Raw genomic sequence first — 134,468 nt, 5'->3', positions numbered from 1 at the left:
AAGTTCCGTTTATACTGGAAATCTTGTGGTGGGTGCGTCATTCATTTTTGAAAACTTGTACTGCAAAATCCGTTTATACTGAAAATCTTGTGGTGGGTGCGTCATTCATTTACACCAAACTCCCCCCCCCCCCCCCCCCCCGCGCTCTCTCTCTCTCACAAAGTCAATAGTAATACAATAATAATCATAACACAAAATATGCACGGAAAATATATCCCTGTTTGGGAATGATTATTTGAGTTGAAATAGTTAATAAAAATAAAATAAATTAAAATAATTAATAAGATAAAATATTATATTTAATTTATAATTTTTTTTTTCTTCATAATCATCAAATCAATTATAAAAAAAGTTAATTATCTTTTGAAATACAAGTTTTTTAGTCAGGATAAAATAGTCAAAAAATTAATTAAAATAATTAATATCTCAAACAAGGCTATCTATAAAACTAAAGTAATGCTTGGGACGGTCACTGGAGAAGACCCCTAGGACCCAGTGGGCGGTCATTGGCCAGAATTTTTTTTTTTGTTCTCTCTCTCCAATCACTAACCCCCACGTGTATGTGGGGGATAGTGGGAGTGAGGGGTTGTGGGGGTCTGTATTATGGTTGAAAACTAAAACTCATCTTGAGTATAATAAGAGTTATATTTGAATAAATCTTAACCATAAAATATCATTTCGAGAGCAGCTCCTTTCAAGATTACATCTTCTTCATATCTCTCAAGACTCCACTTTGTGAGTCTCACGGGACCCATGAGATTCGAACCATTCATCTCATAGGCCTGGAAGAGAAGAATACATATATAAAAAATTAATTTGATTAAATATCAATACATAAACCAACTAATTATGTTTTGTTTTATGAAATGATTGGTATATATGATCTTAAATTAAAAAGTCTATTTTATAAAATATATATATATATATGTGTGTGTGTGTGATGTACGAGCACGAAATAATCGTCTCGTATGATCCTGTTGATCAAGTTTGCGCTCCTCCAAACGTCGTCGTCGCTTTACTCCCTGAAAACACAAACGTGAGCTAACCGGCGGGTGTGTGCCGGATATCTCTCCGATGCCTAAGTCAGCAAAATAAACAAATAAACAAAAGCTCTGTGTATTTGAGAATCAAAGTTGTGATACCTGTACATAGGTTCTGTTGTGAGCTTTTATAATTTGTGTCTGGCACAATCCTAGCAGGACTCTTATTCCTCCATGTAGAGTCCTCCTAGGAATCACACTCCTGAAGGATAATGCTTATCCTTCGACACCCCCCTCAGTGCTTAAACCAAGTAAGATGGTTTTACCACGGTTGGATAACAGTATGAACGAGCTAACACTAGCTCTTTGTCATACTCAATCCAGCGCCTTCACATGCAACACATAGCTCGGCTCTTGTTCACTTGTACCTCGGTTTTGTCAGTTTAGATCGAGCTAACTGCAGCAAGCTTCGACCGAGCTAATAAGAGCAAGGTCCACTTTAAGGAGCCAAAACACCTCGACTCCGAATACTATGACCGAGCTATTATAACCACTCCGGCCGAGGTGACCGTAACAATGCTTGGACCGAGCTAACAGCGAGGCCCACTTTAGTAAGCCCTTTTTACCACGGTCCATAGAACGGCCCATTACTACGCCTGGTCCTAGCTCAGTCCTAATGCACATAAAAACTCCCTCTCAATTGCCCCTTAATTCCATCTGTCATGCATGACTTGTGATTACCTATTTTTCAGCCGAGCTAAAAGTTGGCCTTCAACCGAGCTAAATTGATACCAGGCTACTAATTTGTCCGGTCAAAAAACATATTTTCAGCCGCTGCATAACTGAATCGCTTACGATTCTCTTGGACACGTGGCAAGCCCTTATTGGTCAAATACAGTTGGCATCGCTGCCTTCGTACCTCGCAAAATTTGAACAGTCCCGCCCAAATTCACGTTTTGCACAAAAAACCCCACTCTTTGAACAAAACATACCACTATTCATCTTCTCTCTCTATAACCTCTGAGCCTCCATTTTCCTCAACACTGCATCTGCAAAGCTTGTGCTCCTATCTGGCATCTTCATCTTGGAACTTCATCCTCTTCTTCCAAGACTGTAAGTGACTCAAATCCTCATTTTTTTCGTTTATTTCGTGAATATATATAGTATAGATGTATATATATTTTACAAAACACACTCTGTGGTTTTGATGAAATGGGTAAGAACAACTAGTAACAAACACCAAACCCTCAAACCATAGGCTCATGCTTAAAAACACACCCTCTGTATTTAGAAAACATGAAGTTTGAATCTAGAACCGTGGTGTAACTGAGCTAAAAACCTGTTTAGGCAACTCTAAGCTTAGGTACAACCGAACTAGGGAACTTGTTTGTACCTTAGGGGTGCACCCAGCCAAACTAGATAATTCCCCCAATTACCGAACTAAAACTTCACACCACACCTTTAGTTTCAATCAGTCTAAGAACTTTCCATTTCATTTCGCCGAGCTAAAGTTCTTCGCCCCAACCGAACTAAGAACGGATAGTATCCCACATAGCTGAGCTAGGCCTATACTTATTTTGCCTTCGTACTTAGCACAGTCCAACGATCTGGGCTTAACACTTTTCATTTCCACTTTGCAGACTCTAACTAGGTTGACCAGACACTCCTCTGCACACTCAATCGAGGTACCCAACATCATCTCAACACCGAGCTAGCACTCCGAGCTTAATTTATACATAGTTTAAGTCCACATGGGCAAATATCGATTCCTAGTAAACTCACCAGGGGCTATTGCGGAATTCCGCAAGGATTACAACATCCCTGATGACGTCCACCTTTCACTCGCCGAACTAGATACAACTCCATGGGGAAAACAGGGCTTCGTTCCCTTCACTGTCCTTTCCATTGTAGAAGCCGGACTCCGATTCCCTGTCCAACCACTCCTTTGTGAATTCCTCAGGCAGACTAGAATATGCCTAACCCAACTCAGCACCAATTCTTAGAGAATAATAAATGGCATCGCCAAGCTAAATCGTCGGCTTAGCCTCAACCTCGGTTTAGCTGAGCTATTTCACCAATACTCTCTTGGCCAGAACGAAGACGGCTGGGTATACTATTTAAAAAAAAGACGCCGCCGAGAGAAAATAATAAAAAACACTCAAGATAAAGACGTAAACGATGACGACTTTTCTGGGTTTCTGGTAACTTCAAGGACCAGGAAGCCCAAATACCAGGAGATCGGATTAACTGGAATAAAGGAGTAGCCGGTATATATACCTCGACTCAGTTTTGTGCGTTCTTTACTCTGTTTATAAATTTTGCACTGTGCTAACCGTTGCCTTTTTCTTTATGCAAATTTGAACCAACTAAAGTCGCAGTACAGTTACCCCAATCTAGAGGCACTCCGCGCCGTGCTGCGGTACCGCGATTGAGGTTGGGCCGAGCTACTCAGTTTTGAACAGACATACAGATATAGCAGTAGGAGGAAGACCAGGGTAATAGATTTCCTCCTGGAACCTTCCCTAGAACCTGATCCATCATTACCCCAAATCAATCTCATCTCACTAACTAAAGAACAAGAGATGGCTAAACGTCGAGCTGTCCGAGCATTGATTACCGAGATGAATCAAGCCGAGTTACCACAAGCCGGCCAAACACATGAGGCCGTGGTAGCCCTTCCAATAGCCCAGCCTTCGTCATCTCGGCCAAGTAAGTGTGCTCGCACTTCCTCAACCAAGTCATGCCTTGTTGATGAAGAAGAGCCCATACTTCCCCAAACCACGCCATCGAGCCTAGAGCCCACACGATCTGATCGGGCTAGCTCTTCAGAGTGGGCACCAAAACTGACGTACAAGAACTGAGCCATAGTGAACACTGACTCAGTGGTGGCAGATAAAGACCACTCACTTGCCTTTAACCTTGCAAAAAGTGTGTGTCTGCCACCCGATATGGAACATCACGACCATCTTACCGAGCTCAAAGCCATCCGCTCGGCCACCATATCGATGGTGCTGGTGAGTACTTTTCTTTTTACTTTCTAATTTTGTGCCATCTGTTTGCTCGGTTTTACTCAAAATTGTTTACCGCCCTTTTGCAGGCCATGCAGAAAAACCACATTGTACATAAGCGTGTATTGGAGTTACACAAAATAGAGCGACAGGCCGTGGCCGATGCCGACGCAAAGACAGCCGAACTAAAGGAAGCTTAACAGAAAACCACCGAGCTACTTTTTGACAATGCCCGACTTACCGAGCTAGTTAACGCGGCGAAAACCGATAAGTAGAAAGCTCTAACCGCGCTAAAAGACCGCTATTTGCGCGAGCTGGCCAAGCTAGAGAAAAAGAAAGACGCTGAGATTGTCGAGCTAAAGAAGAGTGCCGAAGACGCGGAAGACCGGGGCTATAAGGAGGGGGAAGCTACCTACATTCTGCAATGTGAGGCTGCCAAGGATATATTTTTCAAATGTGGGTGGAAGGCAGCCGTGGTGAAGCTCGGTTATGGCCAGGAGATCGAGGTTTTTCAGAACCCTCATCCCCACTTTATCCCGAGCTATATGGCGGAGTATGCCAATGCTATTCAGCAGAAATTTCTTCAAGTTGAGGAAGAAGAAGAGGCATCCCCAAAACCCAACAACGCCTCGATCGTTGTCAATGATCCCGGTGTTCATGTTGTTCAGTCAACTTGGGTGAAGCTCCCGATGCCCAGCATAGTTGGAGATGCGACCGACCTTCCTGCTGAGACCGGGCTACGGAGTGATGAAACTCGAGTTGATCTTGACGCAGACCTTGATGATCTTTTTGCTTGATTTTGTACTTTTCTTCTTTCGATATCAATGAAGTTTGTAACCAGGCTATAGCCTTTCCTTTTGTAATGCATTTTGAAATAAAGTCTTCAATTTCTTTATCTTTTTGTTCGGTTATGCTTCGTCTTGTAATTTGTCTTCTTTTTGTTGCTGAGATAACCATCTTCGCATTAAGAGCTTTGACAACTGTTTGCTGTGTTGGTTATACCTACCTCTTTTCTCCAGCCAACCACTCTACAGCCTAGATCCTTACCTCAGCTGAAGAGTACCCAAAGTTGGTTATTCCAGCCAACCACTCATCAGCCTAGATCCTTATCTCGGCTGAAGAGTACCCAAAGTTTGGTTATTCCAGCCAACCACTCTTCAGCCTAGATCCTGATCTCGGCTGAAGAAAGATAAATATTATTCCTACCAACCTCTTCAGCCCAGATCCTTATCTCGACTGAAGAGAGATAAATGTTGGTTATTCCTGCCAACCTCTTCAACTTAGATCCTTATCTTGGCCGAAGAGAGATAAATGTTAGTTATTCCTGCCAACCTCTTCATCTTAGATCCTTATCTCGGCTGAAGAGAGATAAATGTTGGTTATTCCTACCAACCTCTTCAGCCTAGATCCTTATCTCAGCTGAAGAGAGCGCAAAGTTGGTTATTCCTGCCAACCTAAAGCCAAGTGTTTGGTTATTCGTGCCAAACTTCTTCAGCCTAGATCCTGATCTCGACTGAAGAGAGCTCAAAGTTGGTTATTCCTATCAACTTAGAGCAAAGTGTTTGGTTATTCCTGCCAAACTTCTTTAGCCTAGATCCTGATCTCGGCTGAAGAGAGTTCAAAATTGGTTATTCCTGCCAATTTAGAGTGAAGTGTTGGTTATTCCTGCCAACCTCTTCAGCCTAGATCCTTATCTCGGTTGAAGAGAGCTCAAAGTTGGTTATTCCTGCCAACCTAAAGCCAAGTGTTTGGTTATTTCTGCCAAACTTCTTTAGCCTAGATCTTGATCTCGGCTGAAGAGAGCTCAAAGTTGGTTATTCTTGCCAACTTAGAGCGAAGAGTTGGTTATTCCAGCCAACTCTGCTTTCATTGCCCCTAGCTCACTAACTTTTACAGAAGAAAAAAATTATGCTGAAAAGGGAACTACTTGTTTTATTGAAAAAAGAAAAATTACAAGTACTTTAATGAAAAGCTAAAAATAAAGTAGTTTGAGATTGGCAGTGTTCCATGGCCTGGGAATGGTCTTGCTGTCTCCATCTTCCAAGTGATATGCTCATTTTCCTGTTAAGCCAACCACTTTGTATGGTCCTTCCCAATTAGGCCCTAACTTGCCATCTCCGGGTACCAGAGTGTTTCCCATCACTTTGCGCAACACACAATCTCCAATCTTGAATTGCCTCGGATGTACTATCTTGTTACATTTTCTAGATAACTCTTGCTGGTATAAGGCGATGTGAACCAGTGCTCTTTCTATTCTCTCTTCTGTAAGGTCGAGTTCCAAGACTATGGCTTCTCCATTTAAATCTGGGCCAAAATTTTCACTTCTAATTGTGGGGAGGCCTACTTCCAGTGGAATTACTACTTCCATGCCATAGGCCAAGAAAAAAGATGTTTCTCCAGTTGACCGCCGAGGTGTGGTACGGTAAGCCCATAAAACATGAGGAAACTCCTCAGTGCACTTGCCTTTTGCTTTTTCTAGCATTTTCTTCAATCCATCTAAGACGACTTTGTTTGATGCTTCTGCCTGGCCATTTGTTTGAGGGTATGCTGGTGTAGAATTGTAGAATTCTATCTTGTACTCCTTACAAAAGCCTCTAAAAATTTTGCCATCGAACTGAGTGCCGTTGTCAGATATTAGAGCCTTGGGTATGCCGAACCGAGTGATGATATTCTGCCAGACGAACTTCTTCACATCCTTCTCCTTTATTGAGGTGAGTGTTTCTGTTTCCACCCACTTTGTAAAGTAGTCTGTTGCTGCGAGAAAGAACTTTCTGTTGCCAGGTGCCATTGGAAGTGGTCCTACTATGTCCAAGCACCACATTGCGAAGGGCCACGGGCTAGTTAATGGTAGAAGCTCTCTGGCTGGTTGATGTATTTGGTGTGCAAACTTTTGGCATTTCTCGCATCTCTTGACATACTTTTCTGAATCTGCTTGCACGTATAGCCACCAATATCCTTGTGAAATTGCTCTGTATGCCAGTGATCTTCCCCCTTGATAGCTTCCACATACGTCTTCGTGTATCTCGAACAAGAATGCTTCAACCTTGCTAGGATGAACACATTTCAAGTAAGGCCCTGTGAAGGATTTTTTGTACAAGGTCATTGATAGGGAAAGCCAAAATCGCTGTGACTTTGCTCTTATTTTGTTGGTCTTTTTCTTCTCTTCGGGTAAGACGCCGTCTTTTAAGAATACGATAATGGGATCCATCCATGAAGGGCCTAGTTCGGCGCAACATACCTTAACTACTTCGGGTTCTTCAATGCTTGGTCTTGGTAGAAAGTCTATCAGTAACGGATGTGGGGTGGATGTATCAGCCATCGAAGCAAAGCTTGCTAGTTCGTCTGCTCTATTGTTTTCTTTTCGGCTGATCTGCTCTATCCGCACTACTTCGAATTTCATGATTTCCCTTCTGAATAACTCTTGATACTTTGCCATTCTCTCATCTTTCGCTTCGTAGTTGCCTGAAATCTGGTTTACTACCAGCTGGGAGTCACTGTAAACCATTAGTTCGGTGGCCTGCATGACAAGTGCTGATTTTAGGCCTGCTAAGAGTGCTTCATACTCCGCCTTATTGTTTGATGCTGAGAAGCCAAGGTTGACTGCTTGTTCCACTATTAGGCCATCTGGTGAGATGAGGACTATGCCGAGTCCTGCACCGTGCCTATTGGATGCTCCATCCACGAAGAGCTTCCACATCTCTCCAACGAATAGCTTCCAGCAGGTGGAGGGGTCGGATGATGTCTTGGGGTCATGAGTGTTGCTGATGTTTTCTTCCAAGTCCATGCCTACTGTTGGGGTTTGCTTTTCACTATCTGACTGTACTAAGTTTTTTCTTGTTGATGAGTCTTTGCTTGGTAAAACATAGTTTGCCTTTTCCTCCATTTCTTCAATCCGGTATGCCTTGGGATGTGGCTGGGCATCCTGTTTTGGGGGTTGCGCAGTTCCTGCGGCACTTTCCACCCCCTTTTTTGTTGTACCAGTCAGGTCAACTAAGCAGATGTGATAACTTTTTGGTGTGAACTCTGCCACAAAGTCTGCCAAAGCTTGGGCTTTTATTGCGGTTCTAGTTGAAACTTGATATCGAATTGTCCTAATTCCACCACCCACTTCAAGATTTGCCCAGAAAAGTTCGCCCTCTCAAACAAAGCTTTTAATGGAAAAATGGTTAGGATGATTATGGTGTGGGCGTGGAAGTAACGCGACAGTTTCCTTGAGGCCATCATTAGGGCTAAGGCCAGTTTTTCCAATGGTAGGTACCTGGTTTCTGTGCCCAGCAAGGTTTTGCTAACATAAAAGATGGACAGGTGTTGGATTCCTTTCGCTCTGGCCAATACTGCGTTGACTGCGTGCTGTGAAACTGCTAAGTACAAAAAGAGCTCTTTTCCAGGTATTGGGGTTACTAGCAATGGTGGAGAAGACATGTACTCTTTCAAGCTTTCTAGGGCGAGGGCATATTCTTCATCCCACTCAAACTTGGCTTTTAATGCTTGGAAGAATGGTCGACATCTGTCTGACGACCGACTTATGAACTGGTTGAGTGCGGCTGCTAGGCCAGTGAGATGCTGCACCTCTTTGACTGTGTTGGGCCTCTCAAGATCCTGGATTGCTTTGATCTGAGAAGGGTCCGTTTCTATATCTCGGTTCGTCACCAGAAAGCCTAGAAATTTGCTTGATCCTATGCCGAATGCACACTTGGATGCATTTAGGCGCAACTTGTTCTCCTTCAGAATCTAGAACATTTCGCCTAGGTCCTTGAGATGGTCCTTCTCATCCTTGCTTTTGACCACCATGTCATCTATGTAAGCCTCTATTGTTCTGCCTAACAATGGTTCAAACATCTTAGTGACCATTCGTTAGAATGTTGCCCCTGCATTTTTTAGGCCAAAGGGCATGACCTTGTAACAATACAATCCTCTTGGCGTTGTAAAGGATGTGACCTCCTGATCTGGTTTATACATAGCGATCCGATGGTAACCTCTGTACGCATCAAGGAAGCTAAGTCGATTGTGTCCTACCGTCAGGTCTACCAGTTAGTCTATCCGTGATAGGGAAAAACTATCCTTTGGGCATGCCTTGTTGACTGTTTTGTAGTCCACGCAGACACGCCATTTTCCATTCTTCTTTGGTACTACTACGGTATTGGAGTTTCACCTAGGATAGTGCACTTCTCTGATAGCTCCTGCCTCCAGCAAGTTTCCCACTTCTTCCGCCACTATTTCGGCATGGTGGAGTACTAATCTGCGAGTGCACTGTATAATTGGTCTGGCAGTTGGGTGGACGTTCAGTTGGTGACAGATGAAGTTTGGGTCAATGCCAGGCATGTCACACGGCGTCCAGGCAAACACTTCGATGTTAGAGGTTAAGAATTCCATGACCTCTATTCTCTCAGTGCTGGACAAAAACGAGCCGAGCAAAAAGAACTTTTCTGGGTCTTTTTCATCTATCCTTACCTGTACCAAGTCTTCTACTGCCTTCTGTTCAGTTGCCTTGCCAACATTTGTAAATAGTTCATTGGTCTCAGGCTCTTCCACCATCTGTGCATACCCTTTTGCAGGGTGGCTGCCATTTACTGTGACGAAGCATTGTTTGGACATAATTTGGTCTCCAAAAATCTCTTCAATTACTCCGGCTTTGTTGGGGAACCGCAATACTTGATGGTAGGTTGACACTACCGATCGCATGGCGTGCAACCATGTCCTCCCCAAGATTATGTTATAAGTGGAAGGAACTTTTAATACCCAGAATTCTATTTGTTTCGTCATGGTTCCTGCCTTGATTGGAAGGATTATCTTGCCTACTGGCTACTCTGGCATTGAGTTGAATCTAATTAGGAGAGATATTGCAAGTGCCAGGTCTTTGTCCTTCAGTTTCAGTTGTTTGAAGGTTTCATAACACATTATCTCACATAAGCTTCCTCAGTCAATCAAAATCTGCTTGATGTCGAAATTCTTGACGCGTAGAGTGACAACCAGTGCATCATTGTGAGGGTAGTATATCCTTGCTAAATCTTTGTCCGAAAAAGATATGACATTTGTGGCCTCTATTCTCCCATTTTTGATGGTAGGTTATGCACTTAATACTTCCCTTAAGTGCTCAGCCTTTTTGATTATCTCCCTGAGCTCACATACCCACTCAGGTTCGAATATCCCATGTATTACGTTATTACGCCTTGAGGTGAAGCATCGACCGGCATCCCGTTTGGGTTGTTGTGGTTTTGGGGGGCTGGCTGTGTTCCTCCTTATATGTATTGGTCCAGGTGCCCAGCTGCCACTAACTCCTCCAAATGCTGCCTCAACGGCGTGCAATTTTCAGTACGGTGTCCCTTCTTATCATGGAAGGTGCGCAGAGACCTCTCGTCATAGTCTTTTTGTGCTTCTCCTAACTTAGCTGGCCATTGGACAAAAGGTTCATTGCGTATTTCACTGAGAATTCGGTAGATTGGTTTTTTGAACACTATGGTAATGGCAGTGCGAACTCTTAACCTCCTTTTATCTGGGTCCTCTCTGTTGGCCCGCTTGCCTCGTCCGTTCCTGTTAGGTTGCTCTGCCGTGTTGACTTTTGCTGTAGTCTTTTTATTTGGCATTGCTGTTGTGCCAGATTTTGCCTTAGCATGGGCGCTATCTTCTTCCACACGAATATGTTGGTGCACTCTCTCCATTAAGGCCTTCATCGTGAGGGGTGGTGTCATAGTAATTGAGTCTCTTAATTTGTTACCGACTGGCAGGCCCTGTTTGTATTGTGCAATGGCGAGGTTTGTAGGGCAATCCCCAATCTAGTTGAAGGTTTCCCAGTAACGGCTGTTGTAGGACCTCAACGTCTTTTTTTCGCCCATGTCAATGGAGAGTAGCTGGTCGATTTCCACTGGTGTCTTGGTATTCGTCCTGAATCTGGTCACGAGCGCTTCTGCCAACTGCGCCCATGAGGCAATGCTGCCCTCTGGTAGCCTTTTGAACCAGGTTAAACCTAGGTCACCAAGGCTGGATGGGAATAGGATACACATTAAAGCCTCGTTTCGTCAGTATACTGTCATAACTTGGCAAAAGTGGCTTAAGTGCATGTAGGGGTCTGTCTTCCCCTCATAAGTGGTGAATTTGAGCTGGTGGAAGCCTGTAGGTAGTGGCGCCTCTCAATTCCCGGAACGAACGGCGTGCTCTGTAACCTTGCTAATACTTTGTATGTTGGTTCGTAAGCAAGGCGCGGTATTGGCATTTCTACCTCGACGCTCCCATGCGTCCGAGAGGCCAACCGCTGAAGGGCTGAAACTTTGCGCGGGTCGCGTGCCCTGGTATCCTCCTTCCATCGGGCCCTTTCTTCAAGCACAGTTCGCAAGTCAGATGATCTAGGCAAATCCGTGTGCCTAGATGACATCAGGTGCATGTGCGAGGGCTGATAGGTGCTTCCTTCAGTATATGACCTCTCAGTTCTTGTTCTCTCAGACCTGGAGTAACGAGTCTTGGAACTCCTTGATTGAGTGTTGCCTGTTCTAAGGCTTCTACTTTTTGCTTGCGATGGTGTGGCACGCCTATCATGATCCTCTGAGTAGCGAGGGGATGTTTTGCCTTTGCGCTCCTCTCATGTCGCCACCCTTTTTCCTTTTATCTGGCGCTTCATTAACTCCATGTCTGCCGCCATCCTCCTTATTAACTCGTCCTGCTCCTTCACACGATCCTCCAAAACTTGAGGGTTTATCCTCCGTCTCTGTCTTTCAGGACTTTGAGAGCGACGAGGGCTGCCAGCTCGCATCCCCCTTGCATCCCTCCGGGGGTTCTGTCGCTGGGGTTCTAAGTCCGCTATGGGAGGGATAGAAGGCAAACCTTCGCGCCTTCCACCCCCCTCCGGGGTTTGCCCATCAATGGTAGAGAGTGGTAAGTCTTCATTGTGTGCCATTGTTTCCAACTTCGAGAGGAAAACTCGATCAAGAGGTTTTGTTCTTTTTGGAATTCCCACAGACGGCGCCAATTGTACGAGCACGAAATAATCGTCTCGTATGATCCTGTTGATCAAGTTTGCGCTCCTCCAAACGTTGTTGTCGCTTTACTCCCTAAAAACACAAACGTGAGCTAGCCGGCGGGTGTGTGCCGGATACCTCTCCGATGCTTAAGTCAGCAAAATAGACAAATAAACAAAAGCTCTGTGTATTCGAGAATCAAAGTTGTGATATCTGTACATAGGTTCTGTTGTGAGCTTTTATAGTTTTTGCCTGGCACAATCCTAGTAGGACTCTTATTCCTCCATGTAGAGTCCTCTTAGGAATCACACTCCTGAAGGATAATGCTTATCCTTCAACACTCCCCTCAGTACTTAAACCAAGTGAGATGGTTTTACCACGGTTGAATAACAGTATGACCGAGCTAACACTAGCCCTTTGTCATACTCAATCTAGTGCCTTCACATGCAACACATAGCTCGGCTCTTGTTCACTTGTACCTTTATTTTGTCTGTTTAGACCGAGCTAACTGTAGCAAGCTTCGACTGAGCTAATAAGAGCAAGGTCTACTTTAAGGAGCCAAAACACCCCGGCTCCGAATATTATGACCGAGCTATTATAACCACTCCAGCCGAGGTGACTATAACAATGCTTGGACCAAGCTAACAGCGAGGCCCACTTTGGTAAGCCCTTTTCACCACGGTCCATAGAACGGCCCATTATTACGCATGGGCCTAACTCGGTCCTATTGCACATAAAAATTCTCTCATATGATAAATTAATATATTTATAAATATCTGATTAAATTAATTTTTTATATATATATTTTCCTTTTTGAATCACCATCGTAAATCTCGTACGACTCACAAAATGAAATCTTGGAGAATATACAGATGATGAAATCTTAAAATCTTGAGAAGAGCTCGCCTTTTAAAAGTCTACTCAGCTGAAATTGAAGGTAAACCACAATAAAATATATATATATATATATATATATATATATATATATATTTATATACTTTGTGTGCGGAAAATTTGGAATAAAACACACAAAAGACTTGGACTACTATAAAAGGTCAGCAATAGTCAGTCAATACGCTACACGGAATATTGGGACATTGGCGTTTTTTCAATTGGGACTCCTTTTTTTTTTTGTTGAGATGTTACAATTTTCTTTAGATCTCGATCAATGATGATATGATCCTATATATATATGAGTGGATCTTATACATATATCAATAATTAAAATTCAAAGAGAATTGTAAAAGTTTAAAAAAGAGAATCTAAACATTTTTGTTTTTTCAGATGCGTCCGTAAATCCTGATGAGGACGTTAGCCCGCCACGGCTCACGCTTATTGACCTCTGGCTAGCTAGGGCCCCCCATCTCGAGTCCTACCAGCCTAACCATTGCCTTATATAACCCCCAAAAATATGAAATTTTAACACAAAAAAACTCGTCCATAATGATGGTGCATTAATGTCTCTATTAATCCTCTGTGGGCCACACCACATTAAGATCTTATTTAAAAATTAATTATTTTAATTGATTTTTAAATTTTTTACCAAAAAATATATAAAAAAGTGGAGAGAGTGATATGATAATTTATAATAACATTTTGACTATAAACTCATATTGCCAAATGAAACCTAAATTTGAATTTACTCTACACATTTTTCAAAATACTTTGTGACCATGTTTATTTCGTTGGCTAATTTTTAAAGGTGGATTCTATTGAAAGAGTTTGTATCATTTGATATTAGAGTCCGCTACCACTTCAAATATGGAAGGCCCGCTTTTGCATCTAAAGGTCTCGTTTGAGAATTGTCTGTTTTAGTTTAAAAGTTAAAAAGTTATTAAAAAAATCAAAAAATCTATAACCTATACAAAAAAGTCAAAGATTTCTTTTTCTCTCTATTTTTTGCGCATCTTTTCGTAAAAAATTGAAAAGTCATTCCAAACATACTAATTTTTTTATCTAATATTTTAACTAAAAAATTAAAAAATTACTAAAATAATATAGTCTTAAACGAGGCTTAAATGTTGAATCGAGTGTGAACGAATTTATACCCCAAAGCAAGCTTAGTTGAGAATTAATTATTTTGCAGTAGATATATTATAGCACACCACGTATTTATTATTGTTTTATTTTATTTGCATTCGTATGCTTTAGCTTCAAATTTAGCACTGATTTTACCCATTTGAGAGTAATCACAATTAATCTATACTATTTATCTATACTATATATTAAGTAAAAAAGGATTTTTAACCCCCAGTCTTGTGGGAACTCCAATCTCTCAATTTAAATTTTCTGATTTTTTGATTTAAAAAAAAAAATCTTAGCATTTATTAACTTCTCCCAACCCTCAAGTCTTACCCTCATAATAACACTTTAATGCATTAAGAACAAGCATAAATTTTTTTTAAAAAAAATCCAACACATGAATTTCTTGATAAGTCTCACCACATATGATTATTATCTCTCATAATAACACTTTAATGCATTAAGAACAAGCATAAAAAAAATTTCTTGAAAAATTCAACACATATGATTATTATCAAAATATTAAACTTTAATATAATATAATAAAAAAAAGAAGACATTTAATTCTTTAAAAAATCTAACACATATGATTATTATCAAAATATTAAACTTTAATATAATATAACAAAAAAAAACGACATTAATTCCTTGAAAAATCCAACACATATGATTATTATCAAAATATTAAACTTTAATATAAAATAAAAAAGGAAAAAAAGAAGACATTAAAAAAAAAACATTTAAAAATCGCAATTCATATATATATAGATAATTGTAAATATATTAAGAAAAATGGATTTTCTAAACCCCAAGTCTTGTGGGACCTCCAATCTCTCAATCTTAATTTTCTAAATTTTTGATTTAAAACAAAAAAAAACCTCAGCATTTATTGATTTGGTCAAAATCCCCTGATCAGCATTTATTAACTTTTTCCAATCCACATACCTGCATTTATTGATTTGGTCAAAATTCCTAATTAGCATTTAAAATCCCCTCATATAAATAATTATAGATACAGCCCGTGCATAAGCCCTGTGAGAGTTTCAATATCTCATTCTTAATTTTTTAAATTTTTTGTTTAAAAAAAAAATCTCAGCATTTATTAATTTAGTCAAAATCTCCTAGTTAACATCTATTAACTTTTTTCAATCCACATGTCTGCATTTATTAATTTGGTCAAAATCTCTGATTAGCATTTAAAATCCTCTCATACAAATAATTATAGATACAGCTCGTGCATAGTTACTGCAGTTGCCTTTTTAATTTTTCCTGTACACTATGGTTAGTGATAAAATTGTTAAATTATTTTTATAAAAAATCTTAAAAAACATAATTTATATATTAAAAAAAATTAAAACAAATATATTTCTATAATTATCCCGTGCATCGCACGGGTGAGAGGCTAGTACTATATATTAAGTAAAATGGGGTTTTTAACCCCAAGTTTTGTGGGAGCTCCAATCTCCCAATCTAAATTTCTTGATTTTTTGATTTAAAAAAAAAAAAACCTTAGCATTTATTAACTTCTTCCAACTCTCAAGTTTTACCCTCATAATAACACTTTAATGCATTAAGAACAAGCATAAAAAAAATTTCTTTAAAATCCAACACATATGAATTCCTTGAAAAGTCTCAACACATATGATTATTATCAAAATATTAAACTTAAATATAATATAATAAAAAAAAAGACATGTAATTCCTTGAAAAGTCTAACACATATAATTATTATCAAAATATTAAACTTTAATATAATATAAAAAAGGCAAAAAAAAAAAAAAGACATTTAAAAAAAAAAAGACATTTAAAAATCGTAATTCACATATATCTATACTATATATTAAGCAAAAGGGGGTTTCTAACCCTCAAGGCTTGTGGAAGTTCCAATATGCCAATCCAAATTTTCTAATTTTTTGTTTTTAAAAAAAAAAAAATTAACCTCAGCATTTATTAACTTTTCTCACCCCATAAGACTTTTTGACTTCTCTCATAATTATTGCAGTATCTTTTCCAAAACAAATAATATGTATATTAAAAAAATTTAAAACAAATATAAATATCTATATCTATATCTATCTATTTATTTATATCTATCTCTAACCCACAGTTTTGTGGGAGTTTCAATATTCCAATCTAAATTTCTTAATTTTTTTATTTAAAAAAAAAACATTAGCATTTATTAATTTCTCACAACCCTCAAGCCTTACCCTTATAATAACACTTTAATGCATTAAGAATAAGTATAAAAAAAAATTCTTTGAAAAGTTCAACACATATGAATTCCTTGAAAAGTCCCAACACATATGATTATTATCCCTCATAATAACACTTTAATGCATTAAGAATAAGCATAAAAAAAATTCCTTGAAAAGTATAACACATATGATTATTATCAAAATATTAAACTTTAATATAACATAAAAAAACAAGACATTTAATTCATTGAAAAGTCCAACACATATAATTATTATCAAAATATTAAACTTTAATATAACATAAAAAAGAAAAAAGAAAAAGAAGACATTTAAAAAAAATTTAAAAATCACAATTCACATATATATCCTCTGATCAGCATTTATTATCTTTTTTTAATCCACATGTCTTCCACATACCTGAATTTATTGATTTGGTCAAAATTTTCTAATATGCATTTAAAATCCCTCATACAGATAATTATAGATACAACCTGTACATAATTACTGCAGTACCCTTTTTAACTTTTCTAATACATTATGGTTAGTGATAAGATTGTTAAATTATTATTATAAAAAATCTTAAAAAATATAATTTATATACTAAAAAAATCTAAAATAAATATAAATATTTATAATTATCCCGTGCACAGCACGTGTGATAGGTTAGTAGATAATCTAAGGAAAATGGGGTTTTTAACCTACAAGTCTTATGGGAGCTCCAATATCCTAATCCTAATTTTCTAATTTTTTGATTTAAAAAAAAAAAAAACTCAGCATTTGTTAATTTCTCCCAATCCCCATACTTTTTGGGAGATTTGGTCAAAACTTCCTCATAATTAAACTTTAATGCATTTAAGACCAACATAAACAAAATTCCTTGAAAATTTCAACACATCTATCTATCTATATTATATTATCTATATCTATATCTACATCTATCTATATCTATATCTATGCCATATATTAAGTAAAATGGGGTTTTAACCCCAAGACCTGTGGGAGCTTCAATATCCCAATCTGAATTTTTTTTAATTTTTTATTAAAAAAAAAACTCAGCATTTATTAATTTGGTCAAAATTCTCTAATAAGTATTTATTAGCTTTTTTCAATCCACATGTCTTTTCACATGCCTGCATTTATTTATTTGGTCAAAATCTCCTAATCAGCATTTAAAATTCCCTCGTACAAATAATTGTAGATACAATCTGTGTATTATTACTACAATACCCTTTTCAATTTCTCTCATACACTGTACTTTAGTGATAAGATTGTTAAATTATTTTTATAAAAAATCTTAAAAAATATAATTTATATATTAAAAAAAAATCTAAAACAAATATAAATATCTATAATTATCCCGTGCATAGCACGGGTGATATACTAGTCTATACTATATATTAAGCAAAAAGGGGTTTTTAACCCCAAGCCTTGTGGGAGCTCCAATCTCCCAATCTAAATTTCCTGATTTTTTTATTTAAAAAAAAATCTTAGTATTTATTAACTTCTCCCAACTCTCAAGTCATACCCTCATAATAACACTTTAATGCATTAAGAACAAGCATAAAAAAAATTCTTTGAAATCCAACACATATGAATTCCTTGAAAACTCTCAACACATATAATTATTATCCCTCATAATAACACTTTAATGCATTAAGAACAAGTATAAAAAAAATTTCTTAAAAAGTCCAACACATATGATTATTATCAAAATATTAAACTTTAATATGATATAATAATAATAAAAAAAGACATTTAATTCCTTGAATAGTCCAACACATATGATTATTATCAAAATATTAAATTTTAATATAATATAAAAATGAAAAAAAGAAGACATTTAAAAAAAAAAACATTTAAAAATCACAACTTATCTATCTATCTATAAATCTATCTATCTATCTATACTATATATTAAGCAAAAGGGGGTTTTTAACCCTCAAGGCCTGTGGGAGCTTCAATATATCAATCCTAATTTTCTAATTTTTTTGTCTTTTTTTCAAAAAAAAAAATTAACTTCAGCATTTATTAATTTCTCTCAACCCACAAGACTTTTTGACTTCTCTCATAATTACTACAGTACCTTTTCCAAAACAAATAATTTATATATTAAAAAAAATTTAAAACAAATATAAATATCTATCTCTATATCTATATCTGTCTATTTATTTATATCTATATCTAACTCACAAATTTTGTGAGAGTTCCAATATAATATTGGGGGTTGCTTGGTGATTGGTTCAAAGATTATAATTACACTACGGTTGATAAATGGAGAGAGAGAGAGAGAGAGAGAGAGGCTATGGCTATGTTGCTATGTGGTGTGTACATGTGATGATAAAAAGGGCATTTGCCTTAGAGGTACCTCCTCGGTTAAGCGCCCACGTTCCTTGCTTCTTTTTTTTTTTTTCTCTCTCTCTCTCTCTCTTAATTTTTTTGATTTTTTCTTAAAAAAATAAAAATTAACACTTATTAAATTCTTTTGCGTCTTTTTAACTTCTCCAATACATATACTCTTTTTAACTTTTCACATACTTATTGCAAACAGTGAGTCTCCTTTTTGCTTTCTCTTTCTTGACTTCTCACTTCTACACTTTCAACTTCAGTGACCCCGTATGCAAACAGTAAGTCTTCTTTTCGTTTTCTCCTTCTTGACTTTTCATTTTATTTACTGTTTTAATATTGTAGTTAGATAGCGTATAAAAATATTTGTAATTTGTCTAGCGAATAAAAAATTATAATTTGATTTTTTAATATGATTGAAATTAGATAAATATAAACCCTCACAAAGCGAAAAATGTGATTATAATTAGTTGAATGTTTTTTTTTTTAATGTGATTGTAGTTAGTTTAATAAATTTTTTTTTCCTGCTTTCTCCTTCTTAACTTCTCACTTCTACACTTTCAACTTCAGTGACCACGTATGCAAACAGTAGTCTTCTTTTTGTTTTCTCCTTCTTGACTTTTCCTTTTGTTTACTATTTTAATATTGTAATTAGATAACACATAAAAATATTTGTGATTTGTCTAGCGAATAAAAAATTATAATTTGATTTTTTAATATGATTGAAATTAGATAAATATAAACCCTCACAAAAAGAAAAATGTGATTATAATTAGTTGAATGAATTTTTTTTTAATGCGATTGTAATTAGTTTAATAGTTTTTTTTTCATTTATTTATTTTATTATGGGAAAAATGTGATGTGATTGTAGTTTGTTCAATGACTCTTTTTTTTTAATATAATTGTTGTAGTTAGTTCAATGGTTTTTTTTTAATGTTATTTAATCTTTTTATTTACTATTTTAATTTTAATTTTGATTTTTTAATATGATTGAAGCTAGATAAATATAAACCCTCAAAAAGAGAAAAATGTGATTATGGCCAAGTTTGGCTATCCTAAATAGGTACACACTTTTTATATTTTTATCTTTTTTCCATCACATCATCTCTGTACTTTTCTGCACATCTTGTTGTTAGTTCAATATTTTTTTTTAATGTTATTGAATCTTTTTATTTACTATTTTAATTTTATTTTTAATATGATTGAAATTAGATAAATATAAAGCACTCACAAAGAAAAAAATGTGATTGTAGTTAGTTTAATGGTTTTTTTTTTTAATGTGATTGTAGTTAGTCAATGGTTCTTTTTTTCATTTATTTATTTTTTTTATTATAGAAAAAATGTGATGTGATTGTAATTTGTTCAATGGTTCTTTATTTTAATGTGATTTAATCTTTTATTTACTGTTTTAATGATTTTTTTTTACAATTATTTATGAAAAAAATATTATTGTAGTTAGATAGCATAAAAATATTTGTGATTTGATTTGATTTGATTTTTTTATTTGATTTTTAAAGTACCAATTATTGTTAATGATTAGATTGTATTTTGAAAAAAAAAAATTGTAATTGATTTTTTTAACTTACTGTGTTTTTTGAAAAAAAATTATTGTGTTTTTTTAACTATCAATTCACTTAATTTGTGATTTGATTTTTAAATCACTGTATTTTTTGAAAAACAAAATGGATTGTACTCATTAGTGTCACATAATGTACCAATTATTGATAATGATTAGATTGTATTTTGACCAAAAAAAAATTATAATTATAGATTGGTCTAAAGAATGTTTATACCTTTCAGAAAGTAAAAAAAAAAAAAATGTAAGTATAACATTTTTACTTTATAGCATTTTATAAATACATAATATATGAGTTGTTCATTAATTATAATACTAGCTGTCATGTTGACAATGCATGAATGCTGATGGAAGGCGCACAACAATTTAGATTTTAGTTAGTTTTTGTTTTATTTATTCAGTGAATTTCGAACAAATGTAATAAATTCTTATTTTTGTTACTTTAATTATGCAATGTCAATATTTCCTTTTAAAATTACATATATTTTATGCTAATAATTTAAAAATATGTTTGACATAACTATGAATATTTTTTTTTTTAAAATTTAATCCCGTGCATAGGACGGGTGATATGCTAGTCTATACTATATATTAAGTAAAAGGGGGTTTTTAATCCCTAAGGCCTGTGGGAGCTTCAATATCCCAATCTGAATTTTTTAAATTTTTTATTAAAAAAAAAAAACTCAACGTTTATTGATTTGGTCAAAATCTCCTGATCAGCATTTATTAACTTTTTTCAATCTACATGTCTTTACACATGCTTGCATTTATTGATTTGGTCAAAATTCCCTGATCAGCATTTAAAGATTGTTAAATTATTTTTATAAAAAATCTTAAAAAACATAATTTATATATTAAAAAAAATCTAAAAAAAATATAAATATCTATAATTATCCCGTGCATAGCACGGGTGATAGACTAGTATATATTAAGTAAAATGGGGTTTTTAATCCCAAACCTTGTGGGAGTTTCAATCTCACAATCTAAATTTCTTGACTTTTTGATTTTAAAAAAAAAAACCTTAGCATTTATTAACTTCTCACAACCCCCAAGTCTTACCCTCATAATAACACTTTAATGCATTAAGAACAAGCATAAAACAAATTCTTTAAAATCCAATACATATAAATTTCTTGAAAAGTCCCAACACATATGATTATTATCCCTCATACTAACACTTTAATACATTAAGAACAAGTATAAAAAAAATTTCTTGAAAAGTTCAACACATATGATTATTATCAAAATATTAAACTTTAATATATTATAATAAAAAAAAGAAGACATTTAATTCCTTGAAAAGTCCAACACATGATTATTATCAAGATATTAAACTTTGATATAATATAAAAAAGGAAAAAAAGGAGACATTTAAAAAAAAAAAAGATATTTAAAAATCGCAATTCACATATATAGATAACTAGCCTATCACCCGTGTTATGCACGAGATACTTATAGATATTTATATTTGTTTTAGATTTTTTTTAATATATAAATTATGTTTTTTAAGATTTTTTATAAAAATAATTTAACAATCTTATCACTAACCATAGTGTATGAGAGAAGTTGAAAATGGTACTGCAGTAACTATATACGGATTGTATCTATAATTATTTGTATGAGGGGATTTTAAATGTTGATCAGAGAATTTTGACCAAATCAATATATGCAGGCATGCAGGCATGTGGAAAAACATGTGGATTGAAAAAATTTAATAAATGCGGATTATGAGATTTTGACCAAATCAATAAATGCTGAGATTTTTTTTAAATAAAAAATAGAAAATATAGAAAATTCTAATTGGGATATTGAATCTCCTACAGGCCTTGGAGGTTAAAAACCCCCTTTTGCTTAATATATAGTAAAAATAAAAAAGATTATTTAGAACCATTGAACAAATTACAATCACATTTTTCTTTTTGTGAGTGTTTATTTTTATCTAATTTCAATCATATTAAAAAATAAAATTATAAACAAAAGGAGATAACTTCAATCATACAAATAATAATTTTTTTAATGCTATCTAATCATCATCAATAATTAAAAAAATCAATCACAAATTAAGTCAATTAATAATTAAAAAACACAATAATTTATTTTTCAAAAAACATAGTGAGTTAAAAAGATCAATTACAATTTTTTTGGTCAAAATGTAATCTAATCATCATCAATAATTGGTACATTATGTGACCCTAATGAGTACAATCCATTTTGTTTTTCAAAAAACACAGTGAGTTAAAAATCAAATCACAAATTAAGTGAATTGATAGTTAAAAAGACACAATAATTTTTTTTTCAAAAAACATAGTGAGTTAAAAAAATCAATTACAATTTTTTTTTTCAAAATATAATCTAATCATTATCAATAATTGGTACTTTAAAAATCAAATCAGAAAAAAAATCAAATCAAATCACAAATATTTTTATGCTATCTAACTACAATCATATTTTTTCACAAATAATTGTAAAGAAAAACCATTAAAACAGTAAATAAAAGATTAAATCACATTTAAAAAAAGAACCATTAAACAAACTACAATCACATCACATTTTTCCCATAATAAAATAAAAAAAAATGAAAAAAGAACCATTGACTAACTACAATCACATTTAAAAAAAAAAGAACCATTGAACTAACTACAATCACATTTTTTTTTTCTTTGTGAGTGTTAATGTTTATCTAACTTCAATCATATTAAAAATAAAATTAAAATAGTAAATAAAAATATTAAATAATATTAAAAAAAAACTATTGAACTAACTACAACAATCATATTAAAAAAAAGAGTAATTGAACAAACTACAATCACATCACATTTTTTCCATAATAAAATAAATAAATGAAAAAAAAAACTATTAAACTAACTACAATCACATTAAAAGAAAAGAATCATTCAACTAATTATGATCACATTTTTCTTTTTGTGAGGATTTATATTTATCTAATTTCAATCATATTAAAAAATCAAAAATAAAAATAAAATAGTAGATAAAAATATTAAATAACATTAAAAAAAAACCATTGAACTAATTATAACAATCATATTAAAAAAAAGAGCCATTGAACAAATTACAATCACATCACATTTTTCCCATAATAAAATAAATAAATGAAAAAAAAGAACTATTAAACTAACTACAATCACATTAAAAAAAAAGAAATTAAAATAGTAAATAAAAAGATTAAACAACATTAAAAAAAAATATTGAACTAACTGCAACAATCATATTAAAAAAAAGAGCCATTGAACAAACTAAAATCACATCACATTTTTCCCATAATAAAATAAATAAAAAAAAAAAAAGAACTATTACCTAACTACAATCACATTAAAAAAAAATTTATTCAACTAATTATAATCACATTTTTCTCTTTGTGAGGATTTATATTTATCTAACTTCAATCATATTAAAAAATCAAAAATAAAATTAAAATAATAAATAAAAAGAATAAATAACATTAAAAAAAATTATTAAACTAACTACAACAATCATATTAAAAAAAAAAAACATTGAACAAACTACAATCATATCACATTTTTCTCATAATAAAATAAATAAATAAATAAAAAGAACTATTAAACTAACTACAATTACATTTTAAAAAAAGAATCATTCAACTAATTATAATCACATTTTTCTCTTTGTGAGGGTTGATGTTTATCTAACTTCAATCATGTTAAAAAAATCAAATTATAATTTTTTATTCGCTAGACAAATCACAAATATTTTTATGTGATATCTAACTACAATATTAAAATAGTAAACAGAAGGAAAAGTCAAGAAGGAGAAAACAAAAAGAAAATTTACTGTTTGCATACGTGGTCACTGAAATTGAAAGTGTAGAAGTAAGAAGTCAAGAAGGAGAAAACAAAAATGAAACTCACTGTTTGTAATAGGTATGTGAAAAGTTAAAAAGAGTGTGTATATTGGAGAAGTTAAAAAGACTTGAAATAATTTAATAAGTGCTAAGGTTTTTTTTTTTCAAAAAAAATCAAAAAAATTAAGAAATTAAGGTTCAGATATTGGAACTCCCACAAATAGATAGATATAGATATAGACATTTACATTTGTTTTAAATTTTTTTTAATATACAAATTATTTGTTTTGGAAAAGGTACTGCAATAATTATGAGAGAAGTCAAAAAGTCTTGTGGGTTGAGAGAAGTTAATAAATGCTGAGATTAATTTTTTTTTAAAAACAAAAAATTAGAAAATTAGAATTGGCATATTGAAGCTCCCGCAGGCCTTGGGGGTTAAAAATCCCCTTTTGCTTAATATATAGTATAGATAGATTGTAAATATATTAAGGAAAAAGGGAGTTTCTAAACCCCAAGCCCTGTGGGAGCTCCAATCTCTCAATCTTAATTTTCTAAATTTTTGATTTAAAAAAAAAAATTCAGCATTTATTGATTTGGTCAAAATCTCCTGATCAGCATTTATTAACTTTTTTCAATTCACATGCCAGCATTTATTGATTTGCTCAAAATCCCTAATTAACATTTAAAATCCCTTCATACAAATAATTATAGATACAGCCCGTGCATAGTTACTGCAGTAGCCTTTTTTAATTTCTTCTGTACACTATGGTTAGTGATAAGATTGTTAAATTATTTTTATAAAAAATCTTAAAAAACATAATTTATATATTAAAAAAAAATTAAAATAAATATAAATATCTATAATTATTCTGTGCATAGCACGGGTGATAGGCTAGTAAATCTGTTGGCAAAATGAGAAGCAAATGAAACTATCCACACTAAATAATCTTAAAATGCCATTGTACTGTGGAGTATTTTGGAAAGCTGGTAAAAAGTCAATTTTTAACTTTTTATTCATTTTGAGTCACATCACATCTCACATAACTTACTCACAAAAAAATAAACTAAGCTAAGGAAAGTCAAAAAGTCAACTTTTTATTAATTTTTCAAAATACTCCTATATATACCTGTTATTGTCAACCAAAATGAAATTACAAAAAATAGAATAAATAGAATTGATCTATGCTCACGCCCAATTGATCAAGATCAATCAAGTCAATACCACCTATTAAATCAGAGCACCATGCAACCTAAACTTTTCATGATCCACTCAATTAATGTGAGAAGCTTGGTTTTATTTTTATTTTTTTATATTCGCCGGCCATATCCATGTTTTATTATTATTATTACTATTATCATTAATTGTGAAAGATAATCACTACTTCCAAAATAGTTGATACTCAACTAGAAATCAACTGCAACATAGTAGAATTGGTCCCCATTCATTTAAAACATCACAAAAACTACATATAATCGAAACCGCTCAGAGACTTCTGTCTAACAAACATCACAAAAACTACATATAATCGAAACCGCTCAGAGACTTCTGTCTAACAACCTATCGAAGAAAATATATTTATCTATTGAAATTAAGACTAATGCTCAAAGAGGTACAATTTTTTTTTTTCTTCAAAATGTCCTTAACTGAATCCATAGAAAATTAATGTTGAAAAATATGGTTACTTGAATGATTTGATATTTTAGAGAGAGTTTAGAAATTTTTTTGATTCGTTTGCTTGTATATTTTAAAAATAATTTTGGAGTTTGGGAATTTAGAATGATTTAATATTTTGCTGTAATTGAGTAGATGTGTGTGAAAGAAAAAGTAATTGAGAAGAAGAGATGAGAGAGAAAAAAGTGATTGATTGATGTGTAGAAAAGAGAAAGTGATTCTTAATTTTTTTTTTAAAATATTTGAACCGAAGAAAATTTTTAATTTTTTTTTAAAAAATTATATTTTAAAATACAGACCAAACAAGCTCCAAATGTTTAGGTGGAAAATTTTGATTAGCTAGGATGGTATTTTTATGGGGTTCTTATTCAAACTTGAAAAAGATGTTTGTTCGACAATTCATAGCAAATATAAAATTTGATTTTAATGGTTTTTAAAACTAATGACATGATTGGTGTGAAAGTTTTGTTGGACAATTTTCATTGTATTTAAATTAATTAATTTTGTTTGGGTATTAAAGGACAAATAGAATACAAAAGAAATATAGGAAAGAATAATGAATGTTTGATTACAAAAATCAAACTAGAAAAAAGAATTAAATAAATAAAAACAGATTTTATTTTGTTACAAAAACAAAATTTGTCCTTAAGACAGATTTGTCCTTTCCACGGTGCTTTCAGAATGTGAATGTCTATCTTCCAGGATGAAATGATCAACTACAAATAATAGCAGCACTACAAATTGTTTGCCTAACGAACACATTAAGTGTTTATACTGTTTCTCACAAAAATTAAATGCAGCAAAATGAAGAATAAATTTGCAGAGGTGAAGTACGAAATTTCTGAATCTAACATCAAATGAGAGCTGTCCTATTTATAGATAGATTGGTGGCTGCAGGTTTTGAATTAAACAGGTGCAAACCTGTTTGAACAGGTATGAAACCTGTTTGGTTTTGAATTAAACAGATTTAAATTTGTTGGGTTCAAAATTCAAACAGATAAAAACGGGAAGGGACCTGTTTGGGTGTATAGAAAAACCAGACCAGTTTATTTCCGGAATTAATTTGAATTCTGAATTTTATTTTTCAAAAAATTAAATTAAATTCAAATATTTTTGACCTAAAAAGATAGGTATTGGGCTGGACAAGCCTAACCCAACCTCACACCACGTACCTGCGCCCAAGCCCAGCCCGCCTGCCCGGACGGCGGCGACGGCGCGAGCGTGGTGATTTTTGGGTCCAATGGGTCTAGCCCATTTTGTCCGTAACCTCCCTCTCTAAAACACTTGGGTACCCCTTGGGGCACACCCTAAGTTCCAATCCTATGCCTTATAAACTCATTCAAAACTTCCCACCAAATCAATGTGGGACAAGCCTTATTCAAACCTTTAAGGATTTTTCACCAAAACTCCATTTCCATGGGGCATACTTTGGCTTCAATTTCCTATTCACCCGGTAATGGTTTTGAGCAACCAAATATACCACGTGAATCATAATGTGGCATAGAACGCGTTACCACTTTGACCCGCGACAAACGACGCACGGGACCCATCTAAAAAATAGACCAAACTTAGGAAAAAATTCTGATTTTACCTAGAATTTTCCAACCATTTCTAACAATCCCCCACATGAATGGAATTTGATGACAACGGAAATGCAACAATATGCAGACAATCCCCCACATGAATGGAATTTGATGACAACGGAAATGCAACAATATGCAGACTTTATCAAAAGAGTATAAGTCGAAAATATCTTGCATTAGGATAGGTAGCTTTCGGCCTTGAACCTTCCCTAGTGATAACCTATTGGACTTACTAGCTAACCAATGGATGCAATGCCTTGAATTGTTCAGCCGTTTGTATAAGCCAAGACAATAGATTTCATACAAAATATCTTTTAACACATCGTGGTTCTCACTGTTGTGTTTATTTTGGCCTTGAACGCTCCTGGTTTTCATGAGTGTTTCTAGAGAATTTAGCATTTTTCATTCTCGTAGAACTGGCCCCAGTTCGACACTCATATAGGTGATTCTTATTATGAGTGTCTCCTTATACTCGTCTTGATTTTATGCCTCAATCAAGATATAAGTAATCATTAAAAACAAAGCTTATCCTTATACTCCTGTATACAATATATGTTGCAGATATCACTCTCACCATAGGAATGGTTAGGGAATTTTAATCCCTTGGTGATTTCTGGCGAGCCACACATAACTTAGTTGTCCCTTTGAACTTAGTTCTTGGGATCTCCAGTCATATAAGTAGGGTTTCCATTATGATGACGCTTATGTAATAGGCTTTAATCCCATCCCCTTCGATGAACTATACACTAGCTCTTTTGTCAAACCTTTTGTTAACAGATTCGCAATATTCTCTTTAGATTTTATATAATCTATTGAGATTATTCCATTTGACAACAATTGCCTTACAGTATTATGTTGACGACGAATATGTCGTGACTTACCGTTATACATGTGATTCTGTGCCTTGCCTATTGCAGATTGACTGTCACAATGAATGCAAATAGCTGGCACGGGTTTTGGCCACATTGAAATGTCTTCTAAGAAGTGATGAAGCCATTCTGCTTCTTCTCATGCTTTGTCTAAAGCAATGAACTCGGATTCCATTGTGGATCGTGCGATGCAAGTTTGTTTCGTGGATTTCAAGAAACAGCAGCGCCTCCCAGAGTAAAGACATATCCACTTGTACATTTTGAATCTTTAGTATCAGATATCTAATTTACATCACAATACCCTTTAAGTACTGCTGGATATCGAGTAAAGTTCAAACCATGATCACGGGTGAATCTTAGATATCTAAGAACCCGTATGATCGCTTTCCATTGGTCTTCTCCGGGGTTACCAGTGTACCTACTCAATTTACTGACTTCATAAGCTATGTCAGGACGAGTACAATTCATTAGGTACATTAGGCTACCAATGATTTAGGAGTATTTTAACTGAGACACTGCATCACCTTTATTTTTCGATAAATAAAGACTGATGTCTATAGGTGTTCTAACTACATTCAAATCATCCTTGATAAATTTATCAAGAATTTTCTCAATATAATGAGATTGAGATAATGCATATCCGTCAGATGCTTTAGTAATTTTCATTCCTAATATCACATTTGCGACCCCCATATCTTTCATATCAAATCTTTTGTTAAGCATTTGCTTAGTTGATTTGATCATATTTTGACTGCTTCCAATGATAAGCATGTCATCCACATAAAGACAAACTATGACATATCCTTGGTCAGTGTTTTTAACATAGACGCATTTGTCACATTTGTTTATCTTAAACCCATTAGTAAGCATTGCATGATCAAATTTTTCATGCCATTGCTTAGGTGCTTATTTTAATCCATAAAGAGACTTTACAAGTCGATAAACTTTTTTTTCTTGCCCTGACACTACAAACCCTTCGGGTTGCTCCATATAGATCTCTTCATTTAGATCACCGTTTAAGAAAGTTGTCTTAACATCCATTTGATGTATCTCTAAATTAAACAACTCTGCTATAGCAATAAGCATGTGAATAGATGTTATTCTAGTTATAGGAGAATATGTGTCAAAATAGTTCAAACTTTTCTTTTGTCTGTAACCTTTTACTACAAGTCTTGCTTTATACTTGTCTATTGAACCATCTGCTTTCATTTTTCTCTTGAATATCCACTTATATCCAAGAGGTTTAGAACCTAGTGGAAGATCCAACAATTCCCAAGTATGATTTTGGCATAATGGATTCAATTTCATTATTAACAGCCTCTTTCCACAAAGGTGCTTCAGGACCTGTCATTGCTTCCTTAAAGTTTTGAGGTTCATTTTCTAACAAGTATGTCAGAAAATCTGGACCAAAGGATTTTGATGTTCTCGTTCTCTTACTTCGTCTTGGTTTATCATCAGTTAAATCATGTTGATCGAGATTATTACTAGTCTCTTGTGTTTGATTGTCATTAGTCTCTTGACTTTGTGTACAATCATAAGTTTTTTTCTGTAAACTTAATTCCTGTCCTTTATTGTAAGGAAAAACATGTTCAAAAAACACAGCATTCCTTGACTCTATAATAGTGTTCACATTTATATCAGGTATTTCTGATTTATAAATTAGAAACCGATATGCACTACTGTTCTGAGCATAACCAATAAACATACAATCTACTATTTTTGGTCCAATATTAGTCTTTTTTGGAATAGAAACTTCAACTTTTGCCAAACACCCCCACACTTTTAAGTATTTGTAGGAAGGCAGTCGACATTTCCACAATTCATAAGGAGTGTTGTTAGTTTTCTTGTGGGGTATTCTGTTAAGAACATAATTAGCAGACAATATTGCTTCCCCCCACAAGTTCTGTGGTAAGCCTGAACTTAGTAACATGGCATTCATCATTTCTTTTAGGGTTCTATTCTTCCTTTCAGCAATTCCATTTTGCTGTGGAGAATAAGGTGCTGTGGTTTGGTGAATAATGCCATGTTGTACACAAAATTCATTCAATGGTGCATCATATTCACCACCCCTATCATTTCTAACCATTTTAATGGTTTTACCAAGTTGATTTTCAACTTCTGTTTTGTAGAGTTTAAACATTTCTAAGGTTTCATCTTTACTTCTAAGTAAATAAACATAACAATATCTTGTGCAATCATCGATAAATGTTATGAAATACGTTTTACCTCCTCTAGTTTGAACAAATTTAAGATCACATACATTTGTATGAATTAATTCTCGAGGTTCGGTTTTCCTTTCAACTGATTTAAATGGAGCCTTAGTTAGTTTCGCTTCTATACAAATTTCACATTTATGATTAGGATTAATTTCAAACTTTGGTATATAATCTAAACCAATTAATCTACGCAAAGCATCAAAATTCACATGTCCTAATCTACCATCCCATAAATTCGACTCAAGAATATAAGCAAAAGATATGTTATTCTTATTCATAGCAACTTTCGGTACAACTGTCATTACATTCAATTTAAAGACCATCACTCATGTATCCCTTACCAACATACATACCACTCTTTATTAATACAAATTTATCAAACTAAAAAACAAGCCTAAAACCATTTTTACTTAACAAAGAACCAGAAATTAAATTCTTCCGGATGTCAAGTACATGCAGTACGTTGTTGAGGGTCAGTTATTTTCCTGATGTCATCTTCAAGATCACTTTCCCTTGCCCAGCCACAGTAGAAGTAGAAGTAAAAGAATTTCCCATGAAAAGTTATTCACCATTTGCAGCCTCATTGTAGGTAGTGAGCATCTTCTTGTCCGCACAAATGTGACGAGTTGCTCCAGTGTCAACCCACCATTCCTTGGGATTTCCAACCAAATTAGCCTCGGACACCACAACAGAGAGGTTGATGTCATTCACCCTATCAGAGATATAATCTAATTCTGTCACATTGGCCTGATTGGGGGTCTTTTTGCTTGTACTTCCATGATCCTTCTTAAGGCGGCGGCAGTCAGAAGCTCGATGTCCAGTCTTACCACAGTTATAGCATTTTCCTTTGAACTTCTTGTTGCCATTGTTGTCGTTTTGTTTAGGACCATCTCTAGTAAACTTCCTCTTTTTGTTATGTGGTTTATGAACTTGTTCAACCACATTAACCTTGGACTCGATGGGATTTTTCCTATTCTTCTTTTCAGCCTTACGGTTATCTTCCTTAATTCTTAGTCTTACAATAAGTTCATCTATAGTCATCTCTTTGCGTTTATGTTTTAAATAATTTTTAAAATCATTCCAAGCCGGTGGTTACTTTTCCACTAAAGCAGCGACTTGGAAAGACGCGTTCAGAGACATACCCTCAGAATGAATATCATGTAAAATTAATTGAAAACTTTGAACTTGAGAAATTACCGATTGGAAGTCTACCATAACAAAGTCCAGAAATTTACCGACGACAAATTTCTTTGTGCCGGCATCCTCTGTCTTGTATTTCTTTTCCAAAGAATCCCATAATTCTTTTGCTGACTTTAAAGGACTGTAAACATTATACAGTATGTTGTCAAGGCCATTGAGGATGTAGTTTCTGCACAGGAAATCTAAATATTTCCAAGCATCTACAGCGGCAACAACTTGCCGATCACTTTCACCTTCTTTAAGTGCTGGAGCCTCTTCATGGAGAAACCGGGCCAAATTAAGAGTTGTAAGATAAAACAACATCTTCTGCTGCCATCTTTTAAACTCAGTACCGTTAAATTTTTCCGATTTTTTCTCCATGATTTATTGGTACATGAACATGGTTCTGGATAGGGACCGGTGTTGGTGTAACAATCGGAGTACCACTTCCAGTTGCAGTTTCAGTAGCAGTAGCCATAATCTATGATTACAAAAATAAAAAAAAAATTAAAACACAAATTAATTTTCTAATTACTAAAACCAGAAAATAAATTATAAACCAAAATAATTTTATTTTCCTTGTTACTAAAACTAGAAAAATAAAATACCACAATAATTTTCTGTAACACAAATTAATATCCTGCAATTGTTAATGACATCAGTATATTACTACTAGTTGTCAAAGAAAAGAGACAGTATATTACTACTGTTTGTCAAATAGCATAAACCACTATTTGTTTTTCCAACCAGAATATGTCTTTATGAAATCATAGAAAATTAAATACAATAAAGATACCAAAAATGATTCTGTCTTAAGATTGTTCGACAATCTTCACTGCATTTAAATTAATTAATTCTGTTTGGGTACTAAACGACAAACAGAATACAAAAGAAATATAGGAAAGAATAATGAATGTTTGATTACAAAAATCATACTAGAAAAAGAATTAAATAAATAAAAAAAGATTTTATTTTGTTACAAAAATAAAATTAAAATCTAATTTAAATAAATAATAAAAACAGAAAATAAATAAATAACTTACTTGATTAATATCTTGAATATTATTCTGATTAAGTCCAGTGTTTGACACTGTGTCTTTAAGATAGATTCGTCCTCTCCACGATGCTTTCAGAATGTGGACATCTATCTCCCAGAATGAAATGATCGACTACAAACAATAGCAGCACTACAAATTGTTTGTCTAACGAGCACACTAAGTGTTTATACTGTTTCTCACAAAAATTAAATGCAGCAAAATGAAGAATAAATTTGCAGAGATGAAGTACAAAATTTCTGAATTTAACATCAAATGAGGGTTGTCCTATTTATAGATGGATTGGTGGCTGTAGGTTTTGAATTAAACAGGTACAAACCTGTTTGAACAGGTATGAAACCTGTTTGGTTTTGAATTAAACAGATTTAAATCTGTTGGGTTCAAAATTCAAACAGATAAAAACGGAAAGGGACCTATTTGGGTGTACAGAAAAATCGGACCAGTTTATTTCCGGAATTAATTTGAATTCTGAATTTTATTTTTCAAAAAATAAAATAAAATTCAAATATTTTTGACCTAAAAAGATAGGTATTGGGCCGGACAAACCCAACCCAACCTCACACCACGCACCCGCGCGCCCAAGCCCAGCCCAACCTGCTCGATCGGACGGTGGTGCGCGCGTGGTGATTTTTGGGTCCAATGGGTCTAGACCATTTTGCCCATAACCTCCCTCTCTAAAACACTTGGGTACCCTTTGGGGTACACCCCAAGTTTCAAACCCATGCCTTATAAACCCATTCAAAACTTTCCACCAAATCAATGTGGGACAAGCCTTATTCAAACCTTTAAGGATTTTTCACCAAAACTCCATTTCCATGGAGCATACTTTGGCTTCAATTTCCCATTCACCCGGTAGTGGTTTTGAGCAATCAAATATACCACGTGAATCATAACGCGGCATAGAACGCGTTACCACTTTGGCCCGTGACAAACGACGCACGGGGCCCACCTAAAAAATTAACCAAACTTAGGAAAAAATTCTGGTTTTACCCAGAATTTTCCAACCATTTCCAACAAATTTTACTTGGTCCAACCATGCTAAGGTCACCATGATGTGCTCTATAACATATATATATATATATATATATGCATGACAGCTACAAGCATGGAGATTTTATGGTTTAGAAATTATAAATAAATAAAAATAAGTTGGTTTAGAGATTTTATGACCGGCTACGTATTTTCAAAAGTAGATATGTAATCACATTTTCAGAGCTCAAATCAAGCATAGAGTTCAAACCAAGGACTGGAATCACATTTCTAGAGTTCCATCAAACACAGCCCTAGGTTTTTTTTTTTCTTACTATTTTTTTAAAGAAAAGAAATAAGAAGGGTAAATTACAAATACACCCTTAAGATTTGTTTAAAATACGAATTGTCTCTTGTGGTTTGAAAAATTACAAATACCTCGCTGTCAGAATTTTTTATTTAATAGAATTAATTAAAAAAGTAAAATTTTTAACTATTCACCTATACAATAATATAATTATCTGAATTATTAATTGAAATAAAATTTTAACAATATTAAAAACTGTTAATTAACTTGATGATTTATTAATAAAAAGACCTATCTGTTATGAAATTAGAAACGTTTGGGGACATAATATAATTTTTAGAATCACAAAGAATAATTTGTAATTTAAGTAAATCTCATGTGTGTTTGTAATTTACCCAAATAAAAAACTACTACAGAGGCAGTGTGTGAGCTCAAATTTAGGGAGGAATTGTACTGTTTAAAGGTCATAGTAGGTAGGGACATAGAAATATCTGTGACATTTTCCAAGACAATGCTAATGAGGTTCCACAAAATTTAAGTTCAATGTTTTGAAATACAGAAAAGAAGGACTTGTACAGAAGTTTCTTTCCGGCACATATTGTTATCTGTATAAGCAACCGCATTGTATTTCTTATCTTCTTTTAGTATAGTCAAACTGGTGTGAGCAATGATATAGCCAAGACTGCAGAACCACGTAAATTTGTTTGTCAAGTTTTTCTTGTTTGTGAATGATTCTTCTTGCTATTGATAGCTATTGTGTGAGTGGTTTACTCCATAACATGTATTGGCTTCCTGTGTGAAAGATCTTCCAGAGGGGTTAAATCCACATGTATTCCTGGGTCCTAGTTTTTCTTGGAAATCTTGTCTATTTTGCTATGGTAGTTTGTCTTTTAGGCCCTAGTGAGTATTTTCTATTGTCTAGGATGGCAACGGGTTGGGTTTTTTCGGGTTTTGTGTGCGGTTTCTTAATTGTAGACTCAATTAGTTTAGTGACACAATTTCATACTTCACTCTTAGCCCTAACAGTTTTGACCTATCTCTATCAAAGCTCTCTCAACCTTTTCTATCAGAATCGGGTAAGATCAAACACAATTAGAAATAATTTTTGGAATTCATTAAAATATCAGTAAAATCTTGCATAATATTACATCTCTCTTGTTTGAAAATGAATATTGAAATTCAGACAGAGAGTCAATAACTTACAGGTACATAATTAACGGACTATAAACAATCAACAACCATATAGTAAAGAGAGTCTGGAAAGCAGCTATAAAACTCACTAACCTACAGAATTAGAGAGGTTACCTTAGTCCTTCCTTCAGTGCTGATACGCCAAAACGAAGGTACTGGTTCATCAATCTCTTATCAGATATTTGATTTGAACAAGATGGCCCTGCAATATCACTCCGAACGTAGTCACATTTTTGTTTATCCGAGCATTCGGGTGAGGATATTGATGATTTAGAGAATGAACTAGAAAACAAAAGACGTGGAACAGCAAGATCTGGCATAACACCCTGCACTAATATTCCTGAAGCAAATTTCTTTTTTGCGTTTGGACTTGGAAGGCTGCTTCTTAAAGAAACCGTTCTCTTGTTGTTAGGAAAGGATGCGAATCTTTGTCGGAGTGGGATTGGATTTTCATCTGCATTTCCATCTACCATTTTCTTGGGCATCTTGTTCTTTCTTTCTTTCATCTTGGGCCAGTGGAGCAGGCGTTTCAAACGTTCTGCTGCATAATTTATAGAAGCTAGTTTTTTGTAATTTGAATTTGATTCATTACAGTCTTCTATGGTCGAGTCACTGGTGTCTGATGCATTCTCAATCCCTGTGTATAAGAATATTTTTGAATCGGAGATTCTGAAAGAAGTTTCGGGACTCCCCATACTTCTCATCCTTAAGTGGGAAGCAATGGTTCTGCTTGCTGTATAGTCCTGACCATAGGAGATTCCTCCACCTGAAATTAACTGTCGGGTTAGTATGTCAGATGATGCAGAACGTGGATGCTTCCGGAGGAGATCAAGTGGGGTCATGCCATTTGAATTGCAATCGTTCACATCAATTGAACGGACACTCATTATTTGCTCGACTAAATCAGAATGAATGTTCCCAATGATGGCCAGATAAAGAGCAGGTCTACCATCGTTGTTTTTGGCATTTATGATGTCTTCGGTGTCGAACAATTTTCCACATACTAACTGCGTCATAAGTTCAATTTGTCGATCCAATCTTCTGAAACTGGGAGTTTGAAAACCAGACACCGCCATATGTAGGAAAGTTTCTCCGTCTTTGTTTGTTATATAGATGGATGAGGGAGATACAAGAATTAGAGCTTCAACCACGGCTAATTGGCCTCTGTAGGAAGCTACATGCAATGCTGTGTTGCCATACTTGTCCGTGGAGTTGATGATATCGAAGGATGCTATAAGATCTTTCACTACCTGAACAAATAACAAGGTTGCCTATGAAGTTCTAAAACCAAGCTACTGCAAATAATTGAAATTGTGATGTATTATTCTTCTTCCTCCAGTAGAATTACCAATGAGCAGCCTATCTGTTCCTTAATTTTTAGTGTACAATCTTACAAAATTGTGCAAGTCTATAGGTATCAATGCTATATGTACGTTGGCTGATCCTAGTACAACTACAGTTGCAAACAATTTGTGGCTCCTAGGATCGTTTCAAGAACCATTTCATATGAAGAATTCATGCATTTTCACAACTCCAACTCGACTAACAATTAGCACATATATGATGTCAAACAGAACACTTGGTAGATGCCATTGTGCAAAATAAAATTGTATCTAAAAAGGCACATCAACAGTTGGATATTTGTTGTAATTGGCTTCTTCCAATACTACTACATGTAGTAGAGCAAACCAAAATCTTTTCACTCCAAAAACATGGAAGCATAATCATAGCAAAATTTAAGAAAAGAAACAGATAAGAAAAAACTAAAATTGGATGAAAGATCAAGACTTTTTATTTTCCATTCCTATCTACAATTTCATAGTGCCGGCTATTAGGTATACGATGCATACAACCAGCTGACATAAATCATTGTAGGCTAAAACTTAGTGATTTGACCATCCAAACAAAAACTAAGAAATTGAAATTTGAAGCTAAATAGCAAGATCCTCACCTCAACCTGGCCTCTGCCAGCTGCGGCATGTAAGACAGTTGAACCTCGAGTATCTCTATAAGCCGAAACATCAAAGCAATCACCAACAAGCACTTTCAAAATCTTCAAATTGCCTCCTCTTGCAGCGGCATGAACAGCTCTATTCACCATATCCCACTTATAATCACAAGGGATCTCCCCAATATGCTCCTCCAACTCTCTCCCATCACCTGCCAAAAACCTCGGTGACACTGCAAAATCAAAAAGAAGCCTGAAAACCTTACAATTCTTACTCCTGGCAGTAGCATAAAGTATATCAGTCACACCATATTCTCCTTCCCCAAAAACTAGTAGAGGGTTTTTTTCAACCAGGTCTCGGGCAAAGCCCAAGTCTCCAGCTGAGGCAGCAGTGTAGAGAAGCCAGCCACCATGCCCAGCTCGGATGAGGGAATTTTTCCCTCTCTTGCTTTCGCACTCGAAAAAGAGCTTCTGGGCAACCTGAGAACAACACTTGGCAACATCATCAAACTGTTCTTCGTCGTCCCAGACAGTCTCAAGGTGGCGGATTCGCCTGAGAGAGGTGAGTTTGATAAGGTGATTGGCGTCTAGGCGAATGAGCTCCCGGACTAAGTCATAGTGGCCCTTGGCAGCTGCCCAATCAAGTGGGGAAGCAAACCACCATTGGTCCCCAGTGCTTTCCCACCGGAGAGGAAAATATGAAGGAGACATTGGCAATTGAAACTTGAGATCAGCCTAATACAATTATAAATACTACCACTGATGTTTTTGGCCAAGTTAATGCTAACCCTTTTCAGATACAATTCAACTCAATTACTTTGAATTGGTTCTGAATCCAAACCCTAAGGCAATGTGGACAATTGCAACAAGAAAAGTACCCAGCTAAAATCCATGATTTGAGGCAATTAATTTAAAGGTAAAGCACACAAAAGCATTATTACTAACAGAAGTATAATCACAACCCTAATCAATTCAGAAGCAAGTTTTTCGGGGAAAAAAAGGAGGGACAAGAAAAATCAGGATATGTGAGAATCTTAAGTAAAGAAAAAGAAGAAATACCCTTTTGGAGAGATTATGAACACCTTTAAAAGCTTGCGAAACAAAGAGAATCCATTAGTGATGATGCCAAGAACACAGAGAGGATCAGAGGAATAAGTAATAGTATCATTCAAGTATATGATATGAGAGAGAGAGAGAGAGGTATGAAGCCATCATTAATCACAGGAAGCAAAACCTAGAAAAGGGAAGATGCCTTGGTACAAGGAAAGTTAGAAATGAGTGGAAAATATGTTCGTAATGAGAAAAGAAAATGTTATAAACTTTAAATTCTTTATCAAATAAATGAATATATGAATGTGTGCTCAACATTTTTGTGAGATTCACACCTTTTAATTATTTATGTAGTAAAAAATTTAGTCGGGACAAAATCCAACTGTTCCAAAGAATATGACAAGACATAAAAGACAATGCAGGAGGAGGGTTTGCTTTTGAGCTGTGAAAGTCCAGTTAAAGATGTAGAGATATCCAGAGCGCATGCTAGAAGAGAGAGAGAGAGAGAGAGAGAGAGGTGGCAAAGTTGAACCAGAGGGAAGGGTTTTACTGCGTCAATGTTGGACTAATTATAGGGGGCTGAAGATGAAGCCAGAGTGCCTTCAGATAATCCAATGGATTTGTTAGTTACGCTTTATTATTGTTAGTTGCGCTTTGCTGTTGGTTCCAATGGATTTGTTAGTTACGCTTTACTATTGTTAGTGACCCAATTAACATACAAAGTTTAAATTTGCCTGTTTGATTTGAAAGAAAATAAAGGCCCGTTTGGTAGAACTGTGAAAAAATAATTATAGATTATAACTTAACAGATTATAATTTATAGCTATGAACATAAGTTATTAATCTGTTTGGTGCAGCTGTGGAATTATGGATTTAAGTAGCAGAGTAGTATTTGGTTGATAAGTGGTAAAATAGCTTTTTACTGTATAATTGTCATTTTTTTCAGTTTTAATTTAAAAAAATTATTTCATTAATAAAATTTAATATAATTAATATTAATTAGTATCAATTAATATAAAAATTGATACATTTGATAAAAATGTAATAGAAGTATTGTTGTAAAAAAAATTTCCATTATAAATTAATTAGTATCAATTAATTGCTTAATTAGTATTAATTAATACTAAAATTATTAATTACTATCAATTAATGGCTTAATTAGTCTCAATTAATACTAAAATTATTAATTAGTATCAATTAATATTAATAATTAACAATTGTTATTAATTAGTATCAACTAATAATTAATTCATTACAAACATATACAATATTAATTTATTAATAATTAATACCAATATAAAAATTGTTGATTTTTTCTTTTTCTTCATTTTTTTTCTTCTCTTCTTTCTTTTTGTTAATTTTGTTTAATTTATTAATTCATTACATATTATTTTATTAATTTATTAACCGCCGCCGGTGGCTAGGGTTTCAACGCCAGAGAACAACGCAGATTGCGATCACGACGGCAACAAACAATGTAGATCAAGAGAGAAAGGGAGGGAGGGATGGTGGTGGTTAGGGTTTCAGATCGCAATCGCAATCGTAGAGAGAGACAGAGAGAGAGAGAGAGCATGGGTCGATCCTGATGATGGCAAACAACGCCGGAGAACAACGCAGCCGGTGAGAGAGAGAGAGAGAGAGGTGGCAATGGTTAGGTTTCAGATCATGATCTAGACAACAGTGATATAATCAACCTGACTCAAAAATTCATGAAGATGAAGCCGCCAACTTTCGTGGATGGTATTGAACTGTTGAAGGCAGAAACATGGCTACTTGAAATGGAAGAATTGTTTGAGGTATTTCAATGCTCCGAAATGCAAAAAGTTCTCTTGGCCACTTATACATTGAAAGATGAAGCCTGGAGATGGTAGCTACTGATCCGAACTAATAATGGGAGCATGACATGGGCGCAGTTTAACAAGATCTTCTATAACAAGTATTTTCCCCAATGCTTCAGAGATCAGAAAGTGTCTGAATTTCAGGAACTTAAACAAGGCAGGATGTCACTTGCTGAGTATGAGGCCAGATTTACCGAATTGGCTCGATTTGCTCCATACATAGTGGATACTAACTACAAAAAGGCATGAAAATTTGAAGGCGGTTTGGATTTGGAGATACTAGATCGGGTGGGAGTTCTCAACCTACCCACGTACGTGAATGTGCTCGATAGGGCATTAATGGCAGAAGCCATTTTGGCAGCAAAAAGGCAAACTAAGACACCAACAATTGAATGGCGAAGCAAAAGATCCGGATCCACTTTTCGGAAAGGCCGTTCATTCTTTACGAACAAAAAGCAAAATACTGGATCTTCAAGCAATTTAAGCCAAAGTAGTGGGTCTAAGCCAACCTGTACAGAATGTGGAAGGAAGTATACGGGCGTGTGCCATCGTGCGTAGGGCGCATGTTTTCGGTGTGGCAAGATCGGTCATATGATGAGAGACTGCCCAATGAGGTTCGATAATGCAAATCATCCAACAACAAGTTCAGCCGGATCTGCTTCTGTAACGAGAACCAATACAATAACAAATGCCAAGGGTAATACCGAGAATGAAATGTTAAGGCAAGGAAGGGTATTTGCACTAGTGCCTGGGGATGTACAGAATACTGAGCCAGTGGTGTCAGGTATAATCCCTATCTGTGCTCAAAACGCCTATGTACTAATTGATTCTGGTTCTACACATTCATTTGTATCGCATGCTTTTTCTCGGAAATTAACTCGACCATTAGAACCTTTGAATTACATGCTATCTGTGTCTACACCATCTGGAAGTTCTATGATGTGTGCGTATGCATATCCAATATGTGATATTATGATTGGTGATATGATATTATATGTTGATCTATTACCCTTGAACAATGATCACTTTGATTGCATATTGGGTATGGATTGGTTGTCGAAATATTGTGCCACTATTGATTGTATGAATAAAACTGTCAAGTTTAAACCACCTGGTATGCCTGAGTTTGTGTTCACTGGGAGTAGAGTAGTTCCTCCACCATACTTGATTTCATTTATGAAAGCTAGAAAATTGTTCAGAAAAGGTTGTTAGGGCTACTTGTGTAGTGTGTTGACTGAGTCTTCGGATAGTACTAGTGTGGACCCTATTCCTGTGGTTTGTGATTTTCCTTATGTATTTCCTGATGACTTACCTGGGGAGTTAATTGATAGGGAAATTGAGTTCACCATTGATGTTGTACCCAGGACACAGTCGATTTCTAAAACTCTATACAGAATGTCCACCACTGAACAGAAGGAATGGTTATGTGACCTGGAAAAGAATGAAATTGAGATTGTGATATGAGAACAGAGCGGAATCTTAGCTGCTATTTCTGCTCAACCTGCAATCATAGAAGAAATTAGAGAGAAACAACTTGAAGATGAGTTCTTGAAAAAGATTGTCGAAGAATTTGACTCAAAGCCGAGGCCGGGGTATGTGTTTGAGAATAATGTGTTGAAATTTCAGAATAGACTTTGTGTACTAGATTCCTCTGATTTAAGAAAGTGTGTTATGCCTGAAGCTCACAGCTCTAAATTTGCCATGCATCCGGAGAACACAAAGATGTATCATGACTTGAGACAGAACTTCTGGTGACTTGGAATGAAGAAATGCATTGTCAACTTCGTAGCTAAATGTTTGCACTGCCAACAAGTTAAAGTTGAATATCAACGACCCGTTAGATTACTTCAACCGCTTCCAATACCGAAATGGAAGTGGGAACATATTACTATGGATTTCGTTGTCGGTCTGCCTCGTCCTTCTTGAGGTATGGATTCTATTTGGGTCATTGTTGATCATTTAACTAAATCTGCTCACTTTTTACCTGTCAAATCTTTGTATAATGCAGATAAGTTGGCTAATTTGTATATTAATGAGATTGTGAAATTACATGGAGTTCCAGTGTCCATAGTATCTGACAGAGATCCCAAGTTTACTTTGAGATTCTGGCAGAGTTTGCAACAAGCTTTGGGGACTGAGCTAAGACTAAGCAATGCTTATCACCCACAGATAAATGGCCAATCGGAACGGACCATTCAAACAATGGAGGACATGTTACGGATGTGTGTGTTAGACTTTTAAGGTAATTGGGAAACTTACCTTCCTCTCGCCAAATTTATGTATAACAACAGCTATCATTCAAGTATTGGGATGGCTCCATATGAAGCCCTGTATGGAAGGAAATGCCGTTCTCCTATCTGTTGGGCTGAGGTAGGTGACAGACCATTATTGGGACCAAAACTGGTGCAAGAAACAACTGAGAAAGTGAAACTGATTCAACAACGCATAAAAACTGCACAGAGCCGACAAAAGAGTTATGTAAATGTCCGGAGAAGAGATAGAGAGTATGAAGTTGGTGATCATGTGTTCATAAAGTGACTTCTATGAAAGGGAAAACCCGGTTTGGCATTAAGAGCAAGTTGGCGCCAAGATATGTCGGGTCATATAAGATTCTCGAGAAGATTAATTCAATAACATACCATGTAGCCTTACCTCCGGTGATGGAAAACATGTACAATGTCTTTCATATCTCTATGCTTAGGGATTATTTGAGAGATCCGCTACATGTGATTGAGCCGACTCATGTACTTCTAAAAGATGATTATACATACGAGAAGAGGCCGATGCAAATTGTGAACCGTCGAATCAAAATATTGAGAAACAAAGAAATTCCGTTAGTGAAGGTTGATTGGCAAAATCATGAAGGAACTTATACAACTTAGGAGGTAGAAGAAGACATGATAAGAAGATACCCGGAGTTATTTCCCTTGAATTCAGTGTTCTTCCAGAATGAAGGTAATTTGAGTTTGGAGGAGCAAACTCTTTAAAGGGGGAAGACTGTAATAACCCCAATCCATGATTGGCGCTAATTCATGCTTAAGTATGCCTAACAAGTAATTAAGAAGAAATCCTTAGTTAATTACATGTGCATTGTATTATTTTGTGTTTATATCTGTTTAACGTAGAAAAATCTGTTTATGTTTTTATTCGGTTTGTGAATTGAAGGCCTTATCGACATTCAATTCAGAAATTGACTTGATTTATGTGCTATTTGGAATTTTTAGAATATTATGGTAGTTTTAATCAAGATTCGATTTGGAACGATTAAATTAGATTAAATTAATGCCCACTTAATTAGCCTAGCTAATCAAACATATAAATAAACCACTCATAATTGAGAGAACTGATTTCCTACCATCATCTTGAGCAACCAACGGGTGAAAGAGGAGAAGAGGAAACTTGAGCTCAATTCAAGGAGGAAAAGAGAGATTTGCTAAGAGTGATCAAGAATTGAAAGGGATTGGTGATAGTTTGTTGAACCTAGCTAGAATCTAAGGGAATTGTGGATTCTAGGTAAGGAATCAAACTCTTAGTTGTGTAATTGAGTTAGATTTTACAAGAATTCAAGTGGATTAGATGAATTCATGTAAGGATTGAGCTAGAATTGATGAAAGTTAAGTCATCCCATACATGCATGCATATTTATAGCATTTTGAAGTTATTTTCAAAGATTTTCTCCATGCATGTTGTAATTCTAGCATAAGTTGAAGAATTCATAACATTTCTCATCGATGGATCACATTTGATCATGTCTTAGAAGCCATAAACTCAAGTGAACACATGCATGTCATGTTCATACCATGTTTGTACATTTCAAGTTGAATTGTTGCATGTTTGACGTACTTTTGGGCCTTGATTTCATGAAATGACCTTCAAACCATAATATTTTACAAGTTCCTAGATGTTCTCCAGAATTTTGGCCCAAGAAGATGAGTTTTGGGATGTAGAATTTGGGCTTGGAGCTGGGAGTGCAATCTGGAAATTCTAGATTTTGCACTTCCGCTCGAGCAACCAGAACTCAGCTCGAGCGTGAAATGCATGCTCCCAGAAGTTCATGTGTTTTTATAAATCACTTGAGTGACAAAAGTCACGCTCAAGTGAAGGTTTGAGTTTCACGCTCGAGCAGGGATTGAGCGTCCGTCGAGTATAAAAACCAAGCAACCAGTACTTTTTCAAAGTTTGCAGACCACTCAAGCGAAGGAAATTGTGCTAGAGTGGACCCTCACATTTTGTATGTACGCTCGAGCGAGGAAAACCACGCTTTAGCGTAGACCCTGCTTCCAGCAAGTTTTAAAAAATGTTTTCAAGTACATTTTTGCATCGTCATTCCATCCTACGCATTCCTAAGCCAAGATCAAGACACTATGATGAGGACAAAGGCTAGACACATATTAAGAACAAATGAAATAAGTTATGTACAATCCGAGCGTGTGTTCCAATATATGTGTCTATCATGTTATGTAGGTCACGCACCTCAAGTTAAGTAAATTGCCTATTCTACTCGTCTATTTGGAGCCACCGGTTATCTGTGAGTAATAACTTAGTAAAACTATATTTAAGTTAAGTTATTTTCTGCAAATGCAATAAGATCTGTTCTATGAAATGCTATGTTTTGTACTATGAATGATTGTCCAAAGTTGGCAAATATTTGTGACATTAATGCTATGATTCAAGTAAGCTCTCTGTACTCAGACCAGAGGTTCCTTAATGGAACTGGCAAGTTATCTGTACCTGACTAGAGGTTCCTTTATGGAACTAGCAAGTTATCTGTACCCAGTCTGGAGGTTCCTTAATGGAACTGGCAAGTTATCTGTACCCGGCTGGAGGTTCCTTTATGGAACTGGCAAGTTATTTTTACCCAGTCCAGAGGTTCCTTAATGGAACTGGCAAGGTATCTGTACCCTGCTGGAGGTTCCTTTATAGAACTGGCAAGTTATCTGTACCCAGTCCAGAGGTTCCTCTATGGAACTGGCAAGTTATCTGTACCCGATCGAAGGTTCCTCTATGAAACTGACAAGTATAATTTATGATGTTCTGTATATGATCTGTTAGTGCTAACGGATGAACTATGAATGATCAAGCATGGTTCCTGAATTTGGTATACGCACTGAATGAGAACATGAATATGAATTGGTTCAATGTATGGATTTAATTATGGGATATCATTCATTTAACCCTTTACTCTGTTGTTATTTACTGGGCTTTCGCTCACTATTTATATTATGTATATAGGTGATTAGGCACATGACCAGGTTCAGGGTTGAGGACCTAGCGTGTGACAACCGCCTCCTTAATTAAGCAAATTAATTAAATTAATTACATGTTTATTGTTAATTATGTAATTATGTACTATGTGAATTATGTGCCATATGATATATATACTTGCATTGATTGTTATGGTGATGTTATTGTGAACAGATATGTAAAGGAATGGATTAAACCTTTCTGATTCGCTAATTGTAACGAGTTGGAATTAAATAACAAGATAGGAAATTAGAGCCTCATACACCTTAGTATAATTTATTTTAGTGTAATTAAGGTCACTAGAAAATGAGATTAAATGAATTTGAATTACTTGACTACAATTTAATTTAATGAAATGAATTATTATTATTATTATTATTATTATTATATTAGAGCACCCTACTCACCTAATGATCTAAGGAAGAGAGTGAGCATTTGGTGTTCACCTAGGAGGACCACACGTAGAAAGAGAAAGGGAGAGCCTTGAAGAGTGAGTGCTCAGCATAGTTCATCAGAAGAAGAAATAGAGAAACAAGAGAAGAAATAAAGAAATAAAAGAAAAAGGAGAGGAACTAGAACTTGAAGACTAATTCTTCATGGATTGTTCATTCTAGGTAAGCATCCTTCACCGATTCCATGAAATTCACATGCTTACTCATCATCCTTTAGGTTTAAACTGTGATTAGATGAATTTCAAGATTAATTAAAAGATTTATTCCCATATTTAAAAGTTTTAAACATGCATGACTTAATTTAGAAGAATGGAATGAATTAGCTTCTACATCCTACATGCATGATATGATTTCACCAAGACACTCTTCATTTATTCAGTTCCTTGCATGAAGTTAGGGAGTGAAGGGGTCGAACTCCATGAAAACTTAAGATTGAGACCTAATTCGCATGGTTTTGGATGTTGCATTACAATTTAAGAGTTTTAAACTTTTTGCATGGTTTGGGCCTCAATTTGGAACCATGAATTTTGTTTAGCACTTATTATGTTTAAAAGGATGCAATCTTGGAAAATTTTGGCCTTAAACTGCATGAATTGTGACTGAATTTGCTTGGAAATGCACTGCCCAACAGAGCAGATTTCGAACTCCATTTCAGCCTAGACCACTCGAGCGAATTGGGCCCTCGCACGAGTGGCCCAGCTTCAATAACCCAAAGATGCACACTACTTTTTGCCACTCGTGCGGCCAAATCCACCGCATGTGCGGCCAACATGACAGTTCCAGTTTTGTCTTTTACTTCACTTTTTCCTTTTTCGGGCCTCCGTTTGCATAGTTTTTAAAGGTTTTCATAATCATTTACATCGCATATGTGCATTAGAATGCATGGATGAAGTTAGAATTGAATGAGTGAGTAATGGATAAGAATTGACTGTATAACAACGAAGCGAATAGGAATTGAAGTGTTTGAAATCGACATTGATGTAATTGAACTGTTGTGCTTGAATTTGTTTGTTAGGTCGGACGCCATAGCTTAGTGCTTTGCCGTTCGTGTGTTGAGGAGCCCACTGTGAGTAACAATGTTGTAAAGATATATTCAAATTGTATTTATTTTCTTAATGATAAATTATATTGTTTCTGAACGATTACTTTTTATCGATTGAATGATGACCCTCTTTTGAATTGTATTCGTGGCATCCTTAGCGTATTGTTATTGATATCGTTATTGTTACAAAGATCTCTGTCAGTTCTAAATCTTGAAACTATTGTCATTGTATGATGGCCATCAATTGATTGTTTGGTCTTTCAAGACCAAGTGTATCGTTGCTATCGGATGTACCGTGTATGACTTATATAAGCATCGATTGATTGAATTGATAAAATCGAATGATAGCTCGACAAATGATATTGATTGCAAGTGTTCTAATTCTAATCGATTGTTTCAAAAATTGAAGGACATCATTCTTAAACTCTTTACACATTTGTTATTCACTGGGCTATAGCTCACAGTTTATTATATATATGTAGGTGGCCAAGCACCGAACCAAAGCTAGAGGCGCCGACCCGAACTTATGTTTTGTCAAGCCAGCCATTGTGCCTCACATCGAGGTTCCGAACGTGCACGAGTCAAGGCTTTTTGGGTGATACTATCCACCATTTTGCTAAGTGTAAAGAATGTCTAAGATTTTTTATTGTACAGTTTTTTATGATGGGATTATGTCCCTATCTTGTATTTGCATTTTTTGACATAAGTGGTTGTGAATATGGCTATGTGCACGAAAATTTATTTCTATTTAGGTCTTCACAACTCATTGGACGATGTATATTATTATTGATTGGCTTCTGCCAGCCCCTTTATATTGCATTATTGTCATTATTGTTATGCAGGCCTTCGGCAATCACGGATTACTGGCCAGTTACGGCACTAAACCTATAGGGGTGGGTTTAGGGTCGTGACATAGCGTCTCAGTTTTTGTCAGCCTACCTTTGCACCTCTCGAGGAGGTTCCAAATTAAGTTAAGTCTAGTGGCTATGTTGTTATGATTGTATAAGATTTTGTTCTTTTGCTCCCTGAACAAATTTCTCTGTCTTTATGTACATAAAGTGACGTGTAAATACTGTATCTTTGTCATCACTCGTATGTTTATAAAAGTTTAAGATTATCTGTCCTGTGTATGTCTTCACAGCTTGATGGACTATGTATATTTTATGTAATTATTTTCGCAGCCCCTCATTATACCTTATTATGTTATGAGGCCTTTGGTAATCCAAGGATTACTGGTCGGTTACGACGCTAAACCTATAGGGCGAATTTGGGTCGTGACAGAGAGTTTCTGTGTTATTTCTTCTCAGCTCACTCAGTGCCGGGTGTTTGTCAAGCACGTTCGACAGCCAATCAAGATATTCAGAGTCTGGCAAGATTTTGAGATCCACTCCATCCTTAAGGATAGTGGCTCCAACCACCGTAGTAGACTTGACTTCTTTGCTGAGCGTCGATGACTTTGGAGCATCAGTTGGCCCGACCCTTTTAAAACTTTTCTTTGCTACCACCCTCTGTAGAAAACATTATGTGCCCCTCCACCCCGACTACCTCCTTTGTCATGATAATGCTTCTCAATGATTTGATGCAATTCATTGCCATCTCCGTATCCCTGCAAAAAACATGGTAGTGAATATTTCAAAGAATCATACGCAAATCAGCACTAAGGCATAACGCAATATTAATCTACCTGTTTGGTTCCGATTTTTGAATTAAATTTTTAGAAAAATTTGGACTTTCTATTTGGTTATCCAAAAAATCAAAAAAAAAAAAAAAATCCAAAATCCTGGATTTCCTAAATGCTCTTTGTTTGTGACTTTTGGATGTACTTTGGTCGATGTTGATGTAACTTCTCTTTGTTTGTGACTTCTGGATGCACTTTGGTCAGTGTTGATGTGACTTCTGACTTATTATTTTTATTTATTTATTTTCTTTATTGCTTAACGGTTGGTTGTTATATCTTGTTAGACCCAAAATCCAAAATCTCTGTCTCATTGTATTTTGAAGGGAATTTTGAATTGTTGTTCCAAAATTCAAAAAATTAGAACAACCAAACAATGATCCATTTTCTAAAAACACTTTTCAAAGTAAAATTTTGAAAATTAACTCTAAAAAGTGAAACTAAACAGGGTGAATGGGCTCCTAAAAACTTCAAATCTTTTTTTTTCCATTTCTAGTCCAAAAATAGATAAATAGACACGTCTCATTGCACTAATTGGGGGTATTTGTAGTGATTGGGGAGGTTGAAGACCAAAAAGTGATACACTTTTATGATTATGGTTGGTATGTAGCACCCCCAAAATAAATGCAACTAATCCAACCCATAAGAGAAGTGAGTATGATAGAATTGATATGCTTTCATTAATCAGAGTTCGTATTACAAAAGATAACACATGCAATATACATTCATAAATGTTCATCCTGAATCTATAGCATGTATACCAATTAGTAATCAACAAAATAAATATCTTACGGGCTTACATCTTTTCAAGACATTGCTTGGTTACAGCAAAAGGAAAAGCCTAACTCAATACAACTTAGGCCTTAGCTATATAAAATAAAAGGAAGCTCTTGCTCTAAGTCTCCCCAAACTACTGTCTTGGCGGAGGCATGTCTCCAATACCTGAAAATGGTTCTCAAGTAGGGTGAGCCAAAACCCGACAGAAACATACTAATACAATATATAAGAATTAACAAGATATAAGTACGATGCACATGTTCATCGTCCTACGACAAAATCTTTATAATTCTTTCCAAAACCATGTTATGCCAAACTCGCATCTCAATATATTCATTTTGGTTCAATAGACACCTCCACTGCATTTAACCCACCAATAGATGTTACACCTCACAAGTTTCCAATAGATAAAATCATCATACAAATATATTCACTTTTATTTGCCATTTTACGGAAATTTCGTTCGCGGGAATCGACACCCATGTAGGCTAACTTAGCTCAATAGAGTCCATCATATTTCTTCTCCTCAAAACATGGAGTACATTCCCTTTCTCCTCCCAAATATCATACATATACAATGTATATCATTTATAATCATATTTAATGATAATGGTTAAAGGATTAGTTTCAATTCACTTAATCCACATGTGATGTCTACAACAATCATAACTATCTTCCACCGATAGCCCAAAGTAGATATTTCTAAACAGATATACAATCTCTATAACAAATAAATCATCAAATTTTCATAGGTGAGTGATGAAACAAATCCAACAACACCATTCATGCATACATTCTCTTAATTTCAAACTTTTCAAACCAATTTCATTATTTATACAAAATAATTAGTCAAGACATTTTTGGGCTAAGTTCCTTATTTTCCAAATATTAACCCAAAGATTGAAGTCAACTATTTTAACACAAGATGACTTCATATCTAAACCTCATAATCATTTATATAACACCCACATGGAAATCCCTTTTTTCAAACTTAAACCCAAACCCTAGGTTTGCTCAAAACATCCCCAAATCTCACTATTTTCACACAACAACCTATAACCAAGTTAAAACTCATATTGAGGTGTAGAGAGTCCCTACCTCAAGTTTAGAAGATCAATGGGCAAGGAAGAAACTTCAACGACGCCAAAACCAAACTCCAATCGGATCAAAACGGAGCTCTCAAGATGCTCTACCCTTTTTCCAAAGACACTAGGGCAGAGAGATCAACGGATCTAGGAGAAAATGTAGAGAGAGAGAAAGAGAGAGAGAGAGAGAGTATTTTAGAGAGAGTGTGTCTCACTTTAGGGTTTTTAGAAGAAAAGATCTGAAAAAGTGATGTAAAAAGTCATTTCGCGATCTGATATACGCACAGTCCGCTCGAGCACAAGAGTTGACGCTCGAGCGTCAGACACAAAAACTGTTCCGCTCAAACACAAGAAAGGCCGCTTAAGTGCCAAGACACATTGAAAAAAAGGCTCACCACTCGAGCGCAAGAAAGGCCGCTCGAGCATAGAAAACACACATCCAGTGATTTTGCAGACAACAGACCAACGCTCGAGAACAAGGAAGGCCGTTTGAGTGCCAACCCGCTCGAGCGTCAACCCGCTTGAGCATAGGAAACGCCACTCGAGCATAGAAAACACTCTCCCAGTAATTTTACAGACCTGCAAAGTACTGAGAGTTCGTAAAGCCCGCTTGAGCGCAAAAAGTGCCGCTCAAGCGGAGGAGCAAAATTGCAATGCCCGCTTGAGGGCAAGAATGGCCACTCGAGCGGAAGAGTAAAAATCTGGGCAACAAAGGTTTGGAAAAACAAACAACCAACCTGTTCTAAACGCACAACAACAATCCAATAACCAAATTTAAGGAGGGTTAAGCGGAAAATGGCAATGAACAACATTTAAAAACCATAAACCCTAGTCTGGACTACCATAAGTGTCGGGTCAAAACCGGGATCGCTATAGCCTCTCCCCCTTAAAGAATTTCGTCTCTGAAATTTCAAATCAAGTTTTAAAATACAATTAAAACTAATTATGACAACGATAACCATTCAATTCCATCACAATGACCCATTCACCGGTCATCCATTCCCAACAACAAGGTAAATAATGTCTCAGCACTGGATGTACAATTCATATTTTCCCAAATCATATGCAATGTTTAATCAAAACCCAACTTCTGGATGTATAATTCTTTTCCTAAAATTTACACGGTATATACAATGCTCCCAAAAGTGATATAACATACAAAATATTTCATATTCTTAAAACATATACAATGCTTATATTGAATCCATGTCTTCAAAACACCCATAACATATACAATATTCTCATAATTTAAAACATATACAATGCTTATACTTTTTATTAACATAATCAAAATCTCAATATATGTTTAGGCACCAACAAATAAGTTCGGATATTTCTCTCAAACTTTCAATTCGCGCTCCTAAGTCGCTTCCTCGACCCCGTGATGTTTCTACAATACCTTTACTAAGGGAATTATCCTGCCTCGCAAGACTTAGTCCCGTCTATCCATCCAAGACTCTCACCGGTCTTTCCTCATACGAGGCATCCTCGTCTACCTCTAAGTTGGTCCAATCCAACACGTGCGATGGATCCGAAGCATACTAATGTGAAACATGTCATGAACCCCGAAAAGCTGTAATGGCAACGCCAAGTGGTAAACAACCTCTCCGATCCGCTTAAGGATCTCAAAAGACCCAATAAATCGAGGGGACAACTACCCACTCTTTCCAAATCGCATCAAACCCTGCCTAGGTGATATTTTCAAGAACATATGATCTCCCATCTCAAAAGACAAAGGTTTCCTCCTACGGTCGGCATAACTCTTTTGGCGACTCTAGGCCGTAACTAATCTCTTACGGATAAATGTAACTTTCTCCGTCGTTTCCCAAACCAACTCTGGGCCTAACAAAGGTGCATCACCCACCTCGGCCCAACACACAAGGGACCTGCACGGTCGGCCATACAAGGTCTTAAATAGCGCCATGCTAATACTCTATTGGAAACTATTATTATAGGCGAACTCCACTAAGGGAAAATGCCTCTCCCACGAACCCTTAAAATCAAGGACACAACCCCTAAGCATATCCTCTAAAATCTGAATAGTACGCTCTGACGGCCCGTCAGTCTGAGGATGATACGTTGTGCGAAAAGTTAGCTTAATGCCGAAGGCACCCTGTAAACTCTGCCACAACCAAGCCGTAAAACGCGGATCTCTATCCAAAACAATCGTCATTGGGACCCCATGCAACCTTATTATGTCCCAAATATACAAGTCGACAAGGAAATCTACTGAGTCACTCACATGCATAGGTATACAGTGCACCGACTTGGTTAACCGGTCAACTATCACCCAAATGGTATCACTACCCCGTTGAGTCCTCGGAAGGCCCACAACAAAATCCATCATGACATGCTCCCACTTCTACTTGGCTATAAGCAAGGGTTGCAACAAATCCACTGGCCTTTGATGTTCGGCCTTCACTTGTTGACAAGTAAGGCACCTTGATACAAATACCGCAACATCCTTCTTCATACCCCTCCACCAAAACTGGTGACTAAGGTCGTGATACGTCTTTGTGCCTCCCGAGTGCACCACAAGGCGTGAATGGTGAAGCTCTCGAAGTACTTCCTCTCAGCAAGGCTTCGGTACGAATAAATGGTTACGATATCTCACACTCAGATCAGGATACACATTCAAGCCTCTTTCTACTTTTCCATTAGAGATCTTCTCCCGGAGGGATTCTATCTCAAGGTCACCCTTCTATGCTTCTATCACTCGGTTCACAAGTGTGGGTTGCTCAACCACCGAAAACAAAGCGGCAGACTCAACAAACTCGCCAAGATACAAGTTGAACTCCCCAATAGCACATAACATCTCCTATTCCCGGATGGCAATACAAGCTACGTTGCCAACAAATTTCTTACTCAAGGCGTTAGCTACAACATTGGCCTTTCTCGGGTGATAATGCAGTTCAAAATGATAATCCTCTATAAACTCCATCCACCTTCTTTGTCTCAAATTCAATTCCTTCTGTGTAAACAGATATTTCAGACTCTTGTGATCGAAAAACACCTCAAATCTCTCACCAAACAAATAGTGCCTCCAAATCTTTAAGGCAAAGATCATCACAGCTAACTCGAAGTCGTGAGTAGCGTAGTTCCCCTCATGTGTTTTCAGTTGTCGCGAGCCATAGGTTACTACCTTTCCCTCTTGCATCAAAACACAACCCAAGCATTCTCGTGAGGCATCACAATACACTGAATAACATAAACCCCTCCTTGGAATAATCAAAACTGGAGCAGTGGTCAGTCTAACTTTAAGTTCTTGGAATGATTTCTCACAAGTCTCACTCCACAGGAATTTGACCTCTTTCCTCGTCAGTCTAGTCAATGGCGAGGCTAGACTAGAGAAGTCTTTCACAAATCGACGATAGTACCCGGCTAACCCCAAGAAACTACGGATCTCAAATGCATTCTTAGGTTGTGCCCAATCTTGCATCGCCTCTATTTTGGATGAATCGACCGTCACCCCTTCTTCGGATACCACATGGCCTAAGAACTTAACTTCTCTCAGCCAGAATTCATAATTTCTGAACTTAGCATACAACTTATGAGCTCTAAACAACTCAAGTACTACTCGTAAGTGTTCCTCGTGTTCCTCTTCAGAAGGTGAGTAGATCAGGATGTCGTCTACAAAGATGACTATAAAACGATCTAGAAACTCACGGAAGATTTGGTTTATCAAATCCACAAACACGACTGGTGCATTTCTTAGCCCAAAGGGCATCACTAGGAACTCGTAATGGTCATACCGTGTACGGAATGCCATCTTCGGGATGTCCTCCTCCCTCACTCTTAACTGGTGATAACCTGATCTCAAGTCTATATTAGAAAAGCAACAAGACCCCTTCAATTGATCAAACAGATCATCTATACGAGACATTGGGTACTTGTTCTTGACAGTTACCTGATTTAACTTCCGGTAATCTATACAAAGCTGTAATACACCATCCTTCTTTTTGGCAAACAGGGCCGGTGTTCCCCAAGGCGAAGTACTAGGGCGGATGAAACCCTTATCTAACAATTCGTGGAGTTGAATCTTCAACTCACTCAATTTGACAGGAGCAAACCTATACGGTGCCATAGAAATCAGTGTCGTACCAAGCACTAAGTCAATAGAGAACTCGATCTCTTGGTGAGGTAGTAAACTAGTAAGATCCTCAGGAAAAATGTCGGGGTATTCACAAACCACCCTTGGTAACTCAACTCGGACCTCATCACACTCACTATTCAAAAAACTAGCAAGAAGGCAATTAAGTTCGCTCTGTCCACACAAATCATAAACTAGTGATAAGGCTCTATCCACCCGGTCCCCCAAGAAGTAAAAACAATCACCACTAAAGGTACATACAGTAACCCTCTGATGGTAGCAGTCTATAACAGCCCGATACGAAGACAACCAGCCCATACCCAATATCACGTCAAAACTAGACAAATCAATCAATACAAATGCAAATGGGAGTCAGAGACCTGCAACCTCTATGTCACAACCCCGACATCCCTGTCTCAAAATAACCTCACCACCAATGGGTGACTCTACAAAAATAGGAGATGCTAACTGTGCCAACTCCAACCCCAAAATCAATGCAAATGCAGATAAAATAAATGAATGGGATGCACCCATATCAATCAATACATTAGCAACTGAATTGCAGAACAAGAAGGTACCTTTCACTACTGAAGGTACTGGTACTATATCAGATACGGTAACAACATACACACGCCTTGTAGGCCTCTGATCTACCTGCTCACCCTCGAGGCCTATGCTGACTGTGCTGGCTGGTGGCTCTGTGTTTGTCTTGAACCAGACGCACCAAGTGTGCCGTCCAACTGTGGGAAAAACCTCTTCATATGCCCCGCTTGCCCACACTAACAAATGAGCGGCTAGTCTCTCCCTTGACTCTGGCTTTGAGAACGAGCCGAAGACGATGCTGCTCGCTGCTCTCCTCCTCTCTGCAGGCAAGCTGGAGACTTGTGGCCTAACTAACCACATTTGAAACAGGTGATGTCTCCTTAACCACCTCTCCTAGACCCCGAACTCGATACTAGAAAAGTGGACCTCGACTGAGCTCCTTGGGAAGACTGAGGGTTAGAACCCTTCTGCCTCTTACTATCCCCTTGTACATCCTGATTCCTCCTAGAGCCCCTCATCCTCTCTTCCTCCATCTGCATTACGATCTCCAGATGAGCTGCCACCTCCACAAGGTGTCCATACTCCCTAATCATCGACCCGGCCACTTTAAACATGAGCCCAGTCCTTAACCGCTTCTCAAACTCTAGACAACGGCGCTCCTCAATCACCACTAACTCCGGTGCAAACCTCGACAAACTAGTAAATGTGGCCTCAAACTCGGCCACTAGTGTGTTCAACCGCACCAACTTAGAGAACTGGTCTCTCAACTTCTTCCTAATAGTGGGAGGCAAAAACTTATCCTGGAATGTGTCGACAAAAGCCTCCCAAGTCCCTCCAATGAACCTTGGTGCATACTTCCACCATTGACCAGCGTCTCCCTTCAGCTGGAAGGACGCTAGGGTCACTCTCAAACCCCCGTCTTCGATGTCAAGCATCTCAAACGTCTTCACTATCTGATCTAGCCATTCATCCATTTTCAGTGGCTCTTTGGGATCACCCAAAAACTCATCCGGATTCGATCGAAAGAACTCCCGCTTCAGAAAGGATGGCCCTGCCTCAACTACTTGGGCCTGGACTTGATTCTCAGCCTTGAGAATGTCCATGGAATCCCTCAATACTCGGGCCATTTCGCGGGCTAAAGTGCCCACGGCCTGCTGACCAGCACCCTCTTCTTATACCGGAATATCATCCGGTATTGGCATATCCTGCCGTCTAGGCCTACCACCGTGTCCACGTCTTAACATTCTAATAAAGGTAAGAAAAGAAATTAGCACATTTACACATGTGCCGAAGCTAACTCGCTCACGTTCTAATACGATGGACAACAGTAATTCATTCCACATAAGCACACATTCCAATAAACACATACAAATTTCATTTCCGGATAATAACCGTTCCACGGTGTTGCTAGAGTTTTGGTTAAAAATAGCAGTGATCAAATTCTCTTCTAACAGGACTTCTAGAAAACACGTGGACGCAATCAACATCCTAGAAATTTAATCCCATACCTATATAATCACATAAGCATGTTATCATATAAGCACATATCGTTCACACTTAAGTCTCTAGCAAGCAAGACAAACCCATTGTGGTACTAACCACTTCCCACGTACTCAAAATATTTGAACCATGTACACTCTGATACCAAGTTGTAATGCCCTCAAAATAAATGCAACTAATCCAACTCATAAGAGAAGTGAGTATGATAGAATTGATATGCTTTCATTCATCAGAGTTCGTATTATAAAAGATAACACATGGAATATACATTCATAAATGTTCATCCCGAATCTATAGCATGTATACCAACTAGTAATCAACAAAATAAATGCTCTACAGGCTTACATCTTTCCAAGACATTGCTTAGTTACAGTAAAAGAAAAAGTCTAACTCAATACAATTTAGCCCTTAGTTATACAAAATAAATAAAATAAAAGGAAGCTCTTGCTCTAAATCTCTCCAAACTACTGTCTCGGCGGAGGCATGTCTCCAACACCTGAAAATGGTTCCCAAGTAGGGTGAGTTAAAACCAGTAGAAACATACTAACACAATATATAAGAATTAACAAGATATAAGTACAATGCACATGTTCATCGTCCTATGACAAAATCTTTATAATTCTTTCCAAAACCATATTATGCCAAACTCGTATCTCAATATATTCATTTTGGTTCAATAGACACCTCCACTGCATTTAACCCATCAACAAAGGTTACACCTCACAAGTTTCCAACAGATAAAATCATTATACAAATACATTCACTTCTATTTGTCATTTTACAAAAATTTCGTTCGCGAGAATCGGCACCTATGTATACAAATGGTTTTCAGGACTTTCACCCTGAACACACAAGCCAACTTAGTTCAATGGAGTCCATCCCATTTCTTCTCCTCAAAACATGGAGTACATTCCCTTTCTCCTCTCAAATATCATACATATACAATATATATCATTCATAATCATATTCAATGATAATGGTTAAGGGATTAGTTTCAATTCGCCTAATCCACATGCGATGTCTACAACAATCATGACTATCTTCCACAGATAGCCCAAAGCAGATATTTCTAAACAAATATACAATATCTATAACAGATAAATCATCAAATTTCCATAAGTGAGTGATTAAACAAATCCAACAACAACAATTATGCGTACATTCTCTCAATTTCACACTTTTCATATCAATTTCATTATTTATAGAAAATAATTATTCAAAACATTTTAAGGCTAAGCTCCTCATTTTCCAAATATTAACCCAAAGACCGAAGTCAACTAATTTAAGACAAGATGACTTCATATCCAAACCCCATAATCATTTATATAACACCCACATGGAAATCCCTCTTTTCAAACTTGAACCCAAACCCAAGGTTTGCTCAAAACATCCCCAAATCTCACCATTTTCACACAACAACCTATAACTAAGTTAAAACTCATATTAAGGTGTATAGAGTCCCTACCTCAAGTTTAGAAGATCAATGGAGCAAGGAAGAAACTTCAACGATGCCGAAACCAAACTTCAATCAAATCAAAACAAAGCTTTCAAGATGCTCTACCCTTTTTCCAAAGACACTAGGTGAAGAGATCAACAGATCTAGGAGAAAATGTAGAGAGAGAGAGAGTGTCTCACTTTAGGGTTTTTGGAAAAAAAGATCTGAAAAAGTGATGTAAAAAGTCATTTTCGCGATCTGATAGACGCACAGTCCGCTCGAGCACAAGAGTTGACGCTCGAGCGTCAGACACAAAAAAATTGTTCCGCTCGAGCGCAAGAAAGGCCGTTTGAGTACCAAGACACAATAAAAAAATGCTCACTGCTCGAGTGCAAGAAAGGCCGCTCGAGCATAGAAAACACATATCCAGTAGTTTTACAGACAACTGACCAACGCTCGAGAGCAAGGAAGGCCGCTTGAGCGCCAACCCGCTCGAGCGTAGGAAATGCCGTTCGAGCGTAGAAAACACTCTCCTAGTAATTTTGCAGACCTGCAAAGTACTGAGAGTTCGCAAAGCTAGCTTGAGTGCGAGAAGTGCCGCTCAAGCGGAGGAATAAAATTGCAAAACCTGCTCGAGCACAAGAATGGTCGTTCGAACGAAAGAGTAAAAATCTAAGCAACAAAGGTTTGGAAAAAACAAGTAACCAACCTATTCCAAACACACAACAATAATCCAATAACCAAATTTAAGGAGGGTTAAGGAGAAAACGACAATGAACAATATTCAGAAACCATAAACCCGAGTCCGGACTACCATAAGTATCGGGTCAAAACCGGGATCGCTATATGGTAAGATTTAGCTTTCGAGTGTTAACACTCCCTTACTCAGACATGAAACTTTATCCTTCTTCGAAGAGGGGAATTCGCTAAAGATGTTTGTCTAAGGTTTGTCAATAAGACACGAATTCAATTTTTCAATCAACAAGATATTATAATGTTGTAGATTGGCTAAGATTTGTTTTGTCAACAATGGCTACTGATTGAAGAAAAAATGAAGAAGCTAGACATTTAGCCAAGCTACTCATGGTATGGTGGCTAAACTTGTTGGTGGTTGCTTTTAAAGTTGTCGGCAACTTGGCTCTCCCATTGATCTATAAACAATTAGTAAGTGGAAGGAGTTTTGTGTAGTGAAATAAGAGAGTGTGAGGATTACAAAGTGTAAGCAACATAAGAGAGTGTGAGCAAGAGTTGAGAGAGTAATATCTCCTCCTCCATTGTTGTAATTTTGTATTTCTCTCCATATAGTGAAGTCCGTTGCCCGTGGACGTAGACGATTTGTCAAATCACGTAAATCTTTGTGTGTTATTGCTTGTGTGTGATTGTTTTCTGCGTCCTAAACATAACAAATTGGTATCAGAGCATTGTTGTGCGAAAAACAGAGCAATTTTCTGTAAACTAAAAATTTCAAAGTTGTCGAAATCAAGTTTTCAAACTACAGGGATGACCGCCTCAACAAGAGAAGTTCAGACCCAGAAAGAACAACCCACGAGGACACTTCACGCGCCCTCACGCGCTTGCCGAAGAGTTGCCAGAAAGTTCAGTCCAGCGAAGAAGTAGAGGTTGAAGAAGTTAACTTATCCTAAAGGCTTTAAGTACTCACTTGTTCACCAATACAACACAAGTTCACACTTGGCACAGTAGTTAGAGCTTTGGTTCGAAGCCTTGAGGTCAAGGGTTCAAAACCCTCCACAAACAAATTTCCAAATTATTTTTTGGAAGCTGCCAAGTCGTTGCCACGCCATCGCCACATCACTGCCACATCAGCGCCATGTACTACCACGTGTTAAGCCACGTCATCAACAGCTCAGCTGCCACATCTGCGCCATATACTGCCACGTGTGAAGCCACACCAGCAATAGCTCAGCCAACACGTCATTGCCACGTCAACACATTTGCTACGTCATTCATCCCAGTTTAATTGCAGGGAGGCCCCTAAAAGTTTGGAGAATTATATTTTAGCTCCTAATCTTTTTGAAATTGTAATTTAGACCCTAAAACTGCTGTAAATTACAGTAAGGTCCCTGGATTTTTAGGAATTGTAATTTGGCTCCTGGATTTGGAGAAATTTCATTGAGGTCCCTAGAAAGGTAGACGCAACTGTGGATTCCATTTTTTGAGTTTCAGACTCAAATTTTCAGTGAAGTTTTTAGGAGTTTAAAAGTTGTCATGTTTTGGACATTTCAAGCATCCGATATTGTTATGGTGGAGATTTTTTTAAAAAGTCGCAATGGCAAAATCTACAGAGAGGAGATTAGGCGAGTCTGCAAGCAGCCTCGCGGCTACAAGTAGCTATGGACATTGGACCCCTATGTTCCATGCTCAGTTTTAGGTGGAGAAGTTTGATGGTAGCAGCAACTTTGGCATGTAGAGATGCAAAGTTAAAAAATATACTTGTCCAGATGAACCTGCACTTCACTCTGGGAGACAAACCAGATGACTTGGACGAGATAGAATGGGAGAAAGTGAATCTCCTAGCATGCAGTTCCATTCAACTTTGCCTTGCAAAAGAGAAGAAATATGCCTTCACAGAATATGATACTGCGAAGGAGCTTTAGAAGGCGCTGGAAGACAAGTTCATGACAAAGAACATTGAGAACCGGCTCCACTTGAAGAAGAGGTTGTTTCGTTTTGACTACAAAAAAGGTATTTCGATGAACGAACACCTAAACAATTTCAACAAAATTCTTGACGCTTTGAAAAACTTAGATGTTCAAATTGATTATGAAGATAAAGCACTGTTATTGTTAAATTCCTTGCCTGACATATATAACCATCTCACTACCACTTTATTATATAGTAAAGAAAATATCAAGTATGTTGATGTTTCAAATGCCTTGGTAAATAATAAGTTCAGAAGGAAAGATAAGTCTGCAATCAAGGACTCAGTATTAGAGGCATTGACAATCGGAAGTAGGATGAATAACAGAAGATATACAGGGTGAGTAAAGTTTCGCTCAAAATCAGAGGGAGATCATCAGATAGAAGACGTCTTGCAAAAGACGAGTGTGCTGCTTGTCGCCCGAAAGGGCATTAGGCAAAAGATTATCCCAATAAAGACAAAAAAGAGAAAAAGGTGAACGTTGCACGAGATGGAGATATTGGTGAAGGATCAGCCTTCACAGTTTTATCACTTCGCCAGTCTAATGAATAGATTCTAGATTCCGGATGTTCCTACCACGTGTCCTAACAAGAAGTGGTTCTCGAGCTTACGAGAGTTTAATGGAGGAGTTGTACTGATGGGCAACGACTAAGCTTGCCAGACAAAGAGGATTAGAACAATTCGACTGATGGAACAATCAGAATTCTTAAAGATGTTCGATATGTACCAAATTTGACGAAGAATCTCATCTCAATAGGAGTTTTAGACTCGAAAGGTTACAAAGTAACTGTGGAAGGTGAAGTCCTCAAAGTTGTTCGAGGAGAATTTGTTGCAATGAAGGGTACTGGGAAAGGAAATTTATATTTCCTAGACGGCTCGGCTCTACCGTCACAAGGAGAGTGGCTGTCTCTACCAGCTCAGAGGATGACGCATCAGACACTTCCAGACTTTGGCACATACGCCTAGGGCATATTGGTGAGAAGGCTTTATAATGGTTGGTAAAGCAAGGCCTGTTGAAAGGCGCCAAAACAAGGAAGCTTGAGTTCTGCGAGCATTGTGTACTAGGCAAGTAAATAAGAATCAAGTTTGGTACTTGTCACAACCTAAACCCGCCCTTAAAAGTTTGGTCCATGACCGGCCTGTACATAGGCCTCAAACAAAATTTCACAATATTAATTCAAATACGGGGTCTTAAGCGGAAGCAAATGCTAACATAAAGATAATGTCCATTGAGCTTGTGCATACGTGAAGACTTAGGTTACATAAGCATTTAAATACACCTTCCATATTTACATATATAATCACAGAACTTATATAGATCTCACACACACATAAGACTCAATAAAATACATAATTTCAAATACAAAGTTAAAGCCTCGACACAGAGGCGTAACCAGGGTGGCTTGACAGAGAGGCGGACCTCGATACAACTCTAGTGTTGATCCTCAATGGCTCACCTACATATATAAAATAAAAGGGTGAGCTAATGCCCAGTGAGTAATATTAAAGTAAAGAGGTTAATGAATGATGGTCTTAACATTAGGGAAACATATTTCACAATTCTAAAACGTATCTTAAATCATTTCAAAAGAAACATTTATTGTTTCATAATCCATGCCTTTTCAAATGGAATACATATTTGAAATTATTACAAAACATTTTACGTGATACGTGGTATGCCCACTTATACAAAAGGTTAGAAGCACATTTCAAAATAGGACATCCATTCATGCATATAAATTAACACTTCGTAACATGATTCATATAGCAACGTAAAAACATTGTATTCATATCATATTTCCTGAACGACCTCGGGTCCACGTATAACAAAACAACCTCGAGCCCACTCATATATCAAAACGACCTTAGGTCCAAACGTATCATATCATATCACTGAATCTTGTCATGGAGTAAATAGAACATCAACATGTCTTCACCTCTCCTTGGGCCCAATTCATGTATGTATGGACCCAAGAGGTGTCTCTCGTACGGATCCTAGAGGTGACTCACATTGTAGCACTTAGTTCCGTATAGCACTTTGTTCCATACCCAAAATAATTAGGCCTTGAAGACTGACCAATTCATATCATGCCGTAGCATAAGCAGAATAAATAGAACGGCCTTAGGCCCACCATGTCATATTATAAACAATTCACATTTCTTGTTCTTGACTCATTTCACATTTCTTGGAAACTTGTTCATTTTGATAAAATACAATATTTAGAGAATCATGTCATTCATAAATTAAATATAGATAATGAAAAACATATCTTTACTATACTATTACTCACAATGATGGGCTTCCGATAGTAGTTGGACGATGTCCTCGTCTTGACCTACAGTCACAATTACATAACACAACGTATGAATATAATCAATCCATTTCTTTGCTCTTTAATCAATTAGTTATGTTGGTTCTAAACTCATTATTCCTTAATAGGTCATAATCTGTGTCTAGGAAAAATATGAGGAAACGAAAGGAAAATGGGTTAAAAGAATAAATGGTATAAAACCGGTAGACAGAAAGTGAACAACCTTCACTAATTTGAGCATATCTATTTGCTTACTTAGAATTTGGGTATGAGACTACCACCATTGGAAACTAGACTTCCGAGGCTTGAATTTAGGCTCAAGAATCACTCAAAACGGAGTCCGGATAAGAGAGATATGCTCATTTGAAAGTGGGCTGGAACAGAGGTGCCCCGCACCTGTGAGAATCAGGGCCGCACATGCGAGAATTAAGCCGCACGTGTGGGACAAGGTGCTTTTATTTCAGAATCAATTTAGGTGTTGGAGGTGGACTGCCGCACGTACAGGAAACCCCGCCGCACATGTGGCTCTGGGCAAAATCTGCTGTCCGAAATCCCTATTGGTTCTAACACTTGTTTTTCCATTTTCTAAGCTTGGTTTCAACTCTAATCACTCAAAAACATGTAAAATTACCCCACAACATGATAAACTAACATCATTCAAGTGTAATTCCATTCAAACAAATCAATCTTTGCCTCAAGTTCAAGATCAATGTTTCATCTTTCATAATCTTGAAAGTTTCCAAAACACATCCCACAAACACACTTGACCTTTACAAATCTTGTTCTATGGACAATCTAGAGTTCATTTCATATGTTATTCACAAGATTGAGCTCCAATCATAAACAAAATCAAATGATCCAAGTTCTAATTTCTTAAATTTCGCTCAATACAAAACCCTAACCCAAATGGGTTTCAAATCTTCCGATCTCATTATGATTTCATGAAATTGATGAATTAATCATAAGAATTCAAGATAGATTTCCATACCTTAGTTCAATCTTTGCCATTCCCTTAGCTCTCTTCAATTTTCCCAAGCTTCCATGGTTGATCTTCTTCCTTTCTCTTCAATCTCTTCAATTTGTCTTCAAACCCCCATGAATGTTGAGCTTTCTTTCTTAGAGAAGCTTTCTCTCTTTTGTGCTCTTTCTCTCTCTCTCTCTCTCTCTCTCTCTCGATTCTCTTCCTCTCCCTTAGATATTTTTGGCTCAAAAGTGATGAGTTTAACTCATATATCATATATATATATATATATATATATACACACACACATAAGCTTATCACAATTAGGGGAAGCCAAACGTACCCTTACGAATCGAACGAAATCAAATTTCAATTAAACTTCCCAGATGACTCTAAAAATCATGCTGATCATAACCATGTACTCTGTTCTGGTTTCTGAAGCCTCTAAGGCCTTCAATTTGCAGTGCAAAGTTAACCACCCAAACATAACTTAACGAATCAAACGAAATCAATTCTCAATTAATTTTCCCAAATATCTCTAAAAATTCCCATTAGCATATCCATGTACTCAATTTCAGTTTCTAAACTCTTAAAAGTCGGCAATTTCAATTTCAAGGTCGTAACTTAATAGATAATTCCTCAATTCAAACAGAGATAATTAAATTAAAGCACCTTAATCCATAATTAAATAAAGATAAGTTCTGATATGCATTTTGGGGTCGTTATAGTACTGTTATTCATCATACCAAAAGGATTCTAGACTACGTTCACACCGATGTATGGGGTTCTTCCAAAAATGCTTCTTTGGGAGGTAAACACTATTTTGTGTCATTCATTGATGATTTCTCAAGAAAAGTTTGGGTTTACACAATGAAGCCTAAAGATGAGGTATTAGACATCTTCCTTACATGGAAGAAAATGATTGAGACCCAGACAGAAAGGAAGATTAAGAAGCTCAGATCTGACAATGGCGGCGAACACACATCAGATCCCTTATTTGAGGTTTGCCAAAATGAAAGGATAGTGAGACATTTCACAATTAGTGGAACGCCACAGCAAAATAGAGTTGTAGAATGCATGAATCGCACTTTGGTGGAGAAAGTCTGGTGTATACTATCACATTCAGGATTGAGCAAGGCTTTTTGGGGCGAGGCATTGAACTATGCTCGTCATCTTGTCAACAGACTACCTACTGCAGCACTAGATGGCAAGACTCCCATGGAGGTATGGTCAAGAGTGCCAGCTACTGATTATGATTAGCTACGTATCTCCGGATGTCCAGCCTATTTTTATGTTACAAAATCTAAGTTGGATCCTAGAGCCAAGAAAGCTATCTTTTGGGGCTTCAGTGACGGTGTTAAAGGATATAGACTTTGGTGTCCTGAATCAAAGAAAGTTGTCACTAAAAGAGACGTTACCTGTGATGAGTCTACAATGCTGAAGCAGCCAAATCCTCAAGAGAATAATGAAGCATTGAAGAAGCCAGTACAAGTGGAGTTTAAGACTCCAGCGAAAACTATTCAGACAGGCAACAATCCTGAAGAAGTTTTAGTTGATAGCTCTGAAGAAGATTCTAAAGAGAGTTCAGATGAAAATGAAGATCCAGAGGCCTCACAACAGTTGAAACCTATTGTAATAAGAAAAGGATAAAGGGTTACTAAGCAACCCAGTTGGATGACAGATATGGTGGCCTATGCACTTCCAATCATTGAAGACAATATTCCTTGCACTTTCAAAGAAGTTGTGCAGAATGTAAAAAGCGTCAAATGAAAGGAGGCTATGGATGAAGAGATCAGGTCACTCCATAAGAACCAGACTTGGGAATTGGTGCAACTTCCAAAGGGCAAGAAAGTAATTGGGTGTAAGTGGGTTTACACCAAGAAAGAAGGCATCCCAGGCAGAGACAACATCAGATTCAAAGCTCGATTGGTAACTAAAGGCTATGCCCAAAAGGAAGGAATAGACTACAATGAGGTATTTTCACCTATTGTGAAACACACGTCTATTCGTATCTTGCTAGCTTTGGTTGCACAGTTTGATCTCGAGCTCGCCCAACTCGATATCAAAACTGCCTTCTTACATGGAGATCTTGAAAAGGAGATATACATGTCCAGCTAGATGGTTTCAAAGTTAATGGAAAAGAGAATTGGGTCTGTAAGTTGAACAAATCATTGTATGGGTTAAAGCAATCCCCAAGATAGTGATACAAGTGATTTGATCGGTTCATAATGAAAAAGAAATACAGAAGAAGTCAATATGATCATTGTGTATATTTTCGTAAGCTTTCCGATGGTTCCCTCATCTATTTGCTCTTATATGTAGATGATATGCTGATTGCATCTAAGAATAAGTTAGAGATTGACAAACTCAAGGCACAGTTGGCAGGAGAGTTCGAAATGAAGGATCTTGGCAAATCAAAGAAAATTCTTGGCATGGAGATCAAAAGAGACAGAAAGAAAGGCACGGTTTGTTTGACGCAAACCCAGTATCTGAAAAAGGTGTTAGACAGATTTGGCATAAATGGAAAAACAAAAGTTGTGAGTACACCATTGGCCCCTTATTTCAAGCTTTGTGTTTCGATGTCTCCACGCACAGAAGAAGAACGGAAGCATATGGCACAGGTTCCATATGCAAATGCAGTCGGTGCATTAATGTATGTTATGGTTTGTACAAGGCCTGACATCTCACATGCTGTGAGTATGGTAAGCAGATACATGCATGATCCAGGAAAAGGTCATTGGCAGGCAGTGAAGTGGATCTTGAGGTACTTACATGGCACAGTTAATATGGGTTTGAAGTTCGAGAGAGATCATAGACTCGGACAGAATCTGGTTGGATATGTGGACTCAGATTATGCCGGTGACTTGGACAAATGCCGGTCAACAACAGGGTATTTATTTATGCTTGCTAAAGGGCCGGCGAGTTAGAGGTCAATGCTTCAGTCAACGGTGGCTTTGTCTACTACAGAGGCAGAGTACATGGCACTGACAAAAGCCTTTAAGGAAGCTATTTGGCTACATGGGTTGATTGAGGACTTGGGTATTGTTCAGAAGCACATTGAGGTGTACTGCGACAGTCAGAGTGCCATTTGTTTGGCAAAGAACCAGGTTCATCATTCTCGCACCAAGCACATTGATGTCCGTTTCCATTTCATCTGAGAAATTGTGAATGAAGGGGATATTCGGCTTCAAAAGATTAGCACTGCAGATAATCTGGCCGATATGCTCACAAAAGTGGTTTATGGGATCAAGTTCCAACACTGTTTGGACTTGGTCAACATCTCTCGGAACTGAGCACCTTCGGGTGCATGGCAATGTTGATCGATCACTATGTTGGATAGAGCATCCTCGCCAATGTGGAGATTTGTTGAAGATTGACTCAGATTTGCTTTGTCAACGATGACTGCTAATTGAACAAAAAATGAAAAAGCTAGACATTTAGCCGAGCTACTCATAGTAGGGTGGCTAACCTTGTTGGTGGTTGCCTTTAATGTTATCGGTAGCTTGGCTCTCTTATTGATCTATAAATAGATAGTGAATGGGAGAAGTTTTGTGTGGTGAAATCAGAGAGTGTGGGGATTACAGAGTGTAAGCAACAAGAGAGAGTGTGAGCAAGAGTTGAGAGAGTAGTGTCTCCTTCTCTATTGTTGTAATTTTGTATTTCTTTCCATATAGTGAAATCTGATGCCGTGGACGTAGACGATTTGCCGAACCACATAAATCTTTGTGTATTATTGCTTGTGTGTGATTGTTTTCTGCCTCCTAAACACAACATATAAAATAGTTTTCCATTTCCTCAATTAACAACAAAATTCCAATTTTCAACTCCAAGACTTGATCACATCATATAAGTCCTTCAATTCTAGATTCGAATACAAGAATTGTGGTTGCACATATAGGTAATTGCATCCCAAAATGTGTCACTTCTACAATATAAATCCGTTCGGATGTGAAAAATGGCAGTTTTGAGAGCAACCCATTCAAATTACAATCAGAGTCTATAGTTGAAGCATTTTATCAAACAGGTATTAGACATAGAAACTAGGCACACATAAAAGAGATAAAAAAGACATGGTTTTTTTTTTTTTAGTAGATTTCTAAAATTCAATAATACCACATACAAAGACAAAATTAAACTACCAAAAATACCTAAACTTACTGTGTGGGTGATTTTCTGACCACACTGCCCGCTTAGTAACCAGTTGGAGAGCACCGACAGAATAGATGGCACCTGGCTGACCTGCAACAGAAAGAGAAAATTCCGGTGGTGGTTCATCCACCTAGGGGCACTCCGACGATCAAGTCAGTATATCTCTCAAAGATAAATCAAGTGCTAAAACTCACAAGCTTGAGTATCAAAAGTATACCTTAGACCCATGGGGGTGCCTCTCTTTTATAGCCAACATAAACCTAATCCCAATAGAAGCCTAACTTCTATGGACTCAGGATTACTGCTAATCTTGGACTCCTAGTAAGATTAGGATAAACTCTCTAAGAGTCTTATCTTAATACAAACTGAAGTCTTCTCTTATTCTAGGACTCTTGTCCCTCATCCAAGTTGAGTTCCCTTTTCATTCTAGGACTCTTGTCCCTTATCCACTTATCTTAGATTCCGATATCTTCGGAGATAACCTCGGCCTTGCCGAGATCACCTCGGCGTCAAGACCAAGACACGTGGCACCTCGGCTGACACGTCGGCGTCACCTTGCCACGTGTTGGTACTCAGAAAATATATCCCCACAACTGCCCCCTAGGTTCTATTACCTCGGCATTCTGAGGTGATGGAACCTACACTGTTCATTCATGTGTGCCCCTCTGTCCGAGATCAAACTTGCTGACCTCAAAGTTCCCTGGACTTTGCTGTCCACTGGTGTCAAGAATCAAGTTTCATGCTTTCCAAGCTGCTTGAAATCGCACCTCCTAGACGAGGTTCTGGTTTCATTAATTCGTAAACTCCAAGAGCTTTGCAACTGCTCCACTCACACTCTCTGGTGAGTTCCCGATTTCCAGTCATCTATTTGACTCCGACGATTTTCATATCAGCGTTCATTTCACTTGGTAGGTTTATAAACTCTTTACATGCTATTAAGCTGGATCTTTCATAACTCTTCTGAATCTGTTTACTTGCCATTTGTTGCCTTCTATTTTTGTCTCTTTTCAAGTTTTGAATTGTTTGAATGCCTGGCACTGTTCTTGTCATATCCGCATTCTGTTGCTAGCATCGTGTTTAGGTCATTACTTTCTTGTTCTTCACATACTTACTTAGTGCCTGTGCACTTGGCTTTATTCTTGAACTTTGTCGTCTTCTTGACTATTTTTCTCTTTTTTCATTCAATCCTCTGGCTTTTTCTCTTTCTAGCTCTTTTCCTTAAATCCATCATTGTTCCAAGCTTTTAAGCTTCTGCAACTGTCTTCGTTCCTCTCCTCGGTGAAGCTTACGTCATTCTGTCATTGTCGTCAGACTTCAGTAATTCTCATTTCGGCTTCCCTCTTTCTGGTAAGCCACTGTTCCTCCTGGTTTTATTTCTTGTTGCTTTCCAAGAAGCTCTACTTCATTATTAATCACCATTGTTGTTTTACCCATTGTTTCCAAATCATCTTCTTGAATACACACTGTTCACACATCTGTTGATTTCTGCCACTGTTCTTGGCTTGACACACTTGTGTAATCTTTTTGTCTTGATTTCCTGATAGCTTCATCACCATTCTTGATTACAAATTATATTCTTGTTTCTGTTTTCTGTGTCTTTTTCCAGATTTTTGCTTTCGTTTCTGTTTTCTGTATAGTCTTAGAACCACGTCCCTTCTTAAAATTGTTGCCGAGATAATGGTAGAGAAGCTCTTCCAGCTGACTGTCAATGCTGAACCACCGTCAACCGTTGAAGTAGGTTAGTCCGACGTTCTCACCCTACTCCCTAGTTCTTAGGGTCTTCATCTTTGTACTTTTGTTTTCTTTGCATATGTAACCTTTTTTTGCTTCTGAAAAACGTCTGTTGTTGGCCGATGTTAACATTCCTTGTTCCTTGATTATCATTCCTTCTTCCACTGTATTTGATAGCCATGTCGGGTAATTGACTTCTCGGATGGCCCTGGGCTCTAGAAGTCTGTCTACTTCTTTCTCTACTGCTTCGACGTGCATCAACGTCGATCCTCTTGCTCATTGGGTTACAGGTTTGGCCGACCTGTCGACGTTTAGTTGGTGGCAAGTGACCTCGGGGTCAATGCTAGGCATTTCGTAAGGTGTCCAGGCAAATACCTCAGTGTTTGCTCTCAAAAAAGCTTCCAATTCCCTTTCTTCTTCTTCGGCTAAGTTTGAGCCAAGAAGAAAGAAGCGTTCTTCATCCCCCTCCTGGACGAGGATTTTCCTTAGTGCCTCTTCACTTTTCCCGGCTGGCTCCTTGCCGACATCATCTAGGACCTCTATGTCCTTGTTTTCAATCTCTGCCTTCTCTGGTTCTTCGAATGCTGCAGGTGGATTTCATTGCTGACATGGAGCAATTCTCCGCCTACAGTTGATCCCTTCTGACTTCTTCAATCCCATGTTCTGTTAGGAACCGCAGTAGTTAGTGCAATGTTGAGGGAACTGCCCCCATTGCATGCAACCATGGCCTTCCCAAGATGATATTGTATGGCAAGGGCGTGTCAATTACCATGAATTCTGTTTTGATCTTCTTCTAACTGTTCTCGCATGATTCTATACTTAGAATATTTTGCATATCTTATGTACTTTTCCTTCTTTGTGCAATCTTCTCGGGGTGACACACCTCGATTATGCCACCTGACGTTTTACTTCGGCAAGTACTTGTCCTGTAAATTGCTTACAAATTTCAACAAAAACATATACTAGTTTAATCTCAACTTTGTAAACTTTTCTTAAGTTATAACAAGTGCTAAACAATGATCTACTTGTAAATTGTTATAAATTTTCACAAGTGTTAAACAATATATATCGGCTTAACTTCAACTTGTAAATTGCTACAAATTTCAACAAGTGAAGGTACATAATGATCCCGACTTAACTTCAACTTGTAAATTTTTAAAATTTCAACAAGTGTTAAACATGACCTCGGTTTAGCTTCAACTTGTAAATTGCTACAAATTTCAACAAGTGAAGGCAAACAATGATCTCGGCTTAACTTCAACTTATAAATTGCTACAAATTTCAACAAGTGAAGGTAAATAATGATCCCGGCTTAACTTCAACTTGTAAATTGCTACAAATTTCAACAAGCGAAGATAAACAATTATCACGGCTTAACTTCAACTTGTAAATTGCTACAAATTTTCACAAGCGTTAAGCATTACTTCGGTTTAACTTCAACTTGTAAATTGCTACAAATTTCAACAAGTGAAGATAAACAATTATCTCGGCTTAATTTCAACTTGTAAATTGCTACAAATTTCAACAAGCGTTAAGCATTACTTCGGTTTAACTTTAACTTGTAAATTGCTACAAATTTCAACAAGTGAAGATAAACAATTATCTCGGCTTAACTTCAACTTGTAAATTGCTACAAATTTCAACAAGCGTTAAGCATTACTTCGGTTTAACTTCAACTTGTAAATTGCTACAAATTTTAACAAGTGAAGATAAACAATTATCTCGGTTTAACTTCAACTTGTAAATTGCTACAAATTTCAACAAGCGTTAAGCATTACTTTGGTTTAACTTCAACTTGTAAATTGCTACAAATTTCAACAAGTGGTAAACGCATTCTTCTTCTCTCTGTCCCTCCAGTGTGAACTTAAAATCCACTTGGGTTCTCATCATACATGTAGCTTTGACCTTGTCGCTGAGGTTGAATTCAAGCCGAGGTTGTCAACCTTGGTTTCTCTATTGATCTTACTTGGCTCTAACCTGAGTTTGATTTTTGGCCTCGCATCGACGAGCCGTTTCTCTTTTCTTGTTCTGACGCCTTTGTTCCCGACATGTCCTCCTCGGCCCTAGCATACTTCTCAATTCTGGCCAACTTTAGTCTGATCTTGTGTGTTTCCTTTTTATCTTCTAAGATCTGCTCATTGTGCTCTTCTCTTTTCGGACTTAAGTGTCGAGATCTTGTTTGCTAGAATCTTGGATCTGCTTACTCAGGTTTAGCTCTTCTCTTCTCGGACCTACTCATCTAAGCCGAGATCATGTCTTCTAGAATCCGGGATCTAGAATTCGGGATCTGCTCACTTAGGTTGAGCTCTCGTCTTCTCAGGCCTACTTGTCTAGGCTGAGATCATGTTTTCTCGGGTCCGGGATCCAGGATCTGGAATTCGGGATCTGCTCACTCAGGATGAGTTCTTCTATACTTGAATGTTATCTCCTTGGGAGCGCTCATGCCCCCTGTCTTTACATCCCTTCTGGAAGGGTCTTCGTTCCTCTGCAGGTATCTATCCTTCCATACCTGGAGGTCATCTTCGTTGTAGTATCCGCTTCGATCTGTTGTCTTTGGTGCGCCACCTTCCTGGCTAGCGTCTTTCACTCCATGACCCTGGTCATGAGTTTCTGTGTTGCTATTATCCCCTTCAACGTCGAGATTGATACGTCTCCGACTCCCAGCAGGAGCGTTGTCTCTAATCTGATCCTTCTGTCCGTCATTGGCCATCTATTCTTCTTTCTTTCCCACAGACGGCGCCAAATTGTGTGGGTGATTTTCTGACCACACTGCCCGCTTAGTAACCAGCTGGAGAGCACCGGCAGAATAGATGGCACCTGGCTGACCTGCAACAGAAAGAGAAGATTCCGGCGTGGTTCGTCCACCCAGGGGCACTCCGACGATCAAGTCAGTATATCTCTCAAAGATAAATCAAGTGCTAAAACTCACAAGCTTGAGTATCAAAAGCATACCTTAGACCCATGGGGGTGCCTCTCTTTTATAGCCAACATAAATCTAGTCCCAATAGAAGCCTAACTTCTATGGACTCAGGATTACTGCTAATCTTGGACTCCTAGTAAGATTAGGATAAACTCTCTAAGAGTCTTATCTTAATACAAACTGAAGTCTTCTCTTATTCTAGGACTCTTGTCCCTCATCCAGGTTGAGTTCCCTTTTCATTCTAGGACTCTTGTCCCTTATCCACTTATCTTGGATTCCGATATCTTCAGAGATAACCTCGGCCTTGCCGAGATCACCTCGGCGTCACGACCAAGACACGTGGCACCTCGGCTGATACGTCAGCGTCACCTTGCCACGTGTTGGTACTCAAAAAATATATCCCCACACTTACAATTACAAATATGAACTCTTTTCAAATGAGAGAGAGAGAGGGAGAGAGGGAAAGAGAGAAAAGTTGTCTCCGATTTGTTTTCTCCAAATTTTTATAGTTGATGTTTATGCCACGTCAAGATATGACTTTGTTCGAGCCCAATTAGGTTATTGGACTTGACTTGTCCCAAATCACAACACAAAAAATTGTCAGGTCTCAGTCTAGGCCATGAGCTGGAGTAGGCCCAACCAAACTACCTCACCGCTTCAATATTAGGGGTTAGGGTTTTACAGAAGAAACAATTTACTTGGAGAACACTATACACTCCAAAACCCTAGCTCCATTTCTCTCCTCTCTCTCTACAATTTCCTCCATAGATGGGTAGCAGCCAAGCAGCAATGTCCTTCCTCACCAACCTAGCCCGGGCGGCGTTCGGCCTCGGTCTCGGCGCTACCGTCCTCAACTCCTCCCTCTACACCGTCGACGGTGGCCAACGCGCCGTCCTCTTCGATCGATTTCGCGGCGTCATCGATGAGACCGTCGGCGAAGGAACCCATTTCCTCGTCCCATGGCTCCAGAGACCCTACATTTTCGACATCCGAACTCGTCCCCACACCTTCTCTTCCATCTCCGGCACCAAAGATCTCCAAATGGTCAACCTCACTCTTCGTCTTCTCTCTCGCCCCGAGGTCACTCAACTCCCCAGAATCTTCCAAACCCTAGGTCTCGAATACGACGAGAAAGTCCTCCCTTCGATCGGCAACGAAGTGTTGAAGGCTGTTGTTGCTCAATTCAACGCCGATCAGCTACTTACTGATCGTCCTCACGTCTCGGCTTTGGTCCGCGAGAGCTTGATTCGTCGCGCGAAGGACTTCAACATCGTGCTTGATGATGTAGCGATAACGCACTTGTCGTATGGGGCTGAGTTCTCGAAGGCAGTGGAGCAGAAGCAGGTGGCGCAGCAGGAGGCGGAGCGGTCGAAATTCGTTGTGGCGAAAGCGGAGCAGGAGAGGAGGGCGGCGATTATTAGGGCGGAAGGAGAGAGCGAGTCTGCGAAGCTGATTTCTGAAGCGACTGCTGCTGCTGGAATGGGTTTGATCGAGCTCAGGAAGATTGAGGCCTCGAGGGAGATAGCTTCGACCTTGGCGAAAACTCCAAATGTCGCCTACCTGCCTAATGGAAATAACATGTTGTTGGGGCTCAATCCTTCCATGGTTGGTCGCTGAATCGGTATGTTCAATAACCCTAGTTTTAGTTTAAAACTCATGAATGCTTGAAGTTGGTGTTTATGGCCTTGTTACAGTGATTATAATTGAGTTCAGGTTGATTCGGCACTTTATTCATGTTTGTTAGGTTCTTGTCCTCCTTAAATTATCTGATGCCATTGATGTGGCTATAACTCTAGTTCCAGATTCTGTGACCTATAATTGAAGTATAAATGTACTTGTCCAGCTTTGTGGATAACTTCTTGTTGCTAGTGATTATTTTATGGCTACAAACAATTTAGTATTGATGGGCTTTAACTTCATACAGATTATCCAATGGTCGAAGACCATTTTGGTTGTGCCCTTTCTTACAATTAATTTGAACTCTTTGCTGAAATGCATCTGGAATGGGCTGTTGGCACCCGGTTTGATTTCAATCTGTATTGAAGTGTCATTTCATGATAGGTTTTTATTAGACACCAATTTGTTGTCGTTGTTTTGTATCACTCGCCTACATGGATATTTATGATTGGTTTCCTTGTTTGGAGATAATTATTAAGGAGTTAATGATAGCAAGTAATTTCTTGCTATGTACCCTGTGATACAAAATGGTGACTAAAACCCGTGATAGATGGAAGTCCTCTTTTCATCATGAGCTTATGTGGGTGATGGAGTTGCTCTGCCTTAATCGTTTGTGTGCATGTAGTTGTCTTCTTCATTATATATGAATGCATAACAAAAGTAGTAACAAGGAAAGATTGAAATCATTTCAACCGGCCTTCGGCATAAAGAAAGGTGGGCATAGAAGCCTCCTTCAAATTAAAGAACTTGAGGGGGTAAACAAGGTAAGGTGGCTTCCTTCACGCCTTCACCACCATTGACTCAGTAAAACTTTACTAAGCAAGCGAAATACTTGACTCCGAGAAAGGAGTGCAAAAATTTTAGGTTCAATAAGTGTATTCTAAGCACGGGTGCGAGTACGGTATGGGTGCGGGTACGGGTACGAGTACGGGTACGCCGATTCGGCAAAACTCCAAAAAAATAGGGTACGGATACGGCTGCAGTACGCCGATTTTTTTTTTTTTTTTTTTTTTATAATTATGGTTAAAAGATTCAACCTTCAAATTGAAGTTAAATATCAAAACTAAAAAGAGAATTATTAATATTTATGATTATTATTAACATTCTATTGATCTAATTTTATGATTAAAAATAATATTTATGATTATTATTAACATCTAATTTTATGATTAAAAATAATATTTATGATTATTAATGTTTATGATTATTTCCTTATTTATTAATTTTTTTGATCTAATTTTTTTTTTGTTCTAAATATGATTGAATAACCTGGTTCTAATTTTTTTAATTTTTTTGTTCTAAATATGATTTTTTGTGTTCTAATTTATTAACATCAGATTATACCTCTGAAGAAAAAAGAAGAAACAAGAAAAAAAAAACAAAAAAAATAAAGATGAAGAGATACCTCTCTGCAGGTCGAAACCGAAGTCTCTGGGTCAAAGTCGAAGACGAGGGTCGAAGTCGATCTCTGGGTCGAAGTCGAAGTCGAAGACGAGAGTGATGATCGAAGTCGCCTCTTTGCTTCGATGAGATTAGGGCAAAAGTCGAAGTCGAAGGAGGGTGATGGTCGAAGTCCTCTTTGCTTCGATGAGATTAGGGCAAATTGTATATACATTTTTTCTTTTTTCTTTTTTAATTTTTCTTAATACTGCTTCGGTACCCCTCAATTTTTCAAAAAATTTGATTTCTGCCCCGCCGTACCCAAAACACACCATCGGCGTACCCATTCCGTACCCAAGCCGTACCCATGCCGTACCCGACTGAGACAGGTGTACCCGACCACTTTTTGCTGTACCCAGTACGCATGCAGCTGTACCGGTACGCGTACCCGCACCCGGTAAGTACCCGGTGCGTGTACGGCACTATTTTTGGAGTACCCGTGCTTCATAGAGTGTATTGAAACATGCATATGTTCCAAAAGGGGGAGGGGGGGCAACTACCATCATCCCATTTAGGGGAGCTCTCTCAGTTGGTTAGCTAGTGTCATTGGCCTTCGGCTTTTAACATTCGGACTTGTAGCTACTTACTATGCCATAGTCTTGGGGCCTGCCAAATTCATTCCCTTTTTAATGTGTCCTGTACCCTCCCTCTGGTATTAGTGGGTCCGACCATGGTGAGAAAGTGGGCTGTGGATCAATTTCATCTTTTTTCCTTTTGGCTGTTCGGTGCATTTGAATTTTCAGGCTTTCTTATCATTTCAGTATAGACATGGTTGTTCCAAGCATTTAGTATCAGTTGGTTGCATCTCTGATGTCTTGAATTTTTGGCTTAAGATTGACATCTCTATGGTGAGGTATTGTTTTATATTCTTGATTCTTTGCAGGTTAAAATCGGTTCCAATTTAAAATTATTTTAGCATATTAGTAATTGAATCATTTTACAAGTTGTACAATGGGAAGCATTATTTGATGGATTTATTAGGTAATTTTGGACTTACAAACTGGTAAGCTAATGAAATACTTGGTTTGATGCATAGTTGGATTATTCTCCTCATAAGTCAATTCACTATGAATCTGGAATGTCTAAATTCAACTGAGAAGATGTGGAAGGGTTTTGCCAATGTATATTATGTATTAGTTTGTCACTTATATGGAAGCTTGTCTAGGAAGTTTAAGACAGCCAGTACGTCTAGGCATGTGTTACATCCTCAAAAAGTGATATTAGAAAATGATGGGAAATAAAATGAAAATTAATTGATGCGTGGTGTTCTTGTGTATTCTAAAATCTTTTCTTTCTGCTAATTATTAGTCAAATATTTCCATAAAGAATTTTTAATTATTTAACTTCATTCCTGTAAGGTTTGATAAAATCTGTCAATATTTAAAAAACCGGACCGGTGAGTGAATCGGAAAAGGGACCGTGTGGACGGGTCACTAATTCAACCGTCTGGTCGAAGCAGTCAAACTGTGACGTCATAATTAATATTATATAATTATAAATTATAAATAAAATATATATATATATATAATTACTGAAATAATAAAAAAAAAAGCGTTGCTTAATATTTACTAAAAATATTTAATAAAGTCATAATTGATATAAAAAAAAAGAATAATTTTAAAGAAATTTAAAATTTTGAATATTCCCCTCCAAATAAATTGATTGAATGCTAGATTTAATTTTGGAGGGAAATGAAATTTTCAACTTTTCCTCCAATCGAATATGATTCAAACAATTTGATTAAATCCTACATTGAATTTTTAGGTTCTCTTTGAACAATTTTTTTCCTATAAATAGGAATAGACTTTCATAATTTCTTCAAGTTTCCAATGAGACTCCTTATGAGAGAAAACTCTTGAAGTGAGAGTTTTTAGTTAAAATTTTGATATATATATATATATATATAAGAAAGAAATAAAGAGAAAATAAAAGAATAAATTTTTTTTAAAAAGAATTAAAAAAAACCAACGGGTTGGTCGAGAACCGGCACCGGTTCGCCGGTTTTACTGGTTGAACCACCGGTTTTTCTGATTTTTACAAACAAGGCCGGTTTTTGGCCTAGTCTAATTTTTGAAGATCTTCTGGACCGGAACTAGGTCCAGTCACTAGTTTTACCGGTTGAACGTCTGGTCCGGTCCAATTCTTAAAACATTGCAATATATGCATTAATTTTCAGCATGCATAACACTCGGAATTTGTTAGGAAAGACTATCTCCCTTACCTTGAAATACATGTACGTTGGATTTTTATCCTATGAAGAAGTATGTTCTTGTTAGAATTCTGTTGATAATGTTTGTAGATTGAGTAATTATGACCCATAAATAAATTGGCATTTTGCCAACCCGGGTTTCTAGTTTAGGGGAATGGCTTCTTTTTAGTTTTAAGGGCAACTAGCTACATTATACTAACCTGAGAAAGCAGTTGCAAAGAGTCAGTGTCTTTTGTTTGTCAGATTACTTACTTTATTTTCAGGATTTCCCCCCTTGATTTCTCCTGAACATTCTGTTTATGCAATAGCTATTACTCTGGTCTTCTGTGTTCTTGAATTCAAGCTCTTGATGTAATATTACCTTTACGCTGTGTTTGGTTGGGGGATTGAAGGAGAGATTTGGAAAGGGAAAGAGAAAAGTTAAGTGAAATGTGAGTAAAATATACCTACATTTCACCTAGTTTCACACACCATTTCCCTTTCCCTTTCCCTTTCGCTTTTCCTTTCCAAATCGCTCATCAAATCCCTCAACCAAACACAGTATTAGGGCATCACTGCTTTGTTTGTTGGCTTTATTTTATAGATTTTGATTGTTCCTCTTTTTTTCTTTGCTTGTAGGGCTTGTTGGTGCATGATATTTGGGCTTTGGATTATTGCTGATGCCTCACAGTTTACTTGCTCTGTGTGGCATATTATTACATTCTACTAGATGTCTTCTCTTGCACATTTGAGACTTGAACAAGTTCTTTTGGGAGGCTTTATTTTGTGGTGTTATATTGAAAAAGAATTACTACTTTTAGAACATTGGTTATGGAATACACTTAGCTTTTGAACATATGGGGGGAAATACAACCATTGCAATATTTGATAGATATCCCCCCATATTTCAATAAAGGCTGCTGCTTATCAAAAATACATGAATCTGTTATCTGATCTGATTTTGTCACATTGTTAAATTCTTGTTAAAAGAAAAAAATAATGATAATAAGAGGGGCAACCTGCACATAGCAATCCACTTTATGTCAGATTTTTCTAGATGAAGCCGCATGTTTTTAATTATAAGTAATTGTGATAATGTATCTGTCATGTTGGATGCAATTAGTGAAGGGTTTTATTCCAGTAAATTCATATTTCATGCACGTTGTGTGTCTCTCCTATTAACACTTTTATAGGGAGGAAGTAGAACTGTTTGGCTAAAGAGATTGGGGCTAAATTAGTCATTAAAAGATAAAATAAATTTAAAAAGTTAATAAGATAATAAGATAAAATATTATATTTAAATAATTATTATTTTATTTTATTTTTCCATAAAAATTTTAAAAAAAAAATAAAAAAAGTCAATCGCAACGGGCTTTTACTTAAAAAAATCCCAATTCAAAAAAAAAAACTAGTTAAGAAAGTTACCAAATGATAACTCAAGCAATTATGCCAATCTACGTGGTTCTCAAAAAAACACAAAAAACAGAAAAACCTACCAAATCTATGGAAGGTACATACTACTGTTACATTGTTACCACTGCTGCAACATTCAGTCTGGAGCAATGCTATGCAAAGGAAATGATATGAAATTTATGTAAAGAGCAATTAGAAAATAAACTCGAAAAGATAAAGCAAAGCAGGAAAATACCATATGGAAAAATTTTCAAGCAAAAAAGTGAAAGGAAAAGCCTTCATTATTACTAAAAACCTCAGGTTTGGATTCGCACCAACATAGAAATAATGGCAGAATCTGAATTTGCACTAAACAAAACATGGGGCAATTTTTATTTTGAAACCCCAAAAAAAAGGCAAGAAGACATCACTCTTTAACTTCTGTGTCAAATATTGGTATATTGTTTGAACAGCAAAATTATTCCAAACTGAACTCCCTAACCATGGAACAGTACTAGTCTTCATGGTATGCCCGGGATCAGTGCCAAAGAAGCTCATTAAGCAGAGGCCATGTGTCGAATCAAGTCAATCACCCGGTTGCTGCAACAGATAAACAAATGTTAGAAATTATGGACAAAAGGGTATCTCCACACATCCCCCTCACATAATTAAAACTAAAACAAACAAATGAGATATTTCTCCTGAAAGTACTAACCTGTAACCCCATTCGTTGTCATACCAAGAGACAAGCTTCACAAAGTTCTATATTCAATGCAATACCAGCCTTGGCATCAAAAATGCTGGACCTGCCAAAAGATTAATTTACAAAGTGAATTGCATTATTCAATTGCAGCAACAAGAGACAAGCTTCACAAAGTTCTCATTCAATGCAATACCAGCCTTGGCATAAAAAATGCTGGACCTGCCAAAAGATTAATTTACAAAGTGAATTGCATTATTCAATTGCAGCAACAATAAATAAAAAAAAAAAGAAGAAGAGAGAAAAAAATAATTACATATTCCAACCATATAAAAAGATAGTTATGGATGAGTTGACAAGAAATATTCAAGATGACATGCCATGGTGTATGCTTTTTGCAGATGATATCGTGCTAGAGGATGAGACTAGAGAATGAGTTAACACAAAATTAAAAATTTGGAGAAAAGCTCTTGAATCTAAAGGTTTGGATTCCGTATAAGCAAGACTAAGACAGAATATATGGAGTTTAAATTTAGTAATAGTCACAATAAAAGTAAAGGAGAAAAGTAAAGGAGAAGTGAAGATTGAGAACCAAAAACTGCTTAAGAGTAAACATTTTCGTTATTTAGGGTCGATTATCACAACGGGGGAGATTGATGCATAGGATTAAAGCAGGATGGTGTAATTGGGGAAGTACATCTGGGATACTGTGCAATAAACGAATAACGGCTATTAGACCAGCAATGTATGTGACGGAGTGTTGGGCAACCAAGAAACAACATGTAAGTAAAATGAGTGTGGCTGAGATAAGGATGCTAAAGTGGATGTGTAGCAAAACTAGACAAGACAAAATTACAAATGAGTGTATTCTAGAATAGGTAGGAGTAGCACTGATAGAAAATAAATTGAGAGAGAATTGATTGAGATAATTTGGTCATATTCAACGAAAACCAACAAAAGTAATAGTGAAGAAATGCGATACTGTAATGGTAGATGGAAGTGTTAGGGGACGGAGTAGGCCTAGATTAACGTTGGCTAGCGTTGTAATAGAGTGATGTTCCGCATTCAAACAATACACAACTTTTAAATAAAATATTCGATATTTTCAGAATAAACATTTTGTACAAATTTCAGAATAGTTTCACCAAATATTCAAATAATTTTCATAATAATATTCAATATTGTTTTATACTTGACCCATATTTTATTTTAAAACATGAAGGCTATAAATAAATATTTATGATTTTAAACGATTCGATAGGAATAAAAATGAACCAACAGTGATAGAGGGTTACTTACCTCAAACGCTTAAAAATAATATTCCAACACCAACTCCAAACACTCAGCTCCACCACTTTAATCACACAAACCTAATAAACAAAACCTCAAATAAATTAATATTTTTACGTGTTACATACACCCACAAAAGCCCCACCATATTAGATTAATGTATTGCTTTAATATCCAAATGATCAAAACCATTCAACCCAACTTTGTAGCCAAACATGATACAAAACTCCATTGTTTCTATTACCCACCCAAAGTTACACTTACAAATTGCACCCAATTCTCAAAACTTAAGTAGGCACCTATAGATCTTCTAAACCCCCTTAATGCATTGATTGTTAAATTCCTCAACATAAACTTAATAATTAACAGTAAAGATAGATTTTTCCTTAACCAATGGATGTCCCAAAATCACCAATGTGCTGCCTCCAATCCCTATTGCAGCCTCACTTGAACCTCTCTTCTCTTTTTCTTTTCTTTTTTCTTTTATCTTCTCAAACCCTAGCCGCCTATAGAGCAATTCCCAGCCTCTGTTTTGTTTGTTTCCCAAGACTTAAAGCCACAGTAGGTGAGCTTATTAATCTAATTTCTCAAAGTTACAAAATTACTCATCTAAGTAATAGAAAATATAATGTTATCTCATAACTAATTCTTTGATATTAATAAATGACCCATATAAATTAATTTAATTACTAATCTATCTAATAAAATAATCCTACACACAACTTGGGTTTTACATTCTTCCCCTCTTAAAAGAAATTTCATCCTCAAAATTTGACATACCTGTAGTCTCAAAAAGTTGTGGATACTTTTTTGTCTCATTTCATCCTCAAGTTCCCAAGTAGCTTCTCTCTCCAAGTGATTGCTCCATTGAACCTTAACGTAGTGAAAGTTAGAGAAAAGAAAGGAAAATACGATAAAAATGAAAAGCGAATTGAAATTCATCCTTTTGTAAATGAGAATTGAACACTTAGGTGATTTAGGAAACCTTAAATGAGTTTCTTAAGTGAAACTAATATTGTTAGGCTACAATTACTCACTTAAAAGTAGAGCAAGATTATTTTGAGTTAAAATTGGGCACTCATCCACCCAAAAAAATTGGGCACTTACGCTAATGAACTATTAGTTGCCCAAACTAATTAGTTTCTAGAACAAAAGAGAGCGCCATGGTGAAGGGCGGAGATAGTTAGGGAGAAACTTTCTTCCTGAGCGCTAAAAGGGAAAGTGAGAGAAAAGAAAAAGGGAATAGGGCGAAATTTTAAGCAAATTGAAATTCATCCTTTTGGAATTCAAAATTGAACACATAGGTGATTTAGAAAGAGAGATCGATGGAGAAGGGCGGAGTGAGTTGGACGGGAAAAAAAAATTAAAGCGAATTGAAATTCAACCTTTTGTAAATGAAAATTGAATACTTAGGTGATTTTGGAAACCTTAAATAAGTTTCTTAAGTGAAACTAATCTTGTTAAGCTACAATTACCCACTTGGAAGGAGAGCAACATTAGTTTGAGTTAAAATTGGCCACTTAAGCTAATGAAACTATTAGTTGCCCAAACTAATTAATTTCTAGAACAAAAGAGAGCACCATGGAGAAGAGCGGAGAGAGTTAGAGAAAAACTTTCTTCTTGAGTGGTAGAAGAGAAAATTAAAGAAAAGAAAGGGAAATACGATAAAAACGAAAGCGAATTGAAATTCATCCTTTTGTGAATTAGAATTGAACACTTAGGTGATTTAGGAAGCCTTAAATGGGTTTCTTAAAGGAAACTAATATCGTTAAGCTACAATTACTCACTTGGAAGTAGAGCAAGATTAGTTTGAGTTAAAATTGGCCAATTAAGCTATTGAAACTATTAGCTGCCCAAACTAATTAGTTTCTAGAACAAAAGAAAACGCCATGGAGAAGAGCGGAGTGAGTTAGAGAGAAACTTTCTTCCTGAACGCTAAAAGAGAAAGTTAGAGAAAAGAAAGGGGAATAGGACGAAAATTTAAGCGAATTGAAATTCATCCTTTTGGACTTTAGAATTGAACACATAGGTGATTTAGAAAGCATGAAATGAGTTCCTTAAGTTAAAGTAATATCGTCAAGCTACAATTACTCAGCAAAATCTCCTCCTTGAAAGCTAACCAAGATTAGTTTGAGTTGAACTTGGCCACTTAAGCTGATTAAACTAATAATTGCCTAAGCTAATTAGTTAGTGGAACAGAAGAAAGAAGGACGGAGAAGGACAGCCAGATTTAGAAACTTTCTTCTTGAGTGGCAGAGGAGAAAGTTAGAGAAAAGAAAGGAAAACACGATAAAAATGAAAGCGAATTGAAATTCATCATTTTGTAAATGAGAATTGAATACTTCGGTGATTTAGGAAACCTTAAATGAGTTTCTTAAGTGAAACTAATATCGTTAAGCTACAATTACTCACTTTGAAGTAGAGCAAGATTAGTTTGAGTTATAATTGGCCACTTAAGCTAATGAAACTATTAGTTGCCCAAACTAATTAGTTTCTAGAACAAAAGAGAGCGGCATGGAGAAGGGCGAAGAAAGTTAGGGAGAAACTTTCTTCCTGAGCGCTAAAAGAGACAGAGAGTAAAGAAAAGGGGAATAAGGCAAAATTTTAGGTGAATTGAAATTCATCCATTTGGACTTGAGAATTGTACGCATAGGTGATTTAGAAAACATGAAATGAGTTCCCTAAGTTAAAGTAATATCAAGTGATTCTACTACCAGCCAACCCTTAGATTATTACTGCTTTTGTAGAACCTCCTGCCAAAAGCATTAATACAGTGACAGTTAAGGAAATTATTCCTATTTTAAAACAGAATAATTATACTAATCTTTTCTGTCAAACTATGGGAAAACAGTTAACCAGAATTGAAGAAACAGTTGTTCATATTAAGGACACTTGTCATCTCCAACCTAAGACTCTAGATATTCAACCTGTGGCTTTTAAACCTACTCCTACAGTAACCAATTTTAATTTAAAACCTAAAAAAGATAATACAGAATTTATGGATACTCTATTAAACAAGATAAAAGATCTTCATATAGGAGAATCCTCACAAGTCAATATGTTATCCAGAAATCATTTTCACGAGATAGATGAAAATTATCAGAATTTGGAACCCCACCAAATATCTGAAATCCAGGCTAATTTCCAAAATGAACCCTCTTCTGTTAATAAAGTTCATTATGGAACAAATATAGATAGAACTGCTTATACTGCACCAAGCAGATATTATTATTCCAGACCTAGCCCTATGGATCTTCTTTATGAAGAAGATTTCCTCCATAGTCAGAAATCTTACCACAGTAGAACCCTTTATGAACGGAATATTGATGGTCTCACAGAATATCAAATATTTGAAGTCCTCCAGCACATGCTCATGTTTGCCACTGTGTGCAAACAAAATGAGAATACTGACCATCAAATAACTCGATTTATAGTCGGTGGCTTTACTGGGTTACTCAAAGGATGGTGGGATAATATTCTCACTACAGCACAAAATAATGAAATTTTAAATTCTACTCGTATAAAAACTGATCCAAACACCAGAGCTGAATCTACTGAGTAAGATGCTGTTTACACCTTGGTAAACACTATAGTTCTCCATTTCATTGGTGCTGTAACAGGCATTGAAGATCGAAGTAGAGAACTATTGCAGAAGTTAAGATGTCCATCTTTATCCCATTTTAGATGGTATAAGGATGTTTTCCTGATGAAAGTATATCGTAGAGCTGATGCTAATTCCGATCATTGGAAAGCCAAATTTATTGTTGGTCTTCCTACTCTTTTTGCTGAAAGGGTCAGAAAAAAGTAAAGAGATCGTCATAACCAATTGGCTATTCCATACAGCAGGTATACTTACGGTCAACTCGTAGGATTAATTACCGATGAAGGTCTTGCTTTATGCAATGATATTAAATTACAGCAACAGATGAAACACCAACATCTTACAAGAAAGAAAAAATTAAGTGAGTTTTGTGGACAATTCGCCTATGACACAAAATTACAGTATCCTTCCAAACACAAGAAACCTAAAATTGGAAAATCTTCAAAATATAATTCCAAAAAATCCAGAAAACATAAATATGTTAAAAATCCAATTCAACCACAAATACCTTCCAAAGGTAAACAAAAGTACTCCAGAAAGAAATCTAAATCCACAATTAAATGCTATAAGTGTGGACAGATAGGTCATTATGCTAATCGTTGTAGATCAAAACTACAACAGAAGCTTAATGAATTATCAATAGACAATGATATTCAGCAACAGATTCTTAGAATACTTTTTGATGAAGAAGATGAAATTGCAGCTTTATACTCCTCAGGAAGTGAGAATGAGTCTGATGACTCTCCAGAAATTTGTGAGTGTAAAAATCACATAAATCAGATATCTGATGAAGTCAACTATTGGAAAGCCATAGTTGAAATGAATGGACTTGATATTGGAGGACCCAGTATCAATGTTCTTACAGAAGAAGAACAGAAAATAATTAATATTGCTGATCATATTTCTAATCCAGAAATGAAGCTAAAATTCTTAAGAGTTATGTTTACAGCAACAAAAGAAGGAAGAAATACTTCCTCCACAACATTACAGTATGAAAGAAGTTTTTCAACGACTTCAACCCGTTACCGAAGAAAAACCTTTAACCATCCAGGATTTAGAAATGGAAGTAAATGCTTTAAAAATTGAAATTAAACATTTACAGACCTCTAATATTGCTATTAATTCTGAGATTAAAAAGATTAATAATAAAATATAGAATAAAGAAAAAACTACTACTTCAGAATCCATAACCATTCCAGAAACCAAAGAGCCTGATTATCTCATGCTCATGAATACTGTTACTTTCCAAAAATGGTATATTCGTATAACCTTTATGATAAAACCTGATGTTATCATAAAAGATGCCATTGCTCTTGTTGATAGTGGTGCGGATATGAATTGTATTCAGGAAGGATAAATTCCTATTAAATACTTTCATAAAACGACTCAATCACTTACAAGTGCAAGTGGAAATTCTTTATACATCCAGTATAAATTTCCAGAAGTTCTAATTTATAATAAAGGATTATGTGTCTTCCTACTTCTTTTGTTCTTATTAAGAATATGTCCCAAGTCATAATTCTTGGAACTCTATTTCTATGTTTATTAATGCCAATTTCTAAAATTGATTCCATTGGCATTCATACAACCTTAAATAATCAGCCGATTATTTTTGAGTTTATTACCGAACCTTATACAAACGAATTAGATCAAATACAAGATCTAGTAAATTTTAAAGAAAAACAACTTAATTTTCTACAAAAGGAAATTAGTTTTTTAACTACCGAACAAAGACTACACCAGTCATCTTTTCAACACAAAATTAAAACTCTCGAAAAAGAATTCCAGCATGAAATTTGCAGGGATGTTCCAAACGTGTTTTGGGACTGCAAGAAACACATAGTTTCTTTGCCTTATGAGCCAGGGTATGATGAGTGGAGAATCCCTACTCGCGCTCGCCCAAGTCAAATGAAAAAAGAGTATTTAGAACTCTGCAAAACAGAAATTAATACTCTCCCCCAGAAAAAACTCATTCGATCCAATCGATCTCCTTGGAGTTGTACAACCTTTTATGTAAACAAGAATGCAAAAATTGAGAGAGGTGTGCCAAGATTGGTCATCAATTATAAACCTCTCAATGAAGCCTTACAATGGATAAGGTATCCAGTTCCAAATAAAAAAGATCTTTTAGATCGTCTCCAGGATGCAATAATATTCTCAAAATTTGACATGAAATTAGGATATTGGCAAGTCCAAATCGCTGAAAAAGATCGATACAAAACTGCTTTTACAGTACCTTTTGGGCATTTTGAATGGAATGTAATGCCATTTGGCCTAAAAAATGCGCCATCTAAATTTCAGCATATTATGAATGACATTTTCAATCCTTATACAGAATTTTCTATTTGCTATATTGATGATGTTTTAATCTTTTCTTCATCCATCGACCAGCATATAAAACATCTTAACATTTTTAAGCATGTTATTATCAGAAATGAATTAGTAGTATCTGCATAAAAAATGCAACTTTTTCAGACAACAATAAGATTTTTAGGCCATAACATTCACAATGGTACTATTATTCCAATCAATCGGAGCATGGAATTTGCATCCAAATTTCCAGAAGAAACAAAAGACAACTCAATTACAGAGATTTTTAGGAAGTTTGAATTATATTCATGATTACTATCCTAATCTTGCTACTGATGCAGCAATCTTGTATTCCCGACTTCGGAAAAATCCTCTACCATGGGGACCAGAACATACAGAAGCTGTTAAGAAAATAAAGGCTAGAGATAAAACTCTTCCTTGTTTATCTTTACCCAATCTAGGATGGAAGAAAATTGTTGAAACAGATACCTCTAACATTAGTTTTGGTGGCATACTTAAACAATTTAATCCCACTAGAAAAAAGGAAGAACTTTTAAGATTTCATTCTGGTATTTGGCATACAGCTGCCAAAAATTATCCAACTATTAAAAAAGAATGTTTAGCCATTATTAAATGTGTGCTAAAATTTCAGGATGATTTATTAAATCAACATTTTCTAATCCGCGTTGATTGTTCTGCAGCTAAACAAATTTTCAAAAAAGATGTTGAAAATCTTGCCCAAAAACAAATTTTTGCCGCATGGCAGGGCCAACTTTCCGTATTTGATTTCGATATTGAATATATCAAAGGAGAACACAATTCTCTTCCCGACTTTCTAACCCGTGAATATTTGCAGGGTCTTAATGCAGAATAGGGGTCGAGGCTCCGGCCGACGGGGTCGCGGTAGGGGCAATCCCTACACTACAGACTTTCCAGGGCTTCATGCCTATTCTAGTAAAAAAGGGGAATCTAGTCATTCAGCTAAAGATGTCCTCCTAGCTCCAGACACATCTTATTTCCAGAATACTATTCGAGAGGAAACAATCTTCTACATTAATACAGAAGATATCCAGTGGATGAGTGATCCCTGGGAAATTAAAAGGTGGTACTTGACTACTCAAAATTCTCCACCGCACTTTGACCAATACAGATACATTTTTGAGCAAATTCTTACCGAACTTGCGTCAATTTATTTCAAGCATACATTGGCTGAGCCCAATCGTACTGCTAGTCCAATTAATTACAGCAAAGCCACTATCCAGCAAATCTTGCCTATGCAGGCCTGGGGCTTACACCCCCATGTTACCCGTACCATTAACATCCGCAATAAGGAGTTACATTGATGCTTTCACTCAAGCATTTTATTACATGAATCCCCCACGGAGCCATTCATGGTTTTTCCGTGTTCTTCCCGATATTCTCAAAAACAATCTCCCATACTAAGGGTTGGCTGGTAGTAGAATCACTAGGAAGTAATTCTAAAGATTTTGTAGGAGGATGTACTGATGTAATAATATTACCATCAGTAGTTACCCAATTTTTCTGGATATTTTCTAAAACATTTATTTGTGAATTTGATATATTACCACTTTCCACATACCATAATGGAAAAGGTTGAAGTTTTTGGTTTTCTTCCAAGTATTTATAGTACTGGATTTTGATTTTAGTTAATTGTTCTGGAGTGTGATTTGCAAAATACCATTCTCTAAATTTTGCATGTTTTTCCTGGTAGAAATCCTGATTTAGGATTTTCCTGTTTTCACTTCCTGGACTAAAATCCATTAAACTTCAAAATTCATGGGTTCGTTTGGTTTGTATTTCTGAAATAATTTTGGAAAATTTTCTCTACAAATAAGTTTTTAAAAGTAATCAAACCAAACAAATTTTTCTAAAAAAATTTCTCAAAACTTGTAAACCAAACAGGTTTTCCAAACAAATCTCTCTCACACACATCAAATCAATCACTTTTTTCAAAACTCTCTCAAAATAATTTTCCAAAACATCTTTTGAAAAAAACTAAACCAAACAACTTTTCGTACTTTTTATCTCTAAAACACATCTCTTAAACACAAACCAAACATACCCCATATCACTGGCAGTAGAACTATAAGGTCCTTTGCTACTGGATTCCCTAGGTTCATAAATATCATGTGGGATTCTAGTAGTTAAAAATTGTAATCCTTGGACTACTGGATCCATAGGGTCAACATGATCTGGATTACTTGGTGGTCTGAATGGCATACCTTGTATGACAGACTCTACTGGTTCAGCACTAGAGTGTCTGGTTGACCCAGGAAAGTCTACCCTATATGCTTCTCTAAAAGGAGTAGATCTGATACTAGCAGTTGACATACTTCTAGATAATTGCCTTTGAGGTCTTTGGAAACTATGGTAAACATTACCTCCTTCTGTCTGTATAACATCATCCAAATTGTGGCGAACAATTGGTCTAGGAGGAACAGCATAAGTTATTTGCCATTTTTTTGGAAAAGTAATTTTTTCCCATTCGATCATTTTAGGGACAGCAACTTGATCACTGTAAAGATTGGTGTCAATAAGCACTGTGTGACCTTGATCACTCTGCTTTCTAATATAAGGATTTAAAGTTGACAAAACCTTTAAATAAATTCTGGATATTACTGTAAAAGGTGGTGATCTTGGAAGATACTCATAACCATGAGATAAGATTCTCAGTTCTAAAACCTTAGATAAGTTTTGATCTGACAGGGCTACACTCAGATTGGGATATATGTCAAAATATACTGGACCATGAGCTAGACTGGTTTCTATTGCTCCCATGAGCAAAGCTCTCCAATTGGTACATCTACCATCTCGTAGTGTACACTGGATACTGGTATTTTGACCTAAAAGAGTCAGAGGCTTAAAAGCAACCTGGACAAGTCCTATATGGACATATTTGTATTTCTCGAAGAAAGGATAAAGATCCTGAAGTTGTATTAAATACATAAGTTCATCATTATTCTGGACTGATGCTGCATGTTCAAAAGTTTTAATGATTCTTCTACGGGAGAAATCAAGCTTACCTATCTTATAGATGGTATCTGGTTTTACTTTAGGTATGGTCCACTTATCAAAGTGCCTCCTTGACATCTTGATAAACAACTAATTCTCTGGCTTCTGATGTAGAAGCGACTGTATTGGCCACTGTGTTGGCTACTGTAGATGTAACATCTTCTGTAGGAGCGGTAGACATAGAGTTGTATGATGACCATAAATGTATAATTAAAATACAATAAAACTAACTATAATTAACATTAAACTTGGCTCTGATACCAATAATGGTGCTTGAAACAGGGTAAAGCTAGCACGTCTGTCAACGGCTTACGAGAATGACCTAACCGCAATCACTGCTACCGGTCCGACTCTACGCGACTGGGATGACATCCCACTAACTCTAGAACTGCACTACCCATCATTAAGCACAAACCCAAGAATATTATTAACCATAGTTTTATTTTATTTTATCCTAATTATCACATCTATGGCCTCATGGTCTACTGTGCTGGAGGGGGAGGCCTAACGGCCGTAGCCAAGAGGCAGATTTGGTCCTGGATTTGCAATTGGACTTGGTTAATTAATCGCTCAGTTTCTTCTAACTGCTGGAGGCCCCACGGGTCATTAGGCCAAATAGATTAATAGTTTTTTATAAAATTATTTCTTCTTGCAATATGAAAAGCTAATATATCAAAAGTTTTTCCAAGCAAGGATAGTTTGAGTTAAACTTCGCCACTTAGGGTTATAAAACAATTACTCACCTAAGCTAATTAGTTTCTAGAACAAAAGAGAGAAGGAAGCAGGAGGACGGAGAGAGTTACAGAGAAACACCTTCCTTCTTGAGTGCTAGAAGAGAAGTTAGAGAAAAGAAACAAAAATAGGAGGAGATTCAAAGAGAATTCAAATTCAATTTTTGTGAAATTGAGAATTGAATACCTCGGTGATTTAGAAAATCTTAAATGAGGTGCTTATGTTAAACTAATATCGTTAACCTACAATTACTCAGAAAGTTCGCTATCTCAGTGGCTAAGCAAGATTAGTTTAAGTTAAACTTGACCACTTAAGCTTATGAAACAATTTGTTACCTAAGCTGATGAGTATGTAGAACAAAAGAGAGGAGGAAGGAGAGGGACGGAGAAAGTTACAAAGAAGCTTCCTTCTTCGGAGCTGGGAAAAAAAAAAGAAAAAAGAAGTTAGGACAAAGAAAGGGAAATATGAAGAAAATCGAAAGGAATTCAAATTCATCCTTTATGACTTCAGAATTGAACACTCAGTTGATTTAGAAAACCATAAATGAGGAACTTAACTTAAACGAGTATCGTTAAGTTACAATTGCTTAGAAAATTATGTATCTTGGAAGCTAAGCAAGATTAGTTTCAGTTAAACTCGGTCACTTAAGCTTATGAAAGAATTATTTACCAAGCCTAATTAGTTCTTAGAACAAAAGAGAGAAGGAAGGAGAGGGACGGAGGAAGTTACAGAGAAACTTTCTTCTTGAGAGCAAGAAGAGAAGGTCATGGAAAAGAAAGAGAAATTGGAAGAAAATCAACCGGAATTCAAATTCATCCTTTCGGACTTGACAATTGAACACTTAGGTGATTTAGAAAACCTTAAATGAGGCGTTTAAGTTATAAATTAATATCGTTGAACTACAATTACTCAGACAATTCTCTTCGTTAGAGGCTAAGGAAAATTAGCTTGATTTAAACTTGGCCACTTAGGTTGATAAAACAGTTAGTTACCTAAGCTAATTAGTTTCTATAACAAAAGGGAGAAGGAAGAAGATGGACAGAGAAAGATACAGATAAACTATATCTTCTTGAGAGCTAGAAGAGAAAGAGAAAAGAATGAGAAATAGAAAGGAAAAAAAAAAACAAAAAAGAATCAAAAGGAATTCAAATTCATCATTTTGGACGTGAGAATTGAACACTAAGGTGATTTAGAAAATATTTAATGGGTTGCTTAAGTTAAACTAACATGATTAAGCTATAGTTACACAGAAAATTCCCTTTCTTACAGGCTAAGCAAGATTAGTTTGAGTTAAACTTGGTCAATTATTAAGCTCACGAAACAATTAGTTACCTAAGCTAATTAGTTTCTAGAACAAAAGAAAGAAGGACAGAGAAAGTTACAGCGAAACTTTGTTCTTGAGAGCTAGAAGAGAGAGTTAGATAAAGGAAAGAGAAATAGGAAGAAAAACAAAGGAAATTCAACTTCATCCTTTTTTACTTGAGAATTGAACACTTATGTGATTTAAAAAACCTTAAATATCGTTAAGCTACAATTACACAGAAAATTCTCTTTCTTAGAGGCTAAGCGAGACTAGTCTGAGTTAAACTTAGCCACTTAAGCTTATGAAACAATTAGTTAGCTAAGCTGATTAGTTTCTAGAACGAAAGAGAGAAGGACCGAGAAAGTTATAGAAAAACTTTCTTCTTGAGAGCTAGAAGAGAAAGTTAGGAAAATGGAAGAGAAAGAGGAAGAAAATCAAAGGAAATTCAAATTCATCCTTTTGGGCTTGAGAATTAAAGACTTAGATGATTTAGAAAACCTTAAATGAGGTGCTTAAATTAAACTAATATCGTTAAACTAGAGTTACTCAGAAAATTCTCTTTATTAGAGGCTAAGCAAGATTAGTTTGAGTTTTACTTGGCCACTTAAGCTTATGAAACAATTAGTTGCCTAAGCAAATTAGTTCCTGGAACAAAAGAAAGAAGGAAGGCAAAGGACAAAGAAACTTCCAGATAAACTATCTTCTTGAGAGATAAAAGAGAAAGTCAGAGAAAAGAAAGAGAAATAGGAAGAAAATCAAAAGGAGTTCAAATTCAACCTTTTGGACTCGAGAATTGAACACTTAGGCGATTCAAGAACCTTGAATGAAGTTCTTATATTAAACTAATATCGTTGAGCTACAGTTACTCAGAAAATTCTCTTTCTTAGAGGCCAAGCAAGGATAGTTTGAGTTAAACTTCGCCACTTAGGGTTATGACACAATTACTCACCTAAGCTAATTAGTTTCTAGAACAAAAGAGAAAAGGAAGCAGAAGGACGGAGAGAGTTACAGAGAAACACCTTCCTTCTTGAGTGCTAGAAGAGAAGTTAGAGAAAAGAAACAGAAATAGGAGGAGATTCAAAGAGAATTCAAATTCAATTTTTGTGAAATTGAGAATTGAATACCTTGGTGATTTAGAAAATCTTAAATGAGGTGCTTATGTTAAACTAATATCGTTAACCTACAATTACTCAGAAAGTTCGCTATCTCAGTGGCTAAGTAAGATTAGCTTGAGTTAAACTTGACCACTTAAGCTTATGAAACAATTTGTTACCTAAGCTAATGAGTATGTAGAACAAAAGAGAGGAGGAAGGAGAGGGACGGAGAAAGTTACAGAGAAGCTTCCTTCTTCGGAGCTGGGGAAAAAAAAAAAAGAAAAAAGAAGTTAGGACAAAGAAAGGGAAATATGAAGAAAATCGAAAGGAATTCAAATTCATCCTTTATGACTTCAGAATTGAACACTCAGTTAATTTAGAAAATCATAAATGAGGTACTTAACTTAAACGAATATCGTTAAGTTACAATTGCTTAGAAAATTATGAATCTTGGAAGCTAAGCAAGATTAGTTTCAGTTAAACTCGGTCACTTAAGCTTATGAAAGAATTATTTACCAAGCCTAATTAGTTCTTAGAACAAAAGAGAGAAGGAAAGAGAGGGACGGAGGAAGTTACAGAGAAACTTTCTTCTTGAGAGCAAGAAGAGAAGGTCATAAAAAAGAAAGAGAAATTGGAAGAAAATCAATAAATGACCCATATAAATTAATTTAATTACTAATCTATCTAATAAAATAATCTTACACACAACTTGGGTTTTACATTCTTCCCCTCTTAAAAGAAATTTCGTCCTCGAAATTTGACATACCTGTAGTCTCAAAAAGTTATGGATACTTTTTTGTCTCATTTCATCCTCAAGTTCCCAAATAGCTTCTCTCTCCAAGTGATTGCTCCATTGAACCTTAACGTAGTGGATGACTCGAAACCTACTCCTTCTTATCAACAATTCTTATAGGGTGTTCCTCATAGGTCAAATCCTCCTTAAACTGCAACGGTGCATGATCAATAACATAATTGGGATTTGGTATATACTTCCTCAACATCGAAACATGGAAGAAATTATGAACTCCAACTAGTGAAGGTGGTAGGGCAAGTCTGTAAGCTCTTCAATTTGATCTAAAACCTCAAATGGTCCAACAAATCTAAGACTCAATTTACCACGAACACCAAACCTCGTTACTCTTTTCATAGAAGACACCTTAAGGAACACATGGTCTCCAACCTCAAACACCAACCAATATTAAATTAGGACTAAACCCCAATCAATATTCCATCATCCAAATCCTAAGGGTAAAACAAAAAAAACTAAGCGCTAACCAAATCATCTATCATAATTTTATAACTATCAAATACCTCCAACATTAAAGTAGCAACAACTAGTCAAAACAACTTAAACAATGCACGGTTACAAACCATGCCAAATTATTCCAATACTAAAGACATAAAGGGAATAATAAATGCATAGACTAATATCAATCCTAAGCTCAACAAAACAAAAGAAGTCCAAACGACATGTCTAACACTATAGTAAATCCACGTCACCACCGTAGCCCCAACTAATCCTACAAAGGAAGCTCAACTGCGCTCAAACAGAACGCACCCAAGTTGCCAAGAGACAAAACGGGCCAGTATACGAGTACACTGGTATGAGTACAAGATTTAACACCCACGTGTCTACCAGACACAAACAAAAATATATTTAACACTTGTTACGGGACAAGACAAATAATTCCAACCGCACCAAGATGAATGGGTAGTTTCTCGAGATACAGTGGCATTTAGTTTCTTGTCCGTACACAACGAAATATAAATTAATTATAAAATAAAATAAAATAAATAAAAATAAAAATATGGTGGGTCAGCCCTACATAAAAAAATTAGTAAGACCCACCATCCTGCAAAAAAATAAAGTTAGTATCATTTAATCATAAGTAAATAGCTGAAGAAGTATAAAAATACACCGTTTTATACTTAAATAATTCGAATTGACCAAAACTCAAAGAACAAAAGTTGTACAGAATCAAATTTCTTAAAAGACAGCGCGAATGAATTTAACAGAAACTGAACAGGTTGAGAGAAAAACTTGATAGAAAAACCTAAACGGAATTCAATCGAAAAATCTGAAACTGAAAACGAACAAAAACTGCCCTAAGATGATTTTTTTAGAAAAAGTTCAAAACACGAAAAGTGTGCAGAATAATGTTTTACTTCAGTTTACGCGAAACCAATAAAAATGAACATGTTTCGTAGGTTAAAACAACCTTTAAAATCTGCATTACGAAAATGAATCAAACCGACAATAATCAAGATCATCCGATTATAGATTCTAATCGATCTTTTTAATAAAAAGCTAAAACACAAAAGTTGTCTAGAATCACGTATACATGTCTCTGCTCAAATTTCATAATTTATCGAGGTTGTTTACTATTTTTCAACATGAACAAATCAGTACAATTCACACTATAGAAATAAACTTATAATTAAATTCTTTGTACCTTAACTCCACAACTTTGCCCCTCCACTTCCGGCCTACACATATATCACATGTGCCTCCCGTATACCTAACACCGCTCCGAATCCAAACTTGCACGGGGATACCGTCCCGAGTTTGACTCACACTCCCCAGATGGTTAGCATATACGTACGCGCGTAAATCAAAGCACTCGTCTACTCATAAGAACGAGACAACAATATACATATACAAAACATCTCACTCATAAGAACAACATAACAATGCCAAGCCTAAAGCATTCAAATAAATCTCATAATTCTCATTTTTTTTTTATACACTCTCTCTCACCATCAATCAATCCATTAAGGGGATCTATAGGTGCCTACTTAAGTTTTGAGAATTGGGTGTAATGTGCAAGTGTAACTTTGGGTGGGTAATAGAAACAATAGAGTTTTGTATCATGGGTAAGGGTGTATTTGGCTACAAAGTTGGGTTGAATGGTTTAATCACTTGGATATTAAAGCAATGCATTAATCTTATATGGTGGAGCTTTTGTGGGTGTATGTAACACGTAAAAATATTAATTTATTTGAGGTTTTGTTTATTAGGTTTGTGCAGTTGAAGTGGTGGAGCTGGGTGTTTGGAGTTGGTGTTGGAATATTATTTCTAAAAAGCGTTTGGTGTAAGTAACCCTCTATCACTGTTGGTACATTTTTATTCCTATTGAATCGTTTAAAATTATAAGTATTTATTATATACTTAATTTGACTAACGAAATGGCCTTTGTTAGGGCCGCGTGGAGAAGAAGGATTCAGGTAGCCGACCCCATTTGATGGGACTTAAAGCTTGGCTTGGTTTGGTTATCGATATAAAAACATTCATATACAAACAAAGAGTTTCAAAGTATTGCACACTTGCCAAGGGACAGTTTTCCTTTTTTTTTTTTGGTACTTCAATCACAGAACAAATTATCTCAAAATGTCAAAAAAATAAAAAATGAATCAGCCATTGGGAAAAGTTATCCATTAAATATGATAAACAGTATACACCTCCTTACCTGCAATCACCAATAAAGTCGGTTGACACTACATCATCCTCAGTGTAACCAAGGATTCCCCTCAAACTACCCTCCGAAGCCTCCCTACAAAACAATTACAAACCAAAAGGGATCATGGATCACATAATCCATCTCAGTTAATTTGTTAAATTTTTTTTAAAGAAATTCTAGAGTAAATTATCCTTACTTGATAGCAGCTTTGATCTCATCATAGGAAGCCTTCTTCTCAATCCTCGCAGTTAGGTCAACCACTGAGACATCCACGGTGGGAACACGGAAAGCCATTCCAGTCAGCTTTCCATTTAGTGCAGGCAGAACTTTCCCCACAGCCTTCATGCACACACACACAAAAGGTCATGATAAAGAAAAAACATCACAATGCCTCGTACAAACAAAATATAGATAAAAATAAAATAATTAATAGAATTTTCTTTTTTTCTCTTTTTTATCATGTGTGCAACATTGAAATAAATATCCTACTCTACCGCCTATGCTATGTGATACCAAACATAGATATGCAAAGCATTCTGCCATCTACAAATTAATTAAATAAAACTGCAATTCATTCCATAGACACAAATCATCTGAATACCTTGGCAGCTCCAGTACTGCTAGGGATAATGTTGAAAGAGGCAGCTCTTCCACCTCTCCAGTCCTTCATTGATGGACCATCAACAGTCTTTTGTGTTGCTGAAAGGCATGAAATAATAAGATAAAAAAGTTCATTTTATCTAAAGAAAAAAGGACAATGAGTACTACTCACACCAGTAATTGAATGCACTGTGGTCATGAGGCCTTCGACAATGCCAAATTTGTCATTAATAACCTGTAGTGATTTATATGCAAGAAACATAAGATAGGCATTCCAGTCTTTTGTTATGATACAAACTGAAACCAAGTACAAAAGCAACCTTCGCCAATGGAGCAAGACAGTTGGTAGTGCAACTAGCGTTGGAAACAATATCAATATCTGATTTGTATTCCTTCTCATTGACACCCATAACAAACATAGGAGCATCCTTGCTCGGAGCAGAAATGACAACCTTCTTTGCGCCACCCTGGTAATCAAACAAAAAACGGGGCAATACTGATTAACATCAGCAGCACACCATACAGAGACTCCCGAGACTGGTTGCAGCACCCTTAATCAATGACTCTCTACATCACGTGTTTCTTCTATCCGATCCACTATATCAAGTTTTTTTTTTTTTTTTTTTAATTTTTGGGTAATCTATTGTATCAGCTTCTTTGAGAATTTTTTATTTTTGGCTCTTTTTTTATTTTGAGTAACTTTTTTTTAATTAGGAGAAAATTAGAAACCACTCCTCAACTTTTTTGATTAAGTTCTAATTCATTGAAAATTTGCTTGCAACTTTGATTTTTTTTTAATTTTAGAAGAATAAAAATATATAAAAAAAAAAATTTGTTGTAAATGGTCAATCTCAAAACCTTTAAAAGCCCTATAATATTTTCTCCTCTCCACAACTCTCTGTACGGTCTCTCATTCTCTGTTCTCTTCTCAGTTGCTGCCTCTTGTCACCACCTTCGCTGGCACTTCCTTGACCACCATCCACCAACATCTATTTCAATCATTCAAACCTCAGTGATCCAGATCTGAGTTGTTGTTAACCATTCACTGTTCAAACACACTGCTTCCATGCATTGCCAGCTTCACTGTTCTGCCGCCACTGCCCTTGTTGCTCCTCCTCCCTCTGTTGATCCAAATCTGCATCTATTTTCTCTCTATTTCTATATTCTCTAATGTAATATTAGCATAAGTGCAGCTACTGCCCAAAAAGCTACAATCATCGTCAAACAAACAGAGAACATAAAGCCAAAAAAACTGTTCTTGAACACAAAGAACGTATAATCAGTTCTTGAAGGTTAGAAACTGCCACTTTCTTATCCACACAACTCATTGTACGCAAAGGAATTACTCTTCCAATTTCCCAGACTTTTCTAGCTGCTACAGAGATCATACACACCTGATATTATTGTAAGGAAAAAAACAGAATATGAAAACTGACCCAAAAAAAATGCTCCACATGACATCATCTTAACCCTGTCTAAAGCATTACACTATTCTCATCAAAATCATTATCAATTTTCTCATAGGTAAGCTAGCAAGGCACAAGACCAAAGGATTGGCCTAATGGTACCTATGGTACAGCATAAAATATCATGGTCAATAAACAAAATTTCCATGAAATGAACTCAAGCATGGAAAATACAAGACACCCATCTAAGAGACCATATTGCATGTATTCACAATGCTATCACTCAGATGGTAATGGAATTTACACTAGCTTGTTTTGTGACCCCCCGGGGGGGGGGAGCCTAAAACCAATTTTAATATATGATTTTTAAGCACTTTATTCATAGATAACAAAGCTCTAGTCACCCAGAACTCACCCCCTGGTACATTCCACCAGGCCGGAGATCATCCAAATTATCAAAGGTTCTATAGCCATTTATCTCCCTCAAACCTGTAAAGCCATTACGTGAGAGAAAATCCCGAAATTCATCTTCAGTATACAGTGTTTTGTCTTCAGTTCGAACAGCCATTCGGTCAGAATCATCATAGAGGCATACTTTTATTGAGATTCCTACCATACAGAAACGAGAGGGAAAAATAAATAAAAAATAAAAGCTCACTTAACCAAGTCCTTGCTACCAAAGTTGCAGATATGTGTTAAAACTAAAAGGACGTCCATTTTTACCTTCATCAAGGTGAAGAGTGTAATTTCCCAAAGGCATGTTCCTGTCAAGACTCCGAATTACATTATCCTCATCTTCCAAGCAAAATGCCCGTTTAGTTCGTAAGCGAAAAGCAGACCTGATTGCCTCCTTGATTGCATCTGCAGTTCCATCAATACCAATCCTTCTAATGTGCTCACCCCACTTGACTGTTATGACCCTCCCACCATAGGCAGAGTGGCCCTCACCACCTGCCATGAAAATAAAAAAATAAAAAGAAACATCATGCTTCAAACTGAAATAAGTGAGAAGATGAATCAAGTCAAAGGCATAATGATCACTATGCATACAGGTAAAGGCTTAGAAGCTCCAGCAATGAAAGTGTACCATTAGATGTTTGCAAGGCACACAAAAAACAGTTTTGCTACCGAACCCTTACTAAACTACCGGATATTTTACACACCACACACATGGGTTTGGTGTGTAAAACATTCAGTAGTTTTGAAGCAATGCCTATCTTTTTCCCACAAAAAATAGTGACCCAAAAATCCAAAATGTATGTGTCTTAAATAAAACTATTAAATACACTTTCCACTAGCCACTAAAGTCATTCTTTTTCCCCCAAAAAAAAAAAAAAATTGATACTTTGCCAGAAAATGTACATTAAGGCCTCGTTTGGCAAGAGGCTATTTTAGCCAATTAGCCAAAAAGTTACTAAATTAGCCAAAAAGCCAACAACCCATACCAAAAAGTCAAAGATTCTCTTTTCTCTCTACTTTTTGCACATCTTTTCGCAATTAGCCAAAAAGTCATCCCAAACATACAAGTTTCTTTTACCTACCTTTTTAGCCAAATAGCCAAAAAGTTACTAAATTAGCCTGTTCCCAAACGAGGCCTAAGAAGAATGAGTATTTTTTCAAACATACTATGTCAGAAAATGTAAAATGATTGAACATCACCACCAAAATTTGACAGATACCATTTCTACTTATCAAAAAAAGAAGAAGAAAAAAAAAAGAATTAGATAGACACCATTTACAGGGGTTTCTCTCCAGTTCCAAGGGGGCACTCCACTGGCTGCAACTGCATCAGCAGCAGTAATGGCAAGAGGGTCACCATCATGATCCAAAGGTCTTTCGAGGTTGACCGTTGACTGGCCACCAGCTGAACACAGAGCACAAGCATGTTTAGAAATTCAAGCCAGAAAAAAGTTTTAGAACGGCATGTACCAATAGCACAGCATACCTAGTCCCTCCTAACATAATTGAAACCTCACATATGAATTAGAAATTGCCAAGGAAATGACGTAACATATCTACTATAGAAACTATGATGTTAAAGCCAATCTTTTCAAACTGATAAGTCACGTAGAACATGTCAACTTAGGCCTTTCTACAAACAAACCATCTAGTTCTTGTTCTCAATATTCATAGCCATCATCAACCTTTGGTGTGGTTGAGTGTTCTAGTCACTCTCCGCACAACAAAAGCTTTCAGTAATTTGAAACAGTACAGTCTAGTAAAAAAACCTACTACTTTTTTATATATTTCTTCCTTTTTTTTCTCCAATAGCTTGTCTTAATTGTTTTGTCTCTTTTTGTTATTCAGTTCTCTCAGGAATTTGCCACCAATTTTTCAATGGAATCATCTGACTAGGGCCAACATCAAATTTTCATGTTCAGCGTCTTTGTGAAACTTTAAAGTCTTAAAGTCCCCTTTAAGGTACACAGAGGAGAAATAAGAAGAGAGGAGAAAGAAGAGAAATAAGATACACAGACAGAGATAGAGAATACAGCACAGAGAACATAAGAGATTTGAGAGAAAAAAAAAAGTGACTTCCAATAGGGTGATAAGAAGAGAGAGATACATATTTTATATATATATATATACAGAGAGAGAGAGAGAGAGAGAGAGAGAGAGAGAGAGAGGTGAGGACAGGAGAAAGAAGAGAGCCTAATCAAGACTCAAATCTGCATTTCATTCATATTTGAGAGCCTAATATTTGTTTTGCAGCAATCAAATCTACAAACCATATGAAAATCTTCTAAAACCACTCCGACCCAATGTAGTAACTTAAAAGGACTCAAATTCTATCAAATAAATCTATGCAAGTTCAGTAAGAATAAAATTACAATAATATTGTTTAAAGGACTCCGAAAAACACCAATAACAAGATATATCAAACAACACATTGTCATTTGTGACTCCTAGCCCAGATCAAGTATGCTGTATCAGCTTCCTGATGTATTTCAGACAAAGGGACTGCATATGAGCTCTATAAAAGGGTCAAGAGATCTACAGCTGTGCAGAAGGTATATGAAGCCACCATTTGAACTAATGAAATTAATGGACCCAAACCCAACACCAAACATTATCAAAATCATATTTTTCCCTCCAAATATTGAGAAATTTAATTTTGGATCTCAATTAACTCCAGAACTGAAAATTAATGCATGCAATGCACTCTACAAATTGAGCAGTAAAATGGAGAAAACCTCTTGAAACACAAGGTTAGTACCTGATAAGAAGTTTCCCAAAAAATGACTGAATTCAGCTAGACATTTTGACAACACAAGGTGTAAACTTGACACTGATGTTGACCAGTTGAATACCAATTTACACAAAGAAATTGAAAAATTGTGTGATCATTATGAGCAAAGCCATCAAAGTGCAGTGCAAAGGGGGAAAAATAGCATCAGATATAACTAAATCTAAAACAATTTGAATTTAGCTCAAGGGCAAATTTCATGTTACCAGCTTGTGGTTTGGTGCATGTGGACATGCCTTGTCATTTGGAAATAAGCACACAACCCACATGTGGTTTGTGAACTAAAGCGCACCATTAAGCCTATTAATGGCTTAAGAGAGAGAAAAAATTAAATACCCTTGCAAAGGTTTTTTTTTCACCAGGAGGAGAAAAGAAAATCATTTTGAAGCTAAAAAAATAAATGAGATTGCACTCTTAACTTGACAAAAAATAAATTAAAAATACCAAATGTACTGAAATCAATGATAAGTCAATTTGCAGCAAAGTACCTTCTACTGGTCCAAATGGGATATTGCCATCCTCCAGGCCTGAGAAAGAGTAACAAATAAATCATTAACTAGAACTAATACTGATGATGACTTTGCAGGAGAGGTACAGGTCCAAATAAAGATAATTGTAAGTAATATCTTTAAACACAAAAGAAAGCACCCTTTCACAACATATTTCCATAACAGAAAGCAAAAAATAGAAATGTCAACATAAACAACCAACTTCACATGTATGGTAATAGTAACAAAATCTCATGAAACTCATGCTGCTAGAATTGGCAAAAGTCAAAACAGGAAGTAGTGTCACCCAAAAGGTATTTAGGCATAATTAAACACACATAGATATATAAGTTTATAGTCAAGGAACAGTGAAACCCTCCATTTGGTTACGATGACATTTATGGCAGGAAGTGAAAAATATGCTTCATTAAAGCTTTGTTCGGTTCAAGGATTTGTTGAGGGAAATGAGAAAGAAAATGAAGGAGAGAAGCTACATTCTTTGCTTCTGTTTGGATGGTCAAAGACAATGAATGGGCATTTCTCAAAAAAACAAAAAAGAAATCATTTGTTTGTTTAGTTAACCAAAAAAAGATTAACAAGGAATTTCATTTCCTTTTCTTTTCCCTCATTAAATCCTACATGCAATCATAGCTGTACAAATTAGGAGTGAGCATGGTCCAATTTGGATTGGTTTGGGATGAAACCAGAACCAATCCATTGTTTATTGTTCCATAAAAATTGGAACCAAACCAAACCATTTAAACACGGTTCAATTCAGTTCAGTTCAGTTTGGAACCACAATTTCACATAATCTATTCACAAGAAAAACCATATAACATTTGCAAAAACAATTCAACATATCATAAATTTTAAAATTAATAATAACATGCCCATCAAACAAATTACTCTCATAATTTTGACCAGTTAAGCAAAAACATAACATTAAGCAAATATTGTTCAACATTAATCTGTCATGATTTTTCCAAACATTAACTTTCAAAGTATAAAGATGCACATTATTTTATCATTAACTTAAACAAACATAATATCTAACTCCAGTTCAGTTCAAATCCGAAATCATGAACCTAAATCCGGAACCAATCTGCAGAGACCCATTTCCCAATTTTCCAAACCAGAACCAAACCACGAATTAAAAAACAAACCAAACCTACCAAATTGGTCTAGACCAATTCGGTTTGCAAATTTTTCAGTTTCTTTACTCAGCCATAGTAAAAATTGAGTCATCCAAGAAGAAAATATATATGGTACATACCTCATATGCCCCTTAGTTACGATGAGGTCTTTGTTTTGGTTATGACCTATTGGGATGTTAGTTACAACTTGGTTATACACATTGTGGGATTAGTTATGACTCATTGTGATGTGGGTTACGACATTATTTTGGTTATGACCTAAAAGCTTTTGGTTATAGCTCGTGCGATTTGGTTATAAGTTTTTTTTTCTTTAGGACTCCCATAGAATTGAGTTATGACATTTGTGGTGATCAACTACACAAATGTCATAACTTGCATACCATATTGCATTACCCATCCAAAGAAACATAAGCTAATGCAATTCATGGAAATGAAAGTCAAGACAAAGAAAAGAACTACCCAACAAAGAAATTGCCGGCATTGTTTGATTAGCACATTGGACGCTGGTTTATCGCTTTCTGAAACAACATTCCCCCCCCCCCCCCTTTTTCCCATCGAAAAAACCTAAGAAGTAACTACAGAAATGCTTATGAAGCAACAATATACACTTTATTCTAATTATAGTTCCCAATTCTAAAGTCTCAAACATCATAATTCATACTTACCCAAAACAAATTAAACCAGAAACATCACATTTAAGTAATTAATTACCTTTATCTGAAAACTGAATATACAAATCGACTTTCGAAGAGCTGGGGCTCTTGTAGGGACCATTCTTGCTCCTACCTCGAAGCAACTCCTCAAGCTCCTTGTAATACGACATTTTAGCGGAAGCACTGCTCCTATCTTGGTGCTTTGCCTTCTTGAATTCCTTCAACAAGTTCCTCCACTTATCAGTACACATAGTCGCCGATCGATCAAACCCTTTTTCCCTCATCTTCGCCGAGATCTGATCCCACAAATGCTTGTTCGATTTCGAAGTGTTGAAAAGCCCATCCACTTCTCTGCGAAAGCTGATCAGACTCCGAGTCTCTTCCTGAACCCATGTCTCCGCTCTCTTCTTCGGTGCTTTCACTTCGTGGTCTTCGCCACCACTGCTATCGCCCAGAATCATCTGCTGCTGCTGCTGTTGTTGTTGTTGTTGTTGTTGGAGATGGTGGTGATGAGGTGGCAGCTCGCCATTGGAGGAGACTTCGATCACCATATCTCTCTCTCCTCCTCCTCCTCCTCCTCCTTTGTAGAAATCAATTGGAAGAGGCTTCTCCGAGAGATACATCTCTCACACAAACCCTAGTTCCAAATATTGTCTCGTTTTCGGTTTAGTTACGAATTGACATTTACAGTGGAATATAGCAACATCAACGCTAGAGAGGGAGGGAGAGAGAGAGAGAGAGAGGGGTCTCTTCTTGCAGAAGCTAGGATTGTGGAATAAGAAGGGGAGTGACAGACATACACAACTGGGTAACTGATGGACACGTGGCAGTGGATAAAGCATGCTTTGGTTTGATAGATGTGGTGATAGCCGTTGATCCATTATAAGATGGTGTTACGTTGGTCATGGAAACGTTGACTCTTTTCGTGTACCGTCCGTCGATGAATTTGGTCCCAAAATGATGACATGCTCAACTTTCACACCAACTTTACCGTGTTCTTGCAATAATTTAGTTTTAACACTTTAATTTTAGGAGTACATTCACCTCCTCTGAGATTTTGAAATCGGTCCGACAGGAATTTTCGATCCCAATCCTGATTTAAGCGATTTTTTTTTGAAAAATATCCCCGACGGGGAGGTGACGGTATTTGAAAATCAATCTCCGATCTATCACGGGCCGGGAACGGTGATCAGTGTTTGATACCCGGCCCCGCCCCCGTCCCCGACCCCATTCCCAAATTTTCCCGAAGTGAAATTACTTTTATACCCTTTATATGTATATATATAATAAACCCCTTAATTATAATTTATATGCATATATATATATATATATAATATATGTGATCTCACTCTCTATTCCTTTTTTACTCTACTCTCTCTCTTAACTCTATCGTTCTCTCTTTCCCCGAGTCCCCGACCCTCTCTCTCTCTCCACTTCATCTCTCTCTATTCTATCCTTCCTCTCTCTCTTTCAGTAGATCGAAGGGACAGTCGGCGTCGGAGGCGATAACGAAGGGACAGTCGGCGTCGGAGGCAGTCGACGTCGAAGGGAAGCAGTCCGATCGTGTACAGGGGGAAGCATTGGCGTCGGAGGCAGATCTCAGATCTGTTTGTGATACAGATCTCTCTTTTTCTCTCATCCACTCTCTCTCTCTCTCTCTCTGTGACACAGATCTCAGATCTGTTTGTGTCCATTTTTTAATCTGTTTGTGTATCTGTCCATTTTTTTATTTTTTGTTTATAATCTGTTGATATTTTTGTTGATATGTTGATGTTTGTGTTGATGATTCGGTTGACGTTGTCGATGATGATGATTCTCTTGTTGTTGTTGTTGATGATGGGGGTGTTGAAACAGATTTGGGGGCTGGAAATTTTCGGGCTCGGGGAAACCCGATCCCCGGTAGGGCGCGGGGATGGGGAGGGTGGTAGGTTCCCCATCGGGGATCGGGGCCGGGGCCGGGGAGATTTTCACAATCGGGGATCGGGGACGGGGAGGGTGATCCCCGGCCCCGCCCCGCTCCGTTGCCATTCCTAGAGATTGTTGAGAAATATAGAAATTACAGTAATCTCTCTTATTTTATTTGTTAATATTAAGATTTTTTTTTTTTGTTAAATTATTTTAGACGGTGTTACTTTTTCTATAATAAATTATTTTATTGCACTTCCTTTTAAAATATTAAAAAATATTTTTGGATTGGAGGATAAGTTTGGAAGAAACAAAAGTGTTTGGAACAGTAATTTTGGATTTATTTTTTTAAAATATTAAAAAATGTTTAAAAAAAAATATTTTTTATTTTAAATATATAATTTTTATTTAAATATTTTATTTTAGGGAAAATTATTTATAAGTCTTATTATGGAGACTTATGTAATGTAAAGTCCTATGAAATTTCTTTTACAGTTTGAAGTCCTATTTAAATTAGAAAGGTGTCGTTTGGTAACACGTTTTCAGTTTTCTGTTTATATTTACAAAAATTTTAAAAACTCAAATAAAAACTTGTTTGATAAAATTTTTTATTTATAAATCAGTGGTCTCAATTTATAAATTTGGCCAAAAAATGAAAACACAAAAAATGTGTTTCCATTTTGAGTTTTCAGTTTTTTTTTTTTTTTTTTACCACCGAACACTAGCCACCACCCGTCACTATTTTCCACCACCATTTCCGCCGCCACCACCACCCACCACCCACCCCCCACCACTTGCCACCATCACCACCACCCACCACCCACTCGCCACCACTACCCACCCACTCGCCACCACTACCCACCCCTCGCCACCACCACCACCCACCATCCACCTGCCATCCACCCGTCACCACCCACCACCCGCCACTACCATCTACCACCCGCCACCTACTTGCCACTACCACTCACCACCCACCTGCCACCACTATCCACCACCTGCCACCACCAGCCACCCACCACCACTAGCCACCTGCCACCCACCCGCCACCCACCTGCCACCACCACCCACCATCCACCACCACCCACTCGCTACCACCTACCACCCGCCACCGTCACCTACCCACCCGCCACCTACTCGCCACCACCCACCATCACTCGCCATCTGCCACTTACCTGCCACCACCACCCGCCACCGCCACCACCACCACCACCACCACCCACTTGCTACCACCCGCCACCGTCACCCACCCACCAACCATCACCACCCACCCGCCATCCGCCACCCACCTACCACCACCACCCATCATTCGTCACCACCACTACCACCACCCACTCGCTACCACCCACCACCCCCCACCATCACCCACCCACCCGCCACCGCCACCCACCCATCCACCACCACCGCCACCTATCCGCCACCTATCCGCCACCACCACCCACCCGCCACTACCCACCACCACCCGCCATCCGCTACCCACCTGCCGCTACCACCCATCACCCACCACCACCACCACCACCACTTACTCGCTACCACCCACCACCCGCCACTGTCACCCACTCACCCACCACCACCACCCACCCGCTACCACCCACCACCACTAGTTACCCACCACCCACCGTCACCACTTTCCACCACTGTTTTTTTCCGCCACTTTCCATTTCTCACTCTTTTTTATATTTTTAAGATTTTTTAAATATTTTTTCAATTACCAAACACGTTTGTAGTTTATGTTTTTCTAAAAATAAACAAAAAATAAACAAAAACCAGTTTATAAAATTTTTGTAAATATAAACTGAAAACGTAAACGTTACCAAACATACCCAAAGTGTTCCATAAAGTCCTAACTATTGTGTTTAAATACTATTAGTTTACTAGTATACCTTTTATATATGTGTCCATGTGTTTAATCGTATTGTTTCCCAATTGGTTGGTGCCATGATATACGCCATGATTGCGGAGGCTGTTGGGTTTTCAAAATTTTACTGGTTTGGATGGTTTGGTTGTTTCATCTGGCCGATCTGGACTCAGATTGTTTGAGGGAATGAGATAAAGCTGTCTGCTTTCTTCAATCGGTGAGTGTCGCTCTGTGTTTTTCTCGATTGTTTTGTTTCAATGTTCTCATATATCGTATGGATTTCGAAATCTGGTATACCCATCCTTTGCAGACTTTGTAATGGTAATCTCGCATCAACTTCCGTGCTAATGCTATTGTATTGTAATGTTCTTATACGTGTCACATTACGTTTCGTAAAAGTAATTTACGTTCGCTTATTAAATTAGAAAGTGAGAATGTTAGAATGTTGGTAAGGTGTGCGAAATGTGACAGCCATACATTGGCACAATTCCGTTAGGCTCAAAGGCTGTTCCTTTTAGGTTGTAATATTAAACCACACCTGCGATGTTTGTCATTTTTTGTCTGGATTGTACTTTTTCAAAACATATGTGTCACATTATGGATCACAAAATTATTGGCTCTCTTTTTTTTCCATTTCAATGTAGCAGTTGCTTGTTTGTGGAAACTAGTGGAATGTATGTGAATATAACTCACATACACATGGATATGATCATGGTTTCTGTATTTTGTTGTCCAAATGTTGTATTTACTGTGGACATACGTGTCACGTTGCGTTTCGCAAACTCTCTTATTTCTATTTTTCCCAATTGAATGTGACACTGTTGTTGGTTGTTTGGAATTATTGGAATGTATTTTAATGTTACTATAACTTGTCATTATATATTATTCAATTTGGGTTGTCATTGTTCAAATATAAAATTTCTTTGTGATTGATTGTGATTGAATGTGGGTTGTACCACGTTGTACGATGTCAGCCTTACTACGCTAACATTTGATTGCATATCACATTTCTTCCATGCATTATTCTTCTGTTTTTTGTAGAATGTCGTCACACGGTTAATGTTTCATTTAGTTTGTTGCACAGGATATGGACATTATGCTTTTTTGCACCTTTGGTTGATCCACTGTTATTGTCAGGGGTGTTAATGGATTGACATTAAAACAATTGGTACAAAATTTATGTGAGAGATGGCTGGATGTGACACCATCTTCGATTTCCATATCTTACAAACTACCGTGTCACGAGAACCAATTCATGATGAGTAATGATATGGACATGGAGAACATATTTTTCATTGCAAGGTCCATTGGCGTTACCCATATCAACGTTGCGATAGAATTGAAAAATAAGGTGGATAATTTGATTCGAGATAGTCAATTCGGTGGGACTATATCCGCAAATCAATTGGATCATAACAGTGAACAATTTCAGGGTCCCGAACCCAGCGTAGATTTGCTACCCAATTATTGTCATCACAGTGAGAAAACTTTGATGACAGTTGATTAGTCACACGGCATTAGTCACATAGGCCAATGTTTTGAAGGGGGTGTTGCTGCTTTCCGTTTGGTTCTATCCAAATATGCTATTGAGTGTGGGTTTGACTTCAAATTTGTAAAAAATGATTCACTACGGGTCACGGCAGTGTGCACGTTGCAAGAGAAAAAAAGGTGTACACGGTTGATACATGGAAGGGTTCAAACATGCAATGGATATTTTTATTTGAAGAGGTTGAACAACTTGCATAGTTGTAGGGCTGTTGTTCACACTGGTAAGAATAGTAGACTTAACTCTAAATTGGTTTACAATGTTATTGGTGATCGGTTACGTGATAAGCTGCTTACACGTCCCACGGACGTCATGTTTGACCTAAAAAAGGAGTACGGCCTGAATGTTAGTTACCACATAGCATGGTTAGGTGTGGAGAAGGCAAAAGGCGAAGTGTACGGTGACTATCATGTTTCATTCGATCAACTAAGGTGGTACGCGGATGCGGTTATGCAGTACAACCCTAGGAGTTATGTCAACTTGGATTTCGAGCAATCAACCGGTCGATTTAAGCGGTTCTTTATATCATTCAAATTTTGCATTGACGGATTCAACCATATCCGCCCATTATTGTTTCTTGATGGCACTTTTTTAAAAGGGAGATTTAAAGGCAATTTGCTTGCAGCGATGGGGAAGGATGGCAATAAAGATACGTGTCTTACGATGGTTACTTCAAAATTCCATATAGTAACGCATCACATTGTCACTAAACAATTTTTATTAGTCTACTATAACAGTGGGTGATCTCCAGTGACAACATTGTTTACAATTTAATGTTATTTTCATAACATTGTGTATGATGCGATTTGAATTGTGAACAATTGTTAATGTGAATGTAACCTTCATTAAAAATAATACACATCTAATGTAAAACTTGTCAAATCTGCCAGGTTTATTCCCATTAGTCTTTGCTATTATTGACTCCGAAACAACTGCAAATTGGACTTGGTTTTTACAGCATCTGACAAAGGTTGTCAGTAGTGCTTACACATTAACTTTCGTATCTGATCGTAACGCTGGGTTGCTCGAATCCTTGCCTACTGTATTCCTACCTGCACACCATGCGTACTGCTTACAACATCTGCAAACAAATTTGAGGGACAAATTACGATGGGTTGACAACCGGGTCCGTTTTGGTTTAATGGCCAAGTTGCGTGAATGTGCATATGCTTCAACCAAGGCTTCATTTCAGCAACATTTGACTAAGCTAAAAGGATCAAGACGATCTGGAATAAATACTTTCTTGGAAGATATGCCACCGAGACATTGGGCCAACGCGTATTTTAGGTTTGTACGATACTTACGCGTGCTAACATTGAAAGTACCCAAAATTGTGATAACATTTTCATTATGTTTTCATAATGTAAATAGGGGCAAACGGTATGGGGAGATGACCTCGAATGCTACAAAATCGTTTAATAAATAGATACTTGATGCCCGTAATTACCCAATCACAAAGTTGGTTAATACAATCAGGAATCAGATAATGACTATGAGGGCTGAGCGTAAAGCATTGGCTACTAATTGCAATGGGTTACTTTGTCTGAAAATGGAAAGCCGTGTTAGGGAGGCGTACTCCAACTGTTGCATATGGATTGTTAGCCAGGAAAATGAAGACATATACGAGGTCCATTCATTTTCAACGATGTTGGTAGATGTTGGCAAACGTTCATGTTCATGTTTCTAGTGGCAATTGAACGGATTCCCATATGCACATGCGGTGGTTGCAATACAGAATAGTAGAAGGGATTTTAGTACATGTGTTAAACAATTTTTCACCGTCGATTAGTACAAAGCAGCTTATTCCAGATACATTTAGCTTATCCCAACAGTTGACAAACCCTCAATCTCGGAAGACGACTTCATCATATATCCACCGGCAGTTAAATATCCTCCAGGGCAACCCAAGAAGAATTGAATACCATCTCGGGGAGAGAGACTAAGTCAGATCAGGTGCGGTCGATGTGGCCGCATGGATAGCCACAACCGAAAGACATGTAAAGAACCAATTTAGTAATAGACATTTAGAACAGAAGTTTTTCAATCAGTTTCAATAGCAACATTGAATTCTTGTAGTAGAATGTATCGAAACAAATTGATGTCAAATTTTAATAAGTAAACACATTATTTTTATTTGATCATTCAGCTGTTTTTGCCATTCATATATTAGGTTTACATGTTTATTTATTTGGTCATGGAATCATATGTTTAAAACCAGCAGAATATGTTTGGGTGATGCGTTGCACACTGGCCTAGTATGTGAGAAGACATAGTTTTGTAAACTAGGTCATGTTGGTGTTATTGTCTCAGTATGACACAGGTTATCGTGAAACCCATTAATCAATCTTAAAATACAACATATTATTGACAGATTAATTTGCCAAATCACACCCAAGCATTAATGTGCCAGCATACATACTTACTGAATGGCAACTTCAAATTTTGAGGTATACACAGACAACTGAACCACATCTATCTAAGAAAACCCACCACCCTTAACACCCTATCACAAGTATTGAAGACCGCAACACATTCGCGTTCATTATATGCAAAGTATACATGGGAAGTCTAATTTTATAACAACAATCCACCATCGACACGTAACGTGAATGTCCAAAGCAACAATTTCAGCAACGTAGACAACAAACGGCATGTTATCAATCCTCAATCTGTTTAGTTGCATTTTCAATTTCCCTATTAATAGTACCAAACACTGTCATACATTGACCATCACAATATGCGAACTGCATATGGCTAACCAAGATCCCTTATGACCTTCTCACGCACAGTTACTACATATCCACATTCACATACAGCTACACATTCACAATTACATTTTATTTGGCATTAACATTTACACAACCACATTCACATTTGCTTTTGCACACACCCTAAGACAAGTACAAAACACTGGCATACATGTACAAACACAGTTTGGGTATTACAGGTAGACAACCATACCTGTTCTGTCATTCACATTTGTACTCACTATCACAGTCACCATCAAAGTAACATACTCCTTCACATTTACAAAGCCACATTCTCATTTGCATTTTCCCACTCCCTAATACAAGTACCAAACACTGTCATACATTCACACACACAATCTGGGTATTGCAGGTACACAACCATACATGTTCTATCATTCACATTTGCATTTACTTTCACAATTACATCACAGTGACCCACACCTTCACATTTACACAACCACAATCACATTTGCATTTTCCTGCTCCCTTATACGAGTAACAAACACTGTCATACATTCACAAACAGAATCTGGGTAAATGAAATGAACAACCAATATCGTTTCTAACATTGACATTCACATTCACCTCAAATTTTGAGTCACATTATCATTCACATTCACATTTACAAAACCACATTCACACTTATGTACCCAACATTCCTGTCGCACTTAACTTCCTACTGACATTACTGAATGAAACATAAAGCCATATAAACTAAACTAAGTGCATACAAAAAATAATGAATTAACCATTGTAACAAATTCCCAAAACAAAATATATTACTCCTCAATTCATATTGACAATGCAACCGAAAACATCAAAAATTTTCACTTTTTTAAACCAGCAAACTTACTATACCATTCGAAAACTAATTAACCGTGAATATATACCAAAAATATCAATGATGCACCCATATACCACCATTGGAAGATAGTCACTCGCCAGCAACAAATGACCTTCTCCGGTCATTCACAAATGATTTCACCATACCCGCTCGCATCGTTTTGCAGCTCTCCCCTCCCATTGACTTGTCCACATCTAGGTGACGCACAAGTTGCTTCATAATGAAGCATACTATAATTCCACAATCATTCCTATTACGAAAATTTAAGTCATTAGTAACAACGCCAAAACAGACTACGTGCAATTTATGGAAACATGAATGGCATATGTTGCAAATAACAGTAACACACACTTACGAGTCTGTTTTTTGTTGTGGACAATAATCAACCACTAGAACCTCATTCACCAAGTCTTGTGTTTCAACTGTGCCCACCTTCAATCTCCAAGTCATGTAATCCTCAAAGTAGGATTTCTATGTTATTGTCAAATTTAGATTACAAGTAATTAGTTTTGTTGTCTAAAATAAAATACAAAGACCACTACAAGTAATTAATTCACATTTACTAACCAGCAACCACGCTTCCTAGTAATGTTTGTCTTCCCTTCCATATCTTGGTTTCATTGAGTTGTAATGCATCCAAAACCCTTCCTCAATGTCATACACCATTAGTGTCCAATGGTTATCTAAGTGAATTGGGAATTGAATATATCTGGCCTTGAGGGCATGAAGGGCATGCATGGCCAAGTACCTGTCACATACATCTTCGCCCACATCTCTTATCGTAGGCTGCACAAATTCAATTTCTAAATTGAAAATCACAAACAAAAAACGACTACAATCAATTCATTAAATGCCACGTCTTACCAAACATAATGTGCTGAAAATGTATGATTTTTCCTCATCCGTAGATGTAGGTGCCTTGATCTGCTGCTCGTATATCAGCATTTCTGCGTATGCATCAATCATCTACGTGCAAAAATAAAACATGTATGATTTTGCTTCTCTGGTATAAATATACGTAAATTGCATTCAATGTGCAGAAGCTTCAAAAGTTTGACGAATAATTAGGAATACCATACTTACATGGCCTCATAACGTCAGCCCCTTAACGATTGATCGTATGTCATTAAAAGACACAGAATTGGAACCATTCTGCCCAATCCAGACTTGCACACTACCAGTTAAACAAGACATTTGTTGAACACTAAATTCATGTACAAATGCAAAACGGTACGAGTAAGGTGCGAAACCTACCTGTCACCACCTTTCTTGTATGCTTCTTTAAGCTTGTCTTTCTCTCTCTTGCGTTGACAACAACTTCCAGATCGGTAAACGATTAGTCAAGTCGAACCGAGAAAATATCCTATCCGGGTCTGCAAGGTCATCAACCTCTATGATCTCATTTTGCATTTTTTGTTTACCGGCACACTCATCTCCATTGACCACACCACTATCAGATGGTTTCATTAACCTCCCTCGTACCAATGGATATTCATACTCTGGCAGCTTATGCTCATTCCTTCTTCTTTTTTGATGTTTCTCACAAACGAGTTCTGCAACGCAGTTGTTGTTCCAGTGTTTTGATTAATCCCAGGTATTAAATCCACATCACACGCCACATGCCCAATATCGTCGATCGGGCTCACATAAGCATCCACCCCTTATAACTCTGTCTTCTCATTCACATCAGATGGAGATGATGTGGACAATGACATAATGTCAAGTATCTTTGCCTCATAATGGTACATGCCCTGATTACTTTGTTTCATCTCCTATACACCAGCAGTTGCTTCGGTGTATTCATGCACTGCGTACTCCTCTAACTGTTCCACAAGCTTCACGTTTTTGTCGTTAAGCTCATCCACTAGCTGGTTCATCCTTTCAATGTCACAGTCCTTCTGGTTATTGGCTACTCTGAGTTCATGTGCTAAATTCCTACATTTTTCTTCGTACGATGCCCTCATTGTTGGCAGTTGTGTCTCTAACGCAATTACGACATCAGATTTACAGTGGAGTTCTATCTCAAGCACACCAATTTTAACTAATGCTTTCTGGTATTCTTCATAAGTAGTTGCACACTGCCCATAATGACCATCACTCTCAGCAAAACCTCTGTTGACATCTTTTTCATTTTGAACATTTCCATTTATGTTGTCCAGTCCATGCACACTAATACCATCAATTGAACCCAAAATGTTGCCATCTACAATTGTCCTGGTTGTCGACCCCATGTTCCCACCCACTGCGATACGAACATTCAGTATTTGCTCCAATTTCATTAACGTCTTTCGCCTTCGTGATGTTCCGTTCTGAATGACTCATGTGCAGCTCTCCTACCACAACCTACAAACCAAATAAAAATTGAAAATCAAAAATAGTAATTGCCACATCTATTATTTACGCTAGTAGTACAAGATTCATACTTCAACATCCTGCAGCTGCTTGATGTCCACTGCTCTTATCTTTGTGACCAACTTGCTGACATTCCATTTCATAAACCTTGGAAATCCATCTCCACGATCTACTTGTGTCAAGTTGGTGTGCTCACATATCCAAAACTGTGTAACCATGGGTTAAAAACATAAGTTGTCAAAATTATTCAAAACATATTCATCTACCAAAGCTACCAAAGAAATTCAAAATTATAATGTGGGAAAAACAAAAAAACAGAGCACTTACAAGCAAGGCAATTACACATCCAGTAACTTTCTCAGGCTTACAGTAAAATCCCTTAATTGACTCCATCAAAGTTTCGCAGATTGCTCCGGCCCAATCATATGCTTTCATGTTCTCTAGATCCTTAACAACCCGGACGAACCCCCATTCCACGGTCTCGCCCAAAGTGGCAAAGAATAACTTCCCACATAAGTACAAACACAGTAACTTTGCAACATCCTGGTGGTCCTAACTAGTGTTTTCGACTAATGCATCCATTAACAGTTCCTTAATGGTCTTCAAGTTTATGCATGCTATGTTAGGACACCTTTGTTGGATGAAGTCAGTCGGAAGTCTTGGCACATGTGACACATCTAAACTCTTCTTGCCACCATGAATTCCAAATATTAGTTGCATATCGATGCTTGTCAACTCAATGTGTTTACCACCAATCTTGAAAGCAGATTTTTCTAGAACAAATGTCTGAATGATTCATAATGTCATCGCATTTTTGGAATTCATGTTGGTTTAGTTCAGTTGTTCGCATTGCATCCAACAGCAAACAAAACGGTGTTTTCTGAAGATGATGCAAATGTTCATCTTTCAGATTTGCTGCTACCACCAGCTTCACAATTCCAGCAATGTTGGAACGGTAGGAAAATCTTGGTTGTTTGTTCAGTGGTTGTTGAGGTTCATATTTCACCTTCTTTCCTTTTCGAACACTGTTTTGCCTGACTGTGTTCACATTCTGTGATGGAGTTTGACACCGTCGTCTTTTACTAGATGAAGCCCCTTCACAGATGTTCACTTTCGCCTTGCAGCCTTTTTGTGGTGTACTTTTAGTTATTCCTCCTGAAAAACATGCCACAAATATTTCATATTTTGTATATAAACAAGATGCCACGAAAAACTTATGCAAATATGTAAATTAATAGCAATATGTAACAATATATGTCAATATGTTCCTCGTGAATATTACAATGTGGTATGATAACATGTGGTCGTACATGAATTGAATTCATACATCATCACATACCTTCATCGTACATTGACATTCGAATTGGATGACAATATAACATGTGAAAACAAAATAATTCTCTAATTCTACACCAGTGCTTAATTACAACAAAATTTTAAAAAAACAAACATGGAGGTTAACGTCTTCTGCCCAAAATGCAATATCTATCATACCGTGGCGCATGCCATTTTATCAACTACTGTCACAATAACAGCCACATTATGAAATGAATCAATTACCATGTAACACACCCTCAACACGAACGTTACAACATTTAAAGAACATATATGTGACACTATGTGCAAGTCCTATTGTGTCCTTAATATACAGTTGCACATCCACAGTTTAAACATGTAATACTCTCCCTACGAATTCCAATAGACGTTACATCAGAATTTATCGTCACACAAATCATCAATGTAGAAGTAATTACGCACCCACATTCACGACCATGATTTCAAATGTGACTGTGAAGTATTCGACATAACCATAAATAGTGTCAAACATGATTGGTAATGCAATAATCTGGACCCATAAAATTAAAAAAATGTCCTACGTGAAGCTTGTCAGCCAGAACTGCTACGAACACGAACATGATGTGAAACTTTAAACATGACCTACTCTGTCCTAAATATTCAATGGCACATTCACAGTTAAAGCTTGTCAGCCAGAACTGCTACGAACACGAACATGATGTGAAACTTTAAACATGACCTACTCTGTCCTAAATATTCAATGGCACATTCACAGTTCAAACATGTAATATTCTCCCTGCGAATTCCAATACACATTATAACGCAATTTATCGTCACACAATTCAGAAATGTATAAGTAATTACGCATCCACATTCACGGCCATGATTTCAAATGTAACTGTGAAGTACTTGACGTAACCACAAATAATGTCAGACATGATTATTAACGCAATAATCTGCACCCGTAAAAAAAAAAAAGGGTGCTACGTGAAGCTTGTCAACCAAAAGTACTATGAACCTTAACGTGACCTATTCATATGCTTACATGAAACCACAACCACACACCCTAAACCATGTTAATTTAATTGTTCCTCTCCATGTTAAAATCTACAAACACTGTCCCTCGAATATTTTGACACATTTTCAAACCTAAAAGTACATCAAAATAGGACGTGGCACCAGCCACGTTCGACAATTTACATGTATACCTGAGTGAAAAAAACCAAACGACACCGTACCACAACGTGGCACTATACAAACAGTCCAACATACATTTGCTTCCACTCACATTCGACAGTAAATTAACATTGGATCACAAGCACATTCATTAACTGTATAACACATAACACAAAGACGTGGCACCTTTCACATCCCACAATTGGTTCTTTATAGTTAATGTGCAGAACCAAACGACATAGTACCAGAACGAGAAACCCCCAAAAACAGTATACCAAACACAATACTTTGCATGTATTGAAAGAAAACCAAATAAAATAGCCCACGTACCAGGCAATACAACAACGAATCAAGCACAAAACACCCACACTGGTCAACCCCATCGTACAACCCCCATATACATACTATTTCCAAATCAGAAACTATAAAATCCATTATTCCTCACAAAACTCACTAAACATACAACCAACCAAACGTATTACGACTGAAGTTTACCGAAATTATCAAAAAGCACATATTCACATAAACCCTAGTTCTAGGTTGGTAATCAAAATCAAATGAATGAACATTGCAAAACAAAGGCAAATCCACACTTACATTTTGGAGCCATCATTCCTCAGGAAAACGGTAATCCATTAGCACTCTCCCATCGAACGTGTCAGTCGAATTCGCCCCTTCTCCTATTTGTGGTGGGTTTCGAGATGTTATCAACTGAATCATCCGTTTACATTAGCATAGAGGCACAAAACATATCTACTTCTTTTTTATTCCTAAAATTTTGACAATGTGAACCTGTAATTTCCACAAATAACGTGTTATTTGAATTTCAAAATTATGGATATGATATACGGTAACATTCAATTTCCTATATATGATTTTTATATTTTTTATGATATTAACAACTACTATTAAAGGTAAATGTGACAAGCAACTTGCCATAGGACTTATGGGAATATAAGCTTTTACTTAGGACCATTTGTAATATAAGTCTCCAAAATAGGACTTATAAATAATTCTCCCTTTATTTTATTTTGTAAATATTTTAATTTTTTATATTTTAATATTTTATATTTTAATATTTTAAACTCAAAATATAACTTCACACTCAAATCGTAACCAAACAGATAACTCAAGACTCAATTCAAAAATTATTTTCAAACCTCATAACCATACACATAACTCGACACTCCACACTATTTTCAAAACTCTACAATCAAATCGTAACCAAAGGCATAACAAAAAAATTAAAATATTTAAAAATATATTTATAAAATAAAATAAAATATTTAAAATAAAAAACTATATATTTAAAATAAAAATTATATATTTAAAATAAAAAAATAAAATTTTTAAATTTTTTTAATATTTAAAAAATATATTTAACATAAGTTTGTATTTTTTTAAGTTTGTGTTTGGTTATGAGTTTTGAAAATTAAGGAGCTGTTTGGGGTGTCCTAAATAAATGCACTTTTTGACTTTTTGGAGTAAAAAGTTGAGGAAAAAAAATGATTGTTTGGGTTAATTTTTTGACTTTTTACGAAAAAAAATGTGTATTAAAAAATTGTATAAATTAGCGTGTTAGGAGAAGATAAGGACAATAGGCAGTACAGCCGTCCGTCTGGGCAGAGTGAATTGATGATAAGAAATGGTTGTCTACTTTTCGGCCTGTGGGGGCCTTCACGGGTCCCGTTTTGATAATCTAAACCGTTCAATGTGTAAAACTCGTCGAGCATTATATGTTCGTAAAAAATCACATTGATCGGATATCGATAGCCATCAGATTAGTTTTTTTTCAACCGTTAACTATAACACCATCCATTTTTTTATACAAAACTAATTTGATCATGCAGTTAGTGATATCCGATCAACGTGATTATTATAGACATATAGTGCTCGACGAGTTCTACACATTGAACAGTTCAAATTATCAAAACAGGACCAGTGATGGCCCCCACGGGCCGAACAATACCATATTGTTTGTACATCCCGCCTGTGCAATTTTTCCAAAAAACTTAGCTCTGTGTCTGTGGGACATCAGAGTTGTTTGTAATAATTTTGTGTAAAATTAATATTTTTATATTTTTTTAGTGAATAGTGATAACTTTTTAACCTTTTTAGCATTTTTTTAACTTTTTGGATTTTTTTGAGTATCCCAAACCAAGCCTAATATTTTAATTGAATTTTAAGTTGTGTATTTGGTTAAAGACTCTATGAGTTTTGAAAAGATTTTTGAAAATTTCTAATTGGAATTGTGATTCTAAAAGAGAACCAAACATGTTTCTCAAAAAAATCTTTTTTCGGAACATGTTTTTACTCAAAACTCAATTCAAAAATTATTTTCAAAACTCATAACCAAACACAAACTTAAAACTCAATTCAAAACTCTTTTCAAAACTTAAAACCAAACTTTTTCAAAAACTCTATTTTAAAAAGAAAAAAAAATCAAAAAAAATTATTTTATTTTTTAAAATTATTTTTAGAATCATGATTTGAGTATGGAGTCGCATTTTGAGTTATGAGTTTTGAAAAAAAAAAAATTTGTTTAGTTATAAATTTTGAATTTTTTTGAATTTATTTTTTTAGGATAAATATTTTATATTTTAAATTATCATGATCCAAACCCGCCCCTATAGGTTTAGCGTCGTAACCAGCCAGTAATCCTTAGATTACCAAAGGCTTCTTAACAGAATAACATATAATTAGGGGCTACGGAAGCAAATACGTAAAATATACATAGTCTATCGAGCTATGAGAACATACATGGGATAGATAATCTTGAACTTTTAGAATAACATCAAAAGATACAGTGCTTACACGTCACTCCATGTACATATAAACAGAAAACTTTTCCGTAAGTCAAAAGAAACAAAGTCTTATACATTCATAAAAACACAGCCACTAGACTTGACTTAATCCGGAACCTCCTTGGGAGGCACAAAGGTTGGCTGACAAAACGGAATCTTAGGCCATCAACTCTAGGCCTGGTCACGCGCCAGATCACCTACATACATAATATAAATAGTGAGCTGAAGCCTAGTGAATAATAATAGAGTAAAGATTTTAATGAATGATGTCTATAAAATTACAGAGTCTAATGCATATTCAGATTTCAAATCAGAAACAGATTCTTATACATGCTCGTATTCGTAATCAAACTTCGTACAATACACATTATAATGTGTGGCACATTTATTAGCGTTACCAAATCCGATGACCCATGGGGAGACAGTCGTGAAGGCATTTCGATGACTCACGTGCACAGAGACAGTTTTGATGACCCATAAAGGGACAGCCACAAAGGCATTCCGATGACTCATATGCACAGAGACGTTTCTGATGACCCGTTTCTAATGACCCATAAAGGGACGAATATCATATGATGCTAAGGATGGCACGAATACATTTCAGAAACTAAGACAATCATTCATTTATATAAAACGTAGTATTTCAAAAAACTAATCATTCACATCATCTGAAAATAATTAAAGTCAAACATAACTTTAAAGAGTTATTACTCACGGTGGTTTGTGTTGTCACTAAGTCTCGGACGTCCACCTAAACAAAACACATAACAAAAACACAATTGAAACACCATTTCATTTTAGTTCAATTTTCTTTTTATATGTTTCTAGCTTATTTCATGCCTATGTGAGTCCAAATGGTGCCTAAGAACACTTGGGGTGGCATGAGGATGCAAATATGCACTTAAAAGAGTTAGTCAAAAGTTGCTGAAAATAGGGTCTTCGCTCGAGCGTAACTTCCTTCACTCGAGCGAGGGTTTAAAACTAAGGGTGGTCGCTCAAGCGTAGCTTCCGTCGCTCGAGCAGTCTACAAACTTGGCAAAAGTACTGGTTACGTGAAATTCCCGCTCAACGATCGCTTGAGCAAAAGACTGATTCAAAGGGTCCTTGCTCGAGCGACCAGTAAAATTTTGTAAAACTTCTGGGAGCTCGATTTTCACGCTTGAGCGGACAATGCGAATTCTGGAATTTCCAAAACTGCCTTTAAGCTTCAAAACTCAAATTCAAAACCACAAATCAAGTTCTTTTGGGCCAAAACTCAAGAAAACTTGTCTAAACTTGAAAAACATTGAGAATTAAAGATCATTTCATGAAATCAAAGCCCAAAAGTATGTCAATTGTGCAAAATTCAACTTGAAATGTAAGAACATGATGTAAACATAACATGCATGTGTTATCATGAACTCAAATCTTCCCAAACATATACAAATGAAGTGTTAAGGTGGAAAACCACAATGAGCTCCCATAATTTTACAAAAATAGACTCTTGTATGTAAGAATTTGTTGAAATCAAAACTCAAAATCCATGAATTATACATGCATGTATACAATTAGCTCATTTCTTCTATGATTGACATAATTCTACCTTATTCTCTTCAATTTCATGTAAATATCCTTACGTTACTCATGAATTCACTTCCTATGTACCTTATTTCCAAGATTTAAGGGAAATGTTCATACCTAAGGTGTGAATTCAAAGGGTTCAAGCTTGATTCTCCAAGAATTCTCCTAGTTGAGCTCAATCTCTTCTTCCCTCTCTCTCTCTCTCTCTCTCTTTCTCTCTCTCTCTCTCTCTCTACGTTTTGTTACCTCAAAGATGATAAAATGAGAGTGTGAGTCACATTCCTTAATCATCTTAAGCCTTATATAGGCTTGCTTAATGGTAATTAATTAACCTTGGTTTAAGCTATTCATGTTGGCATTAATTATTCTAATTTAATCATTCTGAACCGAATTTTAATTAAACTTACCATAAAATTCTAAAAATTCTAATTATCACATAAATCAAGTCAATTTCTGAATTAGATGCCGATAAGGCCTTCAATTCGCAATTCGTAACTAAAACATGAACATGTCTTTTTACGTTAAACAGATATAAACACAAATAGGGTAACACACACATGCAATTTAATTCAAAATTTCTCTTAATTACTAACTAAGCTTATTTAATCATGAATTAATGTAAATCAGAGGTTGGGATTGTTACATAAATATTTATTTATTTATTTTAATGTGCATTATATTTCATACATCTGTGTACTATATTTTTTTAATATTTTAAATATATTTTTTAAATTTAAAAAAATTTTAAAAATTATTTTTTATTTTAAATATATAGTTTTTATTTTAAATATTTTATTTTATTTTATAAATATATTTTTAAATATTTTAATTTTTTTGTTATGCGTTTGGTTACAATTTGAGTGTAGAGTTTTGAAAGTAGTGTGGAGTGTCGAGTTATGTGTTTGGTTATGAGATTTAAAAATAATTTTTGAATTGATTTTTGAGTTATGTGTTTGTAGTGACCATGATTTTTTCATAAGCTTTTATTTATTTATTTATTATTATTATCTTATTTTATTTTTGGCTTTATTAATCGTGTGATTACATGAGAATTTAATGTGATATTTAATTAATTTAATGTGATATTTAATTATATATAATTAATTTAAATATTAATATATATATATATATATATAAAAGGTGTTTTAAATATTGATAAAATATATATTATATTTATGTATCTGTATGTGATAAGTGTAAAATATAATATAACAGTCAATTAGATTTTAATATAATTAGACTTAGTATAATATGTTTGACCCAGATTGAAGAATAATGCTTGGGACCCCCTTTTGGGGGTCACCCCCTCACCCCCTTTGCCACGTGGCGGGTGGTGATTGGGGGAGTAGGAAAAAAAAGAAAAAGAAAAAGAAAAAGAAAAAGTAACCAATGAGAGAGAGATGGGGTCAAAGGGGGTGAGGGGAAAAGGGGGGATGAATCATTGTTGTAGATTGAATTACAAAAGGGAATTTGTAAGACGAGAGAAGCCGAGAGAGAGAGAGAGAGAGAGAGAGAGAGTGAGTGAGTGAGTGTGTGTGAGATCAAAGTCAAAGAGTGGAATTAAGGAATCAAGAGGAACAGCGGAAGAAGGTGGGGAAAAAGAATAAAAAAGATTAGGATTTTATTTTGGTGGTTTTATTAATTGTTCAAGTGATTCTTTGATCTTCAAAAAAATATTGTGAATACAAAACTCACTTTTCTTGAATTATATTTAGTTCGTTGTTTTTATTTATTTATTTTTATTTATTTGATGTTGAATTGATTTCATATTTGCATGTAGATGATTGATTGATTTTAATTATTTTGATTAGTTATGTATGTAAGGTTTAGGGTTTTTAGATGATTGATTGATTTTAATTATTTTGTTTAGTTGTGTATGTAAGGTTTAGGGTTTTTAGTTGATCAATTGATTTTAATTATTTTGATTAATTGTGTATGTTAGGTTTAGGATTTTTATATGGATTTATTTTATGGTTGTAATCACACTCATGTTTATATGAAATTAACATTAATTAGGAACTCGTAGATAAATTCCTTATACTTCACCATGACTCCATGGATTGTTGTTTTATTTGAGTATTGGTGAGAAAGAATGTATAAAAAAAAAAGTGAGGATTATGAGATTTATATGAATGCCCCAGGCTTGGCATTGTTATGTTTGTTCTCATGAGTGAGATTTTTTGTAAATGTATATTGTGACCCCGTTCTCAAGAGTAAACGAGTGATTTGATTTACGCACGTACATTTATGCTAACCATCCGGGGAGTGTAGGTCAAACTCGGGACGATATCCCCGTGCAAGTTTGGCTTCGGAGCGATGTTAGGTATACATGAGGTACATGGGATATATGTGTAGGCCAGAAGTGGAGGCCGGAGTGGTGGAATTAAGGTACAAAGAATTTAATTATGACTTTATTGGTATAGTGTGAATTGTATTGATTTGTACATCTTGAAAAAGAGTAAACAACCTCGATAAATTATGAAATTTGAGCAGAGGCATGTATATGTGATTCTAGACAACTTTTGTTTTTTAACTTTTTATGAAAAAGATAGATTATAACTTATAATCGGATGATCTTGGTTATGGTAGTTGTGATTTATTTTAACAATGCAGATTTTAGAGGCTGTTTTAACCCACAAAACGAGCTCATTTTTATTAGTTTGACGTAAACTGAAGTAAAACATTATTCTGCACACTTTTCATGTTTTAAACTTTTTCGAAAAAAATCATCTTAGGGCAGTTTTTGTTCATTTTCAGCTTCAAATTTTTCGATTGAATTCTGTCTAGGTTCTTTTATCAAGTTTTTCTCTCAACCTATTTAGTTTTTGTTAAATTCGTTTGAGTTGCCTTTTAGGAAATTTGATTCTGTACAACTTTTTGTTCTTTGAGTTTTGGTCAATTCGAATTATTTAATCATGAAAAAGTGCATTTTTATACTTCTTCAGCAAGTTACTTATGATTAAACTATACTAATTTTATTTTTTACAGAATGGTGGGTCTTACTAACTTTTTTTATGCAGGGTTGACCCACCATATTTTTATTTATATTTTTTTTATTTTATACTCAATTTATATTTCATTGTGTATAGGCAAGAAACTAAATGCCACCGTATATCGGGAAACTACCCATTCGTCTCAGTGCGGTTGGAACTACTTGTGTCCCGTAACAAGAATTAAATGTATTTTTGTTTGTGTCTAGTAGACACGTGGGAGTTAAATCTTGTACTCATACCAGTATACTTGTATACTGACATGTTTTGTCTATTGGCAACTCGGGTGCGTTCTATTTGAGCTCAGTCGAGCTTCATTTGCAGGATTAGTTGGGGTTACGATGGTGACGTGGAATTACTATAGTTATTGGACTTGTCGTTTGGACTTATTTTGTTTTCTTGAGCTTAGGGTTAATATTAGTTATGTATTTATTATTTTTTTTTTAGGACTTTAGTATTGTGATAATTTGGCACGGTTTGTAACCGTACATTATTTAAGTTATTTTGACTATGTATTGTTACTTTAATGTTGGAGGTATTGGTTAGTTATGAAATTATGGCAGATGGTTTGGTTGGGGTTTAGTTTTTTTTTTTTGTCACCCCTAGGATTTGGATGATGGAATATTAATTGGGGTTTACTCCTAATATAATATTTAATTGTCCAAATTTCGGGGCGTAACAGTTTGGTATCAGAACTCTAGGTTACCCTAGACTTGTGAGAGTTTAGGTGATCCTTAAATTATGGAAACATGGGTTAGCTGGTTTAGGTTAGTGGTTGAATTTATTCTAAGTATTTATGAATGAATTTTTTTTGTGTGTTTAGCTTGAAGGTGATGGTTGGAAGGCATAATTTGAGAAATGTTGAGCCTAATGGCACAGGGAAAGAAAAAATTGCTAACGCGGCAGTGGCGGCGGTTGTTACTAGGGCAACGACAACTGCTACTGAGGCAACCAATACGGTGCAGGTTAATGTGGGGGAGATGATGGCTCAATTACTTCAGGTTGTGCAGAACAATAATCAAAGTCAGCAAGGAGATCCATTTGTGAAGAGAAACAAAGATTTTGGTTCTTTGGGAGGTTAAAAATTCTCTAAAGATAGAGGACCCATTGCAGCTGTTGCTTGGGTTTAGAAATGTGAGATGGTGTTTGGTCGTATGTAGCTCACCAAGGTCCAAAAACAGGAGTTGGTGACACATCAGCTTGAAGGAGCATCCCTATTTTGGTGGAACTCATGGAAGGAGGGTCTAGATTTAACGACTTTAACTTGGGTAGATTTCAAGACTCGTTTTGATCGGAAGTTTGTCCCTGCTGCTATTCGGTCTCAACTGAGTGATGGATTTTCTAAGTTGACTCAAGAGGGTAGAACAGTGATTGAGTATGTCACCAAGTTTAATGAGTTGTCTCGTTATGCCCCTTACTTGGTCAACACGCAGGGGAAGAAGAATGAAAAGTTTATTAAGGGATTGAATCATTACCTATCTAAGTCCCTTATTCCCTTTGATGCTGAACCGTTTGACAAAGTTCTTGACTTGGCATTGAAGTATGAAGAAAAGGAGAAGCAGTTTAAAGAAGGGAAGGCTAAGGTCGGAGAGACTTCTAGAGCGAGTCACTTCCAGCAGCGGGATGGGAACAAATGCCAACCCTATGATCAAAGGCATAGGTGTCAGCAGTTTCAGAGGCCACAGCAATAGGGTAGTTAAGGAAATTTCAAACCTCAGGGCAATTTCCAGCCCCAGTGGCACTATTATCAGAGACAGGGTGGTCCACGCCCACAGGGTTATCAAGGACAGCGGCAGCAAGTGCCACAGTTAGGTTATCGTCCTCCCGTACCTCAGTTAGAGGGCCCCCCCACCTATCAGACCAGTAACACCTTAACCGATTAATAGAAAGTGTTTTGGGTGCCAGCAGTTAGGGCATGTAATCAAGGATTGCCCTCAGAGACAGCAGGCGCGACAGGGTCAGGCAGCTCCAACCAAGGCATATGTAATGATGCCAGGAATTAACAAAGTGCAAGGTACTTTTAATCTCTTTCAAGAACCAATTAGAGTACTTTTTGATACTGGTGCCTTTTATTCTTTTATATCTAGACAGTTTGTAGAAAAAGAACATATTGTAACTACCTCATTGTCTAGACCTATTCGTATTGAGACTCCTTTAGGAGGGGCAGTTACTCTTTATGGGATGTGTAAAGATTTTGAGATTGATTTTACGGGCAAAGTCTTGTATGCGGACCTAATTGTGTTAGGGTTTTAGGGGTTTATAATTATTTTGAGGGGTTTGTAATTATTTTGAGTATGGATTGGCTACAAAATTACTTTGCGGCTCTAGATTGTGCTGAAAGGACTGTAAACATAGATATTCTCGGTATGCCACGGCTTACCCACACTTCTAGTGATGGAGAAGAGTCGGTGATGTCGAGTTTTCTATACCCGGTAGAAATCCCTAAGCAGGATATTAGTGAGGTAGATGTGGTGCGTGAGTTTGAGGATATATTTCAGGAGATACCTAGACCTCCACCTCGACGAGTAAAAGAATTTCGCATTGACTTAATGCTAGGAACTGCACCAATTTCTAAGGCGGCATACAGAATAGCACCTAAAGAGCTTATGGAGATGAAAAAGTAGCTAGAAGAGATGCTTCAGAAATGGTTCATTCATTCAAGTAACTCCCCGTGGGGAGCACCCGCGATCTTTGTCTCCAAGAAAAATGGCACTCTCCATATGTGCATAGATTACAGAGAGCTAAACAAGGTGACTATTAAGAACAAGTATTCGCTACCTAGAATTGATGACTTGTTTGATCAGTTGAAGGGGGCAGCCATGTTCTTTCAATTTGATCTCAGAGCGGGTTACCATCAGAAGGCTGTGTCAGAGGAAAGTATACCGCTTATTGCTTTCCGGACCCGGTATGGGTTGTACGAATTTCCTGTAATGCCTTTTGGTTTGACCAATGCTCCTGCCTATTTCATGGACTTGATTAACAGAATTTTTCAACCGTATCTAGATAAGTTGGTGATTATCTTCATAAATGATATCCTAGTGTATTCTAAGAATGAGGAGGAACACAGAGAACACTTGAAAATTGTATTGCAGACTTTGAAGGAGCAACAGTTATACGCTAAGTTCAGTAAGTGTCACTTTTGAGAGAAATAAGTTCGATTTTTGGGGCATGTTGTGTCCAATCAGGGAATAGCGGTAGATCCTGAGAAAGTTGTTGCAATCAAAGAATGGAAACAGCCTACGAACCCTATAGATGTGAGAAGTTTTTTAGGACTAGCCGATTATTATAGGAGATTTATAGAGAAATTTTCCACTATTGCAGTACCCATGACCAAGTTGACCCGCAAGAATGTGAAGTTCTTATGGACAGATGATTATGAGAAAGCTTCTAGGAGTTAAAGCAGCGGTTAACTACAGCTCCGATGTTAACTATACCAGCACAAGTGAAAAAGTTAGTAGTATTTACTGATGCAAGTGGAACTGGGTTGGGATGTGTGTTGATGCAGCATCAGAAGGTTGTATCTTATGCTTCTCGACAGTTAAAACCTTATGAGAGATGATACCCTACTCATGACTTAGAGTTGGCAGCAGTTGTTTTTGCGTTGAAAGTGTGGCAACACTACTTGTTTGGGGAGTGCTTTGAGTTGTACACATATCACAAGAGCCTCAAATATCTTTTTTCTTAAAAAGAGTTGAACATGAGGCAACAGAGGTGGGTTGAATTCATCAGTAGTTGTGATTTTGAGATCCTTTACCACCCGGGGAAAGGAAATATGGTTGCAGATGCACTTGGTTGACAACATGGGATTATAGCCTTTTTTATGATTGAGGAATGGAAGTCTTTGGATTTAATTTCGATGCATGATGTTCAACCAATAGAGAGTGCTGAGAGGGCATACATTGGTAGTTTAACCGTGCAGCCAACGTTACTGGGTAAAGTTCGTCAGATGCAGAATTTAGATGGGTTTCTCGTCAGCAAGCTCGATGACCTTGTAGTGGATTTGATCGATGATTGTCCTACTGATTGGTCTGTGGACTCAGATGGGGAATTGCGATTCAAGGGTAGGTTGTGTGTACCTAACATTGTTGAATTGAGGAAAGAGATTATGGATGATGCCCATAGGTCCCGATATACTATTCACCCTGGTAAGACTAAGATGTATTATGACCTGAAGATGACGTTTTGGTAAGAAGGTATGAAGAAAGATGTAGGAGAGTATGTTTCTATATGTTATGTGTGCTAACAGATTAAGACAGAACACCAACGACCGTTTGGACTTTTGCAGCCTCTTGAGATTCCTACTTGGAAATGGGAATACATTTCTATGGACTTCGTGGATGGATTGTCATGGTCTAAGGGAGGCAATGAATCTATTTGGGTGATAGTGGATCGACTCACCAAGTCTGCTCATTTTATTCCTATCAGTGTTTACCGAACTGCGGATAAACTAGCTAGATTGTATATTCGGGAGGTGGTGCGACTTCATGGTGCACCAGTTTCTATAGTTTCGGATCGTGATCCATTATTTGTGGCAGAGTTTTGAGAGAGTTTTCAGCATACTTTGGGTGCTAGGTTAGACTTGAGCACCACTTATCATCCTCAGACAGATGGGCAAACTGAGCGGGTAAATCAGATCTTTGAGGATATGTTGAGAGCTTGTGTCCTCGATCTTGGTGGTAGTTGGGAAGAACACTTGCCATTGGTGGAGTTTGATTATAATAATAGCCATCACTCCAGTATCGGGATAGCACCTTTTGAGGCTTTGTATGGGAGGCCATGTCGTTCACCTGCTTGTTGGATGGAGATAAGAGATGCGCCGTTATTAGGGCCAGAGTTGGTGAGAGGGACCAAGGAGAAGGTGAACATTATTCGGGAACGTATTAAGACTGCACAGAGTCGTCAGAAGAGTTACGCTGATAGAAAACGTAAAGGGGTTGAGTTGAATGTTGGAGATTTTGTGTTTTTGAAGGTCTCGCCGATGAAGGTATCATGCGGTTCGGAAAGAAAGGAAAATTGGCACCTATATTTGTGGGACCATACGAGATCACTGAGAGGATTGGTAATGTGGCTTACAAATTAGCTATACCACCTGCCTTAGCTATGATTCACAGCGTGTTCCATGTATCTTTATTGCGGAAGTGTGTGCAAGACCCTTCCCAAGTAGTACCACCAGAGGTGTTGGAGATCAGTGATGATCTAACGTATGTAGTGCGACCGGTTGCTATTCTAGACCGGGATGTAAAGCAGTTACGACGCAAGAAAGTGAACTTGGTTAAGTGCAATGGAGCGAGGATGAGAATGGTATCACTTGAGAATTGGAAGAGAAAGTTTGGCATATGCATCCGGAGCTTTTTGTTTAGTACTCTTTTCTATTGAATCTCGGGACAAGATTCTTTTGAGGTGTGTATATTGTAGTGACTATGATTTTTTTGTAAGCCTTTATTTATTTATTTATTATTACTATTATATTACTTTATTTTTGGTTTTATTAATTGTGTGATTACATGAGAATTTAATGTGATATTTAATTAATTTAAATATTTATATTTTTATATATATATAAGGTGTTTTAAATATTGATAAAATATATATTATATTTATGTATATGTATGTGATAAGTGTAAAATATAATATAATAGTCAATTAAGTTTTAATATAATTAGACTTAGTATAATATGTTGGACCTAGATTGAATTACAAAAGGCAATTTGTAAGAGGAGAGCACCCATGGGAGAGAGAGAGAGTGTGTGTGTGAGATCAAAGTCAAAGAGTGGAATTAAGGATTCAAGAGGAGCGGCGGAAGAAGGTGGGGAAAAAGAATAAAAAAGATTAAGATTTTATTTTGGTAATTTCATTAATTGTTCAAGTGATTTTTTGATTTTCAAAAAAATATTGTGAATACAAAACTCACTTCTCTTAAATTATATTTAGTTCGTTATTTTTATTTATTTATTTTTATTTATTTCATATTGAATTGATTTCATATTTGCATGTAGATGATTAATTGATTTTAATTATTTTGATTAGTTGTGTATGTAAGGTTTATGATTTTTAGATGATTGATTGATTTTAATTATTTTGTTTAGTTGTGTAGGTAAGGTTTAGGATTTTTAGTTCATCAATTGATTTTAATTATTTTGATTAGTTGTGTATGTTAGGTTTAGGGTTTTTATATGGATTTATTTTACGGTTATAATCACACTCATGGTTATATGAAATTAAAATTAATTAGGAACCCATAGATAAATTCCTTATACTCCACCATGACTCCATGGATTGTTGTTTTATTTGAGTATTGGTGAGAAAGAATGTATAAAAAAAAGTGAGGATTATGAGATTTATTTGAATGTCTCAGGCTTGGCATTGTTGTGTTTGTTCTCATGAGTGAGATTTTTTGTATATGTATATTGTTGCCTCGTTCTCAAGAGTAAACGAGTGCTTTGATTTACACACGTACGTATATGCTAACCATCCGGGGAGTGTGGGTCAAATTCGGGACGATATCCCTATGCAAGTTTGGCTTCAGAGCGGTGTTAGGTATACGGGAGGTACATGGGATATATATGTAGGCCAGAAGTGGAGGCCGAAGTGGTGGAATTAAGGTACAAAGAATTTAATTATGACTTTATTGGTATAGTGTGAATTGTATTGATTTGTACATCTTGAAAAATAGTAAACAACCTCGATAAATTATAAAATTTGAGCAGAGGCATGTATACGTGATTCTAGACAACTTTTGTGTTTTAACTTTTATGAAAAAGATCGATTAGAACTTATAATCGGATGATCTTGGTTATTGTAGTTGTGATTTATTTTAGCAATACAGATTTTAGAGGTTGTTTTAACCCACAAAACGAGCTCATTTTTATTGGTTTGGCATAAATTGAAGTAAAACATTATTCTGCACACTTTTCATGTTTTAAACTTTTTCAAAAAAAAATCATCTTAGGGCAGTTTTTGTTCGTTTTCAGCTTCAGGTTTTTTGATTGAATTCCGTCTAGGTTCTTCTATCAAGTTTTTCTCTTAACCTGTTTAGTTCTATTAAATTCGTTCGAGTTGACCTTTAGGAAATTTGATTCTATACAACTTTTGTTCTTTGAGTTTTGGTCAATTCAAATTATTTAATCATGAAACAGTGCATTTTTATACTTCTTCAGCAAGTTACTTATGATTAAATTATACTAACTTTCTTTTTTGCAGGATGGTGGATCTTACTAACTTTTTTTATGTAGGGTTGACCCACCATATTTTTATTTTTATTTTTTATTTTATACTCAATTTATATTTCGTTTTGTATAGGCAAGAAACTAAATGCCACCGTATCTCGGGAAACTACCAATTCGTCTCAGTGCGATTGGAACTACTTGTTTTGTCTCGTAACAAGAATTAAATGTATTTTTATTTGTGTCTAGTGGACACGTGGGGGTTAAATCTTGTACTCATACCAGTATACTTGTATACTGATCCGTTTTGTCTCTTGGCAACTCAAGTGCGTTCTGTTTGAGCGCAGTCGAGCTTCCTTTGCAGGATTAGTTGGGGTTACAGTGGTGACATGAAATTATTATAATTGTTGGATTTGTCGTTTGGACTTCTTTTGTTTTCTTGAGCTTAGAGTTAATATTAGTTATGTATTTATTAATTTTTTTTAGTATTGAGATAATTTGGCATGGTTTGTTACCGTACATTATTTAAGTTAATTTGACTATGTATTGTTACTTTAATGTTGGAGGTATTGGTTAGTTATGAAATTATGGTGAATGGTTTGATTGGCGTTTAGTTTTTTTGTTTTACCCTTAGAATTTGGATGATGAAATATTAATTGGGGTTTAGTCCTAATTCAATATTTAATTGTCCAAATTTCGGAGCGTGACAGTGTTTGGTTACGATTTGAGTGTGAAGTTGTGTTTTGAGTTTAAAATATTAAAATTAAAAAAATTAAAATATTTACAAAATAAAATAAAATATTTAAATAAAAATTATATATTTAAAATAAAAAAAAATTTTAAAACATTTTTTAATATTTTTAAAAAATAAATCCAAAAATACTGTTCCTAACATTATTTGTTTCTTTCAAACCTGTCCTCCAATTCAAAAATATTTTTTAATATTTTTAAAAGAAGGGAAATAAGGTAATTTATTATAGAAAAAGTAACACCGTTTGGAACAATTTAACAGAATGGGGGAATCTTGACATTGTCAGGTAAAGTAGGAGAGATTACTGTAATTATTCAAACCACAGGTGAGGTCTCTGTATTTGTCAGAAATCCCAGGAAAGATAAATGTAATTTACCTTGATTTTAATAATGTAATCTTCATGTTACTTAACTTTAAAATTTTAAATAAAAAATTATTCACATTTTTAAATAATTCAAATAAATAAATTACAATGTAAAAAATTGTCAATAAATCTAAATTGAGGAATGCATTAGACATTGGTTTCAAGAATTAATGAGAAAGAACACGCATTCAAAAGTCATTAACGGTCAACAGCAGCAAGTGGCAATGAATTAAAGATATGGTGATATTAAACAGATAAGCAAAACAAAAAGTGACACGTATACATATAGGCCATGTTTGTTTGAGCGGACTGGATTAGCATTCCCATAACTAATAGTCCTAGGACTACGAATCCGTTGAATTATGTATCCTATCTTAACTAATAGTCAAGTTTAAAATAATTAGTCCGTACTTCAATTGTTTAACCAAACATCGGATTAATAATTTTATTGGACTATTAGTTCAATCCCAAGCTCATGTCCACCCAAACAAACATGGCCATAGTGAACATTTGAATAGATAATTAGACATTTGAACACGTAATTTTCTCAGATAAGTGACACATGTACACATTTGAATAAATAATTAGACAGATAAGTAATACTTGTATAGATAGGTATATTTGAACATATAAGTGACATTTAAATAGATAAAGAGACAACAAAATTTTTGAACAAATAACATGTTCTTTCAGACAAATAATATCTTTTTAGTCCAAAAAAAAAAAAAAATTAAACAAGGCACAATGGTTTTAGAAATGGGCCTCTACTTGAGTGCCATCTTCTTTTTAACTTTTATTCAAATTTTAACTAGTCAAATAAAAAATAAAAACAATATTCAAACAAATGCTTCTCCATGACATTCATCATTTGCATACAAAAAAAAATTAAGGGTAAATCACACTCACCTCCAATGTGGTTTCTAACAAATAAATGTATCTCATCTATGGTTTGAATAATTATACAAACCTCTCCTATTTTAACTGACATTGTCAAGATTCCC

The 134,468-nt window shown here is 36.2% G+C and overlaps 3 protein-coding genes and 1 pseudogene across 6 annotated transcripts; 1 reads left to right on the top strand and 3 right to left on the bottom strand.

Annotated features, from left to right (window-relative positions):
* Positions 1–30,482: 30,482 nt before the first annotated feature.
* On the bottom strand, positions 30,483–38,481 carry LOC114273309 (uncharacterized). Of its 2 annotated transcripts, XR_014328450.1 has the most exons (4): positions 36,886–38,480; positions 35,049–36,184; positions 32,456–32,581; positions 30,483–31,893 (listed from the first exon to the last, which is right to left on the bottom strand). XR_014328450.1 is itself a non-coding variant. In XM_028215074.2 (3 exons), exons 1-3 carry the CDS (start codon positions 37,591–37,593, stop codon positions 31,797–31,799), a joined length of 1,941 nt encoding a protein of 646 aa, XP_028070875.2. In that variant the 5' UTR covers positions 37,594–38,481; the 3' UTR covers positions 30,483–31,796. The 2 variants fall into 2 exon arrangements, 1 of the variants encoding a protein (XP_028070875.2); XM_028215074.2 differs by lacking the exon at positions 32,456–32,581 and having other exon boundaries at positions 36,886–38,481.
* A 34,437-nt stretch (positions 38,482–72,918) lies between these two features.
* LOC114273307 (prohibitin-3, mitochondrial) lies at positions 72,919–78,604 on the top strand. The gene is made up of 2 exons (XM_028215072.2): positions 72,919–73,966; positions 78,290–78,604. Exon 1 carries the CDS (start codon positions 73,114–73,116, stop codon positions 73,960–73,962), a length of 849 nt encoding a protein of 282 aa, XP_028070873.1. The 5' UTR covers positions 72,919–73,113; the 3' UTR covers positions 73,963–73,966; positions 78,290–78,604.
* Positions 78,605–79,310: 706 nt separating this feature from the next.
* Positions 79,311–97,651, bottom strand: LOC114273305 (glyceraldehyde-3-phosphate dehydrogenase, cytosolic-like; annotated as a pseudogene). The gene is made up of 7 exons (XR_014328453.1): positions 97,484–97,651; positions 97,338–97,398; positions 97,165–97,262; positions 96,760–96,902; positions 96,573–96,656; positions 79,758–79,848; positions 79,311–79,642 (listed from the first exon to the last, which is right to left on the bottom strand). The product of XR_014328453.1 is annotated as a glyceraldehyde-3-phosphate dehydrogenase, cytosolic-like (transcript).
* A 176-nt stretch (positions 97,652–97,827) lies between these two features.
* Positions 97,828–105,109, bottom strand: LOC114273308 (trihelix transcription factor GT-4). 2 transcript variants are annotated; one of them, XM_082867627.1, is made up of 7 exons: positions 104,170–105,109; positions 102,305–102,343; positions 100,302–100,433; positions 99,409–99,520; positions 99,293–99,333; positions 98,985–99,178; positions 97,828–98,557 (listed from the first exon to the last, which is right to left on the bottom strand). In XM_082867627.1, exons 1-7 carry the CDS (start codon positions 104,732–104,734, stop codon positions 98,384–98,386), a joined length of 1,257 nt encoding a protein of 418 aa, XP_082723753.1. In that variant the 5' UTR covers positions 104,735–105,109; the 3' UTR covers positions 97,828–98,383. The 2 variants fall into 2 exon arrangements, with proteins under 2 accessions (XP_082723753.1, XP_082723752.1); XM_082867626.1 differs by having other exon boundaries at positions 99,293–99,520.
* Positions 105,110–134,468: the final 29,359 nt, after the last annotated feature.

Source organism: Camellia sinensis, chromosome 4 (assembly GCF_055761805.1).
Source record: "Camellia sinensis isolate YWXY chromosome 4, ASM5576180v1, whole genome shotgun sequence".
Lineage (NCBI taxonomy): Eukaryota > Viridiplantae > Streptophyta > Magnoliopsida > Ericales > Theaceae > Camellia > Camellia sinensis.
The sequence above is the reverse complement of the archived record's forward strand: the minus strand, read 5'-3'. Positions and strand labels throughout refer to the sequence as shown.

What these genes read in the sequence shown, in the direction of transcription:
- LOC114273309 (XM_028215074.2), bottom strand. Translation starts at nt 37,593, where the DNA reads ATGTCTCCTTCATATTTTCCTCTCCGGTGGGAAAGCACTGGGGACCAA. An exon ending in CTGGCAGAGGCCAGGTTGAG is followed by an intron (nt 36,185 to 36,885) that starts GTGAGGATCTTG and finishes TTATTTGTTCAG; the next exon opens with GTAGTGAAAGATCTTATAGC. An exon ending in GCACTGAAGGAAGGACTAAG is followed by an intron (nt 31,894 to 35,048) that starts GTAACCTCTCTA and finishes TTGTAATCATAG; the next exon opens with ATTATGGCTACTGCTACTGA.
- LOC114273308 (XM_082867626.1), bottom strand. Translation starts at nt 104,734, where the DNA reads ATGTATCTCTCGGAGAAGCCTCTTCCAATTGATTTCTACAAAGGAGGA. An exon ending in TATTCAGTTTTCAGATAAAG is followed by an intron (nt 102,344 to 104,169) that starts GTAATTAATTAC and finishes ACTCTTTCTCAG; the next exon opens with GCCTGGAGGATGGCAATATC. An exon ending in CCCATTTGGACCAGTAGAAG is followed by an intron (nt 100,434 to 102,304) that starts GTACTTTGCTGC and finishes CTCTGTGTTCAG; the next exon opens with CTGGTGGCCAGTCAACGGTC.
- LOC114273307 (XM_028215072.2), top strand. Translation starts at nt 73,114, where the DNA reads ATGGGTAGCAGCCAAGCAGCAATGTCCTTCCTCACCAACCTAGCCCGG.